This window comes from Mirounga angustirostris, unplaced genomic scaffold (genome assembly GCF_029215605.1).
Source record: "Mirounga angustirostris isolate CCGP_5_RB_7025 unplaced genomic scaffold, mMirAng1.0.hap1 SCAF_5, whole genome shotgun sequence".
NCBI lineage: Eukaryota > Metazoa > Chordata > Mammalia > Carnivora > Phocidae > Mirounga > Mirounga angustirostris.
The window spans coordinates 57,995,604-58,101,446 of NW_026991713.1; the positions used below are offsets into that span (position 1 = coordinate 57,995,604).

General features: G+C 48.6%; 6 protein-coding genes across 15 annotated transcripts; 3 read left to right on the top strand and 3 right to left on the bottom strand.

Annotated features, from left to right (window-relative positions):
- Window positions 1-470: 470 nt before the first annotated feature.
- CS (citrate synthase) lies at window positions 471-26,961 on the top strand. The gene is made up of 11 exons (XM_045873198.3): window positions 471-689; window positions 13,457-13,507; window positions 14,407-14,514; window positions 15,677-15,742; window positions 16,106-16,237; window positions 16,493-16,681; window positions 23,253-23,452; window positions 23,884-24,013; window positions 24,138-24,239; window positions 24,861-25,070; window positions 25,383-26,961. Exons 1-11 carry the CDS (start codon window positions 648-650, stop codon window positions 25,551-25,553), a joined length of 1,401 nt encoding a protein of 466 aa, XP_045729154.1. The 5' UTR covers window positions 471-647; the 3' UTR covers window positions 25,554-26,961.
- Window positions 26,962-27,700: 739 nt separating this feature from the next.
- On the bottom strand, window positions 27,701-31,765 carry COQ10A (coenzyme Q10A). 2 transcript variants are annotated; one of them, XM_045873201.3, is made up of 5 exons: window positions 31,246-31,765; window positions 30,545-30,691; window positions 29,562-29,754; window positions 28,810-28,911; window positions 27,701-28,507 (listed from the first exon to the last, which is right to left on the bottom strand). In XM_045873201.3, exons 1-5 carry the CDS (start codon window positions 31,377-31,379, stop codon window positions 28,340-28,342), a joined length of 744 nt encoding a protein of 247 aa, XP_045729157.1. In that variant the 5' UTR covers window positions 31,380-31,765; the 3' UTR covers window positions 27,701-28,339. The 2 variants fall into 2 exon arrangements, with proteins under 2 accessions (XP_045729157.1, XP_045729158.1); XM_045873202.3 differs by lacking the exon at window positions 31,246-31,765 and adding an exon at window positions 31,112-31,226.
- Window positions 31,766-37,471: 5,706 nt separating this feature from the next.
- Window positions 37,472-54,885, top strand: ANKRD52 (ankyrin repeat domain 52). Of its 2 annotated transcripts, none has more exons than XM_054507009.2 (28): window positions 37,472-37,662; window positions 37,984-38,067; window positions 38,540-38,618; window positions 38,836-38,906; window positions 39,963-40,163; window positions 40,716-40,803; window positions 40,945-41,087; window positions 41,373-41,585; window positions 41,867-41,945; window positions 42,252-42,366; window positions 42,550-42,632; window positions 42,742-42,859; window positions 43,051-43,119; window positions 43,258-43,398; window positions 43,475-43,555; window positions 44,929-45,040; window positions 45,236-45,307; window positions 45,601-45,802; window positions 46,068-46,155; window positions 46,232-46,349; window positions 46,947-47,166; window positions 47,369-47,456; window positions 47,568-47,651; window positions 47,763-47,908; window positions 48,135-48,217; window positions 48,388-48,509; window positions 48,690-48,781; window positions 49,225-54,885. In XM_054507009.2, exons 1-28 carry the CDS (start codon window positions 37,636-37,638, stop codon window positions 49,473-49,475), a joined length of 3,270 nt encoding a protein of 1,089 aa, XP_054362984.1. In that variant the 5' UTR covers window positions 37,472-37,635; the 3' UTR covers window positions 49,476-54,885. The 2 variants fall into 2 exon arrangements, with proteins under 2 accessions (XP_054362984.1, XP_045729159.1); XM_045873203.3 differs by having other exon boundaries at window positions 37,478-37,662; window positions 48,427-48,509.
- A 74-nt stretch (window positions 54,886-54,959) lies between these two features.
- On the bottom strand, window positions 54,960-60,630 carry SLC39A5 (solute carrier family 39 member 5). The gene is made up of 11 exons (XM_045873204.3): window positions 60,090-60,630; window positions 59,422-59,781; window positions 58,516-58,699; window positions 57,357-57,519; window positions 57,010-57,179; window positions 56,629-56,772; window positions 56,141-56,237; window positions 55,888-56,058; window positions 55,671-55,751; window positions 55,357-55,547; window positions 54,960-55,103 (listed from the first exon to the last, which is right to left on the bottom strand). Exons 2-11 carry the CDS (start codon window positions 59,706-59,708, stop codon window positions 54,960-54,962), a joined length of 1,632 nt encoding a protein of 543 aa, XP_045729160.1. The 5' UTR covers window positions 59,709-59,781; window positions 60,090-60,630.
- A 520-nt stretch (window positions 60,631-61,150) lies between these two features.
- NABP2 (nucleic acid binding protein 2) lies at window positions 61,151-67,016 on the bottom strand. Of its 3 annotated transcripts, none has more exons than XM_045873206.3 (7): window positions 66,442-67,016; window positions 64,963-65,064; window positions 64,469-64,607; window positions 64,276-64,347; window positions 64,019-64,100; window positions 63,861-63,924; window positions 61,151-61,688 (listed from the first exon to the last, which is right to left on the bottom strand). In XM_045873206.3, the coding sequence occupies exons 2-7, from the start codon at window positions 65,039-65,041 to the stop codon at window positions 61,489-61,491; spliced, it is 636 nt and encodes a 211-aa protein (XP_045729162.1). In that variant the 5' UTR covers window positions 65,042-65,064; window positions 66,442-67,016; the 3' UTR covers window positions 61,151-61,488. The 3 variants fall into 3 exon arrangements, with proteins under 3 accessions (XP_045729162.1, XP_045729163.1, XP_045729161.1); XM_045873207.3 differs by lacking the exon at window positions 66,442-67,016 and adding an exon at window positions 65,458-65,573; XM_045873205.2 differs by lacking the exon at window positions 66,442-67,016 and adding an exon at window positions 65,143-65,450.
- Window positions 67,017-67,177: 161 nt separating this feature from the next.
- On the top strand, window positions 67,178-97,110 carry RNF41 (ring finger protein 41). 6 transcript variants are annotated; one of them, XM_054507010.2, is made up of 8 exons: window positions 67,184-67,335; window positions 70,037-70,221; window positions 84,411-84,460; window positions 88,649-88,761; window positions 92,523-92,794; window positions 93,522-93,657; window positions 94,186-94,289; window positions 95,731-97,110. In XM_054507010.2, exons 4-8 carry the CDS (start codon window positions 88,672-88,674, stop codon window positions 96,080-96,082), a joined length of 954 nt encoding a protein of 317 aa, XP_054362985.1. In that variant the 5' UTR covers window positions 67,184-67,335; window positions 70,037-70,221; window positions 84,411-84,460; window positions 88,649-88,671; the 3' UTR covers window positions 96,083-97,110. The 6 variants fall into 6 exon arrangements, with proteins under 6 accessions (XP_045729165.1, XP_054362985.1, XP_045729167.1 ...); XM_045873209.3 differs by lacking the exon at window positions 84,411-84,460 and having other exon boundaries at window positions 67,178-67,335; XM_045873210.3 differs by lacking the exons at window positions 67,184-67,335; window positions 84,411-84,460 and adding an exon at window positions 67,354-67,503.
- The last annotated feature ends 8,733 nt before the right edge of the window (window positions 97,111-105,843 follow it).

A 105,843-nucleotide genomic window follows, 5' to 3' on the forward strand; every position in this document is an offset into this window, starting at 1 on the left:
AACTGATCACCAGACAGCCAACTCTGGCATCATACACATGACGTCACCTCTATGGCCATTAAGTCATTGACCAAAGACATTCATCCCGAAAGCGTGCCAACAGGGTAGGAGGAGCTGGCAAAGATCAGTAGCCGTGAGAGTATCTTAAAGGATTGGCTTCCGAGGATCTTCTAAGGTCGGAGTCCTTGGGACCTTTTTCTCTCATATTCCCCGCAGAACAAACCCCAAATGTGTTAAGGGCGAGAAGGGAAGCCTAAGAAGGAAGTTAACTGAGTTATCAGGCACATATTTAGTCACCTACACGTCCCACCCGCCCATCCGTAATTAGCCTAACCCAGGCGATCCAATCCTGCCCTCCACAACTGCTGTCAACGGCTCAGGTCCCGCCCCCACATACACCGGACCAATGGCCGAGCCCGAGGCGAATCCCCTGAGAGGGGCGGGAACGAGTTCGGGCAGTGGGTGGGGCCTCACTGAGGACCCCGGGCTGGGCGCCGCCGCCGGTTTGTCTACCCTTTCCCTCAGCCGCCTCCTTTCAACCTTGTCCACCCGTCGGCGCGGCCTTTGGTGCAGCGGCGGCGGCTCTCGTTCCTGCCGCAGCTCTCTCCCCTCCTTCCCTCCCCACCAGATCCCCGAGTTCGCCCGTCATGGCTTTACTCACTGCGGCCGCCCGGCTCTTCGGAGCCAAGGTGAGCAACTATGGGAGGGAGCGCGCGGCCCCAGGGTGGGGCCGAGGCGACTGCAGGCCGTCCAGCGCCAGGGTCTCCCTCCCCTACCCATACGCACCCCCGTGAGCCTTAAAGGGGCCCTGCGCTTGGCTGGCCGCCAGCTCTCTGTGGGACTCTTCAGGACCATGTGCTACGCTGGCCTTCCGCCCCTGGGGGTGAAGAGAGCGCTGCCCGCCCGCGGCATGCGGTCTTGGACGGGTGGAGAGCTCGGACCCTACTGTCACCCGCATGTCTAGGGTGGAAGAACCCTGGAAAAAGAAGGAGCTGCCAGTGGAGAACATAGGTGTTGTGTTCCATTGGAGTTAGGGAAGAGGCCTGTTTGGAGGAGGGGGTGCGGGGGTAGGAGAAGTGGCAGGGGTGAATAGATGTGCTCCCTGTCCCAGGGCCAGAGCTGGAGCGGTGGCTAATTTCGGCTTCTGCTTTGTAGGGAAGGCCTTGTTGGTTCCTAAATTGCCTTTTCCATTTCACCAACCCAATTTTTGAAGCTTTTAGTGACCGAGCTTTAGCAGTTCCTGCTAGTGGAGTGGGACTCAGGTCCTCTTTGTCCTTGGGACTCTTGCACTTACTCTTCATATAGGAGGAGCTTGGGTGGGGTGGAACCCTTCTGTAAAACCTTCTGCATGATTATCACATATGGTTGGAGAAAGAACCAGAAAGGTTGTTCTTCCAAACTGCAGGCCAATTAAGTGAAGATACCGGGCAGGATATAGTACTGCCAAAGTCACATGACCAACCCTAGTACTTGCTCACTCAGGTTTAGCGACTGCTCTTAAGTCTACCCAGGAGAAAGTGCTCTCATTCTTTGAGGCCCTAATTTACTTGAATTTTGTTGCCTTTGGATCATAGGAATCTTGTTGCAGTAATGGTGCTTTCAATTTAAAATTGCCAGGACATTTGTTTCTGGGTAACTTAGCTCTTTAAATAGAGAAACTGCTGTGTTGAGGGGGGAGTCCTCTGATCCAGGCAGGGACGGTCCCACAAGTGACCTTGACTTCTGCAAAGAATTTATACTTTCTCTTCTGCAGATTAAAACTGCTGGCACCTGAAGGAAAGGAAAATCTTAGAATGGTTTTGCTGCGTTATCTTGCATGATTGGCAGATAAGGTGAAGCCTGTAGAATTTACACTGGGGTTCTTCCAGGTGCCCAGCAGCAAGGTGGAGGCTGATCATTTGGGAGGCACTTGTCTTACGTGACTGTTGTTTCTTCTGCTGCCAGGGAACAGGGTAAGGAAGCCTCTTGGGAAATGAAGCAAGTTCTAGATAGTGTTTTGGCAGAATAGGGGACAGGACACTATAATTAGCTCATTCCAGAGCTCCTAACCCGGACCAGATAGATAATCTAACTCTCAGTGAATTTGAAAAAGCTTTTAGAATTTACCTTTTGAATTTATTTTGTCTTTTAAGCCTCTGGGGAAGCCCAGAAAGCCTTTGGGATGACAGTGCCTCATAATTGTAGAATCATTATTGTTTTGTTTACTTTACTGTCAGGAATGAAACTGAGGATCCCAGAAACCTGTAACTTGGAAGTGATTTGAAGGCTTTTGACCCTTAAAACTAGCAAAGCCCAAGAAACGCAGGAGTGGAAATTTTCTGAGATCTAAGTAGAATGACCAGGATACCAGGAAGCCTGCTCAGTTTGTCCGCATTGCTAACACCTGCCTCAGTTTTCCAGATTAGCCTGCAGCTTAACTGGTACTCAGTTTTACTTTTGCTATTAAGGTAGGCTTTAAAAGGCAAAAATAGTTTTCTGATCTGGGAAAACTGACCCCTACCACTTTGATTCTCAAGGTCAGATGTAGTTTCACTTTTCTCAGAAGAGATTTTTTTTTTTAACCTTGCTAGGTGATACAAATGCCAGTCATTGTTGTATTGTTCCACCTTACCCACTTTCAGGTAATTTAATGAACACCTGAGTTGGAGAGAGGACTTCAGAGCCTCCAGAGTAGTTGACTTCTTATTTACCCTGATGAACTTAACACTAAGCAGTGGCCTTAGTATCAGCTGTGGGTGCCTTAGCTTTGTGATGTATTATCTTTTCACTTGTGATCTGGGTCTGGATTTGGGTTGGAGGTTAGGCTGTGGCCACCAATTCACTTCTGGACTATTAACACCAGTGTGACTTAACAAATCCTAGTTACTTCATGTACCATTGAGAGTTGCTCTTCCAAGCTAGGATGTTCAATGACTTTGAGAAAATCAAGCCAAAAGTGGTTTTTTATGTTATTACTAGACCTTTCAGGACATTTAAGTGAATACCCATAATTCCTTTACAGTAGACCTACACCACTGAACATCTTTATAAATCCTAGTCTGAAATTGGGTTCAACAAAACTAAGTCAGTTTTTTCTGTGAAATGTTACTTAGGCTTACAGCCCAGAACTTTTATTTTTATTTTTTTAAACATTTTAAAGTTTATTTATTCAGATAATCTCTACACCCAACATAGGGCTTGAACCCACGACTCCAAGATCAAGAGTCACATGCTCTTCCAACTTAGCCAGCCAGGCACCCTTTACAGCCTAGAACTTTTTTTTTTTTTTTAAGATTTTATTTATTTATTTGAGAGAGAGAGCACAAGAGGGGGGAGGGTCAGAGGGAGAAGCAGACTCCCTGCTGAACAGGGAGCCCCATGTGGGACTCGATCCTGGGACTCCAGGATCATGACCTGAGCAGAAGGCAGTCGCTTAACCAACTGAGCCACCCAGGCGCCCTACAGCGTAGAACTTTTAAAGGCAAGCGCCCAAATCTATGTGCCTTCACTTTGATTATCAGCCTTCCCAAAGTGATGTCAGTTCCTCGATGCTTACTAGATGGGCTAAAGATGAAAAACGGAAAGCAAAGCCTCCTCGTGTGCTAATAGTGGGATGACTGCATTTGTCCTTCCTAGTGGCCTCTAAATTTGTAACAGATGAATGCATGGGTCTGAGGAAGCAGTGAGGTGAGCAGTGCTAAAGCGGATCATTAGAAGGGAAGGCTGGTATTCCTGTTTCTTTCTTTTTTTTTTTTTAAGATTTTATTTATTTGAGACAGAATGAGAGAGAGAGAGCACATGAGAGGGGGGAGGGTCAGAGGGAGAAGCAGGCTCCCCGCCGAGCAGGGAGCCCGATGCGGGACTCGATCCCTGGACTCCAGGATCATGACCTGAGCCGAAGGCAGTCGCTTAACCAACTGAGCCACCCAGGCGCCCATTCCTGTTTCTTAGAATCCAAGTGGGCAGAAGGCAGGAAGACAGATGTGTTGGATCTCTCTAAAGCTACACCGTAATACTTTTTGCCCTGTTTCAGTGCTTTAGGTGATAGAGTTGAGTAGGGTATGAAATTTAAAACAGTAGTGTAGCAAAGCTAGCAATAGGTCTTTCTGAGTATTTGACTTTCAGCTTTTCCCTCAACTGCCCAAATTCCTTTTTTTTTTTTTTTTGAAAATTTATTTATTTATTTATTTATTTGAGACAGAGAGAATGAGAGAGAGAGAGCACATGAGAGGGGGGAGGGTCAGAGGCAGAAGCAGGCTCCCTGCCGAGCAGGGAGCCCAATGCGGGACTCGATCCCGGGACTCCAGGATCATGACCTGAGCCGAAGGCAGTCGCTTAACCAACTGAGCCACCCAGGCGCCCTCCTTTTTTTTTTTTAAGACTTTATTTATTTGTCAAAGAGCACAAGCAGGGGGGAGCGGCAGGCAGAGGTAGAGGGGGAAGCAGAGTCCCCGCTGAGCAGGGAGCCCGAAGTGGGACTCGATCCCAGGACTCTGGGATCATGACCCGAGCCGAAGGCAGACGCTTAACTGACTGAGCCACCCAGGCGTCCCACTTTTTTTTTTTTTTTTTTTTTTTTAAGATTTTGTTTTTAAGCTATCTCTGCACTCAATGTGGGGCTCGAAATCATGACCCCAAGATCAAGAGTTGCACGCCCTCGATTGAGCCAGTGCTCCTGAACTGCCCAGATTCTTTAGGTCCCTGTCTGTCTTTCTTTCTTTCTTTTTAAGATTTTGTTTATTAATTTGAGAGAGAGAGCATGAGCGAGCAGGGTGAGGGGCAGAGGGAGAAGCAGACTCCCCGCTAAGCAAGGAGCCCAACATGGGGCCCGATCAGGGACTCCAGGATCATGACCGGAGCTGAAGGCAGGCGCCCAACCAACTGAGCCACCCAGGTGCCCCTAGGTCCCTGTATTTCTTTCTTTTTTTTTTTTTTTAAGATTTTATTTATTTGCGAGAGAGAGAGCACATGAGAGGGGGGAGGTTCAGAGGGAGAAGCCGACTCCCTGCTGAGCAGGGAGCCCAATGCGGGAGTCAATCCTGGGACTCCAGGATCATGACCTGAGCCGAAGGCAGTAGCTTAACCAACTGAGCCACCCAGGCACCCTGTATTTCTTTTAACACGTTATTTTAAAAGTTCTTGAGGTGCGTGGGTGGCTCAGTTGTTTAAGCATCTGACTCTTGATTTTGGCTCAGGTCATGATCTCAGGGTTGTGAGATCAAGCCCCGAGTTGGGCTCAGTGCTGGGCATGGAGCCTGGTTGAGATTCTCTCTCTCCTTCTGCCCGTCCACCCCTAAAAAAAAGAAATGAAAAATAATAGGGGCGCGTGGGTGGCTCAGTCGGTTGAGTCTCCCTTTGGCTCAGGTCATGATCCTGGGATCCTGGAATCGAGCCCTGCGTTGGGCTCCCTGCTCAGCGGGGAGTCTGCTTCTCCCTCTGCCCTTCATCCTGCTCGTGCTCTCTCTCTCTCTCTCTGTCCCTCTCTCAAATAAATAAATTGAAAAATCTAAAAAATATATATTAAAAAATGAAAAATAATAAAAAAATGTAAGTTCACAGTGGGCATCATCATGTGGGTTGCTTGTTCACATTGCACATTCATGAATCCTATCTTCAGATTCTGATTCAGCAAAGGTGGGATGGGATCTGGAAACTTGTTTTGTTTTTTTAAGATTTTATTTATTTATTTGAAACAGAAAGATGGAGAAAGCAAGCACAAGCAGGGGGAATGGCAGGCAGGAGAGAAGCAAGCTCCCCTCTGAGCAAGGAGTCCAACATGGGACACCATCCCAGGACCCCGGGACCATGACCTGAGTCAAAGGCAGACACTTAACCAACTGAGCCACCCAGGCGTCCCAGGAAACTTGTTTTTCTTTTTTTTTTTCCAAGTACTTCTGTTGACTGATGATGCCTGGTGGTCCCTTTCTGTTGGGCCAGTAAAACCAAATGTAGGTCTTTTTATTTGCAACTTTATTGAATGTGTATATGAAATTTTTGAGTATTTGGGGTTTTTTTTTTTAGTGATTATTTTAAAAATGGACTTCAAGTGACTATTCTAAGCAATAGTTCATTTAGGCTATTTTCTCTAGGTTTGTCTTCCTAGGCCTTTTTTTCAAATGTCTTTAGAAAAGTTTCTTGGGGGGCACCTGGGTGGCTCAGTCGTTAAGCATCTGCCTTTGGCTCAGGTCATGATCCCAGGGTCCTGGGATCAAGCCCCGCATCGGGCTCCCTGCTCCTCAGGAAGCCTGCTTCTCCCTCTTCCACTCCCCCTGCTTGTGTTCCCTCTCTCGCTGTCAAATAAATAAATAAAATCTTTAAAAAAAAAAGTTTCTTGGGACGCCTAGATGGCTCAGTTGGTTCGTGTCAGACTCAGGTCATGATCCCAGAGTCCTGGGATCAAGTCCCGCATCGGGCTCCTTGTTCATCGAAGAGCCTGCTTCTCTCTCTGCCTGCCACTCCCCCTGCTTGTGCGCTCTCTCTCTTTCTCATAAATAAAATCTTTAAAAAAAAAAAAAAAGTTTCTTGTAAATTTCTGGACCAAAGTGTTAGGCACTAAAACTTGTGAGTACTCCTAGTGGAAGTGAGAGCAGTTTCTAGTTCCCCAAAAACTAGTAGGACAGCAGATCCTATATACTTTATTCACTAGTGTACACGTAGTGTGCATAGAGTAAGTAGGTGTTCAGAAAATACTTGTTAAACTGTAAGGATTTCTATTGAAAGGAAAATTAGGACTCTTGATTCTTTTCTGAGGTCTTTGGTGGTCTTGGAGTGAATCTTTAGGGAAGAAGAGTGTTAGAAAATGACAATTAGGTAGAATTATTAAGGAAACTCCTATGAGTATGGAGGGGGTCAAACTAGGAAATCTGAAGATTACTGTGCTTAGGCTATTAAGTGGCCTAACCAAGTGGTGCAGGCCGGCTTCCAATACCACCATTGTGAAACACAGATGTTAAAAGGCTTTAGTTCTCTGACCTGGTTTTGGGGAGAGAGAAGCCTTTGTCCTATGCGTGTTCTTTTTCCCTTAATGCAAGTTGTTCCTTCTGCATTGGAAGCCTTTGCAACACAAGCTTTTTCCTACCAGTTATTAGTGTATTATGTTTGCTTCATCAACTAAGCCAGTTCTGCTGGCTTGGCAAGCTCTGATCTTTTTTTGATGAAGGACAAGGGACGAGGGCTCTTAAAATCAGGAGCATCTCTCTCAGGCTTTTAATGTTGGAGCTCTTGGATATGTTGTAGGATATGTTCTAAATGTGCCTGGGATGGAGGATCAAAGAAAATTTGGCTTTTCCCCTTTGGAGTATAGGTCCTAGGTGTGGATCAATGATGATAATAGGCTAAGAGAAGTAAGAGGGAAAGAACCACTTTTTTAAGTGCTTATTCACATAGGATTCTTTTGTTCATAGAATTTTAGGGACGAGGGAGTAGTTTCAGATGATTTTTGGTGATTCAGCCAATACCCTATTCCAAAAATACCCTAAGTATTATAGGCAAGGCAAGTCTTTGGCATGGCAGAATTTCCTGCATGTACTATTAGTCCTTTTCCTCTCGGCCCTTTAAGATAGTGGTTCTTTTAATTATATTTTTCTATTCTAGCACATTTGAGAACTACAGTGCACTTCCATCAATAATAGCAAACTCTGTAGGAGAGTTCTTGCAAGGGATGGCAGCGTTTGAGGTTTGAAAAGGCCTCTTAGTGATTGTAATACCCCCACCCCCACCCTGCAGAGAATCCCGGGCTGTCAGACAGGTGAGCCAGGCCCTTGTCTTTGGAAGCAGCTCTCTCCATCTCTCCCCTTGAAGGAGCTGACCTATTGAATGAGGTAACTCCCTGATTCGCCTGACAGCTACTGTTCCAGTAGGGTGACTCTACATGTGGCATGCTACCAGAAGGCAAAAGCTTACTTGCCACACCTCGGGAGTTAGGGGGAGGAGCTGGTGGGTGAAAGTTCAGGGATGACTCAGAGGTTTGTAATCTGCCTGTCCCATCAGTGAGTATATTCTGAACATACTATACAAAGCTCTTCAGCAGGTTTCTTTGGCAGCTAGGAGGTAGATGAACTGAGGTGTATAGCCTTGGGCATGATAGTCCTCCAGTATCTCCTTCTAGTCATATGTTCTGCTGGGTAGTCAAATTTGTTTCCTCTGCTTGACACTCCTCCCCTCTTGATCGGGAGGCCCTTAAGGCCCTAAAAAAGGAAATCAGGGCTTTATTTCCTGTTCTACCAGTAGAGGGAATTATCTGTTCACCCCTTCCTCAGGCTTGACTGCCTCTTTCCTGGAATCTAACTCTAGGAGAGAGCAGTGACACTTGACATGGTAGGTAATAGGCCAACACTTTCTAAGAAACACGTATTTATTGAACTCGCTTATGTAGAAGGCACTGTTCTAGATGCTTTCATGCAGATATTTTGTACAGTCTACTTGTCTACCCCAAAGTTGGCTTTGTTATTATCAATTGAGAGAGATGAAACCTGAGACTTAGAAGTTAGGTCATATAGCCAAGGTAACATAGCAAGATAGTGGCAGAACCTGGACTTAAGACTTGATCCTTAATAATTGTACATCCCAGGGTCTACATTCTATCCTTCTGTTCCCTTAACACCTTAGACCATGTATGTGTCTCAAACTTTATTGTTCATATGGATTACCGAGTGAGCTTGTTAAACTGCAGATTTGAATGCAGTAGGTCTGAGGTGAGGCCCAGGATTCTGCATTTCTGACAAGCTCCAAGTAATGCAAATGCTGCTGGCTAGGCAGTTATATTTTAAATAGCAAGGCTTTTGAATACCTTTACATATGTCCTTATTAGAGTTATCAGACTTTGAGCTAAGTAGCTTGAGTGTTATCCTAAACATGGAGAAGGAAAGGGAAACAATACAGTTGACCCTTGAGCAACATAGTTTGAACTGTGCTGGTCCACTTATATGTGAGTTTTTTATGGTACAGTACTGCGAGTATATTTTCTTTTCCTTAGGATTTTCTTAGTAACATTTTCTCTAACTTTTGTAAGAATACAGTATGTAATATATATGACATAGAAGATAGGAATGAATAGACTTAATGTTAGCAGTAAAGCTTCTGGTCAACAATAGGCTATTAGTAGTTAAATTTTGGGAGAGTCAAGAGTTATATCCAGATTTTTGACTGCATGGGGGGGGGTTCCTGCATCCCTAATTCCTGTATTGTTCAAGAGTTCAGCTGTAGTTAGTTGTTTTGCTTTGGATGTCTGTTATTAAGTAATGGAGCTGGGGCTAGAACCCAGATTTCCTTTCCAAATTCCAAGTTATGTGCTCTGTCTTCTACACCATTAGGTAAAATTGTTCTAACTTGAATTTTTCCTATTCTACTCTTTCAAGTGGTTATATCAATGAATTGCAGCCTTTAAAATCCTTCTGATGGGGTGCCTGGATGGCTCAGTGGTTAAGTGTCTGCCTTCGGCTCAGGTCATGATCCCAGGGTCCTGGGATCGAGCCCCGCATCGGGCTCCCGTCTCCGCGGGAAGACTGCTTCTCCCTCTCCTACTCCCCCCGCTTGTGTTCCCTCTCTCTGTGTCTGTCTCTGTCAAATAAAAAGAAAAAAAATCTTTAAAAAATAAATAAATAAAATCCTTCTGATTTCTTCAGTCATCTTTTAAGCTTCAGGGTTAGCCAAAAATATGACTAATCCTGATGCTGAAGGGTACGAGAAAATGGCTATACTGTTTAATTTTATATATTTATTATATAACAAATGCAAAGTATTTGCTTTAGGCCAGATGTCATTTTAAGTGCTTTGAAAGTGTTGACTTAATTAATCCTTACAGCAATCCTTTGAAATAGGTACTATTGTTCCCATTTTCGAGGCATAGAAACATTAAATGACTTGGCTGGAATCACACAGGTGATAAGTGGCCAACAAGGGCAGTAGAAACAGAATATACTAGCTTTATCATATAGCTACTTAGCCACGCTATCCACAGACTAGTGTTGCTTTGCAAATTGGAGATCTGGCTAAGAAGTGTTGCTGATGGAGATCAGGGACAGTTGAGATCAGCCCTCTGAGTTACTCCTGAGGCTCCTCACATGAAATGGCAAAGACGCTCAGTACAAAGGTAATGAAGACTTCGCTGATGTCGGAAGTGGAGTGATAGTTTAGTTCTAAGTTTCTCTTCCTATGCGTGCTCTTCAAGTAGTAGTCATATAAATAGATCTGAGAAATGACTATAACAAAGCAGCAGTTAGGACCCATCTGATTCCTCTAAGTGATGTCTCATTCTCACATCCCTGTTAGCTGTTCTGCCATCCTTTTCTTTCTGATTTCCTCTTTTTTGCTGTTTTTTGTTTTATCTTGAAGTAAAAGAAGAGGGCAGCTCATTAATTCTAGCAGTTCCCTCTCACAACGAGGAAAGAAGCTATTTTTTTGTTTGTTTTATGTTCATATTTGTGGAAGAAAGGCCTCCAACCTGAGGGAATTCCATTTTCATCTTTTTTTTAAATTTTTTTTAAAGATTTTATTTGAGAGAGAGCATGAGCAGGGGGGAGGGGCAGAGGGAGAGGGACAAGCAGACTCCCCGCTGAGCGCAGAGCCCAATGTGGGGCTCAATGCCAGGACCCTGAGATCATGACCTGAGCTGAAGTCAGACACTTAACGACTGAGCCACTCAGGCACCCCTCCATTTTCATCTTAATTAGGATCTGGACACTCACTCTTTGTTGAGCTTGGATAGATTTATTTTTTCCCGTAAGATTTAACCTTAAACTACAGCCAGCCATTGTAGAAACTTTTTTTTTAAAAGATTTTATTTTGGGGGCACCTGGGTGGCTCAGTGGTTAAGCGTCTGCCTTTGGCTCAGGTCATGATCCCAGGGTCCTGGGATTGAGCCCTGCATCGGGGTCTGCGCTCAGCGGGGAGTCTGCTTGTCCCTATCCCACTCCCCTTGCTTGTGTTCCCTCTCTCCCCCCGTGTCTCTCTGTGTCAAATAAATAAATAAAATCTTAAAAAAAAAAAAAGATTTTATTTAAGTAATCTGTACACCCAATGTGGGGCTTGAACTCACAACCCCAAGATCAAGAGTCACATGCTCTTCTGACTAAGCCAGCAGGGTGCCCCTGCCATTATAGAATCTTAAAAGATGATTTAAAAGTGGAAAAATGATCATTATGGAGATTTTAACATCTTTTTAACATCTTTCTTCTCTCAGATATGTTCCCCTGTAGCCTTTTTAGAAACCAAACTGCCGCAACAACCAACCACCCACAATTAAAAGGTCTGCTGCAGGGCTGATGTAGTCTCCGGGAGGTGGCCCTTCTATAACAGGGGATCGGTGGGACCGTGGAGCATGGAACAGAGCTTATTCTCTTGTTTTCTCTTGTTCACTTTTTGGTGACTAGTAAGAAAAGGTAAAATTATTTCTTAGGTGCTAGGTCAAGTTCCCATTTGCATCATGTAGGGTAAAGAGACTAAAGGCCTGTTTGTGCTACCTATTTTTGTTCCTCAGTGAGCCAGAACAGACTCTTTAGAAAGTTAGTGAAAGGAGTTAAAGACAGTCCTGGTTAACAAGCTGAGGCAGTACCCCTTTGTTTTAGGGACATAGTAGCTTACCTTGTACTCTCTGAATTTAGCTTTGAATTGATTTTTTTTTTTTTAATTTTTAAAATCTTTTTAGTTTTTAAAGATTTTATTTTACTTTTAAGATTTTATTTATTTATTTGACACAGAGAGACACAGCAAGAGAGTGAACACAAGCAGGGAGAGTGGGAGAGGGAGAAGCAGGCTCCCTGTGTGAGGCTCGATCCCAGGACCCCGGGATCATGACCTGAGCTGAAGGCAGATGCTTAACAACTGAGCTACCCAGGCGCCCCAAGATTTTATTTATTTTAGAGAGAGTGTGTGTGCATGCACATGGGAGATGGGAGGGGGCAGAGGGAGAGACAGAATCTCAAGCAGTCTCCACACTCTTAATTTTGGATCAGGTCATGATCTCAGGGTCATGGGATCAAGCCCCAGTTGGCTCTGTGCTTGGCGCAGAACCTCCTTAAGATTCTCTCTCCCTCTCCCATTGCCCCTCTCCCCTTCTCTAAAAAACAACAACAAAAAAACCTTTTCTGAAGGCTCTGTTCCCTTTTCAGTTCTCCCTGATGCCCCAAGAGAAGGAGTACTAAATTCTAAAACATCTCCAGCCTTACTGAACTCTCACCTTAGGCATGTAGTGTTTTGGAATTTATACAGTACTATTGCTTCAAATGATTTTGAGTGCAATCAGACAGCAATGTAGTAGTTACAAGAAAAGGTGTATCTGGCCTTTTGGCAAAAAGAGGGAAGGTTTGGTGTTGCTCCTGGATTAGATTGTGTGTATATGTAACCTTTTTAGTTTGCAAAGTGCTTTCACATCATTGTAATTTATCACAAGACAACCTGTGAGATATGTGGTGGGTATTTAACACCAGTTTTATAGATGAGAAAAATGAGGCTTACTTTGACTATCTCATTTTATCTTCAAAATAATCTTGTGCAGAAAAGTTAAACTTGTCAAACTTTATAGGTGGTTAGTAGTATAGTTGGTTGTCTTATTCAAAGGAAGTGTTGAACTTTCTGTTGCAACTCAGCAGTCTTTTCATAGAAAGTAGCTTTTCTTTTGGGGGAAAAAAACCTCTCTCTAAACATGGAAAACATAGGCTAGCTACAGTATTCATCTTTGTAGTGAAGAATAGTCTTGAAGCTCAGACCTGTCTTTATAGTTCTGAAGTATATCTTTAAAAATTCCTTTAGTACAGTTGTGTCGGTGATAAACTCAGCTTTTGTTTATCTGAAATGTCTTTATTTCACCCCTTTTGTGAAGACTTTTTCCTCACCTGGTTATACAACTTTAGCTTAATAATTATTTTCTCTCAGCACTTGAAAGGTAATTTTCCAGTTTTCTAGTTTCCCAATGCTGTTGCTGAATAGTCTCTCAGTTGTTATATTGTAGGTATTCTGTCTTCTCTGTGCTTTTTCCAGGAACCTTTGAAGTAGTGTGGTGAAAGGCTACCTCTGCCTGTGGGCTCTCCTAGACTGGAGAGGTTGAAGTGCTGCCAAAAGACTAGGTGCTGGAGAGATCTTACCAGCAGGGCTAAGTAGTTGATCAGTTTCCTCATTTGCTTTTCCAAGAGCCATTCAGAACTATTGACAGCTAGATTGGGATGGCCTGGGTACTCTAACAACTGCCTTTCTGACCTTTTCTGTGCCTAACAAAGCCCAGCCCTGAAACCCAGATGATGGGAAAGAGCCTCACCTCAGGGAATGCTATTAAAGCCATTGGATACAAGACGCAGAATTAAATCTGCTATTGCCTCCAGACTGGGAATGCCTTCAAAGCTGTTCAGGGTCTTTGACAGCTTTTTTCTGTCAGACTGTCCTTGGAGGCTAAGATGGAGAGAAAGAGGATGAGTCACTATAACTCTTTGTTAATATATAGGAGGGAAGAGTAACTGTTGCATAAGGTTTTGTGTTTTCTTTGCAGAATGCATCTTGTCTTATTCTTGCTGTTCGGCATGCCAGTGCTTCCCCTACGGTAAGGTTTGGAAAAGAGGGCTGAGAATCACTGAGGCAGTTTGATCCTGGGATTGTGGGGTGGGGAGCAGCAGTTGGTTACCACCTAGCCTCTCATCATTATCCTAAGTGACTCTGAGAGGTATCCATTGTTATTGTTGTTATCAATATTAAAATAGTATTACTACTATTTAAAAAAATAATCCAGGGGCGCCTGGGTGGCTCAGTCGTTAAGCGTCTGCCTTCGGCTCAGGTCATGATCCCAGGGTCCTGGGATCGAGCCCCACATCAGGCTCCCTGCTCCGCGGGAAGCCTGCTTCCCCCTCTCCCACTCCCCCTGCTTGTGTTCCCTCTCTCGCTGTGCCTCTCTCTGTCAAATAAATAAATAAAATCTTAAAAAAAAAATTGATATTCCCATCTCACTACATTATTGGATTATTTTTTTTTTTTTTTAAGATTTTATTTATTTGACAGAGAGAGAGAAAGCACAAGCAGGGGGAGTGGCAGGCAGAGGGAGAAGCAGGCTTCCTGCTGAGCAAGGAGTCCGATGCGGGACTCGATCCCAGGACCCTGAGACCATGACCTGAGCTGAAGGCAGACGCTTAACCAACTGAGCCACCCAGGCGTCCCAAGAAAGCCAAATTTTTTTTTTTTTTAATTTATTTATTTGAGAGAGAGAGAGCGCAAGAGGGGGTAGAGTTAGAGGGAGAAGCAGACTCTCCGCCGAGCAGGGAGCCCGATGTGGGACTCGATCCCGGAACTCCGGGATCATGACCTGAGCCGAAGGCAGTCGCTTAACCAACTGAGCCACCCAGGCGCCCGAAAGCCAAATTTTAAAAAGCAGTCTTAATATACCTACTTTGTAGGAAAAATCTAATCGACATTTTGACCATCACTTAACCTCTCTACTTCTCTTTTTAGAATTTGAAAGACATATTGGCTGACATGATACCTAAGGAGCAGGCCAGAATAAAGACCTTCAGGCAGCAACATGGCAAGACAGTAGTGGGCCAGATCACTGTGGACATGGTAAAGATTGTGGGGTTTTGGCTGGAAAAAGTAGCTCTGTAATGTGCCTCAACAGAAATACCATTCTCTTCACCGACTATTCAGAAGCATACTGTCCCATACATGGAAATGTTGGCGCTTATGATGTTCGTTAAAAATTAGACTGGTCTTTTCTGTAAATTTAATAGTTGAGCCTAACCTAATTTACCTATGGGAGGGATGAATGAAGTTTCTATTCTTCTTCCCAACCGCTCAGCTTTTGGGGCCAGAACTGTTAGAATTAATGCTGTGCTGATCATGCATTTACACCACAGCTCTAGCAGGCTGACTAGAACAGTTTTAGGATGGCTTCTTCTCCAGCCCGAAGAGTCTGAGCAGCTCTAATGATAATTCCACAGCAGTGTTTAGCCTTTGGTCTCTATTTCCTTTCCCTGTTGTAGATCCCATTCTTTTTTTTTTTTTTTTTCCTCTTTTTTAAGATTTTTACTTATTTGACACAGAGAGAGCACAAGCAGAGGAGTGGCAGGCAGAGGGAGAGGGAGAAGCAGGCTCCCTGCTGAGCAGAAAGCCCAAAATGGGGCTCGATCCCAGGATTCTGAGATCATGACCTGAGCCGAAGGCAAATGCTTAACCGTCTGAGCCACCCAGGCGCCCCTGTAGATCCCATTCTGTTGACTTTGGTTGGTGGGAATGAGGAGGTAAGAGTGGGTAGAAGAGGGTGCCTGGGTGGCTCAGTCGTTAAGCGTCTGCCTTCGGCTCAGGTCATGATCCCAGGGTCCTGGGATCGAGTCCCACATCGGGCTCCCTGCTCTGTGGGAAGCCTGCTTCTCCCTCTCCCACTCCCCCTGCTTGTGTTCCTGCTCTCGCTATGTCTCTCTCTGTCAAAAAAATAAATAAAATCTTAAAAAAAAAAAAAAAAAGAGTGGGTAGAAGAAAAAATAAAATACAAGAAGAAAAGCAAACAGAGGCAGACACATTAAATAAAGATAGCAATTTTTCAACTTAAATTTTCATTTCCAATGTTAGCAGTCTTCTTGCAAAGTTTTAAGTTAACTCCTCAGAAATCTTTCTACAAATGAAGTCTTGCAAGTCAAAGAATACATTTCCTCTCTCAGATCACATGAAACACTAACAAGCTCTAGCCTGAATTATTCTACTGGTTACATCCTGTCTTTTTCTTTAGATGTACGGTGGCATGAGAGGCATGAAGGGATTAGTATATGAAACATCAGTTCTTGATCCTGATGAGGTAAGAGACCCTCATGTCAACACTAATAATCACAGAGTTTACTGACTGTTGTGCACACCATGGATTAGACTGGTGAGGGTAAGGAAAACAAAGCATCTGCCTTCATGTTTTGGAAGATGGAAAATAGGTACATATGGACTAACTGAAGAACAAGTCTACCTTTTCAATATATCAATGAGTAAAACTAAAAGTACCAAACAATTAAGTTATGTGAAGATTTAAGCTTTAAAAAAACTTTTTTTTTTTTTTTAAGCTTTAGAAACTCTAACTTGTTGAAAGGTCTGATAAGAATGAGACTAGTCAATTATGTGACATCCAGGCTGATAAATTTAAAATTTGCACCTCTTACTCTTCTCCCTCAAGGGTATCCGTTTCCGAGGCTACAGTATCCCTGAATGCCAGAAACTGCTGCCCAAGGCTAAAGGGGGCGAAGAACCCCTGCCGGAGGGCTTATTTTGGTTGCTAGTAACTGGACAAATCCCAACAGAGGAACAGGTAAAGCAGAAGGTTATTAGCCCTTCTCATTCTTCCCCTTCTTTGCCTTTCTCTAATCTCAGATACTTAATCCTGATCTGGTTCTGGGTGGTAGTTTATAGGGATGTGTAGTGAGGGGAAGGAATCAGAGCAGAGTTCTGCTGTATAAGTGGCCTGGGTTGAATTCTCTTGGATTTTCTTTACTCAGATGTCACTGTCTTTATTTCTCTTCGTTTCCCTTGCCTAGTGTTCTGAGCAATGTCTCCCTTTCCACAGGTGTCTTGGCTCTCAAAAGAGTGGGCAAAGAGAGCAGCTCTACCTTCCCATGTGGTCACCATGCTGGACAACTTTCCCACCAATCTACACCCCATGTCTCAGCTCAGTGCAGCCATTACAGCCCTCAACAGTGAGAGTAACTTTGCCCGAGCATATGCAGAGGGCATCAACCGAACCAAGTACTGGGAGGTAGGAAATTTTGATGGCAATGATTGATGTGTGATGAGGATACAAAGGACTTGCATGTGAAGGAAGAAAAAGGAATGTAGAATCTTTAGGAGAACTACTTCTCTGAGTTACGCCAGAAGCTCATTAAACACATTTTATTTTAGGCTTGCTTGCTTTTTTTTTTTTTTTTAAAGATTTTATTTATTTATTTGGAGAGAGAGAATGAGAGAGAGAGCACATGAGATGGGGGAGGGTCAGAGGGCGAAGCAGACTCCCTGCCAAGCAGGGAGCCTGATGCAGGACTCGATCCAGGGACTCCAGGATCATGACCTGAGCCGAAGGCAGTCGCCTAACCAACTGAGCCAACCAGGCACCCTAGGCTTGCTTGCTTTCAGTCCTTGGGATTACATAGGTAAATGGAACATGCTTTCTATCACCAAGGTTATTGGTTTGGTTAGGGTGATATATACATGTAAAAAGTTACAGTTCAGTATCTTGCTGTAATAGAGGTATTACACAGAGCTGTTGGGACATTGGAAATTATGTGGCTTAACTGCAGGGTCCCTGAGGAAGATTTTGCAGGGTAGTCTCACCCTAACCCCAAAAAGTCCCTTCTTGTTCTTCAAATAAGGAGAACCTTGAGATGTTAGGTGAATGGCAGCTAAGGCAGTTCTAGAGTTCTAGAGTCCTAGGAGGACTAATGCCAATCAGCCAAATGGGGTTAGTATCCTGGAAGTAGGATCCACACACAAATGAGCTTTCTTTTCTTTTTTAAGATTTTATTTATTTGACAGAGAGAGACACAGCGAGAGAGGGAACACAAGCAGGGGGAGTGGGAGAGGGAGAAGCAGGCTTCCTGCCAAGCAGAGAGCCCGATGCGGGGCTCGATCCCAGGATTCTGGGATCAGGCCCTGAGCCGAAGGCAGACGCTTAACGACTGAGCCACCCAGGCACTCCTGAGCTTTATTTTCTGAAAATGAAATGTGACCCTTGAACTGGTTGGAGTATGTGAAGACTGTTGTGCCTTGTCCCAGTGCATAGTACATAATTCCTTCCATCCTCTTTCCAATACCCCACATGGGACTCACAAACACTGGGTAGAAGACAAGTTACCTGGCTGGGTTTACAGCAAGACGTCTCATTTTCTTTTTTTGTTTGGAGACAGATAATATGGGAACAGAATGGTTCCTTTTTGCAAAGCAGGTATACTAGATGATTTGACCAGGAGAAAGCCTCCAAAGAGTTCACTTGATGCATGGCACAGAAGAGCATGCATGGCCCACTGGTCTGATGCAATCCTCGGGGTTTTGGCAAATCCTGCTTCATTTGGTTGGTCAATATTTACTCATTGCCAACTGTGTATAAAGAAATGTGTTTGCTGTTGGGGGAAAGAGGGAGAGTGAGTTTGAAATTATTGTGGTTGGCATTGAGAAGGAAGGTATAGGAATGATGGAAAATATACACATTCATAAGCACTTAAAGCATATATAAAGCCGTACATCAGCAGGTTCAGAAGTTTGTATAATCTGAATATATTTTCCATTTTCTTTCTTTTTTTTTTTTAAGATTTTATTTATTTATTTGAGAGAGAGAGAATGAGAGAGAGCACATGAGAGGGGGGAGGGTCAGAGGGAGAAGCAGACTCCCTGCCGAGCAGGGAGCCCGATGCGGGACTCGATCCAGGGACTCCAGGATCATGACCTGAGCCGAAGGCAGTCGCTTAACCAACTGAGCCACCCAGGCACCCTCCATTTTCTTTTTTAAATGCTATTCAAGCAATTGTTATTTGTATGGGCCACCATAACAGAAAAGTTTAAATTGAGATCAGCAGTTCTATATTGACCACTCAGATGTGCCTGTTACTGCTTACAGTGCTGTTGTCTTGACTGTCAGGAGAGGGGGAGAAAACAGCTTCTTCATGCTTTACAATAGATGCCTATAAGATATTTTCCCAGGCATCCGAACATGCTTCATTATTTCATACTGTCCTTCATTGAATTGTTAAAATCAATCTTGTTTTAACGTATAGTCATTGATCTGCCATTATCTCTTCGTGAGATGTCACGTGAGTGCAGCTGTCTTGAGGTGAATGTGTTATATTCCAGGACTTTGCTGATCTTTTGGAGAGTGTTTATAAGCAGTACTGATGTATTTGTCAGCCTTAGGATGTGTGTCTAAGTTCACACTGCACAAATATTAGCACCAGTAACTGCTTTAGTAGAGCTTCATGCTCTTTTGCTGTTATATCTTGTTTCTTTCTCAAAAGTCAGACACTATTTCTTTTTTTTTTTTTTGATTTTTATTTATTTATTGAGAGAGAGAGAGAATGATAGAGAGCATGAGAGGGAGGAGGGTCAGAGGGAGAAGCAGACTCCCCGCCGAGCAGGGAGCCGGATGTGGGACTCGATCCTGGGACTCCAGGATCATGACCTGAGCTGAAGGCAGTCGTTCAACCAACTGAGCCACCCAGGCGCCCCCAGACACTATTTCTATTAGTTCTCTGCCTTGGTTAATTTAACCATAGGCTACTTAAGTAGAAATGCATAACATCATTAGGCTGGTTATTTCTGTTTAAAAATTTATGTTGAGGGGGTGCCTAGGTGGCTCAGTCGTTAAGAGTCTGCTTTTGGCTCAGGTCATGATCCCGGGGTCCTGGGATCGAGCCCCTCATTGGGCTCCCTGCTCAGGGGGGAGCCTGCTTCTCCCTCTCCTACTCCCCCTGCTTGTGTTCCCTCTCTCGCTGTGTCTCTCTTTGTCAAATAAATAAATAAAATCTTTAAAAAAAAAATTTATGTTGAGTTTATGTATGACCTGAGTTTTTACTAGAGCATCAGTTCATACTGTTTTTTTTTTTTTTTTTTTTTTACATATACCTCAAGAGGATGATCTTCTGCATGCAACATTTCTTCTATAACAGAGATTAATAGTATAATCTATTGAGTTGAAAAAGTTAGGGCTCTTGCTGAATGACCTCACTCATGACCATGAGATTGCTGTGATGCAACCAGCTGTTTAATTGTGAAATAGCCTTAAGATGTTGAATTCAGGGCGCCTGGGTGGCTCAGTCGTTAAGCGTCTGCCTTCGGCTCAGGTCATATCCCAGGGTCCTGGGATCGAGGCCCACATCGGGCTCCCTGCTCAGCGGGAAGCCTGCTTCTCCCTCTCCCACTCTGCCTGCTTGTGTTCCCTCTCTCGCTGTCTCTCTCTGTCAAATAAATAAAAATAAATCTTAAAAAAAAAAAAGATGTTGAATTCAGTAAAATTTGCTAAGTAGCTGACAGATCAAGTTTTTGCTGATAATGCCACTTTTGTAAAGCCTATGAATGGTATACATAGATTTTGAAGTTTTTATAATAAAATCATCATCCAAACACCTGAAATTTCTTGGAAACATGCCAGATTTTATGCTTAAATGCTTTATAATCATCTGATTTAATCCTCAGAACAACCCTATGAGGTAGATGTTATTTGTTATTCTCATTTTACCGAATGGGAAAACTGAGGATTAGAGAAGTTAAGTAGCCTGCCCAAGGTATGCAGCTAATAAGTGATAGAGACCGGATTCAAACTTGAGTTTCCTTCACTCTGGGGGCTCTTTACAATTAATACTAGCTTTCTTCTTTGCTGTGTCTCCTTAATAATGATTGAAAGCTAACTACTTGGCCCAGGATTTTACTAGCCATAGAGATGCTGGCTCACGTTAATGATTATAGTCAGCTTTGTAACCTTTATTCCAGATAGTTGTGATGTTGGCATGTCTTAATTGTCTTTTTATTCCCAAGGCTTTATCAGTGAAGAATGTGTTGGTACAAATAGCTAATAGTACCTCAGTTTTAGCTTATTAAAGAAGAAATAACAGGAGTTCTTTGTCAGTTTTTGTTTCATTTTGTTCTCTTCTTGACTATACAGCACTGACCACAACAAAAGGCAGGATAAGGATCCCACATTGTCATACCTGGTCTGATACATGTTAGTTTATAAACTTCATTCTCAGTAGTGGAAATTGACACAATCTCCTTTATGTGTTTTCTTTTTGATGTGGCCATTCATACTTTCCAAATAGTTTTGCAAGTTAGTATATATTCCATAGATAACAATTTATCTAGCTCAGGATCCTGTCCTTCTTGGCATTATGCTAATCAACCCAGGTGTCTTAGAACTGCATATACTTGACGCAGGCTTCTGGAAGTAACCTACTTCCTTGGGGGATATAAAGGAGGTATAGTTAATAGTATGATTGTCATGTAAGTAATCTCCTGAGAACTTGCAGGTGTTAGGCTGTTTCTTGCTTCAAGTAGCTTTTTAATTTTGGCAGTATTCTTACTGAATCCAGCAGCATTGACAAAATTCACTGACTAAATGATACTTTTTAAAGTTATTTTAAAAAAGAAAGCAAAACCAAAACCCTGTCTTGTCCCTAAGGAACTTAAAATCCCTTTGAGAAGATAAAATTGAGACATAAGAGTTGAGCAGGCTATTAATATCACAAGCAACTAGATTATATGTTTCTCTCTTTTTTAAAAAGATTTTATTTTTAAGTAATCACTACACCCAATGTGGGGCTCTAACTTACAACAGTGCTATTTATCGGGTGGTCTTTTTTGCTTTAAGTTTAAATTCCAGTTAGTTAACATACAGTGTAATATTAGTTTCAGGTTATAATATAGTGGTTCAATACTTTCATATATCACCGGGTGCTCTTTTGGATAGTCTTTCTTTAAAAAAAAAAAAAAAAAATTGAACCTGAATCTACTCAAGCCTTTATTTGTTTGTTTGTTAAAGATTTTATTTATTTATTTGACAGAGAGACAGCAAGAGAGGGAACACTAGCAAGGGGAGTATGAGAGGGAGAAGCGGGCTTCCCACCGAGCAGGGAGCCTGATGCAGGGCTTGATCCCAGGACCCTGAGATCATGACCTGAGCCGTAGGCAGACGCTTAACGACTGAGCCACCCAGGCACCCCTCTGCTCAAGCCTTTAGATCTAACTCTCAGTTTGTAGAAAATACAGTAGACAGGAAAGCATTAAATGATATCACAGGTATATAACCAGCAAAATCTAAACTGGGAAATTCTCCAGAATGAATGATCCAATTTTCCACAAATAAATTGCAAAGTTAAAAAAAAAGAGAACAAGAGGGACTTTAACATTGATTGAAAGAAACTTCAGAGACTATGAGATGATTGCAATGTGGGCTATTTTCAGTCCTGAATCAAACAAATGAGGTGGAGGGCTTTATAATCAGGGAAATTTGAATACTGAGTAGATACTTAATGATATTGAAGATTTGATTTTTTTCCTGTGGGATAATGGTTTTGTGATTTTTATTTATCAATAGACTTTATCTTTTAGAGATACATGCTTAAATATTTATATATTGGAAAAAAAATGTCTGAAATTCACTCACAATAATTTGGGAAGAGAAAGTAAGGGAGTGATGAAACAAGAATGTCCATGAGTTAATTGTTTAAGCTACATGATGCTTATTAGCTGAGTGGGTAACTTTGGGAAAGTTACTTGACCTGGCCAAGCCCCAGTTTCTTCATTTATAAAATGAGGGATATATTACCTTACAGGACTCTTGTGAGAAAAGGAAAAAAAAAATGCAAATAACATATCACAGTGCCTGTTATATAATAAGTGCTTAAAAAATGGAAGCCTTTGTTACTGTCTAACAGTTGAATGCCACTGACCCTTGGCATATATGGTGAATTTTCTTTGAAAGATGGAACATAGAATTAATTGTTAAAACCTAGTGTCTTAGCACATTCATTGAGTCATGTACTGGGAAAGATCATGATTAAACATAAAAGGCTTCAAAATCTGACTTTGGGGGCACCTAGGTGGCTTAGTCGGTTAAGCATCCGACTCTTGATTCTGGCTCAGGTGTCATGATCTCAGGGTCTCATGAGATCGACCCCTGTATGGGATTCCGTGCTCAGTGGGGAGTCTGCTTGAGATTCTCTCCCCCAATAAATAAATAAATCTTTTTTTTTTTTAATATTTTATTTATTTGAGAGAGAGAATGAAAGAGAGCACAAGAGCGGGGAGGGTCAGAGAGAGAAGCAGACTCCCTGCCGAGCAGGGAGCCTGATGCGGGACTCGATCCTGGGCCTCCAGGATCATGATCTGAGCCGAAGGCAGCCGCTTAACCAACTGAGCCACCCAGGCGCCCTTTTTTTTTTTTTAAGATTTTATTCATTTATTTGACAGAGCACAAGCAGGGGGAGCAGCAGAGGGAGAGGGGGAAGCAAGCTCTCTGCTGAGCAGGGAGCCCAATGTGGGGCTTGATCCCAGGACTCTGGGATCATGACCTGAGTTGAAAGCACTTAACCGACTGAGCCACCCAGGCGCCCTAGAAATAATGTTTTAATATACACAAGATACATGAGATATGTGTGAATCACTTAGTGCAGAGCTTGGATCATAAATTATTTAGTTAAATAGTTATTGTTGTTAGCCTCCATATATAACCACTGAGCATAAAACCATCAACCAAATAGCCCAATCCATGGAGGACAAGCAGCATCCTTGCCAAATTCTTTTTTGATAAATCCTTTTTTTTTTTTTCTCCATTTTCCTCCTCTCATCAGTTGATTTACGAAGATTGTATGGATCTGATCGCAAAGCTACCTTGTGTTGCAGCAAAGATCTACCGGAATCTCTACCGGGAGGGCAGCAGTATTGGGGCCATTGACTCTAAGCTGGACTGGTCCCACAATTTCACCAACATGTTAGGCTATACCGATGCTCAGTTCACTGAGCTCATGCGCTTATACCTCACCATCCACAGGTAAGCTAGACTCAGCAACCATAGCCACCAGGATTCCTGGATTGGTAGAAAATTTTAAGAAAAGCTCCTTAACATTCTCATCTTCTGGGAACAGGTGGTAGGCGACAAGGAGATGGAACATGGCATAAGGGATCACACAAGGCAAGAAAGGAGTCTAGTAAAGGAAGTCTTACCATAACCACACTAAGAATGAAGTAATGCTTCTAAGAAGCTAGGGAAAGGTACTAGTTGCTCACAGTAGGTGATCTTTCAGCTTTCCAGGAGCTCCCTCTTCTGGCCATTGCTATTAAAGCGGGAGTGAGAGTCTGGGAGCTTGGCACACAGGCATCAACCATGACCTCTCCAGCCCTGTGGATTAGTGAACAAAGACTGGTAATGGAGATTGGGACATCTCTTACCAGAGCTTTTCTCCTTTCTTATTTCCCCCACAGTGACCATGAGGGAGGCAATGTAAGTGCCCATACTAGCCACCTGGTGGGCAGTGCCCTTTCAGACCCCTACCTGTCCTTTGCAGCAGCCATGAACGGGCTAGCAGGGCCCCTGCATGGTTTGGCAAATCAGGTAAGACTCTTCCTTTTCTTTTCCTGCTCCATGTTTTTCTTACTCCCTTGCTTTTCTTCTGATCTTGGCATTCTCTCCTGGCATATGTGTTGATACTGTTTCATTCCCCAAACCGTACCCATAGGAAGTACTTGTTTGGTTGACACAACTACAGAAAGAAGTTGGCAAAGATGTGTCAGATGAGAAGTTACGAGACTACATTTGGAACACACTGAACTCAGGACGGGTAAGCAGAGATGCTTAGCAGGTAGGAAAGAAGCCAAGACCCAGGGTTGTGCAATTTGGTAGAATTGAGAATAGAATGAAAGAGGCCCCCTAAGGCTCAGTCGTTAAGTGTCTGCCTTCGGCTCAGGTCGTGATCCCAGAGTCCTGGGATCGAGCCCTGTGTCGGGCTCCCTGCTCAGTGGGGAGCCTGCTTCTCCCTCTCACTCCCCCTGCTTGTGTTCCCTTTCTCGCTGTCTCTCTCTCTGTCAAATAAATAAATAAAATCTTTAAAAAAAAAAAAAAAAAAGAGGCCCCCTAAGTTAGAGCAGACTCTCCTCCCCCATATTTGTCTATCCTGAAGAATTTAGAAAAGACAAGAACTTCTACTTGTTGGGCACCTGGGTGGCTCAGTCGTTAAGCGTTGGCCTTCGGCTCAGGTCATGATCCCGGGGTCCTGGGATGGAGCCCTGCATCATTGAGCTCCCTGCTCCGCGGGAAGCCCGCTTCTCCCTCTCCCACTCCCCTCTGCTTGTGTTCCCTCTCTCACTGTGTCTTTCTCTGTCAAATAAATAAATAAAATCTTAAAAAAAAAAACAACAAAACTTGAGAATACAACTGGCTTTTTTACCCTCACTCTTTGCAGGTTGTCCCAGGCTATGGCCATGCGGTACTAAGGAAGACTGATCCACGATATACCTGTCAGCGAGAGTTTGCTCTGAAACACCTGCCTCATGACTCCATGTTTAAGCTGGTTGCTCAGCTGTATAAGATTGTGCCCAGTGTCCTAGTAGAGCAGGGCAAGGCCAAGAATCCTTGGCCCAATGTAGATGCTCACAGTGGAGTGCTGCTCCAGGTGAGTCTCCCTTCCCTGCTTTCCCTTTAATTTGTGCCAAACCCTAATGTTCTCTGCCATGCAGAAAATCAACTTCCTAGTCAGAGCAAGGACTCATGCCTCCTTCCTTACCCTTTTGATAAAGTTGCCTACGGTGGAGGGCAGGTGCAGGCGGAGGAAAGGGGTGTCCTCTTTTCAGAATCCCAGTTACTGTACTTTTCCTAGTGTCATTTCCATTTAAGGCTGACTCGGTTAAGGTTTCTGTCATCCTGGACTTGGGCATGCCTTTACCTTGGGGCCTTCACCAAAACTTTTTTCTCTTTTATCTTGCAGTACTACGGCATGACAGAGATGAATTACTACACGGTCCTATTTGGGGTGTCACGGGCACTGGGTGTCCTGGCACAGCTCATCTGGAGCCGAGGCCTAGGCTTCCCACTAGAGAGGCCCAAGTCCATGAGCACGGATGGTCTGATGAAGTTTGTGGACTCTAAGTCAGGGTAAAACTGAAGACTGGGGGAAACTAACTACCAGAAAGTGAGGGAGCTTTAAAAAAAAGAATAATTTTGTTTTGTTTCAGGGGGCTTTTTAAGATTTAAGATTAAATTGTATCTGAGGCACTGATATTAAGGTTGAGGTTAAAATATAAATTAAGACTTTAAAAGATAAAAAGTAACCCCTTCTTCCCCAACCAGTTCCTTTCTCCTGCCTGGTGAGTTGCCCATCAACTGTAGGGTGACCAGGACTAGTGCATGTGGTATGGGTTAGGTTTGGGCCCCCCACCATCTCTAGAGTGAGAATCTGGCTTTCCTTTGCCTGGGTCAAAGCGGTTGCAGAGAATCTGCGGTCACTGCAGAACTTTCGGTTCTTCTCTCCAGCCCTCCATAGGCCAGCAAATCAGGACTGGCCTCTTCTGTTTCCATAGGAATCATGTTGGATTGTCAGCTGTACCAAGCCCCATTGCTCTCTCCCATGCACACAGACACTTCCTAGCAAAGACCTGTGGTTAGTTGGAAATCTTTGGCATTTTTTTTTAATGCTACCAGGTGACCATAAAGGCCATGGCATTTGTTGTGACTGGCACCCAGTATTTGATTTATTTTTTTTTTTTAATTATCCCATGAAAATTAAGATCTGGAGTGTTCTAATTCCCCACTACTTTAATACTCCCCTCCTTGCAGATTTTCTATACCTGCTGCACCTCAGGCTGAGGGTGCTCTGGACCTCCCCTTCTTGGTCCTTACTAGAGACCTCTTTCAGCAGGTTGTATACGCTACTGTCTAAGCTGTGGTCCCTCCCAGTCATTTGGCTTTATCAGGGCTTAACATGAACTGAGTTTTCACTTCTGTGGAACACAAGCCACTACCCTCTTTTTTTTCCCCCCTTTATTTTAGTATGCTTTGGGCCAGTGAATAAGGACTTGGGAATGACCAGCATGATATCTTCATAGTCTGGTTCCAGGGATATAGGTACTTCTTTCTGAGCAGGGAAATTATTTAAGATTGGATGTGGTTTCCTTTGAGTATCAGGTCCTGGGGCTGAGAACATTAAAAATAGTAGGCTTCCCTCCTCTTTCCCTGCTACCAGGAAATATCCCTTTATTTATCAGGGTCCTTATCCAGCCCCTTCCCCAAGAGCTCACAGTACAGTGTTTGTTTTTTAGAAGCCCCATTTGCACAGGTTTTCAGTGACTCAGAATGCTCTACTGCCTTTTCTTTAAGAAAGGATTGAAATACACTCCTACTGTGCCCCCTTCCTCCCTTGCAACTCCTGCCTGTGTTTGTGTGGATCCCTAATTCCTAGAACCACGCCGAGATGGACACATTGTAAACCCCTGGGTAACTGTCAAGTCATGATCCAGATTTCAGGTTGTTCTGTATAAAATGCAAAATAAATGTTTTTATTAACAATGCTTGAGCCTGCTATTAAATAAGGCCTGGAAGAATCTCTGTTATAAAGTAAGGAATCTGGCTAGCAAGATCCTGGACTAAGTGGGTTCTAAGTTATCCTGTACATCCCTTTATCTTTCGGTGGGTTTGACATTCATTTACCCTAATAAGACCGGGTCCCTGTGAAATTTCCAAAGGAGAGTTCTGTTTTTGCTTAGGGTTAGAAGTCCTTGACCTTTAGCCCCCCATCCTTCCTAATTTTGTTGTAGGATAGAACACTCAAGGACCGTAGCTGAGACCTCACAACTGCTTATGTGACTAATCCGGGGAAACTGGTGCATGCAGCCCACTGGGTGAAAAGAACAAACCGTACCAAGGGCAAACAGAGGAGGACTGCTAGCTCTGGACCTGAGCCACTAGAGGGCTCTAGTACCATGTGGAATGCCTCTTCTTTGCAGTCTCTTTTAAGGAAGTCCTCAAAATAAAGAAGTGGTCCGAAGACCATCAGCTATATGGTAGATATGAGGCCAGATTATTCTGTCCTGAGACTCCTGCTGCAACTGACCTTCTGAAAAAGTCTATAAATAGGCAAGGGAGTGGGTACTAGGTCCTGGCTTGTAGAATGTGCTACTATAGTTAGCAGGGACACTGTGTCCAAGAGGCCTTCTTGCACCTTTGCTCCCCTGAGGAAGGAAGCCATGACTTCCTTCTACTCTGCTATATCCACATCATTCCCCCAAGACACAGTATAAAAAAGCCAAATTCACACTGTCACAATTAATTTATTGAAATTTTATAAAAACTCAGCCAAGTAGAAGAGAAAGGTACAACCCAAGAGTACAATTCTCTTCAGTGCTTTTTTTCTCCTTGCCCCTGTGCCGCTGATGTTAAGACAGCTCCTTGCTATCCACTAACCAGGCAGCATGGAAATATTCTTAAAGTGAGGTCATATGGATTTCAAGCTGGGGCCAGATCTCAGGCATTTCCTGAGGCATCTCAGGCAGGCAACAGTTATCTACTGTCCAATACCCTTGTCAGAGGAAAAAGCTCAGCTTAGTCAGTCCCTAGAAAAGTTGCTATCTTCCCCGGGTCAGACACTAAGGAACCTTGACAGGATCCAAAGACAACCAACAGTCCTGATTATAATTCACTGTAAGAAGGCTGCAGACATCAGGCACGTGGGACTCTCAAGATGAGCCTGACCATTTCCTAGCCTTTCCATAACCTCCTGGCTTTCCACCCCAGCATTTCCAGCCAGCTTGTAACCCAATTTCTGGGGCAGTGAGAGGGAGAACGTCATTATGAACACAGACTCTTAGATTGGAGCAGGAGCCAAATGAAATAAATAAGAGAATTGGGTTGGGAGGGAGAGTAGAGGAGAGGCCAGGGAACAGTCCTGCCTCAAGTCTGGTGCACCTCATGGAACATCAGTTCACGGGGGATGGCTGTTTCTGGACCAAACTTGGTAGCTGCTCGACGCTCAAAGGCAGCGACATTCTGCTTGACAACCTCATCAAAAAACATGGTGGCCAGCTGGGAGTGCAGCAGAGAACGAAATTCAAAGGAAATCTGGGAACAGGTAAGAGACAGTCAGAAACTATTCAAGACCATGTTGGATCGTCCCTGGCCAAACACAAGGACACTTAGTATTCCATGTCTTTTCTTCCCCTCCCCCTCCAGTTCCTTAGATTCCCTCAAAAGCCCTTACTTAGGACTGAGCACAGAATACAAGTCTGATGTAAGCTCAGACCTGTGGAGAGTGTCATTGACTTGGGAAATGCTAAGTGCTAGCTATACTTAACTTCCATAGTACCTCCGCTCAACCCTCACCACCCAGTTGTAGCTCTATGCTACACAGCCTCCTGACTCACCGAAAAGTCCACAGTGCAAGTTCGGGGGTAGGCAGGAATACCAGGGCTGAACCGCCAAATGGTCTCTAAGTGGTTGAAGAGCTTACCATCAGTGCAAACAGCCTAGAAGAGGGCAGTGAGTTAGTTAAATAATAGTACAATGGGATAAAACCTATGGGGGGGGCGGGGGCGGGGCACCTGGGTGGTTCAGCAGTTAAGCGTCTGCCTTCCACCCAGGTCATGCTCCCAGAGTCCTGGGATTGAGCCCTGCATCGGGCTCCCCGCTCCGTGGGGAATCTGCCTCTCCCTCTGCCCCTGGCCCTGCTTGTGCTCTCTCACTCTTGCTCTGCACACTCTCTCAAATAAATGAATACTTTAAAAAAAAAAAAAAAAACGGCGCCTGGGTGGGTCAGTCGTTAAGTGTCTGCCTTCGGCTCAGGTCATGATCCGGGATCGAGCCCCGCATCGGGCTCCCTGCTCGGCGGGAGCCTGTTTCTCCCTCTCCCACTCCCCCTGCTTGTGTTCCCTCTCTTGCTGTCTCTCTGTCAAATAAATAAATAAAACCTTAAGGAAAAAAAAAAAGTATAGTAGGTATATATAGTAGATAGAAGAAATAACTGAAAAATGTTTTCCTTTCCTTTCCTTCTAATGTTTTATTAGGGAAGTATTTGACACATGGAGGTGAAATTATTACAAAGGCCAAAATAGCCTTTAAAGGTAAAAACGCTAGAGAATACAAAAACTTTGCTAATTAATCCCTCCCAGCGCCTCACCTTGACCATGTGAGGTTTGACCACGGAAACAGCAGAGGTATAACGTTCCACAATAGGTGGAAAGCCAACCTCTAACTGGGCCTTCAGGTGACCTTTGCGGCTGGATACCACCAAGGACTTCTTACACCAGGGCACAAACTCACGATACTCCTGGACATTGGACACCACTTCGTACATCTCCAGCATTGAGTACCTAAGGGAAGGAATCAGACAGAAAGGCCAAGGAACTGCCAGCTGGGTCAGGTTCCTCCTTGCCCTAGGTGCCCTCCCTGCCCCCATGCCTTTGCCCACAAACTATTCGCCTTCAAGAACTAGAGATCCCAAAGAAGCCTGGATGACTTCCCAAAAGCAAACATGGAAATTTCCATGATGTTAAAGTTATGTTTTGTAGTTCACAGAACGTTTTTGCATTTACTATCTATTTTGATCCTAAGAGGGAACATCTAAGGGGAACAAAGGCTATCAGTTTTTCTGGTGATCACACAAGAACTCAGATCCTAGCTCTACAACTTTCTAACAATGTAGTCCTAAGTAAATTACCTGTGCCTCCGTTTTCTCATCTGTAAATCTGAGTTGTTAATAGTACTTGATTCATAGGTCTGTTGAGAGGATCAAATGAGAAAACCTACCTAAAACACTTAAATAGCCCAACTACTAGCAGTAGCAAGTGCTCAGTGTTAGTATTATATCTTGCCCACAAATACGTTTAAAAGGTCAGCAGAGAAATAATACCCTGTCGTCTTATATTGTCCAATTCTAATCACGGGTTCACTTAATGCACATGCAGGGCAACCAAGAAGGGGGAAATTAAGGTTGGAAGACTGGCAGGGAAGGATAAAGGATCAATAATAATAGCTGGGGAAAGGGATGGCCAGGGATGAATCTTGCCCACTATTGCTACCCTTACATTCTAGCCTGGATTTAGTCATTTGTTTGGAGAGGAAGGGAATGTGGAAGGATGCTGGACAGGGGAGGATGCTCACCCCATGATCCTACGCTCAGAGTAAGCTTTTCGCTTGTTGGTGAAGGGGGCAGCAAAGCCCATGAAGGAACGCGTAGGAGGTAAGCCAACCTCAGCCACCAAGACCTGGGCAACCCGGGGCAAGAAAAGGCTGCAGGACATCAGAAATCTAAGGACAAAAGGAAAGGAGAGAGGACCTCATGATTCTTTGTATTCCTCAACCATTCCCAGGTGAAGGGGGGGGGTGCATCCCAGAGGAAGGTCATCCGTACAAGCGTTTCTCCCAGCACCTGCTGCAGCCCGCCAGGCTCCCTAGCCAGGCAGTCACGAGTGCGAAAGGTCGAGGGCGGCTGAGAACAGTGCCGGGGGAGGAGATGGGGAAAAGTGGGGTGCGTGCGAGGGGCTGTTGCCTTGGAGTGTGGGCTACGATACTGTTAAAAGCTAGGACTCTCAGAAAGTATCACAGTCTCTGGGGCCTTGCCAAGCCGGGCGTTGCCAGGGCGCCCGAGAGGGGCAAGTAGTGGTTGGGCACCCACCCCGGGGACTTCCCCTCGCGAATCACTTGCAAAAGCATTCCCCAAAGCTCTACCACGAGACCCGTAGATAAGACCGCTGCCGCCCCACTCCGCGCCAGCACCCAGAGTTGCAACCCTCCGCCATGGAACTTCGCGACCCCGGGCGACCCCCTTTCCAGCAGCGCAGACGCTCGCACCTCCCTCTCACCTCATTGGTCGCGGCGGTCGCGGAGGGCCTGGGGGCGGAGCCGGGCGCGCGCCCGGGCGGAGCGCGAAGCCGCAGCAACGCTGGGCCGCCGCGCGCGTCCCGGCTGGGAGCCGCAGCGCGCCCGCCGAGGCCATGCGCAGGACCGACCCTCCCTTGCCCTCTGGGCTGTGACACCCGCTGCGCCCTCCTCACTCCCGAGGAAGAGCGGCAGGAAGCGGCCGCCGGGCGGGTTCAGGGTCCCCGAGGACAGGAGCGGCTCGGGGCTGCCGGCTCCTCTCGCCCTGCTCCCGCCCGGGCAGCGGGGTAGACTAGAACTGAAGCCGCGACCGCTGCTCCCGCAGCTCCCAGTACCCCCACGTCACGCCGTTGCCATGGCTCGGAACGGGGAGAGGGAGGAAGGAAGGGGACAACGCGGCCTTTCGGGAGATGTAGTCTCACACCTCTAGCGAGAAAGGGCGCAGGAGTGAATGTGTGAGAAGCTGCAGAGATGTCCAGGAGGAACGAAATCGCCTGGCGAACTACTTGGCGAGTCTGTGGTCACGGAATTGATACATAAGCACAGAGGCGTGTCGTGGGCGTGTCATCGGCAGACATCTGTTGATCTTCTGAACGTCTCTTTTAGAGCCTTTATTCTTCCTCGTTCAGAGTTAGAAGTTCTATTAATCTTTGTATCCTCTATAGTGCCTCGTACTATACATCTTTGAGAAAGGAAATTAATCTTCCAAGCTCTGGGCTAAGACTTTGCATAGTTTTCTCTTTTAATATTTATAGAAAGAAGTGGGGGTGGGGGAGAGGGAAGAATCAGGCTTAATTTTAGGGGAGAAAACCGTCTTTGTCTGCAAGTGTGCACTTGATGAACGGTGAGATCTGAGGGTGGGAACCCAGGCAAAGAAATATCACTGTACTGCTTTCCATCGTGATACAAGTAGGGGGAAAAAAATGCTCTTGATAAAAGTGAGAAGAACAAAAGGAAAATAAAAAGAGAGATTGGATCTAGATGGGTACCAAAGTCATTGAAATTCTCCCACGGTTCAGTAGAGGAAGGCCATTTTAAGAATGGTGGTGCCTCAGGTGCCTGGGTGGCTCAGTCAGTAAAGTGTCTGCCTTCCGCTTAGGTCATGATCCCAGGGTCCTGGGATAGAGCCCCTCCAGGAGTTGGGTCTCAGCTTCCCTCCACCCCCTCACCCCTCACCTTCCCCCCCCCCCGCTTGTGTGCTCTCTTTCTGTCTCTCAAATAAAGAAAAACAATTTTTTTAAAGATTTTATTTTTATTTTATTCATGAGAGACAAAGAAGCAGAGGCAGAGGGAGAAGTGGCTCCCTGCTAAGCCTCCATTCTTGGACTCCATTCCGGGACCCTGGGATCATGACCTGAGCCCAAGGCAGATACTTAACAACTGAGCCACCTAGGCATCCCTAAACAAATAAAATCTTAAAAAAAAAACAAAACAAAACGGTGGCGCCTGCTGTTGCATTGAGAGATGTTTATGCTATTATAGTGTGAGCCCTTCCTCTGCTTTTGTTCTAAATCTGTGGTCTCATTTCCACACTCAGGAAAGTTTTGTCTGAGTAAGTGTGGAAGGGGGAAGGAGGATAAAGTAATTCAAGACTGTGTCGCCTTTGGGGTCTAATTGGTTTGGAAGAGAAACAGCTTCCCTAGAAACGGGGCCCTGGAAACAGAAATCCTCCATCTCCCCACTCCTCCTTGAGATTGGCATTTTTGGGGGGATTTCCATTGGATATGGATTGACTTAATTTTTAAAGATTTTATTTATTTATTTGAGAGAGAGAGAGTGAGAGCATGAGTGGGGGGGGGGGAGGAGACGAGGGAGAGGGAGAAGCAGACTCCCCCACCACAGGGAGCTTCACGCGGGGCTTGATCCCGTGACTCTGGAATCATGACCTGAGCCGAAGGCAGACTCTTAACTGACTGAGCCACCCAGGAATGCCAATTTAATTTTTTTTTTAAGATTTTATTTTTAGGGATGCCTGGATGGCTCAGTCGGTTAAGCTCTGCCTTCGGGTCCTGGGATCCAGTCCCGCATCAGGCTCCTTGCTCAGCGGGGAGCCTGCTTCTCTCTCTGCCTGTCGTTGCCCCTGCTTGCACTCTCTCTCTCTCTGACAAATAAATAAATAAAATCTTGGGGCGCCTGGGTGGCTCAGTCAGTTAAGCGGCTGCCTTTGGCTCAGGTCATGATCCCAGGGTCCTGGAATCGAGCCCTGCATCAGGCTCCCTGCTCAGCGGGGAGCCTGCTTCTCCCTCTCCCACTCTCCCTACTTGTGTTCCCTCTCTCGCTGCCTCTCTCTGTCAAATAAATAAATGAAATCTTTAAAAAAAAAATAAAATCTTAAAAAAAAAAGATTTTATTTTTTAAAGTAATCTCTACCCTCGACGTGGGGCTTGAATTCACAGCCTTGAGATTCTCTACCGACTGAGCCAGTCAGGTGCCCCTGGATTGCTTTAAATTTTGAGCCTATTTTATTTGAATGTCAAAGAGCAAGAGCCCTCCCTTGAACTCTGCCTTACATTCAACGTTTTTTTGTTTTTTTTTTTTAATATTATATTTATTTAATTGAGAGAGAGAATGAGATAGAGAGAGAGAGCATGAGACAGGGGAGGGTCAGAGGGAGAAGCAGACTCCCTGCCGAGCAGGGAGCCCGATGCGGGACTCGATCCTGGGACTCCAGGATCATGACCTGAGCCGAAGGCAGTCGCTTAACCAACTGAGCCACCCAGGCGCCCACATTCAACGTTTTTAAGGACGGCATTTTTGGGGAATGCCTGGGTGGCTCAGTTGGTTAAGCATCTTTCTTCCGCTCGGGTCCTGATCCCAGCCTCTTGGGATCCAGTCCCACATCAGGCTCCTTGCTAGGCAGGGAGCCTGCTCCTCCCTCTGCCTGCTGCTCCCCCCCTGCTTGTGCTTGCGTTCTCTCTCTGACTAAAATAAATAAATAAATAAAATCTTTTAAAAAATTTTTAAAAAGAAGGCATTTTAATCCGTATTTTATATTTATATTATATATACATGAAGCCCCAGATTGGGGAATGATCTTACCTCTTTTTCTCTCCTAACATTTCTTCTTTTTCCCTCAGCACCCCTTTCCCCACCACCAGGATACAGTATCGCTTTCCAGTTCAAAGATGGTAATCTGGAGCCACTCTGAGATGGGCATGTGACCTTGAGGGACAGATTTACTCTTTCCAACTCTGCTTTCTTGTCCAGACCCACTCCCTCTGACTAAGGGCTTACAGTGTGAGATAGCTGCTTAGAATGAGGAGAAAGGATCTGGCTGGATAAAAGACAGAAATTAACCAGAATACATGACTGAACTGTGACCTCATTAACACTATGCCTTAACCGAGTTAACTGCTGCAGAATCCCCAAGGTACAATAGGCCTGCCAAGCCAATTTGCTTGTTGTCCCCTTACTAATTAGATTAGCTAATTACTGCCATTTAAACTTTTCCTAGTTCATTCCTCGTACTTGAACAACCAATTTCCTGCCATTTCCCCGTCATTCTACATCAATAACTTCCTTCAGGTACTAACTCAAAACGCATCTACTTGAGGAAGACCCTCTCTTGACTGAACCCATCCCTGAACATTATCCCAAACACATAATGCCATGTAAAATAGTATGTATCCTATATTCTCTAGTTGTTTCATATGTATATGTATGTTCTTCTAAGTTCCATAAAAATAGACATAACTATTACTTCTAAGTTGCTACTTCCAAACCAGTTAGTATAGTGCTGTACTATGCATTCTATAATGGTTGAGTCCTCAATCAGCATTTGTTAAAAGAATGAAAACTGAGGCTTAAAAATAGGCAGGTTATCTGCATAGAGTTACCCAAATGTGAATTCAGTAGTTGACTCACAGGACTGTCTTCATAGAAGGGCTTTGCGACCACGTCCAGCCTAAATACTCCCCCACCCCGCCCAACCCTGTGCATCTCCCTGAACCTTGGAAGTATCTGTGTTACCTACATCATATCCCTTTTTTTTCCCTACTGGGAAATCCTCTTTCTGTGCTCTGAATAATATTAAAAATAACTCTTTAGCCCTTCCTCCTTCTTCCAGCTGCCCAGAGAACCCAGCTGGCAACCTTTGCTTGTTCACCTCTATTCCCACGCCAGAACCAGGCACGTGACCCCAGCTCAACCCCTGACTCCAATTCCTCAGGTTACCAAGAGCTATTTCAGGCAGTGAAGGCCATGTAGTCCCCTCTTCCCCATCCTCTGGGCCATATCCTAGCTCAGCCCTTCCTGGAAGGTCCAATAGTCAAGTCAACATGTCCCAACACCCATACCCATCTGCTCCCCAGCTACCTTCAGTTTCTACTTCTTCAGCCTCACCTTCCTCCTCCTCCTCCTCAAATGTTAAGTGCCTCTTCCTGCTCTGTGAGAGCTACAAAGAATAATGTATACCTTTACCGTAGGAGGGCTCAAAATCCTTTTGTCATAGGAAAACAAACAAAACCAAAGCAATGTACAGCCCTGTGTTGGAAGATTGGCAAAGAAGGAGTTTAAAATCTATTCTGAAATGTTGGACACTTGTATGTCAAAGATGGAAGGTGAAACAAGCCGCAAAGGTGTGCAATTGAAAACTGACTGCTACAGGGGCCCCTGGGTGGCTCAGTCGTTCAGCGTCTGCTTTGGGCTCAGGTCATGGTCCCGGGGTCCTGGGATGGAGCCCCGCATCTGCATCGGGCTCCCTGCTCCGCGGGAGGCCTGCTTCTCCCTCTTTCCTCGCCCCTGCTTGTGTTCCCTCTTTCGCTGCCTCTCTCTGTCAAATAAATAAATAAATAAATAAAAATAAAACTGACTGCTACAGTGTAAACTAATTTGTAAGTGTTAAGCCTAACAAAAGGGAAAGAACCCGTTAACCAGGGTAAGACTCCTTGCGAGAGGTTAAATTTTAAGTAATATTGTAAATTTTATTTTCAATATGGTAAAAGTTAAGAAATTATTAAAGGTGGGTGCCTGGGTGGCTCAGTTGTTAAGCAACTGCCTTCGGCTCAGGTCATGGTCCCAGGGTCCTGGGATCGAGCCCCACATTGGGCTCCCTGCTCAGCGGGAAGCCTGCTTCTCCCTCTCCCACACCCCTGCTTGTGTTCCCTCTCTCGCTGTGTCTCTCTCTGTCAAATAAATAAATAAAATCCTTAAAAAAAAAATTATTGAAGGTATGTAGTGATAGGTATTTTTCCCTCTCATTCCTCATTCCCTGGTTCCCAGTTTCTCTCCCCAGGAAAAAGCACAGGTATGTGTCTTGTGTATCTATTCTGGTGGGAATCAAGATACCAAAGGCAATGAAGGGCATAGATTGTTAGAGAGCAAAGGAGAGCTTTCATTATATCTGTGCCTTGACAGGGGGCCAACTTGCTACGCTTCTTCTAAATGTGTTCCCTCTTAGAACACTCATACTGAGTGGCTGAGCTCTAACAGGACCCTGAATCACCTTTTATAAATTGCACCAAGTTTTCAATATCCAGTTTTCTTCCCTCTTTTCCTTTTCTGGGCTGGGATGACCTCCATCCAGATCTTGCCTGATTGGCTGCTCTCCGGCCTCGCCAATGGAGGAGGGAAAGCACCCCACCCTTTTCTGGGGAGAAGCCATTGAGCCTCTTAAAGTGTAGCCACCCTACCGCCTTAACCCCGCAAAGGAGTAATTAGGAATTCGGGAAGGGCCCCTCGTGCTGGCCTTGGGGGCCTTCCTCAGCTGCCAGCTGTCCCAGCCTCTTTGTGGGGATTTTCTGCCTCTGGGGAGTCCTTTTCGGGATTTCTCTCAGCAGTTTGAGCACTTTCGCTATTTCCTTCCTACCCAACTCATGTCACCGCCAGTGGAGATACGCGTCTTCCTTCTCTCTGGCGCTGTTGCCATACGCAGCCCCCAGATCTCCACGCCCCTGTTTCCCCAAGTCTGAGGCGGATTTGGGGGTATGTAAGCGCAGACGGGAGGAGTCCGCTCCGGCGGAGGCATTGTGGTGGGCTGGGTGGTGGGAGGCGCCGCGGGGCCAAGGCCCGAGTTGCCGCTTGCGTCTTGTGAGAAAACCCCCGAGCCTCCAGACTGGAGCGGAGAGCACAGCGCGGCCGGCTCGGGGAGCCGGGGGACCAGCGCGCGAGGTCGGGGGCGCCGGGGCCGTTCCGGGCGCCAGGGCGGGGCGGAGGGCGCCAGGCCCGGGCCCGTCTGCGCGGCAAGCGCCCCGCGGCCCGGCCCAGGACGGCCGCCAGGGAGCGCTGCGGGCTCCCGCTCGCCCGCCCCCCGGTAGGCGGGGCCGCGCTCTCCCCGCAGCCGCCGCCGCAGCCGCCGCCTGGGCCGCCCCGTGTCCCCGGTGGAGCCGCCGCCGCCGCCGCCGGGAGCTCGATGCGGACGGAGCCCGGGCCGGGCCATGGGGATCCTCAGCATCACGGACCAGGTCAGCCCTCCTGTCCTTGCCCGCTTCCTCCTTCCAGGGTCCGGCGCCGCCGCCACGCGAGCCCGGGGATGTGAGGCCTAGGCTGGGCCCGAGCCCGGGGCTCCCGCGGCTCCCGCTCCGCCCCACGCCGTGCTCCCCTCAACCGAGCCGGTGTCCTTGGGGGCCTGGCGACCGGCCAACGTGCCGCGGGAGTCCCCTGCAGCCAGGACCCCAGAGCGGAGCCCCTCCAGCGACGCCCCTCATCAAACCGGGTGTCCCCCCCTTCGCCCCCACCCCTGGTTCCGCTCCGGCCCGCTCTCTGAACGCCGGTTCTTCCTGCAGCCGCCCCTGGTCCAGGCCATCTTTAGCCGAGATGTGGAGGAAGTGCGTTCCCTCCTCTCGCAGAAGGAGAACATCAATGTACTGGTGAGTTGGGATCAGGGAGGATGGGGAGCCAGTAATCTGGGCCCTGGTGTTCTGGACCCCTCCCAACCAGTGGGGCGGCTCCGTGGCTCCTTGGCTCGGATGAGGCCGCAGCTCTTTCTGCCCAGGGATGGGCGCCTGCTCTACATTTGGAGATGCAGAGCAGGTCAGGCTTGAAGCATAGACCAGTGGAGCTGAGGATGCCCAGAAACGGTGTTCTCTTCTGAACCATCAGTGTCTGCAGCGCCCCCACCCCTCCTGGAAGAAGGAGACTGCCTCACAGCCCCTTGGCCCTGACCCCCTGACTCCCTGACTCCACCCTCCCTAGGTGCTTGTTTTGACCTAGGATAGGGATTTAGGAGGCTGCAGAACCTATGGGAAGAGGTGGGGAAAGGCCTGGAGCTCTAAGACTTGGGCTGGGGTCCTTGATAGTTCACCCTCCACCACAACTGCTGCCCTTTTCTGCCTTCCCCAGGACCAAGAGAGGCGGACCCCATTGCATGCTGCTGCCTACGTAGGCGATGTCCCCATCCTCCAGTTGCTACTGATGTCAGGTGAAAGTAGGGAGCTGGAAGGTGTGGCACCTAGGGAGGGGACCTGAGGGAAGAGCCTTTTTTCTTTTCTTTTCTTTTTTTTCATATCTAAGAATTGTTCTCTGGTACTTGGTCCGGGAGAGCCTTCATCTCTATCTGTATTCCTTGGCCTGATTACTGGCTTCCTTCCCCATTTGCTGTCCACCTCCCACCAAAAGAGGAAATTATATCCCCACAGGTGCTAATGTCAATGCTAAGGACACACTGTGGCTGACCCCTCTTCATCGCGCTGCTGCTTCCCGAAATGAGGTATCGGCCTCTTCTGTCCTTTCACCCTTTCAAAGAGGATGAGTTGGTTAAAGGTGGAAGTTAAGGATGGGAGAGCCTCAGCTGTCTGCTTACAAGCTGGTCTACCCCTAGGTCAGGAGACTAGAACTTGGCCCCTCCCTCCTACCCCTGGAACTGGCTGGTAAGGGGGGCTGAGTGTTGCCAGCTGATGTGACGTCAGGGGAGAGCTTAACACTGGGCTGGCAGACTGCAGGGGGCCCTGCTGCCAGGCCTGAGTGACTCATCCGTCCCTGGGGGGCCACCTTGGAGCCTGATCCCCCTCTGCGCACTGAGATTTCTTACTTTGTGATGGAGGGATTGAGGGTAGTGATCTGTTGCGTCCCTGACCCTCAAGCAGCATGAAAGTTGACACACAGAGGTCAAACATGCCTCATCAGTTGGGTTCATCAACCCTGGGGGAGTCGGGGAAGGCGGGGAAGGAGACCTCTCTCTTGGTTCTACCGACCATCAGTTCCCTGGCTCCAACCACCAGGGGGAGGGACTAAGGCCAATGGGAATGGGGTGGGTTGTGATTAGGATGGACCTTTTAGCCTGAGTTTTAGAGAGGAACCAGCATCTGTTTGCTTACTGAAGTAATGGAAATGATTTTGGTGCCTATGGAAGGACTGAAGGAGAGTATTAAGGGTAGCAGGAGTGTGTGTTTTTCCTAGTGAAAAGTAGCGAGGGATTGGGATCCTCTATATATGTGGATTTGCTTGGTTGGAGCTGTATGTGTGGGTGAAGATTTTCAGGGTCGGGGTTGGGGAGTGATACCGAGTGGCTTGAGGAAGAGGAAGGGACCATGCTTTCCTCAGCAACGTAGGGAAGATTTTAAACTCTCAGAAGATCCAGAAGATGGGAAGTAGGCATTGAGAGGCGTTAAGAGGCTACGTATGTTGGAAAAACGAGAAGAGACTCTGTGCTGGGGGCTTGAGGGGATGGGGCTACATGTGCCATGCTGACCGGTTCTTCCCTCCACTATTTGTTTTACCTCCTCCTTCCCCTCTGGCTTCTCTCCTGTCCCCTGCTCCGTAACAGAAGGTGCTGGGCCTGCTGCTGGCACATTCAGCAGATGTGAATGCCCGGGACAAGCTGTGGCAGACCCCGCTGCACGTGGCTGCCGCCAACCGGGCCACCAAGTGTGCTGAGGCTCTGGCACCCCTGTTGAGTAGCCTCAACGTGGCTGACAGGAGTGGGCGCAGTGCCCTGCACCACGCCGTGCATAGTGGGCATCTAGAGGTGAGGACTGCTCCAGCCCATACCCAGCCCAGTCCTGTCCCTTCCTTCCCTTCCCTTCCCACCCCACCCCACCCCACTCACCTTCCTCTGCTTCTGGGCCCTCAGGTCTGGGGAGCAGCGGCCTGGATGACTGTATAGACACTTGGGCCCAAGCACCAAAGGAATGGTTGGGTTAGATTGAAATTCTTGACTTGGACTTTGGAAGTCCAAGGTAAACTGTCTGAAGTTGCCTGGAAAATGTGTGTGTACATGCCTTTTTCTGGAGCGAGTGTCCATGTTTTTCAAAATGTGTTAGAAGATTTTTCAAAAGAATTTAAGAACCACCAGGTCATATGAAGAGACTCCCTTGAGTTTCCTTCAAACTTCCAAATCTATATGGGATCTCCTTCTTACTGTCTGCTTCCTCTGTTCCCTCTAGTTCTCCAGATTGTTCTGTTCAAGAACAAAGCCATGTGGCTGCCTCAGCCTTTTCAGGAACTGAGGCTTCTGCCCTTAGGTACATTGAAAGCATGAACCTGGCTCTGAACAGGTGTCTTTCATCTCCTGATACAGACGGTGAATCTGCTCCTGAACAAGGGAGCCAGCCTGAATGTCTGTGACAAAAAGGAGCGGCAGCCTCTGCACTGGGCAGCTTTTCTAGGTGAGAAAGGGTTCGTGGAAAGAGGAAGAATTTGACAGTTAGGACTTCTAAGGCACGGATGGGGGTTGCAGCCTTTGGAGAGAGGCGCTTGGGGTCTCAGTTCACCCTCCACCCCCTTGAGAGCCTTCTCGCTCTTCCTAGGGCATTTGGAGGTCCTGAAACTGCTGGTGGCACGGGGCGCTGACCTCGGCTGCAAGGACCGCAAGGGCTATGGGCTACTCCACACAGCTGCAGCCAGTGGCCAGATTGAAGTGGTGAAGTACCTGCTCCGGATGGGGGCTGAGGTCAGGGGGCCGGGCACTACGGGCAGGGAGGTGGAGGTCAGAGTCTGTGTGTGGAGACAGAAGCGTGCTGGGATGGTTGGAGTGGTTTGGGGAGGTCGGCAGGATACAGTGAGACGTGGTGAATAATGCTTGCTATAAGGAATAGGCTCAGACTGTTGAGTCAGGAACCTGGGGTGTCTTGGGCGGTTGTTGGAATTCTGGGAGTCTCTAGCCTATCTGTGCCGGCTTCCATTTTATTTAAACTGATACCTCCCTATGCCCTTACCTGCACCCCTGGAAATCCAGATCGATGAGCCCAACGCTTTTGGAAACACAGCTTTGCACATCGCCTGCTACCTGGGCCAGGATGCTGTGGCTATTGAGCTGGTGAATGCAGGAGCCAATGTCAACCAGCCGAATGACAAGGGCTTCACGCCACTGCATGTGGCTGCAGTCTCCACCAATGGCGCTCTCTGCTTGGAGCTGTTGGTCAATAACGGGGCTGATGTCAACTACCAGGTGCCTGAAGGGATGAGGCCGCAGCCTGGCTCTGGGAGTCCTGGGAGAGAAACCTGGCTTTGGGGTTCCTGACCATATCTTCCCCTCTGGATAACTCTGGGGAATTGTCCATTTGCTTTCTGGGTTGATCAGACCTTGCCAGGGACCCAGGAGAGTGTGGGCTGAGCAGATATCCCCAAGACCAGTCCGTCCTCAGAGATGTGTCCTTTCGAAGGGGGAACAGGGCCTTCTCAGTGCCTTGCACTGGAAAAAAAAAAAAAAAATTTGCCATATTTTCACAGAGCAAGGAAGGGAAAAGTCCTCTGCACATGGCTGCCATCCATGGTCGTTTCACCCGCTCCCAGATCCTCATCCAGAATGGTATGGACTCGGGAGACTTTGTGCTCTCCTCTCCCCCAGAGAACTCATCCCTAGAAGCCCCTTTGTGTCCTGATTCCACCTCCCACACCACCTTCCAGTGAGGATGGGCACCTGGAGCTCTGAGCAAGGCACCTGTGGAAATGGCCCTGGTCTGCCTGGCCCGTCCCCTAAGACTTACAAACAAGATAACACCTGTGGAAAGCTTAGCCTGGGGCATGGCACGTAACAAGCACTCCCCCGGTAGCTAGCTAGTGTGAGTGGTCTGGAGCCTAAGGTTGGCCTGAGTTCGTGTGTCTCCCCTCTCAGGCAGCGAGATTGATTGTGCCGACAAATTTGGGAACACGCCACTGCACGTGGCTGCTCGCTACGGACACGAGCTGCTCATCAGCACCCTCATGACCAATGGCGCGGATACCGCCCGGTGAGTCGGGGCCCCTCGGGTCTGTACAGGCTGCTCACGTCAAACATGGAGGCACAAAGAAGCTCGCCGAAAGGAAGCTTGCCAAACCTCGCTGTCTCCTGGGCTGCTGGGGGGCCCACAGAAAAGAGGTCTATAACTGGTCTCTCCTGGACCTAAGGACTGAGTGCCTCAACTTCTCCCCAGGCGCGGCATTCACGACATGTTCCCTCTGCACTTAGCTGTTCTCTTTGGATTCTCTGACTGTTGTCGTAAGCTTCTTTCCTCAGGTATGTGCTGACCGGTTGGGGGGTTGGGCAGGTGTGCAGGCGGGTCAGGGCCTCGCCCCACTCTGCTCAGGGCCCTCAGATGGGATCCGTGGCTGTTCTGGCCCCGCAGGTCAGCTGTACAGCATTGTGTCTTCACTCAGCAATGAGCACGTGCTTTCAGCTGGGTTTGACATCAATACGCCTGACAACCTTGGCCGCACCTGTCTTCATGCTGCTGCTTCTGGAGGGTAAGTTCTCTCCCTCCCAGGCGCTGAGAAGAGATCTGGCCAAGGGTGTGGGCCCTTCTCTGCTGCCCAGATGTCTCCCCCTGTCACGGCGGAAAGGGCTGTCCGGCGCCGTCCTTCCTCTGCCCCTCCCTGTGCCTGTGGCTTCTCCTTGAGGCTCTCGCTCTCTTAACCCTCATCCTCTTTCCTTTTAGGAACGTTGAATGTCTTAATTTGCTGTTGAGCAGTGGAGCTGACTTGAGGAGGAGAGACAAGTTTGGAAGGTGGGTCGGTACGCAGGGGGAGGCGTGGGGGATGCCGGGTAAGACAGATGGACGGTGGCGGGGACGAAGCGGGGACAGTATTACAGAGCAGCTCCGGGGCCCCGGCTCTTCCGCCCACCCTCCTTGCCTTCGCCGCAGGACGGCCCTGCACTACGCAGCCGCCAACGGCAGCTACCAGTGTGCGGTCACGCTGGTGACGGCGGGCGCGGGCGTCAACGAGGCCGACTGTAAAGGCTGCTCTCCGCTGCACTACGCCGCTGCCTCTGACACCTACAGGAGGTGAGAGCCCCCCGCTCTGCTTCTCCGCCCCACTCACTCCCCCGGGCCTCCCCCGACCTCACTGTCTGTGCTGCAGAGCCGAAGCCCACTCACCTGCCAGCCACGACGCTGAAGAGGATGAGCCGCTGAAGGAGTCCCGCAGGAAGGAGGCCTTCTTGTGAGTAGCCGGGCCGGGCCCCGGGCTCTGCCTGCCCAGCGGTGTCCGCTCGGGCCCTGGCGCTCGCCGCCGCGGCTCGCAGCTGGCCCGCTGGCGGGGCGATTGGAGCGAGCTTAGTCCCGGACCGAGTACTGTGGTCAGAACAGAAGTATGGGACCCGCTTCCTTCCTCAGGGAACGGATGGTCTTCCTGAGAGGATCAGAAGAGCTAAGCGCTCCAAGCCATTACCTATTCCATTCCGTAAGAATTAAATGAGGATTTCCTTACTAGGTGCTAAGTACTGTGCTAGGTACCGAGGGTAAAAGATGAATTAACCCTTGGGGCGCCTGGGTGGCTCAGTCAGTTAAGCATCCGCCTCTTGAATTCGGGGCTCAGGTCAGGATCTCAGGGTCATGAAATCGAGCCCCGCGTCGAGCTCGGTGCTGGGCTTGGAGCCTGCTTGAGAATCTCTCTCTTCCTTTCTCGCTGCTCCTCCCCCTTTCCTCTCTAAAAAAAAAAAAAAAGATGAATTACCCCAAATTTCTGCCCTTTGAAACTCATAATCTGTTGGGAAATGTAAATGAAAGGGCACTTATGCGTTCTAACATAAGATGTTAACAACACAGAGAATGGTGCAGAGTACATGGGAACTCTAGACTATTTTCACAGTCTTTCTGTAAATCTACAGGTGTTCCGAAATGAAAGGATCATTTTTTTTAAAGAAGGATAATTACAATCGAAGGAACTCAACTGTGTGACCTTTCATAACTTAACCTCTCTGTGCCTCAATTTCCTTAACCATGGTAGGAATCAGAATAGGACCATAGGATCATAATGTGGACTGAATGGTTTCATACACATGAAGTGCTTAGAACAATGCTTGACACGTAGTAAGTGCTAAATATTACTATTACTGCTAGTACTTCTAAGCTGACCCTACTAAGAAGGGTGCCAAGGGAGTACAGAGGAAGAGGCACCTCAGGGAAAGTTGGGGAAGGCCCCATAGAGGGGAGGAGGCTGGGAGCGAGTGTGAGATGAGTAGGACTTCTTTAAATGGGTCGGAAGGAGAAGGCAGGACGTCATCGTGTCTAGAGGTGGGCAGAAAATGTTGATCAGCAGATTGATAACTGATAATTGTGCTCTAGGTTCTCTAGGAGAGCATTCCAAGGATAAAGGAAGGCACTGAAGCCAGAGTAGTTCAGGGGTGATGTGAAGGAGGTGGCAGGTCTGGAGCCAGGGTCGAATGGGCAGGAGGTAGCCTCCGTAGAGCAGAGGATGGGTGTTGGCCAGCGAGGCCTGGAGGGGCTCCCTTGCCCCTGTCCTCTGCTCTTCCCACAACCGGCTCCTCCCCAGCTGGGCCTGTCCCTGCCTCACAGTGTGCCCCTGTCCCCCAGCTGTCTGGAGTTCTTACTGGATAACGGTGCAGACCCCTCCCTGCGGGACAGGCAGGGCTACACAGCCGTGCACTATGCAGCCGCCTACGGCAACAGACAGAACCTCGAACTGGTATGTGTGGGGTCTGGCCTGGAGCAGAGGAAGCAGGGGCAGGGCACGCAGGCACCTTTGTGGATTCTGAAACCAAGGGGTGGTTGACTCAGATGTCTCTAGCTCCAGGAGCTTAGGGGATTACTGTGGGGAGGGATGGGGGATAACATCTTAGGAGTTTGAGAACCTCAGCCCCTACTTTCCTGTCCATTGCAGCTCTTGGAAATGTCCTTTAACTGCCTGGAGGATGTGGAGAGCACCATTCCAGTCAGCCCTTTGCACTTAGCTGTGAGTCCTCAGTCCTTTCCCCCTGCCTTCCTTGTCCCTCCCTGCCCCGGGCCCACACGCAGGCGGGAGCACTGTGACTCTGTCCTGGCTTCTGCCTTCTTGTGGGGATGTGGCAAGCAGGCAGTGGTCTCGGGAGGGGTGGGCATGGTGCAGGTTGAGAGCCTGAGGGGCCCGAGAACTCCTGGGGAGGACTGCCGCTGGAGTTTCCCCATTGGGCCCAAGAGCAGAGTGGGGGCAGTGTCCCAAGCTGTACTCATTGGTTTCCTGCCCCCCCACCCCCACCCCGCCTCCAGGCCTACAATGGTCACTGTGAAGCCCTGAAGACACTGGCTGAGACGCTGGTGAATCTGGATGTAAGGGACCACAAGGGCCGGACCGCGCTCTTCCTGGCCACTGAGCGAGGCTCTACTGAGTGTGTGGAGGTGCTTACGGCCCATGGCGCCTCTGCACTCATCAAGGAGCGCAAACGCAAGTGGACGCCCCTGCACGCTGCTGGTTAGTACGCCTGTCATGCTCTTCCCTCCCCTTGCCACACCAGGCCTTGGAGACTGGTCCCAGATCCCTCCTGAATGGGGTTAGGGTTGGGAGTGGAGCAGGGCAAGGAGAATGGAAACTTCACGTCCTGATTCATGCCTTCCTATCTCCCAAGACTTCGGCCTGCCCCCCCAGGTCTTCCCGTCATCACCCTTGAGTCCTTTATGCTTGACCTGGCTGCCTCCTTCCCCTTGACCGTACCCTGACACAGACCCTTTACTCCTAGCTGCCTCTGGCCACACTGATTCCCTGCACTTGCTGATCGACAGTGGGGAACGAGCTGACATCACAGATGTCATGGATGCCTATGGACAGTGAGTGTGGGCCAGGGGCAGGATGCAGCTTTTCCTGTCCCTGCGGGCCCTCACCTTTCTCCTGCCCCCTCTGTAGAACCCCACTGATGCTGGCCATCATGAATGGCCACGTGGATTGTGTCCATCTGCTGCTAGAGAAAGGATCCACAGCTGATGCTGCTGACCTCCGGGGCCGCACTGCCCTCCACCGTGGGGTGAGTGACCTCCTGGGTGGGGCTGCTCACAGACAGGCCTGGACATGGGAGCACAGGACCCATCAGCAGTAGGACAGCAGATTGTCTAGCAGGTGGGCCAGTATTTTGTGCCCAGGGTCTTATTGGGCCTTACTGTGTTTGCTCCAGGATGAGTACTTGACATCCGTAGCAGATCTCCCTGATTCCCTTGCTTTGTAATCTCATACAGCCACATGCTCACTACCCAGACCCTGCTCCAGGATACCCAGACCCTTATCCTGGCCCACTGGCTAATGATGCCACTGTCTCAGGCCTTCTCCACCATCACCTGGCCTCAAGCTGTCTCCTCATCCCCAGGGGATGCTTCGATCCCTTAGTCCTCCAACACTGCCATTTGTCCCCTACTCCACAGTGCCAGAATCAGCTCTTGCCATTCTGGTTGTCTGTTGGCATAGAGAGGATGGAGGCAGGAGATGCTGATTACTAACACTCAGAGTCATTGTAAAGATGAGGATGGGCGCCCTGGAAATGGTTCTCATTCTGGGGGGAGCTCCGGCGACTGGCCGTTGGGCAGGGAGTGGCCCTGCACCCTCCCTCACACCATCGCGTCACCCACAGGCAGTGACTGGCTGCGAGGACTGCCTGGCCGCCCTGCTGGACCACGATGCATTTGTGCTGTGCCGAGACTTCAAGGGCCGCACCCCCATTCACCTGGCCTCAGCCTGCGGCCACACTGCCGTGCTGCGGACCCTGCTGCAGGCCGCCCTCTCCACGGACCCCCTGGATGCTGGCGTGGATTACAGTGGATACTCGCCCATGCACTGGGCCTCCTACACTGGTGCGGGCCTGGGGCCTTGGTGGGCGCGGGAGTGGGGGTGCGGCGTGGGGGAGGGCAGAGCAGAACAGAGACTGAGGCCCCGTGGGTGTGAGGGAGGGACCCGGGTCAAGCTGGCTCTGGAAGTGGAGTGTCCGGAGATGGCACCGGACAGAGGTGGTCATTGTCCCTCTCCCCGCCCCTGCTCTTCCTTTCTCCTGCTCAGGACATGAAGATTGTCTGGAGTTGTTACTTGAACACAGCCCGTTTTCATACCTGGAGGGAAACCCCTTCACTCCTTTGCACTGTGCAGTGTAAGTCCCTTCCTCCGCCTCAGCCCCGCCTGAGGGTCTGTCTGTGACTGGGGCTTAGGACAGGCATTCCGTTCCCCTTGTTCTTCCTGCTGACCCTTTCTCTTCCCCCAGAATTAATAACCAGGACAGCACCACAGAGATGCTGCTGGGAGCTCTGGGTGCCAAGATTGTGAACAGCCGCGATGCCAAAGGACGGTGAGTGGCGGAAGGCTTAGGGAGAAGGCTCGATGGCCTCCGGCCTCTTTCCGCTCAGGCGAACAAGCTTTCCCTTTTCACTCTGCCCTGACACCCCGCCCCTCCCGCCAGGACCCCCCTTCACGCCGCTGCCTTCGCGGACAACGTATCTGGGCTCCGGCTGCTGCTGCAGCATGAAGCCGAGGTGAACGCCACGGACCACACTGGCCGCACCGCGCTCATGACGGCGGCCGAGAACGGCCAGACCGCTGCTGTGGGTGTGTAGGGGCCGGCCGTGGGGGCGGGGGCTGCCCTCTCCCCTTGGGTCTCTGCAGGATGGGGCAGCCCTGCCCGTGGCGGGGCTCAGGAAGCAGGAGGCATGTCTTTGGACAGCTCATCCTCTGCAGGTGGCCCGCAAAGTGTACGCAGGCGGGAGGGCCAGCAGCCGTGAGGATTGCTGCCCTGGACGGCAGGCGTTAGTCCTCCTCCCCCTCTCTCTTGCAGAATTTCTGCTGTATCGAGGGAAGGCAGACCTTACTGTGCTGGATGAGAACAAGAACACTGCCCTCCACTTGGCTTGTAGCAAGGTATGGTCTGGATCGGTGGTGGCGAGGGCCGCACAAGGAGCAGGGCTTGACGGGGGCGGGGCGGGGGGGTGGCTGCCCAGCTGGAGGGTGGACTGGAGTGGCCATCGGCATTGTCCAGCCTGTGCAGCTCTTTGTCCTCCCTTCCCCCTTCCCCAACTCCCGCTCTGCAGCCTGTCTGCTTCCACTCCATCTCTGTTCCTCTCCCTCAGGGCCATGAGAAATGTGCCCTCATGATCCTGGCAGAAACCCAAGACCTTGGCCTTATCAATGCTACCAACAGTGCGCTGCAGATGTGAGTGCCTGGGGAAGGGGGCTCCTGGCTGGGGGAGGCAGGTGGGTGAGGAAAGAGCCACCTGCCTTCCAGGGGTTCTCTGGAACTCAGAGTATTTGTTCAGCACTCGTGCTACTCCGGCTGGGTGTGGAAGGGCAGCGGACCCCGCTGACTTCTCGCTCCTTTTTCCTTTCTTCCAAGGCCACTCCACATTGCTGCCCGGAACGGTCTAGCTTCTGTGGTGCAGGCCCTGCTGAGTCGTGGGGCCACAGTGCTGGCTGTGGATGAAGAAGGTGGGTGGGGTCCAGAGCCCCCCGCCTCTCCCGGGTTTGGGGTCAGGGACATTCTTCAGGAGGTGACTTCTTAACCTTGCTATAAACTGGGGTTTTTTTTTCCCCAGGGGAACTCTTCAGAGCAGGGACCCAATACCAATACGCTAGTCTCTGAGGGCAGTCTGACAGAACTAGGTGGAGCCAGCAGGCTCCTCAGGAAGACCTCCCACACACCTCAGCCTCCCAGCCTTGTGTCCCCTGTGCTCTGCCCTTTACCCCACACTCTGACAGTCTGCCTGTCACCACCCCCCGCCTGGCCCTGGTCAACCTTGGATTCTGACGGCGCTGGGTGCTTGTCTGCCTCGGCTCCCCTCCTCAGATGAGAGCTCAGGGCCTGGGGGAAAGTGGGTGGGGACCTGGGGATGCAGGACCCCGTGCCTCAGTTCTCCCCCTCTGCCCTGCAGGTCACACCCCAGCGCTGGCCTGCGCCCCCAACAAAGATGTGGCAGACTGCCTGGCCTTGATCCTCTCCACCATGAAGCCTTTCCCACCCAAGGACGCCGTCAGTCCTTTCAGCTTCAGCCTGCTCAAGAACTGCGGCATTGCGGCGGCCAAGACGGTGGGTGGCTGTGGCGCCCTGCCCCACGGGGCCTCCTGCCCCTACAGCCAGGAGCGGCACGGCGCCATCGGGTTAGACGGCTGCTACTCGGAGTAGCCCCCCTTCAGTGTCCCTCCCCCTGCCGGTGGCTTGATACCTTATTCTATTTATTTAGAAAAAGTCTATACATTTAGGGCACTTTAAAGGAGAACACGACTGGGTGGGGGGGACGGAGGGGGGGGAAGCACTGGGGAGCAGCTGCTCACCCCTTTGCCACACCATCCTGGCCTGGCAGGGGTCTGGGACTGACAGGGAGCACCCCAGGCCCTTGGCACCCCCAGGGCAACCCCTTCTGCCAAGTGTCCCCAAATGATTGCTAAATGCCTGGCTACCCTCTCTTTTACCCCATCTCTCAGTTCCCCCTTTCTGCTGCCAACTCCCCCCCCCCCCCCTTTGCCTCTCCTCTCTGCGTCCCCCTCCGCCTGCCCCTACTGCCAGGCAGATCCCTCCTCTTCTTCCATACCCATCACTGCCTCCCTGCTCGGCTGGCCCCTCCATCCCCGCAGCAGTGAGAAGCCTTAATTTCTGGTACTGTGTGAGCACTCTGGGGGTGTCCCCTCCCCCTTCAGGGGCAGCTAGTGGATGAGGGGGGAGGGTATTTAGCACTGGGGCCTGGAGCTTTCCCCCACTTCTGTACCCGTCACCCCTCAAGTTCAAATGCAGAACACTTGAAGCGGCAACTACTGTACCTGGGCCCCGATCCTGCACTCTCCCTGGCTCCTCATATGCAAATCAAGGGCTGGTTCTGCCCCCACAGCCTGCTCCTCCTCCCTGACTCCCTTCCACCCCCGGCCTGGCCCCCTAACCACGCACTTTAACCTTGCTTCTTTCTTTTAACTTCTTTTGGGAGGGCAGAGCCTGTGGCCATTCCCTCCCTGGCTCCCCTCTCCCTTAACTTTGAGGCTTGTCATGAATTTTTAAGTAAGCATTTTATCCTTTAGGGGAAGAAACAAATTAATTTCCTGCCCATTTCAAAACCACAGCCCCAGTATGTCCTGTGTGTTTCAGGCATGTGTTTGCATGTGTGGGGAGGGAAGGACCATGTTCTTCCTCCTGTGCCCCCCCCCAAACCCATAGTTCCTCTGTGCCCCCACTGTCCGTTATGTCCAAGAGTACCCACTGCCCCCAGTCACTCCTGATCTGAAGCCAAAGATGGTGGGAGGGGCAGGGCAGACTAGGGACCGTGGCTACTCGGGACCCCAGCTTCCCCTCCGGTGTGAGGATGAAGCTCTGACCTAGGGAGCGATGAATACACACGCTGAGGCTTGGTCCCTGTCCTCCCGGCCGTGGGGAGAGATGGGATTGAGCTAGGGGCTGCACTGAGAAGATCCCCAAAAGCCAAACTGGGCCAGAGTGAGGAGGGGGCAGTTTTCTCTCTAAATGTAGCATTGAATTTGGCCCTGGTCCCTTCCAACGCCCTGTCCATCCATCTCCCAGCTAAGCCTCCTGGACAGTTGGATCCACTCCCATAGCCCAGTGTTCCCTTCCTCACACTCAATACCTCAGCCAGGGGCCAAGACACAGAACTTGAATAGAGGTCATGCCCCCTCCACCCCCACAGTGCATCCTTGCCCAGTTTGGCTGCCATCAGTATTGTCCCCTGAGAACTGGACAGGCTTCGTTTACACAGTACAGGGTTCCGCCCCGCCTGGGGGAGCCCTCAGTCTCCTTCCCCCACCCACGCTTGCTTTGTTCACGACCTCACCCACTTTTCAGTTGTGTCCCCTGCAAGTCTTGCCGCCTTCGCCAAGGAGGGGCTGAGGGGAGAGGGGGGGCATCCCAGGGACCCCTCCCTCCCTACCAGATACCCTTAACCATACCTCATGCTGGTTCCCTGAAGCCTGGGGTGTTTGTCCAAGTCCTTATTTTTTTTGTTATGGTCTCTCTCTATCCCGTCTGTCTGTGTCTTGCTTCCCCCAACCCTCAGTTCCTAAACCATTTCAAAGCTTCCAAATGACCATTATTGGTGAGAAGGATTGTGCAGCTTTTAGTTTTTAGGTTTGTTTTCAAAGCCAAAGGGCCTTGCGACGCCCCTCTTGCCCACCTCCCTTCACGCCCTGTCCTCCCCTATACGACAATCAATGTGACCTCTCTTAAGGGCTGCAGCCCCCCGCCCCCAACCCTGCTGGTTCTGCAAAGCTTGCCCCTAACTTCAGCTCGCTCTCCTGAAATCTTCCCATTCCATCCCCTCCCTCTCATTTTGGTGCTGGGAATTAGGTGATGGGGGGCAGGGGGAGCAGAGCGGTGGGTCCTCCAGAGAAGACTCTCGGGGTATCAGTCGTGTTCTCCTTTATCAGGCGATGTTTGGCGATGACAGGAAGAACCTGAGTATTTGTCAGGAGCCCCATTGTTTTGCTAGATGAGATTTCTGGTGGCTGCCTCTTCCCCTGCTGCCCCTTCAGCACATGGTCAGCAGTGCTGGGGTAGGCCGGGGGGATCCTCGGCCCTCCTCGTGTGGCTGTGAGGGGGCGTGGAGGACGCGCAGCCTCCTCTCCTTATGCCAAAGGAAATCCCACACCCCACCCCGGGCTCCCCAGCCCCTAGTGTTTTTTGAAGTGTTTTGACCATTCTCATGGCCACTGCATATTTATTTTAATGTTAAGATTTTTTTTTTTTTAAACCTCTTTGACTTAAACGGGTGTGGAGAAATAAAACAGGCAGAATGCCCCCCAATCTTAAGGGGGTAGGGTGGGGAGGAAACACCTCCTTCCCTTCGCCCTCCCTCTTCCCTCCCCCTCTCCCCACCGCAGCTCTAAAGCACTTGCTTCAAGTAATAAGCACTTTTGAGAAAAGGCCTATTTTACATGAGGACCCTGGGAGCAGCCCCAGGTCCCAGCAAAGGAGACAGAGCGAGGGCTACATAGGAGACAGGGAAACAGGCTTGTGAATCAGAGGGCGAGTTGAAAAGAGCCAGTTTTTAGTTTCTGATTTTTGGGGAGACGTTTCTGATTGGGCGGTGGCTTTGGTAGGGTTGTGTACTATCCTTCAGAAAAACAAATGGCACAAACTGTGGGTCCCAGGATGGGCCAACAGACCCGGGTCACTGCCACTGTCCAACTGAGACTGACGGGCCACCTCCCCCGCTGTGGCCCCCTGAGCCATAGGACTGCTGAAAACCACTGAATGTACAGCCCAGGTTGGGGTGGGGAGCAGCCCCTGGGGGAGGGGGCTTCTCCTTCTGTTTGGTGCTGTGGGGGGTGGGAGAGATGAGACTGAGGGACTGCCACCCCACTTAGACATGTGTTCCTTGGGGTGGAGGGGCTGAGGAGGGCCTACCTCCCTCTCCAACCCCAGCATGGCCCCTCTTCCTTCCTCATCCCTATCCGTTTTGACTGTAAGTCCAGCTCACCTTTGCCTTCAATATGTAACCAAAGGAAAACTCAATACTGTTTCCACCGCTGTCTGCCCACCCGAGCACCTTCTTACTCCCCGGACCTAGAAGGGGAGGAGAGGCTGGAGGTGGGGTGGGGGGCGTGGGGCCAGAGTGAACGGTTCTGCAGCTGTACCCCTGAAACCTCCTCTGGGGTCTTGGAAGGGACCCCGAGAGGTGAGGGTGGGCCCTGGCTGGAGGGGCTGGGAGCAGGCCCACTCTGTGTCTTGTGCACAGGAGTGTTTCTTTGTCCGGATGACTCCAGCGACTGCGCTCCAGCAGAGAGGCCCCTTCCTCCGTCCCTCTCCGCCATTTCTCCCCCTCTCCCCACACCCCGTGTTCATCCCCACCTCCCCTTCCCACCGCAAAGGAAAATAGCCTTACAGACCCTAGCCCAGAAGCCCTCCTCCTGGGGCAAACCAGTATGGGGCCCCATCCCGCCTAGTTTGAACCCTACCTTTTAAGAAGGAGGGATAAGGAGCAAAGGCAGCCCCTTCCCTTCGAATTGTGGTGGCTCCAGCCCTCCGTGGCCTTGACCCAGGTTGGGCAAGGGGCGGAGGCAAGGAATCTTTGAGGACCAAGCCCAGTGGTCTGGGAAGAGGGAGGTGGAGAGGGAAGGGCCTGACCTGGGAACTCCCTCCTCCCCCGACCCAACCCTAGAGAAGCGACCAAATCCCAGAGATGGGAGGAAGCTGGGGTGGGGAGGGTCTGTTCTATGAATTACTTGAAGGTACTGACTCCGAGGCTGCTGTTGCCCACTTAGGTGTGAGGGGGACACTGTCACTGCATTTGGGAGGGCAGGGGGTGGCGGGTGACGAGAGCATCTGCCCTTGGCCCTCGCTCGCTCCTGCTAGGCCCTTTCCCTGGGGAGCCTGGCTTTGCCCCGCTCCAGGGAAGTCGGGGAGAGCCTTCCCCTCCCATCTCCATCCCTCACTCTGGGCACCCTCTCCAATTGCACTAAAGTAGCTGTTGTGCCAGTCTTACCCCCACACCAGGGTGGGGTCTCTGCTTCCAGTCCTTTCTCCCCCGACTGCCTCCGCTCCTGTCCCGGACAATCTCCTTGTTCCCCTGTATTCCTGGATAGCTCAGCTTTGTATGTGTGTGTTTCGGGGGGTGGGGGTGGGTTCTGGCTGCAGTGGGTTTGGTAGGGGTTTGGGAAGGGCTAGGGGCAAGATGGAGGACTAAGTCTCCTACCCCCTTCCTCAACTCCAAGCCACAGAAGCCTGGGAGGGAGGGTGCCTACTCTCGCTGCCGCGTGTCTTGCAGATGTGCCAAAATGGGCGTGGGGGGGAGGGGAGGGGAGGGGAGGGGAGGGGAGGGTGCCTGGCAGAGCGGCCCCCAGGGCGGCTCTCTCAAAGCAATACAGTTCCTCCGGCCTGGGGGACGGCAAGACAGGGGAGAGGGTTGGGTTGGGGACCTGGGGGTTCCCTGTGTACAGCTGTGTATATTCAGGGGTGTTCTCTGTCTGGTACCCGCTGTGGGCGTCTCTGTGTGTGTGGACCCCCCCTTCCCCGTGCCCTGCATGACCTGTGATGCTGCAGACACCACCATCCTGTGTGCAGGGGTGTGTTGGGGGCACCGAGGGGCATGTTTCATGTCCTGTCGCACCCTCCACCCCGTGACCCATGTACTCGGTTGTAGGAAGTAAAGAGAACTGAGCACAATTCACTGGATTCTAGTCGAATCTTTCTCTAAGCAATTTTCCCGTTCCCGCCCTTCTCCCTGCCCCGGATCCGCCTGTGGTGCTAGTGTTGGGGTCGGGGGTGTTTAATGCTGGTGGGCAGCAATAAAGGGCAGATCTGCCCAGATGCCTGTATCCCCAGGGTGCTGAGGGCAGCAGGAAAAAGTGGGGACCTTGCGGTGCATTTGCCCCACCCTTCCCCCACCTCCCTGGGCTAAAGCACAATGCTCTCCCTGCAGATGGATGCACCCTGCACCCTCCAGGCCCCTGCTCATGTCCTCTCCCCCCGCCCCCACCTGCTTTGAGCCCTCCTCCCACCACATCCTGGTTTTCTATGCTGTTTTGGTGCAAGTACAACTGTCGTAGTCATGGCTTTGGGATGGGTTCTGTTTATTAAAATCCTATTGCTCCTACTGGCCCTGTGTCCCGCCTCCATTCCTGTGGTTGGGGGGAAGGAAGGGCAACCCGGACGCCTTTCCACCGGCCCCCATCAGCCATCAGAGACCGGGGGCCATAGCTGCTCCTCCAGCAGGGCTATGGTGAGCATGAGGCCGCCCCCCAGCAGCATCCCCAGCCCCTGCAGAAGCACATGGAGCGTAGGGAGGGGCTCGGGAGGACGAAGCAGGGCTGGTAGCTGAAAGAAAGGAAGAACGTCAGGATCCTGGCCTTGTCTCCGCCCCCCCTGAAGCACGAGAGGGAGGCATCGGAAAGTACCAGCAGCCCCTCCGAACTCCTCCAGGCCCTTGTTCTTCAGACTCCCCTGGGCCTGGGCTCCAGCACCCTTCCAGGTGGCCGGGGGTGGAGGTGGAGAGACCGGTACTTCCCTCCCCGCCGAACCCACCTCCCCGCTTCCCTTGCTTTTCTCTGCAGAGCCCCACACCTCTCACCATGTCCACAAGGGCCACATAGAGGAAGACCCCAGCAGTGACACCAAACACCCAGGGAGTGAGGGGGACAGGGCCCAAACTGAGCCCCACCCCCAGGGCTGCACCCCCTAGTCCCAGGGCTCCAGACACCAGGCTCAGCAGCAGCAAGCGCCGGAAGGGCAGCCCTTCCTGGAGAAGCACCGCGAAGTCACCTGTGCGGAAGAGAGGACAGGGTGGGAGGCTATGAGCCAGGGCTGCCCCTCCCGCCCCGCCCCCCCCCTCCCCGAGGCCTCTCCTTTCTGGAGCCCACCCCACCCCACCTCTGCCGTTCCTACCCAGTTCGTGGGGTAGCTCGTGGCAGAAGACCGCTAGGGTGGTGCTGAGGCCACTGGAGAAGCCATCGGAGAAGGCAGCGCCTGGGGTTGGCAGGGTTGGAGGTCGGCAGTCTGGGGGAAAGCGCTCACCAGGGGCACGGCCGCCGCTTCCTCCTCTCCCGCACTTCCTGGGAGCCCTCTCCTGGGCCCTGCCTCCCTCCTCCCGCTCCCCTCGCACCTATGGCCAGCCCGTCAGTGAGGTTGTGCAGACCGTCTCCCAGGAGGACCATCCACGTGATGTTGGCGCCACCGCCACCCTGGTGCCCGTGACTGTGGCCTTGGTGCCCAGCGGGGGCTGGGGCTGGTGGGGGCTGGCTGGCCTGCTCCCTGCGGCCCCGAGCTTCTGGCTCTGCAGGAAGGACAAGGACAGTGCCGGTGGCTGCAGGGGAGAGCTGGGAGCGGGGAGCCTACTCTTCATTTTCTCTGCTTACCTGGAGCTGCCTGTAGGGGCTGAAGGGCCGTCCCACTGCCGTCCTCCAGGTCCGGGGCCGGTATTCTGAGATCCTTTCTTTTTCGCCCGCAGCATCTCTGAAATGGGAGGGTATCCCTCCTGGTGGAGGAGGCAGCAGAGCCGGGGGCTAAGGAGCGGCCAGGCTCCCAGCGGGGGAAATGAACACCTGGGCTCACCTCTAGCACTTGGGCGTGTTTGGGGGCCTCTCCACTCCCTTCCCGGGCTGGCGCCTCCCTGTTTCTTGTTGACTTGGACTTGGGAGAGGAGGCCCTTCGGCCAGAAATCCTGGGTCTGTGCTGAGGAGCCCCTACCCACTCCCTGTTAGTTGTCGGGTCCTGCCCCCTCAGGCAAACGGCAGAGCCCCCGAGCCAGGAGCAGACCGCCGGCGCCTCAAGTCCTGGCTTGTGTGGCCCGCCCTTGGCCAGAACTGCGGTTTGGGCAGAAGGAGGAGAAGAGGGTATCACTCACTGGCCTGAGGCCTCGGCGCCGCCGCAAAAGCCCTAGCACGTTCTCCAGCACAAAGAGCAGGAAGAGACCTCCGAGTACTGACAGTCCCGGTCCCAGGTCCTCCTCCGGTGGTCCGCTGGGTCCAGCGTGCTGCCCTCCTCGTGCCTGCCAGCGAGGGGGTCAGGGCAGAAGCCCCCAGAAGCCCGCGCGCGGACCACAGCCCCCTCCTGTGCGGGCGGCGGCAAGCCTGCCTTCGCTCTCTACTAGAAGGCAGCTGGGGGCCGCAAACGGGGCTGGGGCGTGCAGCGTGGGGGCTGACAGGAAGGGGGAGGGAACCCCTTGGGGACACGGAGGCTGTCCACCTCCGCGGGGCGGGTGGAGCGAGGAAGGGGCTTCACGTACATGTGGCAGCAGGTGGAGCAGCGCGTCCCCACAAAGCGTGCCCACGGCCAGGGCCCCCAGGAAGCCCAGCAGGGGCCGCAACAGACGTGGTCCCAGGAGCCACAGCAGTAGCAGGGAGAGGGGAGAAGGGAGGCTGAGCAGCAGGACTGCCAGGGCACTGTGGACCAGCGCTGGGGAGAAGCAGGGACTGAAGTTAGGCTAGGGACGGCCGGAGGGCCTCAGAAGCAAGGTGGGGCAGAGATACAGTGCGAGGGGAGACAGCACCCCCAGTGAACCCCCTTGCTTGGCTAAGGGCCCACTCCCTACCAGGGCTCCAGGCACCCTGCCACCCACTGTCACCCACTGACCAGACAGAAGATCCCCTGGGGGAGCTGGGGTTGCGGCCTGGATGCAGACACGGCTGTCGATCTGATAAAGCAGGGCTGGACACAGCAGAGCAAACTGATGAGGGGTCAGAGGAGCAGCGGGGCTCAGGCCAAAATTGACCAGCAGCTGGGAGCCATTCAGACACTAGGGGAGTTGAGTTGGAGGTCATACATTGGGGCATCGCTGAGAACTGTGACTCAGATCTTTAATGTCTGTCCTTCCATTGCATGGACTCCTGGGTCTCTCTCCTGGGTCCCCTTTGCTCACCCCAGCAGGTGCATCACGGATTAGGGATAGTTCTGTATGATCAGTGTGTGTTAACTATTAGTGAATATTCAATCCAGTGCAGATATTCAACTCAATACAGATTAGGGACCAGTAAACAATGCCACCATCTCCCTCCCTCCCAAGCCCCTGATGACTTCATCGATTTGGTGAGGGAGTTGGTTGGACCAGAGTCCTCCATTGCAGAATCTTAGAAGGGAAAGAACTCGAAATGCCATCCAACCTTCCTCGCAACAGCCCTGTCACATGTTCATCTAGCCTTGGCTTGAATGCCCCCTGTGAAGGGGTGCTCACCCTCTCCAAGCCTGCTTCAGAGTTAGCTTTTGCTGCCCTCTGGTGTACATGGAACAAGCCCACTTCCTGGCTGAACACAGCCTTCCTTTCCCTGCAGGTTTCCTCTCCAGACAGCCAGCCCTAAATCTTACCCTGGGCTGTTTCTCTGGATTCTCTGCTTTGCCAAGTGTAGTCCCTAAACCAGGTCTTGGAGATTTGGGTGTGGGCTCATGTGCGCTGAGCCCAGAGGAACCGTATCCCACTGCTGGAATAACATGCCCTAAGATCACACCTGGACTGGGTTTTTTAAATTAACTGTATTAAATTACTCTTTAGGGGCGCCTGGGTGGCTCAGTCGGTTAAAAGTCTGCCTTCAGCTCGGGGCATGATCCCAGGGTCCTGGGATCGAGCCTGCGTCGGGCTCCCTGCTCAGTGGGGAGCCTGCTTCTCCCTCTCCCCCTGCTCCTGCTCTCTCTCTAATAAATCAATAAAATCTTCTTAAAAAATAAATTACTCTTTAAACATTTCAGGCCATCCAAATCCCATGGTCCTTCCCCCACACCTAGAGATCATCAGACTCACATCCTCATTCAGATGGTCAGCCAATGAATGGTCCAGCAGCAGGAGCCTGTGAAACAGGTCCAGGCCCGAGGGCGCTGGCCCGTGGGGTGATGCTGGGGCCTTTGGCTCCTCTGGGTCACCCCACCCCGAGGGACCCAGAGGCAGCCCCGCCCAGACATCCACACTCAGCTCAGGGTCCTGTGATCTGGAATGGATGGGATAGCAAGTCAGACTGGCTCATGTTCTTTAAGAAACTCCCCTTGAGGGGCGCCTGGGTGGTACAGTCTGTTAAGCAACGGACTCTTGGTTTCAGCACAGGTCATGATCTCAGGATCATGAGATCCAGTCCTGAGTCGGGCTCTGAGCTCAGCATGGAGTCCGCTTAAGACTCTCTCTGCCCCCCCACCCCCGCTCGCTCACTCATGCGTGCTCTCTCTCTCTCAAATAAATAAATCTTTAAAAAAGAAAAAAGACACTCCCCTTGAGGCTCCTAGTGCGCTTTGGGGGGAAAGGAAGGAACAGCCACTAGCTGGAGTTCCTCGGACCCAGAAACCGTGGAATGTCAGTTCTAGGAGGATCTGAGAATTGTCGATTTATAGAAGGGTCTAGGAATGGGGGGGGGGGTGAGAGTGAGAGAATTGGGGGGGGCGCAGCCGAAAGTGCTACAAATTGGGAGCCAAATCAGCCTGGAGACATTGAGCACTGGGACTAAGAGCAAGGAGTTGAAGGGCCCAGGGATTTGGAAGAGGGGAGAATTAAAAGGCAGAGGCAAAGGGGGCCGTGAAGGAATACAGGGAGTCAGATTTGGAAAAATTTGTAATTCCAGGAATCTGATTTTAGGAAGCCAGAGCTAGGCCACTGGAGACTGATGCAAGCCCTGAGAAGAGCAGGGCATGTGGCCTTTCGGGGTGGGGGAAGGGTCAGTACCTGTGCGTGGAATTGTCTCCCGCTGGGGCTGCAGCTCGACCAGCTGGAGGCCCGTGGTGGTGTCCCAGGCGGAGGGCCTGAACTCGGCCTAGCCCCAGGCTGTGGAGAAGCCGCGCTAGGCCCCCTGCGGTCAGTGTCCCGTTCTCCCCATACAGGCCAAACAGCTGGGCCAGGTAATGGTTCTGCTCCTGCTCAGCAGGGCCCAGGTTGGGGGCCGAGCCCCCTACCCAGCCCAAGGTCATCCACACACACAAGCCAGCCAGCAGATGACTCACTGGGGGCCCCATAATTGGGGGGGGGATGGGATAGAGGCTCTGGTTCTGGCTTCTATTCCGCTTGGAGCATCCTGAGGACTGTGCCCTGGAAGAACAAGGAGGAAGGGCCTGGGCTTCTGCTCTGCTGTCCAGCTCAGGCCCGGGGAACTCTCATTCCCTGGACCGTCCGGCCTTGAACCTAGCAGCAGCCCCCTTTCTAGCCTCCTTTCTCCCTCCCCCTCGCCTCCTTCTGGAGCAGCCTCTTATTTGCCAGTTCCTAGAACACCTTCCTTGACCCAGAGTGCCTCCCTCACCTGATCCAGAGCTGACTGCCCATCCTGTCCCCAAAACCCCACCCCGCAATCCTGCCCCACCTCTCGGGTCTCCCCTTAGACCACAGGGCCTCACACTCACTGGCAGTCTGGGAGCTGTCACTTCAGGTCCTGGGCAGGTCTTACTGTGACGCCAAAGCGCTCCTGAGTCAGGAAGGGGAGCGGGGCTCAGCCTCCAGGCGGTCAGGTGGAATGGAGGCCGCGTCAGATAGAAGGTTGGGTCCGACACCCCCTGCCAACTCCTAGCCCACCTGCCTTGGGGCGGGGTCAGGGAGGGGAGGGGCCAGTGTGGGAAGGCTCATGTCAGAGAGGAGTTAATGGTTCACCGGTCTCTGGGGTGGGGGTCAAAGGTCAGTCTTGGTTGGGCCCCTGAGTAGGGAGGGGCCACCCTCTGCCCCTGGAAAAGCCACATGGCCAAGGAAAACCTGAGCCTGGTCTTTTCTTCTAAATAATTCACCCCGCTGACCCAGTTGGTACCATTTTAGCCTTTCCCTGCATATCCTCTCACCACTCCCCCCCAGCCACCTTACATCTGGTACTGGGCTTCCTTCATTTCCAACCCCCATTCCCCACATTCCCTGGGAAAGTGGGATTCGGGGGTCCCTCGGCTGGAAAGGGGTTAAAGAGGCAGGTAAGTGGCAAGCCCAGGTGCGTGCGGAAGAAACCGAAGAAACCGTTCTTAGCAACTCCTTGTCCCAGCCGAGTAAGAGCCAGAGCTCTGGGAACCAGTGGCCAAGAAAGGGGAAGCTCTGGTGGAAAGAGGAACAAAGTATCTGGGCTCCCCTCAGATGTCTAACCTGGCTTAAGATCAGGGGAGCACAGTCTGATTTGGGCAATCGTCCAGGGGGTTGAGGTTGGCGTTACCTGACCGCGAGAGACTGGAAGGACGCCCAGAGGAAGGGGGACACAGCCTTCTTGGTTCCAGCTGTGCGGGGGGGGGGGGGGGGGGGTAGGCAGGCAGGCGGGCAAGGGTCACCTGCAGGGAGGGGGCAGGGGAGGGAACTACCTTAAAGGGGCAGGCCTGCTTTGCTTAGGCCTGGTTACCTGTAACCTGTCTTCCTTCGACCTCCTAGGGAAAGCCCACTTTCCCAAATGTCCGACTGCTAACCTCTTCATTTTCCCACAAAAAGCAAAGGAGTCCAGTACAGAGCGGTAACGTTTATTAGGAAGGAGGGATTCAATTTGACTTCCACATCACACACACCAGAAACAGACTGTGACTGTTGTTTCTAAGAGGAAGGAGGGCGGGCAGAGAGCCTTGAATCCCAGGGGATAGGCAGCTTCAGCTGGGCAAGGCAGGGAGTATGGGCTTAGGGTGGATAAGGCCACTGTTCACCACCCCTCCAGTGAAATTTAGTGGCTCAAATACTACTACCTACCCACACCCAGCCCCCCAAAAGCCAGCAGCCTAGTAGAAGGCTGTGTGCTCTAGGAGACACTGGGGCTATGGTAGGTGGCGGGAAGGGAGGAAGGATGTCTTGCTATCTCTTGCTGTTCCTCCGGGTTTCCTTGCCGTTACTAACAGGGTTGCTGGATGGGCCCGAAGGGCCGGCAGGTGTGTGGTTGGGCTGGCTTCGGGTAATTCGGGTGCTGGGGGGATGCGAGGGTGCGTGAGGGGGGTGCGGGCCACCACCAGGGCCTGGTGGGGCACTCAGTCCATTCCCGTTCTGGTTCTCAGAGGCTAGCAGTGGGAGAAGGGAAAGAAACACAGGAATTAGAGAACTAAGGTAGGAGAGAGGTCCAGCCCCAAGGCCTCCCTCCCGCTCCCAGAGAGGAGCACGGTCTCCATCAAGCATAGCTGCACGTTCCTGCCAACTGGACCAATTGCGAGGAGTGGAGGTTGTATGCACGGAGCCCCAGAGAAGCCTCGAGTAATCATTTGGGAAGTTGCTACATGAGCCCTAGTGTGGTATTTTTCTCTTTTATTCAGCTTTGTATCAGGGAGGTCAGACCTAGAATTCGCTGTTTAGTTCTACTCAAGGACCTCTGACAAAATGCCCCTTTATCAAAAGTCTTTGTAAAACTGGAGAAGCATGGGTAGGGGAAGGGCCCGAAATTTCTGTGTTAAAATGTTAAGAAGGATCTTAAAAAAAAAAAAAGGGTGGTGGGTATCACAATGATATACACATTTTCATTTTGGAAAATCTAGGTAAGAGTGAGCAAAACAATGATTACTCACACCCCCCAAACAATAAGTAACATTTTTGTGGGTAGCTTACATGTTTGATGGGAGCCAGGTGTGTGGGATGATCTCCCTGAGTGCCCACAATAGTGCATATGACTAACCTTGCCGCTCCCACAGTGTTACCGTATGTAGGACTATCTCCTTCATAGACTACCGGCTCCTAAAGGCAGGTGCTGTGTCTTATTCCTTGGCAATCCTCCTCTAGACATCCTGGCTAAGTGAAGATAGAGGCCTGCCTCTCATATGCAGAGGACACTATGAACCCTACATGCGGTAGGAGTCATAGGCTAGTGGTTCTCCAACCACATCCCTGCTTAAACCCGGCTGCTCCAGACTAAGACACCTGTAGCCAAGAGGGAAAAATAATGCCTTTTCCTCAATTCATAGAAAACGTTAGGAGAGTATATAGAAAGTTAAGTTTTCATGCCATCCATGTTTTTTGTTAAGCCTTTGTACCTGTCAGATAACCCAGTGAATAAACATCTGGCAGATGAATACGAGGGGCCAACAGGCTTATGTGTACCTTATTTAAAATGCTTTTTACAAATTATAGAGTTATGGAGACCCGAAAATATATGTCATCTTTTCCATTGAAAACATGGATGTTGGGACACCTGGGTGGCTCAGTCGGTTAAGTGTCTGCCTTCAGCTCAGGTCATGATCCCGGGGTCCTGGGATCGAGTCCCACATCAGGCTCCTTGCTCAGCGGGGAGCCTGCTTCTCCCTCTGCCTGCTGCTCCCCCTGCTTGTGCTTTCTCCCCCTGCCCCCGATAAATAAATAAATAAAATCTTAAATTAAAAGAAAAGAAAAGAAAACGTGGATGCTGATTTTTGTGGTGGAATTAAATGTTATTTCATGATGTGTCCAAAAAGCCACGTGACCCTGGTGGTTCTGACACAAACAATTCTGAAAACCATGGCAACTGGGGGTGTAGACACAGATTGAGGAAGGGCAGAAGCAGCCCGGAGCCTAGTAACACAGGGAGAAATCTAAGGCACGGATCAGAGGCAAGAGACAGCCAAATCCCAGGGAGTACTAGGGTCAGCTGGGAGAGGACCCAAAAGGAAAAAAGAGCAGTAAAAACCCAGTTCCTAAGGAAAAGCGAGGGGATGAAGGAGATGATGTTGGTGAGTGATTCTAATCAAAAGCAAGAGATCAAAAAGCAGGGGCTTGAAGTATAGGAGATGAAAGAATCATAATCCTGAGGTCCAAGGTGTAGAAGAAGGGTCTTTAGTTTCAAGAAGAGTGATGACCCTAAAAGGGAACTACTTGGTGCTCTAAAGCTATACCGTGTGGACTCCATGTTAAGTCCTATATATCCATATCAGAACCGTGGAATGAACTGAAAGGGCAAGGCGAAAAGGGCAAGGACCCTCCAAAGCAGCAGAGAGAAACAAGCTGGAAGGAAGGAGTGCAATCTTTGCAGAGAGACTGTTCTCATTTGTGTCCTTGAGTGGTAGTGACACAAGAATACCAGAAGTCTATCAGTGATAGAAACAGGTCCCTAAATCTTTTCCCCACAAGGACTTGCAAAAGAACTGGGAGAAGAACTGGGTGGATGGGGATACACTGAGGGAAGAGAAATTGGGATGAAGGCAATGCATCTTTCCAGGCTGGAGAGAAAAGGGGAGCTAGGAGAACCAGCGGCTGGAAGGGAACAGGTGTACCTGGAGAAACGGCAGGGGGTCCAGTGGTAGGCTGGGGAGCCGTAGGGCTGCTGTCGTTCTGCAACTGAAGGCACAAATTAAATACTCAGACTTTGCTCTCCACCATGCTTCTTGGCCTGACCTGCCCTCCTTCCCTACATCGAGGCCATGGGACTCACCGTCTTGTTGGGTGCCTGCTGGGCACTGTACTCTGGGTTTGGCTCACTGAAGTTAGGAACCTCGGAATAAACCATACAGAATCTGCAAGGGGAGAAATTGGCTAAAGCCTCAGACCCAGTCTCTGGGCCACTGCTGGAGGCCTCAGAAAGGTCCAGATACAAGACACAGACTGTGCACCCTTATGCTGCCTCACTGCAAACCTTAAACTTACCCCCTTGGCCTGGTGCTTCTACAGCCCCACCCCCAAGACACTTACTCTCCAATCTTCTGAAGATCACCCCCACGTCCAGTGTACAGTGTCAGACAACCTTTGAACACTGAAGCGTACCTGTGGGGGCACAAAAAAGTAGGATTCAGAATACTCAGAAGAGTCACAGGGGCTGTTAACTCTTAACTCTACCCCCTTGGCGGTTACTGCCCTTGGATAACCAGGAGTAACCAGGAATTACCCTTTGGTGAGCCGAATAATGTCTCCAGGCTGGATCAGGTTGCCCACGTCGTCCCAGACAGAGATATTGATGCTGCCTGTTTTGTCTGCCACTTTGCAGGTCCGAACCTCGTGCCCGTCTTTTGTCTTGGTCACCCGGCCTGGAGGGAACAGATAAATGTTGGGGCGGGTGGGCGGAAGAAATGGTCAGAGGGATGAGATCTAGATACTGGTGGGGCGAGGGGGAATGGAGGGACAGCACCATGGAGAGGGCCCTGAGTGGAAAGAGGCCCAAGTGGCCCTGGAGGCTTGGATCTGGTGAGTTCCATCTACCCTACACTCCACTACAACTCTCCAGGCCAGGGTCTAGGAGGGATTGGGTGTGAGCAGTTTCTTGGGGTGCGCCCTGACACCCCTGTAGCTAGTTAAGTGCGGAGGTGGTGTTCTCCCCCTCCGACCTCCCCCCCCCCAACCGGGAGAAGCCGCGCAAGGGGCCCACCATCCCAGAATAGCCACCTGTCTCCAGCACAATGAAGATGAGGTTCAGATTCTTGAGCCCGGGCTTGATATCCTTCACGAAGGTCTCCGTCGTCATGCTGCCCGAGCCTCGGCACTACACTAGAAGGGGGGAAAGGGAATGAAGGCTCAAGGCTTGGAGTCTTCGCCCCCATACTCCACTTCCCAAGGCCTACCTACCACTCTAGGCTGGGGTCAGGCAGCCGCAAATCCTCTAATTCTTCTAAAAGGTAAGAAACGAACTTCCCCAGGAGCCTCCAACTTCAAGATCAGAATTTGAGGGTCTCTGGATATGCTGCTTCGGGGCTGAAAGGCCCCGTCCCGGGATGCTCTTTCAATCTCAAGCCCCAAAGTCGGGGAGCTGACGGAGACGGGGGTAGGGAAACTGGTGCAGATCCAAGGAATGGAATCTTACTCGCCAAACCTTCCCGAACCCTCATCCGGACAACCCAGGACTCGGTCCATCCCCTCCCCCACCCACAGCCCACCACCCACCCAGCCAGCGGGCCGGACAGCGCACGCCGCAGAGCCGCCCGCAGGGGGAGCCACAGGCCCCGCCGCCGCCGGATGCGCCCGGTGGAACGCGGGAGTGCGGACATTCCCGTAAGTTTCCGGTTGGCCTCCTCCGACCAATCAGCACTGTCCCGAAGCGCCCCGCCGCCGGCCCGACTCAGCCAATCGGGGCCCAAGATTCACGCGCCGCGAAAGGGGCGGATTTTAAGTATTAAAGGAGCCCCGCAGATGGTTGGCGCTGCGAGAAAGATTGACCACCAGGGGGCGCCTCGGGCCCAATTTTCCTTACTTGACTGGGAGACTACACCTAGGCTCCAAGATTTCATTTCTAAGACGTGACCCTGGAAAAAGGGCCAGGGGTTTTGGAAGACGGTGGACAAAAGTCTGAAACACGCTCAGCACTTCACTTATTTTCTCGACAATTCTTAAATATGTAATTCCCTTTTGCAGACAAGAAAACGTAAGTTATATAAAAAGCAGTGCTTAGCACGCAGTAGGCACAATTTCTTCTTTTCCCACTGCTATAACCCTTATCTTTATTCCTGATTTGGGGTCCTCATCTTTAATGCACTACCCAGCTTCGTCAGGGTTTTGGAAAAAGTAGCCTTCACACCAGAGGCCGACCCACCCTTTTTGGAAGAATGGAACTAGGGCACAGAGGACAGCATTTGCATTAGTCCCTTTCAGAGTGTGAAAGGCACCTCTTCCTAATGCACTTATCTCCCTAGATCCCAGGGTCTCCCCCGCCCCCAGAGGATTTAACAGAGGAGGCCCGAACCTTTAGTTCCCCTGGGGACTTGTTAGGAACTCAACAAAAGTTTCTATTTCTGTAATGTTGTGTATAAACCAGTTACATATACACAAACCACAACCATTTGTTTAGCGAATAGCCATAACAAATACTATTTAATATCAGATTAGCCTAACAGGTCATGTAGTAATGTCTTGGCTTGATTATTTCCTTACCTTCCGGAGCGCTTTAGGCTCCGCCTTGACCTTCCTCGGATCCCAGGTTCTCTCCCGCCCACACCCCCAATTACGGTGTTATATCCTAAGGAAATCAAAGCATAACGTAGGAAGAGGGACATCTTATCTCCCCTCCCCTTAGATGTTTCAGGGAACTCTAGGAGCGTCCGGAGAGCCATCGTAGATACAGCAGGAGTGCCGCTAGGAGAGAGGCGGGCAATCCGTTGGGCACCCTAGATCAAAGCTTTGCGGCTAGACACTCCCCCATTCTCCACCCAGTGGTCGCCCTGTAGACTACAGTATCCACTCCCGTGACTATGAGTCATAGGGTCGGGAGGCTCCGGGATGCTGACCACCGCTCTGGAAACAGGAGATGGCAGGTCACACTGCAGGTCAGCCTCCTCGCAATGATCTCGCACCTCACCGCATCAACCTTAGGAGTCGGGACTCGTACGCCCCTCCAAAGCGAAGTCTAGCCCTCCCGGGAGTCGGCCTCAGGCTCCGCCCCCTACATTCACGCTGGGAAGAACATAGAGTTCTCCCTCCCAAATGGCTATATGGTCCTAGTTGGGATCACAAAGATTTCCGGTGTAGAGAGGAAGCCCGGGTAATCGTCCCCCCTCCTCGTTGGTCGCTCTTGGCTTCTCGTCTAGATCCGAGTTAAACAAAGAGGCGGAGTTTGGTGACGAACTTCCGCCGGGTTGCGTAGCAGCGGTGGGCGGGGCAAGGGACCCATCTCACAAGGCGACGAGTGGTTGGAACCTTCCCTCGCCTTCCCCTTCCCCTTCCCCTCCCAGGATAGGCTGGGACCCGGCACCGGAGCTATCCCGTGGCCGCTGCGGCCTCAGCTCCAGCCGGGCCGGGGTACGGAGAGTCCAGACCGCTTCCAGGGCGGTGCGTACTGCGCCTGCGCCGACTCCCACCTAAAAAAGGGTGTGGGACGGGAGGGCCGATGTCCCACGGGGATTGGGGCGGGGGTTCAAGATATTGGAGGACAGGAGAAGGGATAGGAGTAAAGATGAAAAATGGAGGAAGGGAGCAGGAATAGGGAGGAGTCCGGAGGTGAGAAAGGGGCGCTGGAGGCTGGGTTGTTGGGGAGGTGCATTGGAGTAGTGGAGTCTTAAGTGCGGGAGGGGGTCTGGGCTGACTGGAGGACAGGGAGGAGGGGACCTGGGGCTACAACGTGGTGTTTAAATGGGCAGTGACGACGGGCTGGGAGGGGAGGGAGGGAACGTTCTGGGGGCTAGCCTGGGCAGGGGCGGCGGAATCTGAACCCCCGCCCTCGAAGCGCCATAGCTTGGCTCCTCTCCCGTGCCTTGTCTTTGGCAGCCTTGTCTTCCTCCTCCATTCCTTTCCCCCCCTCCCTCTCTCACCCCTCCTTGAAGGAATCTCACATTCCTTACATCCCTTCCTTGGCGTTGCAGCCGGGCCCTTTCGCAGGCTTCACACACCGGAAAGCCTTCCCCAACCCAGAACTCTGCGAAATTGGGGAATGGGGAGGAGGGGGCTGGAGAAGGAGCAGAAAGCTGAGAGAGGTGAGAGTGTTTTGCCCGGGGGACTGACAGACATCTTCCCCATTCAGAAACTGACTTCATTCTCCGTAATAGCATCTGTGGCTGTTGAAGGAGCCACTGTTCATGGGGACTGGGCTGTGATAGTGATAGTTTAACCACTTCCTAAATGGGTGGTTTTAGGGTCCGACAATAGGGCAAGAAGCTGATAGGGTTGCTGGTTGGTAGTTTTCCCCCAGATGGGAATGGGGTAGACTAGTGGTAGGCAATCTGAGTGATGTGATAATATTACTACTCTGTGTGTCCACCTGACTGTGTCTGGGCCTGGTTCCTGGTAATCGAAAAGGAACAAGCTCCTTTCAAGCATTTCCTCACTAGCCTTCAGTACTCTAAATTTATTTTGCATTTTATTACTACAAATATCTTACCTGAAACATAGCTGTATTCAGTATGTTTTCACATTTATTATGTTTTTGACTTTCCAGGACAACATATAAGGTAGATAAAGGCAGGTATCTTCCCTACTTGTCAGGTGAAGACATTGAAAACTGCAGAAGAGATACATGGCTTGTTTAAAGTCCTACAGTTGGCAGAGCTGGGACCAGAACCCAAGTCTCCTGACTCCTGGTCCTCCTCTCAGTTGAAAAATCCTGTTTTCTTCTGGCTAAGGGAACATCCCAGCATGGGCAAAATTCTGAGTCTGGAGCTTGTCACTAGAAGACTGAGCATAACCAGCAACAGTGGTTCCTGGAAGCATTTCATGAAATACAGGTGCATATGCCAGACTATGGGGAAATAGGGTGTTGTCAAAATGGAAACAGCATTATAGTCTTCTCTGTGTTATGGATGAGGGAGAAACAACTCCCTCGCTACCCCCCAAAGAGAAAGTGTGTCTGACATTGCACCTTCATCTCTCTGGTTAGTTTAATAATATTACACTAAACGTGTTGTGGCTGATGAGCATAGGAAACTAATGAGCATGTGTACAGGACTCAGAAGATGAAATGGTCTCAGTTTTGTGTGTAAAAATGATCCTCCTCATATTGCTTTGTAACACAGCCCTTAATTTGTTGATAGCCATGTGATGGGGAGGAAACGAGTTTGAATAGTTACTATTCTCCTGTGTAGTATTGAGTAGATCTCACAGCATTCTTCATCTGAAGCCTTGTCCCCCTTTACTTGGTCCTATTCTTTTGGTAATGATAGTCTAGTCAGCCTAATCATACCTCTAGTCTTCCCAGTCGCCCACTTGGGAGTGATTTCCCATTTCACTGCCGCCGCCTCCTCCTCCTCTTCTTCTTTATTTTATTTATTTATTTATTTTTTAAAAGATTTTATTTATTTATTTGAGAGAGAGAATGAGAGACAGCACAAGAGGGAAGAGGGTCAGAGGGAGAAGCAGACCCCCCGCGGAGCAGGGAGCCCGATGCGGGACTTGATCCCAGGACTCCAGGATCATGACCTGAGCCAAAGGCAGTCGCTTAACCAACTGAGCCACCCAGGCGCCCCCCCTTTTTTTTTTTTAAAAGGCTGATCCCCTCAGGAGTATCTTCTGACTTGGGAAGTAGAATCACACCTGTACGAATTCTTGAGTATCTTCTCCTTATGAAGATATTTTCCAGTTTGGAGGCTAGGATTAGAATTCTTTTTACATGACTTCAGTAATTTATGTGAAAGCATTTGGGAAACATCAAAGCATCGTACTGTGCATGTAAGCTAGCACTGGTCTCTGCATTGTGTAGCAACAGATCTGGAATCATTGACATTGCTTGTGGTTGTGTGCACTGAATAAGAGAATCTTTTTCTGTCTCAAACAGCTGTTGTTCTTTACCTTTTTCCTTGTTCCTTTCTCTGCCTCTCTCAGCTGTGTTTGAATATTCTGGACTGTGTGTGTATGTGATTCCTTAGCCAGTGATCTCGATCTTTAGAAGGCAGTCCTGTGGCCCTAGCCCTGAAACCTGTTGCCCTTAATGGAATCACCTCATCCTCCCCAACCAGCCGCCAGATCCAAGTCTGTCTAGTCTCCCTGCCAGGTGGAGGTAGTTCCCCTGACTCACCCTTTTCTACCTTGTTCCTATTAATAGAGTGCTCCTGATTGTGACATCACATCCATCCCCTTGGCGATGGAGCTTGTCACTAGGAAGGAAGACTCAGTCGGACAATAGCCAACAAGATGGGTTACTGGGAGCGTCTCCTGAGTGGCACTGAGTGGAGGCCTCAGGGGGTTGGAGCCTTGTGAACAGGGAACCTACCCCCCAACACTTGGAAGGTAAAGAGCCTTGATTCAGAATCCCGTTTCAGGCTTCAGGTCTCTTCTCAGCCTATCTGGATTCCCTCTGCTTTTGAAAACCTGATTCTTAAGATTCTTCTGCATAAAGCTTTCTCTGATTAACCCACATCAGTCTGTTCTTCTGTGCATATTTATGTCTGACAGTAACTATTAACTTGTTGGTAAATTGCTCAGTCAATTTTATGTCTTTTTATGTGTTTTATGTCTTGTATACTCATTGGGCGCAAGCCTATACCTTAGTTTGAGGACAAGGATTGTGTTTTCTGTATCTTTTATACATCTCTACTGGCAAAGAGGCTGTGCGTAGACGATGAAGTTGAAGTTTAGGGCATCCACACAAATAGTGCTTGCAGTTGGTGACTAAGTGGGAGGTCCTTGCTGGCCTTTAGGCCTGATAGGCCTCACTTCAAGTGTTAAATGAGTTCTTGAGGAATTGTGTGCCCTCTGGATTCTTCTGTAAATTGAACCAATTAAAATGTGCTAAAGAATTTAATTTAATTTTAAAAATTTTATTTATTTTTTTTGATGAGAGAGAGCATGAGCCAGCGGGGAGGGGCAGAGGGAGAGAGAGAGAATCCTAAGCAGGCTCCATGCAAAGCTCAGTACAGAGCCGGATGTGGGGCTTAATCCCACGACCATGAGATCGTGACCTGAGTTAAAACCAAGAGTCAGACACTTAACCAACTGAGCCACCCAGATGCCCCCTAAAGAATTTTAATTTTAGGGCGCCTGGGTGGCTCAGTTGGTTAAGCGACTGCCTTCGGCTCAGGTCATGATCCTGGAGTCCCGGGATCGAGTCCCGCATCAGGCTCCCTGCTCGGCAGGGAGTCTGCTTCTCCCTCTCCCGCTCCCCCCTCTTGTGCTCTTTCTCTCTCTCACTCTCTCTCTCAAATAAATAAATAAAATCTTTAAAAAAAAAAAAAAGAATTTTAATTTTAAAATCCCCTGTGGTGGGGCGCCTGGGTGGCTCAGTCGTTAAGCGTCTGCCTTCGGCTCAGGTCGTGATCCTAGGGTCCTGGGATCAAGCCCCACGTCAGGCTCCCTGCTCGGTGGGAAGCCTGCTTCTCCCTCTCCCTCTCCCCCTGCTTGTGTTCCCTCTCTCGCTGTGTCTCTCTCTGTCAAATAAATAAATAAAATTTTTTTAAAAAGTAAAAATAAAATTCCCTGTGGTGGGGCACATGGCTGGCTCAGTCAGTAGACCATGCGACTCTTGATTTCAAGAGGCTCTTGATCTCAGGGTCATGAGTTCAAGCCCCACACTGGGTGTAGAGCTTGCTTGCTTGCTTGCTTGCTTGCTTACTTACTTACTAAATAAATAAATAAATAAATCCATCCATCCATCCATCCATCCATCCCCTGTGGTAAATCCAGCATGGATCCTAGCATTCTAGAATTAAACAATCTTTGGGGCATTGTATCCCACCCCCTCCTCTCATAAGTGAGGAAACTGAATTCCTCGGAAGTTATTTTTCTAAGAGAAGTAGTGACTTCAGTCTAAGGACTCTACTGCTTAAATAAAAAGACCACTTCTTTTCTTTATTTTTTTTAAAGATTTTATTTATTTATTTAACAGAGAGAGCAAGCACAAGCAGGGGGAGTGGGAGAGGGAGAGAAGGCTCCCTGCTGAGCTGGAAGCCCAATGCAGGGCTTGATCCCAGGCCCAAACCTGAGCCAAAGGCAGACGCTTAACCGACTGAGCCACCCACCCAGGTGCCCCAAGACCACTTCCTTTCACTTAAAAAGTCAAGAGAGTTGCCTAAAGAGAGCAAGGTCAGTTAGTGGTAAAGCCAGGATACCTTCTATAATCTAATTACCCCCTAATTTAGCTATTTTTGTTTTATATGCTGAATCTCAGAATCCTGCAATTTGTGGAGTACCTCAGAACGTATGTAGTCCAAGATGCTTCATTTCTTGTGTGGTAAGGGAACTGAGGCCCAGAGCAGTTAGGTCACTTGCCCAAGGTCACACATTTCGTCAGTAATAGAGCTAGAACTGGGTCTCAAGTTTCTGGATTCCCAACTATGTTTCCTTTTTTTCCATATCTATTCCTTCATTGGGAGATTTGTAATGAAATGTGAGACCCTTCACCAGTTTAATTTCTTCACTATGTTGAAATTCCTGGAAGTCACCTGTTTCCTTACGTTGGAGCAGGTTATAGGATTGAGCCCTGCATTAGGCTCCCTGCCTAGTGGGGAGTCTGCTTCTCTCTCTGCCTCTGCCCCTCCCCCCGCTCATACTCTCTCTCACTGTCTCTCTCAAGTAAATAAAATCTTTAAAATTTAAAAATTTAAAAAAGAGAGAGACCAGGTGCATGGTTTGCACATCTGTACATGGGTTCAAGAAACCCTGAATAAAAAGGAGGATAAATGTTCAGGTTCCTTTACAGTCTGTTTTGAATTCCTGGCTCTCTCGAGGGGTAGACCAGAGAAAGCAACTTCAACAACAAGTTAAAAGGGTGTAGAAAGGGATCTGAGAAAGCTCTTGCATTTTATGATAATAGTGACGAGAACTATAGAGAGAGACTCCAGTGTAACAGTAAAGAAAATAACATAATTACCTTGTTGAGTTCTGGCCTACAGAAAAGAAGGCTGGAAATGCAATCTTTAGGTTGGGTTTGGGATGTTCAAATCAGAGAAGTTGGCAGAACAGCCTGAAGGGACACCTCAGTGCTACTTTAGTTCAGCTCCCCAATTTGAGTGAAACCTTCAAAGGCCTTTTTCTTCTGTTCTACAACTCAAGGAGAATATCCAGGAAACTGTGCTTCTGGTGGTTATGGTCACTGGCTGTGACTTTTGAGGTCCCTGTGGTTTCAGTTTTATTAAAGCTTCTACCCCCAGGGCAGTGAGCAGTTGAGTTCTTGTGAGGCATCCCCCTTGGAATGATAACCTGCTCCTGTGACAGCCCCATGGCAGTGTTGAGAGTCCCGGAGAGCCGAAGGAATAATCAAGGAGCCTAGCCCATCAGGTTGGCGGTCTGCCTAGGGGTAGGACAAGGCCGACCAGAGAGCTGGCTTCCAAGGTTGTATATGACATTTGTTTCCCATAGATGACAAATAGGGAATACCCTCATCGGAATATAAATCTAAATTTCCCCTTAATTCTTGAGGCCGTACCCCTGAAAGAATGCAGTTGTGTAAGAGTGGATAAAATAGGAGAATCTCTAATCTGATAAAGGGAGTTTTGATTTAGAAAGAACAATGCCAAGGTGCCTGGCTGGCTCGGTTCGAGTGTGTGACTCTTGATCTCTGGGTTGTGAGTTTGAGGCCCCCACTGGGTGTAGAGATTACAATCAATCAATCAATAAACAAACAAACAAAAAGCTAGAAAGAACAGTGCCCAGCATCTCTGTAGTTTTGTAAATGCTGACTTTATGGTGGGAACCTTACAGTTCTTAACCCTGACTAGTGGCTTCCCACTTAACCCTGACTAGTGGCTTCCCACCCCCTCTGGCCATCCCTTTGCCAACAGAGACAAGTTCTCTGCTATTTATTTTGGGAAATGAGATCTGAGACCCCATTAAGATAAGTTTCACAATTTGTATTCGTCCTTTTTTTTTTTTTTTTAAGGTTTTATTTATTTATTTGACAGAGAGAGGCACAGTGAGAGAGGGAACACAAGCAGGGGGAGTGGGAGAGGGAGAAGCAGGCTTCCTGCCGAGCAGAGAGCCCGACGTGGGGCTCGATCCCAGGACCCTGAGATCACGACCCTAGCCAAAGGCAGACACTTAACGACTGAGCCACCCAGGCGCCCCTAAAGATTTTATTTTTAAGTAATCTCTGAACCAAGCACCCCTAATTTTTTTTTAAGATTTTATTTATTTAGGGGCACCTGAGTGGCTCAGATGGTTAAGTGTCTGCCTTTGGCTCAGGTCATGATCCCAGGGTCCTGGGCTTGAGCCCCATGTCAGGCTCCTTGCTCAGTGGGGAGTCTGCTTCTCCCTCTCCCTCTGCCCCTCACTCATGCTTGCTCTTTCTCTCTCTCTCAAATAAATAAATAAAATCTTTAAAAAAAAATAATAAATAAAATAAAAAATAATAAATAAAATAAAAAAAAAAGATTTTATTTATTTGAGAAAGAGAGACTCAGCCCGGGCGGGGGGGAGGGGGAGGAGCAGAGGGTGGGGGATGAGCAGATTCTGCACTGAGTGCAGAGCCTGATGCAGGGCTCGATCCCACGACCCAGAAATCATGACCTGAGCCAAAATCAAGAGTTGGATGCCTAACCAACTGAGCCACCCAGGTGCCCCAAGGCACCCCTAATTTTTAGTTTTTAAATTGTTCTTGGGGGCACCTGGGTGGCTCAGTTGGTTAAGCGACTGCCTTCAGCTCAGGTCATGATCCTGGAGTCCCTGGATCGAGTCCCACATCGGGCTCCCTGTTCGGCAGGGAGTCTGCTTCTCCCTCTGACCCTCCCCCCTCTCATGTGTTCTCTCTCATTCTCTCTCTCTCAAATAAATAAATAAAATCTTTAAAAAAAAAAATTGTTCTTGGGTGTCTGGGTTGCTCAGTCAGTTAAGCATCTGTCTTCAGCTCAGGTCATGATCCCAGGGTTCTGGGATCGAGCCCCATGTCAGGCTCCCTGCTCAGCTGGGAGTCTGTTCCTCCCTCTCCCCCTACCCCCTGCCCCCACTCATGCACACGGTCTGTCTCGCTCTCTCAAATAAATAAATCTTTAAAGAAAATTGTTCTTATTGAAATGGAACCATACTGTTCGTACAACATGCATTTTGCAACTTGCATTTTTTCAAATTGAGAAGCAGTTTAGCATGGTGGTTAAGAGCTGTATGATTTTAGACAGGCTTTTTTTTTTTTTTTTTAAGATTTTATTTATTTATTTGACAGAGAAAGACACAGCGAGAGAGGGAACACAAGCAGGGGGAGTGGGAGAGGGAGAAGCAGACTCCCTGCCGAGCAGGGAGCCCGATGCGGGACTCGATCCAGGGACTCCAGGATCATGACCTGAGCCGAAGGCAGTCGCTTAACCAGCTGAGCCACCCAGGCGCCCTAGACAAGCTTTTTAACCTTTATGCATCTGTTACTCATCTGTAAAATGTGGATAATGACAGTACTGACCTCATAGGGTAACTTAAAGAGTTGTAAGAATTAGATGAGTTAATATACAAGAAATGCTTAGAATGGTGCCTAGCATATAGAAATGCTCTGTAAATGTTGACTTCATTATTATTATTTTTTACTTCATTATTTGTTTATTTATTTATTTATTAAGATTTTATTTATTTGAGAGAGAGAGAATGAGAGAGAGAGAGCACAAGAAGGGGGAGGGTCAGAGGGAGAAGCAGACTCCTGCTGAGCAGGGAGCCCAATGCGGACTCAATACTGGAACTCCAGGATTCATGACCTGAGTCGCTTAACCAACTGAGCCACCCAGGTGCCCTCATTAGTATTTAATTGTATAACTAAAAGATGACCATTATAGAAAAAGTAGGAAAAAAACAATAAAGCAAAACTGTGAGTGAAGTTAAAAGTACTAGAAGGAGGAGCGCCTGGCTGGCTCAGTTGGTGGAGCAAGCAACTGTTGATCTTGGGTTTGTGAGTTCCAGTCCCACACTGGGTGTAGAGATTACTTAAAAATAAAAGCTTAGGGGCTCCTGGGTGGCTCAGTCGTTAAGCGTCTGCCTTCGGCTCAGGTCATGATCCCAGGGCACTGGGATCGAGCCCCACATCGGGCTCCATGCTCAGCAGGGAGTCTGTTTCTCCCTCTGCCTCTGCTGCTCCCCCTGCTTGTGCGCGCTCTCTGTCAAATAAATAAAAAAAATCTTAAAAAAAAAAAAAAAGAATATGACAGGTTATGTGTGTATGTCATGTATGATGTAAGACATGTATAGCGTATGACCCATTTAGTGAATGTTCTGGACATGTTTTTACCTTAATACTTTACTTTCATAAATTAGGATAGTTACAGACTTATTTCTTTATTTGAGTATTAGATATACACACATACACAAGAAATTTTTTTTTTTAAGTTTATTTATTTAAGTAATCTCTACACTCAGCGTGGGGCTTGAACTCATGACCCCGAGTTCCAGAGTTTCCCGTTCTTCCAGCTGAGCCAGCCAGGCCCCCCAAGAAAATCTTTTACAAAGGTTCAAAGAGATAATTCAGGAAATTAAAATAGATCCTCCTATTCCTGTTCCTTAGTTACCCCTCCTCAGCAGCAAGCACTGTTGGCAATTTCTTATGTGTCCTGGGGAGTTCCATGCATACATAAGCATATAATACATACATGTTGGTTTTGTCACTCATGGTGGCATACTTTACGTATACTGTGTGTACCTTAGTTTTTTGTTTTTTTTTTTAAGATTTTATTTATTTATTCATGAGAAACAGAGAGAGAGAGAGGCAGAGGGAGAAGCAGGCTCCCAAGGAGCAGGGAGCCTGATGTGGGACTCGATCCCAGGACCCTGGGATCATGACCTGAGCCGAAGGCAGACGCTTAACCATCTGAGCCACCCAGGCGCCCGTGTACCTTAGTTTTTTTCTCTTAACAGGGCAGCCTTCTCATACCTGGTGCATTAAAGGCAGCAGTGCCTTTTTTTTTTTTTATTTCCCCTTCTGATGAATGTTCTAGCTATTGTAGAGATATCAAATTATAATTTATTTATTTAATTGAGGTAGAAATTGTAAAGTCAACAGTTGAACAAATTAATTAGGATATTTGGGGATATTTTTGCTATCCTATAGAAGCCACCTCAGATAGCTCCTCCTCTTGACTTTTTCTCTTCCCCACCTCTTTCTCCCAATCCTGTGTGTGGGTCTGCTCTACAGGAGTGGCAGTAGCTATCATCCAGAACAGACGAACCAGTCTTAGGTTGCATTACTTGAAGGAGAGAGGAAAGGTGGTAATAGTTTCACTGTGTCCATATTGGTCAGTCTGCATGTAGAGCCCTGGGTACCCTGTTTTAGAGGGACAAGGGCATTCTAGAATGCTGTGAGAAATGAGTCTGGGCTAGATAGGTATTTCTCATCTGTGCTCTTGCTGCACCCTTGACCTTTCCCAGGAGTGTCTCAGCGCAGGGTGACTGACTATGGGGTGCTGTGGAGAATCCTCTCCTGCCCTGGGTGTTAAACCACATGGTCTATTATAGACCATTCTTACTCTAAAGGCAAACATAAGCCATAAGGTTAAGAAACCAGGTCCATGGGAGACACTTCCAGGTATGATCAAATTCTGTCATCTTTTATTACTGTACCTCAAAAGTAAAAGCATTCCTGTATTTTTTATTCTCGAGTAATTTCTAAATTTAAAAAGTATATATTTTTTTCATAACGTGGAAGACTGTTTAAAATTGAATTATGACTTCTAAAAAAATGTGTACCTACTAAAGTTTTTGGTAACTAAAAGTAGAAAAAAACCATCCTATCCTACACCCAAATAAAACCACTGGTAACATTTTGGTCATTCTTTCTGGTCTCTTTATGTATGGATTATTTATAAATATATGATGTTCTTAAACAGCTCAGTATTCAATTTTGTGTCGTTCTATTTTCACTTTTCATTGTTCTATTGTGTATTCCTCATAAGCATCACTTCAAATAGATACATTATTCCATCAAATGGGCTTACATTACCATAATCACTCAACTATATACTTTTCTGGTCATGTAAATGAGTAAGGGATCATCTGATTTTTTTTTTTTTTTTTTAAGGTTTACTGACATGATTTTTGAAAACCTATCTGGACTGCTTTTAGTACCATTCTTCCTTCCTGCTTCAGAGGTGTCCCTCTTCCTGTTTAACATCATTCCAGATCTGCCTAGTGCTTCCTCAGTGACCATATTCTCTCCTGTCTTTACCTCTCCCCCTTCACTAGCCCTTTCGTCTCTGTACATCAACATCCTGAGGCGTTTCTCATTGGAAGGAAACTACCCCCACACAACCCACTTCCTCAACCTCCTGTCCTCCTCAGGGTAGTTCTCTTTCCCTTCCTTTGAAATCAAGCTTTGGACAGAGTTCTCTGCATCCCTGCCCCTCTGCCTCCCGTCGCGTTCACTTGGGACCACTGCAGTCTGGGTCCACTTCCATGCTCCACCACAGCTGCTCTTCAGGGCGCCTCCCAGCTGCAGGCAGCCGCGCTCTGCCCTGGTATCCGGTCCCACATCCTGGCCATTTTTGTGTTTTTTTATCAGACTTGACTGTTTGCAGCTTTTGACACTTCCCTTCCCTCCTCCAAGCATTCCACTTCCTTGACTTTTTTATTGTGGTAAAAACACGTAACATAACATTTGCCATCTTAACCATTTTTGAATGTACAGTTCAGAATGTTAAGTATGTTCACATGGTTGTGAAACATCTCCAGAACTTTTTTATCTTACAAAACTGAAACTCTGTACTCATTAAACAAAAAGTCCCCTTCCTCCAACTCCCTTGACTTTTATGAGCCTCTTCTGTCCAGGATTTTCTCTCATCTCTGATCAATCTTTCTCAGTCTTTTTTTTTTTTTTAAGACACTACCCATTTATTTATATGAGAAAGAGAGCACGCACAGGTGGAAAGAGAGCACAAGCAGGTGAGCAGTGGGAGGGGGGGAGTGGAGGGGCAAGCAGACTCCCTGCTGAGCAGAGAGCTGAAGCCAGCTTGATCCCAGGACCAGGAGATCATGACCTGAGTCAAAGTCAGGTGCTTAATCTACTGAGCAACTCCAGCCCCTCTCAGTCTTTTTTTTGGCAGGCTCTTTTTTTTTTCTATCCTTTTAAATGTCATTGTTAAAGTATTCTCAAGCACTTTTGGTGGTGTCTAAATTGAAAATGCCTTTCCAGAGGATACTATAGAAGTATATTATCTAGAAAAATAAATAGTAGGCACACCATTAAACCCAGCAGTTCCTCTAGGTATCTGTCCTAGGAGAGAGATTTGATCTTGTGTTCCAAAAAAAAATCATGTTACCAGGATGTTAATTGCAACATGATTTGTTTCAGGGGGAGAAATGGCAACCTGGCAAACTAAAGTCCTGAGGCAAATGGCAAAATACACTGTAGTCAAGGTTTAGACTGGTAGATTGGAAATTTTTTTTTAAGATTTATTTATTTTTAGAGAGAGCATGAGTGAGAGAGGGAGAGGGAGACAGAATCTCAAGCAGACTTAGCTGAGTGCAGAGCCTGACGTGGGTCTCCATCCCAAGACCCTGAGATCAGGACCTGAGCCCAAACTAAGAGTTGGACACTTAACCAACTGTGCCACCCAGGTGCCCCTGGAAAAAAAAAATTTTTTTTAAATATTTTGTTTATTTATTTGACAGAGAGAGAGCGAGAGAGGGAACACAAGTAGGGGGAGTAGGAGGCGGAGCAGACTCCCCGCTGAACAGGGAGCCCGATGCGGGGCTCGATCCTAGGACCCTGGGATCATGACCTGAGCCGATGGCAGATGCTTAATGACTGAGCCACCCAGGCACCCCTGGAAATTTTTTTTTTAAAGATTTTTTTAAGTAATCTCTACACCCAACATGGAGCTCAAACTCAAAACCCCAAGATCAAGAGTCACATGCTCCACCGATTGAGCTAGCCAGGTGCCCCTGGAAATTTTTACCACTAGAATATAAACTACATGAGAGCAGGGACCTTGTCTGTCTTATCCATACATGAATCTATGTACAGCAAAGAAGGTGAATTGAAAGAATGAGTGTACACCAAGCAATGGATGTGGGAGAGGAAAGTGAGAAGAAAGGCTAATAATTATATTCTCCGAGTCTTTTAAAATGAGAATATAGTCATATATTACTTGTGAAAAAAGGAAGGCTAAGAAATAAAGCGAAGGTGGCTCAGCTGGTTAAGCATCTGCCTTCGGCTCGGGTCATGATCCCAGGGCCCTGAGATCGAGCCCCACTTAGGGATCTTTGCTCAGTGGGGAGCCTGCTTCTCCCTTTCCCTCTGCCTCTCCCCCTGCTTGTCCTCTCTCTTTCTCAAATAAATAATCTTTAAAAAAAATAAAAACAAAAAAGAAAGCAAAGAATCAGTGCTACCCAGGGTTCTGTATTCTTCAGACCCACCTTCATTTTCTTTTTTCTTTTTTTTTTTTTTTAAGATTTTACTTATTTGAGAGAGAGAGAGAACACAAGTAGGAGAGAGGGAGAAGCAGACTCCCTGCTGAGCAGGGAGCCCGATGTGGAACTTGATCTCAGGACCCTGGGATCGTGACCTGAGCCGAAGGCAGGCGCTCAACCCACTGAGCCACCCAGACGCCCCCCACCCCCACTCATTTTCTGTTTTTATTCTTTTTTTTTTTTTTTTAAGATTTTTATTTATTTGACAGAGAGAGACAGCGAGATAGGGAACACAGCAGGGGGAGTGGGAGAGGGAGAAGCAGGCTTCCCGCCGAGCAGGGAGCCCGATGTGGGCTCGATCCCAGGACCTGGGATCATGACCTGAGCTGAAGGCAGACGCTTAACGACTGAGCCACCCAGGCGCCCCTAGATTGTTTCTCCTAAATGCCTTGATTTGAAATGCCTTTATACTTTTTTGATCTGAATTTTTACAATAACGTCCTAAAAAGGTCTCATTTTCTCTTATCTTCCCTATCCCCCTACTTTTTCTACACAGCTGCCAGAATTATCTGACTAAAACAGAAAACTGATCATGTCAATTTCTTTATCATGTCAATTTCTTAATCCTTCAGGATTCAAAGAATCTCCTCACAAGATTCTTATTAATTACAAAGGAATAAAATAGTAACTCTACAGTAGAGAAACCTTACCAGCAGCACTTAACCAAAGGATCAGAGTTAGTGTCGCCAGGAAAGGTGCAAATCAACATGTGCTCTTAATGTGATATATTAAGAATACTGTATTACTTCCATGGCATTTTTGCCCATATTGAAACCTGAATTTATTTATTTTTAAAGATTTTATTTATTTATTTGAGAGAGAGCACATGAGTGGGGAGGGTCAGAGGAAGAAGCAGACTCCCTGCTCAGCAGGGAGCCCGATGTGGGACTCGATCCTGGGACTCTGGGATCATGACCTGAGCCGAAGGCTTTGCTTAACCAACTGAGCCACCCAGGCGCCCTGAAACCTGAGTTTAATCAGGAGGAAACATCAGGCAAACCCACACTGAGAGACCTTCTCATTATACTGGCCTGTATTCTTAAAAAATATCAAGGTGGGGGGCGCCTGGGTGGCTCAGTTGGTTAAGCGTCTGCCTTCGGCTCAGGTCATGATCCCAGAGTCCTGGGATCGAGTCCCACATCGAGCTCCCAGCTCAGCGGGGAGCCTGCTTCTCCCTCTAACTCTCTTCCCTCTCATGCTGTTTTCTCGCTCGCTCTCTAATAAATAAATAAATAAAATCTTTAAAAAAAAATATATCAAGGTAGGGCGCCTCGCCTGGGTGGCTTACTAGGTTGAGCCTCCGCTTTTGGCTCAGGTTATGATCCTAGGGTCCTGGGATCCAGCCCTGTGTCGGGCTCAGTGGGGAGCCTGCTTCTCCCTTTGCTTGTGCTCCCTCTCTTTCTGTCAAATAGATAAATCTTTAAAACATAATAAAGAAGAAAGAAAAATCAAGGTCATGAAAGACCCAAAAGCATTAGTAATTTTTTCAGATTAAAAGAGTTTAAAGGGGCAACTGGGTGGCTCAATCGGTTGAGTGTCTGACTCTCGATTTCGCCTCAGGTCATGATCCCAGGGTCAGCGTCCTGAGATTGAGCCCTGCTTGGGATTCCATGCTCAGCGGGGAGTCTGTTTGAGATTCTCTCCCTCTGCCTCTCTCCCCTGCTTGCACGCGCTCTCTCTCTCTCAAATAAAAAAAATCTTAAAACATAAAAGTTTAGGGCGCCTGGGTGGCTCAGTTGGTTAAGCGACTGCCTTTGGCTCAGGTCATGATCCTGGAGTCCCAGGATCGAGTCCCGCATTGGGCTCCCTGCTCAGCAGGGAGTCTGCTTCTCCCTCTGACCCTCCTCCCTCTCATGCTCTCTGTCTCTCATTCTCTCTCTCTCAAATAAATAAAATAAAATCTTAAAAAAAAAACCATAAAAGTTTAAAGAAGCTTGGCAACTCAGTGCAGCACATAGTCTTGGATGTTCTTTTGTTAAAGGAGATTATTGGGACAAGTGGCAAAATTGGAAGAGGGTTTGTAAATAATAGTATTATGTCAACGTTAATATCCTGATTTCTATAATTTTACTATCGTTATATAAGAAAATTTTTTTTAAAGATTTTATTTATTTGATAGAGCGAGCACAAGCAGGGGGAGCAGCAGAGGGAGAAGCAGGCTCCCCACTAAGCAAGGAGCCCGATGTGGGGCTCGATCCAGGACTCTGGGATCAGGACCGGAGCCAAAGGCAGATGCTAACTGAGCCACCCAGGCGCCCCAGAGAATACTCTTTTTAGGAAATACACAATAAAGTTATTTAGGGATAAAGGCATCCAGTATGTAATTTATTCTTAAGCAGTTTAGAAAATTTTCATCTATTCATGTATATAGAGAGGGATTATAAAAAATGTGGTAAAACGTTAACATTTAGGGAATCTAGATGAAGGACATATGGGATCTTTTTACTATTTGTGGAACTTTTCTGAAAGTCTGAAATTGTCAAAATAAAAGATTTTTTTTTTTTTAAAGATTTTGTTTATTTATTTGAGAGAGAGTGAGAGAGCACAAGCAGCAGGGAGGGGCAGAGGGAGAGGGAGAAGCCGACTCCCCACTGAGCAGGGAGCCTGATGCGGGGCTCAATTCCAGCACCCTGGGATCATGACCTGAGCCGAAGGTAGACGCTAACCAACTGAGCCACACAGGTGCCCAAAAGAAAAGATTAAAAAGTATAAGTGTATGTCAACAAAGGAAATCCTTTAGGTCCTCCCATAGCTTTCAGGTTAATTCCAAGTCTGGTGAAGTGTCCCAGGGCCTTCAGTGCTTGGCTCCTGCCCGCCTCTCTGTGCATCTTCTGGCATATCTCTGCACAAACCCTTAGCTGACTTCTTGCTTCTTGCTTCATGCTATTTTATCTACCCTAGAAGACCCATGCCCTGCTCCATTATGCTAACTCCTCATTTTTTAACACAGTGGTTCTCAACCAGGGGTGATTTTTGTCCCCCAGAGGATATATGCCAATGTCTGAAGACATTTTGGGTGTCAAAACTGGAGGACTACTACCAACTTCTAGTGGGTGGAGGCCAGGGATGCTGCTAAACATTCTTCAGTGCACAGGCTGGCCCCCTACAATAAGGAACTTTCTAGCCCAAATGACTATAGTGCTGTAGCTGTGAACCCTTGTTGTAAACATATTGTGAGAGCCATTTCCGAGAAGTCTTTCTGACCATCCCCAGTCTGATTTAGATCTCCCTCTTTTTTGTTTTAAGATTTTATTAATTTGAGAGAGAGAATGAGAGAGAGAGAGACAGCACGAGAGGGGGGAGGGTCAGAAGGAGAAGCAGGTACCCTGCCGAGCAGGGAGCCCAATGCAGGAGTCAATCCTGGGACTCCAGGATCATGACCTGAGCCAGTCGCCTCACCAGCTGAGCCACCCAGGCGCCCTCCCCTCCTTTTTTAAATTCAAATTCAAGTTAGTTAACATATAGTATAGTATTGGTTTCAGGAGTACAATTTAGTGATTCATCACTTAAACATAACACCCAGTGCTCATCACATCAAGTGCCCTCCTTAATACCCATCACCCAATTAGCCCATCCTCCCACCTGCCTTCCCTCCAGCAACCTTCAGTTTGTTTTCTATAGTTAAGAGTCACTTATGGTTTGCCTCCCCCTTTGTTTTTATCTTATTTTCTTTTTCCCTCCCTTCCCCTATGTTCATCTGTTTGGTTTCTTAAAGTCCACATGTGAGTGAAATCATATGATAATTGTTTTTCTTTGATTGAGTTATTTGGCTTAGCATAATACACTCTCTTTCCATCCACATCGTTGCAAATGGCAAGATTTCATTCTTTTTGATGGTAGAACTCCTTCTTCTGTGTTCCTCTATTACCTTGTGCTTTTCTTTTCTCCTCATCACTTAATCTCACAGGGACTAGGTTTTATTAGGCTTATTGATGTATAGCTACTACTCAGTAAATGTCTAGTAAATGAATACTATGTAGATTGTTTTACAGTATGGTTTTTTGGCTAAACTTTTAAAAACGAGGTTTTAGGATTAAAGGAAAACATTGCTCTTAATTTATCCTTCCCTGCCCGACTTCTGATATTAATATGCTATTTCTTTGCTATTGTAGAAGCCAGGATTCTTTTGGTTGTAAAGTGGAGAAACCCAACTCAAAGTAGGGTAAGCAAAAAGAGGATACTAAGGTGTTTCACAGAAACTAAAGACAGGAAGGCCTTGGGAACAAACCAGGCACTTGAAGCCTCAGGACTCTTTCCAGCTCTTATCTAAGCCTTTCTCACTGTGTCTTTTCCAAGCTTTTCTTTCCATCTGTAGATTTTTGTCTTCTCAGTCCACATGACAGCCAGAGAAAGACCAAATTAACTTTCTTGGTGTTCAGCTCAAATAAATTCTCAGGGATAGGATCCGTTGGCCCCACCTGGATAGGATAACCCTCTGCCCAATCAGTTGTCGCTTAGGGTGAGGTCTAAGTAAAGTGGGGCAACTCCCACTGGAGCCACATGGATGAGAGACACAGGAGCATAAGCCCTGTAGCGTGGCTGCTGGATGACCTGTGTCATGGGGTGGACTGCAGCTCTCTAAAATTGAGGTACACATGGGGCGCCTGGGTGGCTCAGATGGCTAAGTGTCTGCCTTCCGCTCAGGTCTGGGATTGAGCCCCATGTCAGGCTCCCAGCTCAGCGGGGAGTCTGCTTCTCCCTCTCCCTCCACCTCTCCCCCTGCTTGTGCTCTCTCTCTCACAAATGAATAAATAAAAATCTTAAAAAAATAATAATAATTACGTTACACAGAACATAGACACTGTGGGCTGCTCTTGTTCTCTGACTACCATCCTCATTGGTCAGTTCAGTGAGGTGTGACAAGGAGAATCACAGGGACCTTAGTTCTGGGTTTTACATGTCTTCATGTCTTCAATATCACCGTTCATGTACTCACCCTAATCCATCACTGTTTATGGATTTAAGAGAATTACATCCTTTGCTTCCATTTTTTTTTTCCTATTATGTTGGTCTTGGAACAGATCAGAGGTCTGAGGGGAGACACATACGTGGTAGGTACCCCCCTCCCCACCCCATTTTATAGGCGATAGTCTGGCCAAGGTGGTTTACAGTGACAATTTCAGAGGGATTGTTTATAAGCTTTAAGTAATCTACACACCCATTGTGGGGCTCGAACTCACAACCCCAAAATCAACAGTTGCATGCTCTACCAACTGAGCCAGCCAGGCGCCCCAGGATTTTTCTCAGTTGAAAGAGACAAAAACCAAGCTCAAACTAGCCTACACATAATAGAGAATTTGTTGGCTCATGTAACTGATGTTCAAAAGGTGATTGTGGCTTTAGGCATGGCTAAATCCCGGACCTCAAATGATCTCATCTGAATTGTCTCTCAGCTCTGCTTTCTTTATTATTTGCTTCATTCTATAAGCAGGCTCTCATTAATGGCAGAAATGATCTCAACACCTCATCCTACCAGCTGTGCAACCCCAGGGGAAAAAGCCACTCTTGGGAGCTCCATAGAAGTGCCAGGCATCACTCTCACTGTCCTGGGTTGGGTCACATGTCCACAGGAAGCAGGCTACAATTCCTAAAGGAAAACTGGTGCTATTTACAGAAAATGGGATATTAGATAGGTGAAGTAGGAGCTGTCCACTATGCCCTCACTGCTGGAAGCTTCTACTGAAAGCAGCATTTGAACACACTAAACGTTTTATTGATTTGTAAGGAACTGTGCTTGGTGCTACATTGGATGCAGAACCTAAGTTTCTGCTCTTAAGGAACTTTTATTTTTATTTGTTTTTAAGTTTTTTTTTTTTTAAAGATTTTACTTATTTATTTATTTGAGAGAGCGAGAATGAGAGAGAGAGCGCACATGAGAGGGGGAAGGTCAGAGGGAGAAGCAGACTCCCTGCTGAGCAGGGAGCCTGAGGTGGGACTCGATCCCGGGACTCCAGGATCATGACCTGAGCTGAAGGCAGTCGCTTAACCAACTGAGCCAGCCAGGCACCCTTGTTTTTAAGTTTTAATTTATTTATTCATTTTAAGTAATCTCTACACCCAACGTGGGGCTCAGACTCATGACCCTGAGATCAAGAGTCGCATGCTCTACTGACTGAGCCAGCCAGGCGCCCCTGCTCTTAAGGAATTTTTAATCAAGTAATAGAAATTAAACATACATATAAATAATGATTACTATCATGTGTTGAGTGCCTACTATGGGCCAGTAGGCACTTTGTTAAATGTGTGTTTTGTTTTGTTTTTTTACGATTTATTTCTATATTTTAGAACATGTGCTGGGGGTGGGGGCAAAGGGAGAGAGAGAAGGAGAAGACTTCCTGCTGAGCTTGGAGCCCAAAACAGTGCTTGATCTCATGACCCCAAGACCACGACCTGAGCTGAAATCGAGTCAGACCCTCAACTGACTGAGCCATCCAGGCGCCCCTTAATGTTTTATATACATAATCTCTTTGTGGATAACTCTGAAAGTCACTTCTATTTTTATTTATACCCATTTTATCTATTTAAAAAAAAATAAACAGGCTTAGGAAGTTTATGTAGCCTGCCCAAGGTCACATAGCTAGTGAAGAGTAGACGATGAATCCAATCAGTTTTGACTCAATCCAGTGCTGTACTTTAGCTTGCACTGACCTAGCAAGGTCTTTCTGCATCCCATTCTTTCTACCCTTTTAAGTCAGACACCATGATTCTAAATTCCTGAGAACTATCTGACTTAGCTCATCTTTTCTAGGACATCACAGTTGATGGCTGGTCTCTTGCGTGGCTGCCCTTGTATTAGGTGCCCATCCTCGATCCAGTTAGCCCACCAGTTGGAAATCCACAGGAGGGTTTCAGTCACTGTTCAGCGACTTCTTTGGGTTTGACCCTTAGAAAGTCCGAAGAGGAGGCATGGCAGCCTCACTGCTCTTTGAGTCCTTGCTCTCCTGAAGCTCCCTTCTTTATCCCCATCACCACCACTAAGTTCAGACTATCACTCTCTCTCTCCTGCCTTCATGTTCTTCCTGTCTCCAGTCTCACCCCTGTTGACAGAGTGAAGAGTACTTTTATTGCATCATTCCTTTGAAGTCTTTCAGTGGTTTCCCATAGCCTTCAGGGTAAAGCCCAAACTCCTTACATAAGATTTCTCATGGCCTGACCCTTGCTTGCCTCTCTAGCCTTGTATCTAGACACTCCCTCCTTTGGAGCCTTTTTCTGAACCACTCAGAGCTCCCTGAACCCATCATATGTCCTCTTACCTCTGGGCTTTTGAATGTACAGTTTCATGTGCCTAAAGCCCTAAAGATAACGCCCTACCCTGCCCCCATCCCCAACACCCAGCTACACTTGCTTGTCCTGTTGATGACACCTACTCCTGTAAAACTTGTCAAAATCACCCTCTCCTCTCAGCCTGGGTTAGGTATCCACATCTTTTGCCCTCATAATGCCCTGTCAAGGCATTTATCATTTCATATTTTATTTTATTTTTTATTTTTATTTTTTTTTATTCTTTTAAGATTTTATTTATTTATTTGAGAGAGAGAGGATAAGAGACAGCACGAGAGGGAGGAGGGTCAGAGGGAGAAGCAGACTCCCCGCTGAGCAGGGAGCCCGATGCGGGACTCGATCCCGGGACTCCAGGATCATGACCTGAGCTGAAGGCAGTCGCTCAACCAACTGAGCCACCCAGGCGCCCTTATTTTATTTATTTTTTAAAGATCTTATTTATTTATTTGAGATAGAGCGAGAGCGAGCAAGCGAGTGAGAGAGCACAAGCAGGGGGAGCGGCAGAGGAAGAGGGAGAAGCAGGCTCTCCACTGAGCAGGGAGCCCGACATGGGGCTTGATCCCAGGACCCTGATACCATGACCTGGGCTGCAGGCAGCTGCTTAACCGACTGAGCCACCCAGGCACCCCCATTTCATACTTTATTTTATTTTTATTTTTTTATTTTTTAAAGATTTTATTTATTTATTTGACAGAGAGAGGGAACACAAGCAGAGAGAGCAGCAGAGGGAGAGGGAGAAGCAGTCTTCCCGCTGAGCAGGGAGTCCAATGCAGGGCTCGATCCCAGGACCCTGGGATCATGACCTGAGCTGAAGGCAGGATGCTTAACGGCTGAGCCACCCAGGTGCCCCCCCATTTCATATTTTAAATGTATGCTTATGTAGTATCTTCTCCTGTTAGAATTAAGTTTCTTGAGTCAGATTTCCCCCCCCAAATGACTGGCACATAGTAGGCGCTCAATAAATAATTGTTGAACAAATGAATGGATCTTGGCAGTGAGTTCAGATTGGCACATATTTGTGGCTTCTTTTGAGCTGGGCTTTTTTTTTTTTTCCTCTTGCTCCTTCCAGGACCTGGGTTTCAGTGATGAGACATGGGGTATGATGTAACCCGTTTCCAGGGGGATGTTGACGAAGACCTTATCTGTCCTATTTGCAGTGGAGTCTTGGAGGAGCCAGTCCAGGTGAGTTGGTCTGATGGCAGTTTTGGTGGGGGCCATAGACGACAGCGGAGCTAATAGACAACATAAGGCACTGTGTTCTGGCTCCCCTTCCGCCACCGCCTTGACGCCACACGTACACAGATGAGACGTTTGGTGCAGAGAAGCAGTGGTGGCTGCAAAAGGAACAGGGCCTTCCAGAGTCTGTCTGAGGTGGATGCCACAGAGGTCCTGTGCTTCAGATTTTCTTCTGAGCTTGCGCTGAGATTTTTCTGCTGTAAAATGGTCACCCTGTTTCTGTCTTTTGACAGTGTTCAGGAACTTCCTTTCCTCTGCAGGGGCTCTGACTAGGTTCCATCTTCCTAGCTATGACTGAACTTCTAGACTTTCCTGATAAGTTCTCTCTCTGTGATGATGTAATGTTTCGCTTAATCAGCTGGTCTGCCTGCAGGCCTTTTCAGCCTGCTTCCTAACTAACAAGCAAGGAGTGGGGACTCTATGTATTGTCCTCTTTTCTTCCTGGGATTTATTAGAAAAACCAATTTTTTTTTTTAAAGATTTTATTTATTTATTTATTTGAGAGAGAGAATGAGATAGAGCATGAGAGGGAGGAGGGTCAGAGGGAGAAGCAGACTCCCTGCCGAGCAGGGAGCCCGATGCGGGACTCGATCCCGGGACTCCAGGATCATGACCTGAGCCGAAGGCAGTCGCTCAACCAACTGAGCCACCCAGGCGCCCAGAAAAACCAATTTTTGATGCAGCCTTGTACTCTGCATTTTGATATGAAAGCTGCCACCTGCAATAGGTCATTTCTCTACAAGCCTTGCCAGACCAAAGTCACTTGTATCTTCCTGGGGCAAGTATGAGGAGAAACTCATTAACAGGGAAGTATAATGAGTGAGATGAATTCTTAGCAACAGTATTCATGGACATCATCCTGCATGGTTCTTATTGCTCACCTTCTGTAAATACCAAGTAATCCTCCGCCACTCCTCGCTAGCTAGACCTAATCCCATTTTCCAAACCAGGACACTAGTCAGTGAGGTCTCATGGCCTTTCCCCTACTCACTGCTTATACAACTCCCAGGGACTCCTCTTGATCCTTTGAGTTTATTCTCACTCCAGTTTTCACCCACCCAAAGGAGCGCAGATGCCTGAGCTGACTGAGAATCAGACTGCATTCCAGTGGCAGCTAGCCCTGGACCTAACCCCTATCCAGGCCTTTGCAGCCACCGGCCATTAGAAGCAGATTGGCTGGGTGTGGAGCAAGCTCTCCTGGTGGCGTGAAGAGGTCATGGGCTGTGTCAGTTCCTTCCTTCCCCTGGCACTGTCATTTGAGGTGAGTCACGTGTGGAGAAGTCAGTGTGGGTTCGTGACAGTCCAAGTCAGGAGCCACCCCCTACCTCCGCCTTCTGAGGAATAGGTCAGGCAGACCTCAGGATGCCAGGTTACTAGACACATATCCAGGGGTAGAAGGCACCTGTTAGGAATGCTGATTTCCCTACATCTTTTTTTTGTTTGTTTTTTAAGTAATCTCTAACCCCGATATGGGGCTCAAACTCACGACCCTGAGATAGAGTTGCACACTCCTCCGACTGAGCCAGCCAGGTGCCCCCCTACATATTTATTTAAGTTTTGAATAGGTAATAAGTTCATATGGTTCAGAAATCAAAACAGTATAAAAAGGCATACAGTGAGAACTCTTACTCCATCCTTGTCCCAGCCCATGTAACCCACCCGCCCCCATAGTTAACTCTTTGTAATAGTTTATTTGTCCAACTTTTCTTACACAGAACATAGCACATTCTGTATATTTTTGCAGGGGTGGCAGGATTGGATGGGATGGTCATGAGAGAGGTGACAGTTGGGATGAGATCTGAGTAATATGGGGACGTTCATGCTGAGATTGAGCAGAAGAGCATTTCAGGCAAAGAGAAGCCTCAAAAGTGAAGCTCCCGAAGCAGGAGTGAGCTGGATGTAAACAAAGAACAGAAAGGAGGCCAGACTAGCCTGAACACAGTACTGGGAGCGTGGTGTGAGGTGAGGAGAGGTCAGAGGCACAGGGCCAGATCCAGCATAATTTTATAGGTCCTGAGTAGGAGTTTGGATTTATTTTAAGTACAGTGGGAAGCCATTGTAAAGTTTGAGGCAGGGGAGTGATAAGATCTAGTTTTCATTTTGAAGTGATCACCCTGGCTGATGAAGGTAGACTGAATTATAAAGGGGTGGGGTAGAAGTAGGGAGGCCAGCTGGAAGACGTACTAAATAATGTAGGTGAGAGATGATAGCTTGACCTGGGTTCATGGCAGGACAGATGGGGAAAAGTGGACAAACTTAGGCTTTTTTTTTTTTTTTTTGAGATCTGTAAAGATTTTGAAAAGACTCAAATATGTCTTTGAGTGAAAAATAAAAATCTACTGAGAATGACTTTTTTTTTTTTTAAGATTTTATTTATTTATTTGACGGAGAGAGAGAGAGTGCGCAAGGAAGGGCGGCAGGCAGAGGGAGAGGGAGAAGCAGGCTCCTCGCTGAGCAGAGAGCCCTACATGGGGCTCGATCCCTGGACCTTGGGATCATGACCTGAGCCGAAGGCAAACGCTTAACCAACTGAGCCACCCAGGCGCCCTGAAAATGACTTCTTCCTTTACGAGGCCTTTCTGTGTTTCCAGTCTTTGGTATCTGTGAGCATCTTGAAGACAGAACCTGTTTTTGTATCTTAAGCACCTAGCAGAGTGTTTGGGACATGGCATGCCATTTATTCATCAACTACTAAGTGTATACTGTTTGTCCCATGCCAGAAGCCAGATGGTGTCTCCATGGAAGCCCAGGAATCCTCTCACTTTGAGGGATTCACTTCAGAGATTATCTGAGTTATCAGGGAAGGAAGCTGAAATAGGATCTTTATGAAACTGAGAAGAATGTGATTCTATGAGGAATTGGCTCTGTTTTGGAGGATAGGCCTTGCCATTAGGATGCAGGCAATGCCTCAGGTCAACCCTCATAAGATAGGAACTTGGGCCCCTACAGAGAGTACTCATCCTCTCACCAGGAGTTCCAGGCTTTTGTTTTGTTTTGCTTTGCTTTCCTACATTGCATTTTTGCCAGTAAATCCCTTCCCTGTGTCCTCTCTACTCATCCTTCAAGACCCGTATCAAATTCTGTCCTCTCCATAAATACCTGCCCTGACTGACCTAGCCTAGAAAGATCTCGTCCTCCTCTGGACTTTGGCATTTATTGTGTATGCAGTCCAGTTGGCAATTAAAAATCAGCTGTCTTATGTCATCTCTCCTATTGTCCTGGAATATTATTTATACCTCTTACTGTTATGTAACTTTTTTTTTTTAAGGTTATTTATTTATTTATTTATTTATTTGACAGAGACACAGCGAGAGAGGGAACACAAGCAGGGGGAGTGGGAGAGGGAGAAGCAGGCTTCCCGTGGAGCAGGGAGCCCATGTGGGACTCGATCCCAGGACACTGAGATCATGACCTGAGCCGGAGGCAGACGCTTAACAACTGAGCCACCCAGGCGCCCCTGTTATGTAACTTTTTACTTGTTTGTCTTATGTCACAATCCATTTGGAATCCTGAGCACAGGAAATCCATCTGAAGCCTGTCCCTGCACCATGCCTCGCCCGTGGCGCATCTGTACTTAGCTGTGACCCCAGGGACCTCTGGTCCTGGAAGCTGCTCGGAGGCTTGAGTGGCTTTGCGGAGTTATCGTATTCAGGCTCTTAGCTCCTGCTAATTCTCTTGTGCCCCCTTTGCCCTGCTTTTCCCTCTAGGCACCTCATTGTGAGCATGCTTTCTGCAACGCCTGCATCACCCAGTGGTTCTCTCAGCAGCAGACGTGTCCGGTGGACCGTAGCGTTGTGACGGTCGCTCACCTGCGCCCAGTACCTCGGATCATGCGGAACATGTTGTCAAAGCTGCAGATCGCCTGCGACAACGCTGTGTTTGGCTGTAGTGCTGTTGTCCGGCTTGACAACCTCATGTCTCACCTCAGCGACTGCGAACACAACCCCAAACGGCCTGTGACCTGTGAGCAGGGCTGCGGGTGAGATTGCTTCCCTTCCTCTGCCCCGCACAGATGAGGGCCTTCCAGTTTGTGACCCACCCCACACGCTGCCCACACTCCCCATCCCCACTCCTGTGTCTCCGGATCCCCTGCTTACCAGCTCAGGAGGTCTCCTTGGAATGTACGCAGGAGTGTCCTTGGCCTCCCTGTCTCCCTGTCCCGAGACCGCACTTCCATGATGCTTTTTGCTCTTGCTTTAATAAAAGAGAGGAGGCAACAATTCCCAGTCTGTGTGCTAATACTACGGACTGGTTTCCTTTATTCTTCCCTGTCAGCCCGGTACTCCTTTCTCTTTATCAGATTAACTGGTCTGATTTCTAAGCTTCTCATATATCCTCTTGCCCTGTTTTTTTTTTTCTTTCTTTGGGGTGTGAAGTATTTGATTAAATACTGCTCGCTAGGGCTGTGAATCTAGGGCTTCTCAGAAGGAATGAGTGCACAGGCAGAATCTGTAGGAGGAAAGGAGACTCATGTGGTAGATAAAACACTGTCTTAGAAAGGGAAGGAGGCCCAGAGAAAGTAGAGAGCAAAGGAGTACAGGGGGAAGGGGGGAGCTAGGGGGAAGGAAGTGAAGGGAATAAATAAGAGGGAGGCCCGAATATTCGAAATCTGGGCTAGGAGAAGGCCGTCTCAGCAATTTTCTGCCTTTGCCCACATGTCCCATTGAATGCTTCTGTTCTACTTTTTTCCCCACCCTGGGTGGCAGCCTGGAGATGCCCAAAGATGAGCTGCCAAACCACAACTGCATTAAGCACCTGCGCTCCGTGGTGCAGCAGCAGCAGACCCGCATCGCAGAGCTGGAGAAGACCTCCGCTGAGCACAAACACCAGCTGGCGGAGCAGGTAGGCCCCGGCGAACGCGGGAGAGAACCTGTCCCTAATGTGCGGATAAGGGTGTAGAACAGATATGTAACTGTGTGTGACTACACACGTGTGTGTGTGTGTGTGTGTATACGCTGTGTATATATGCGGATGACTGGGGGCGAGGAGCACCAATGTGAGCATGCAGGGGTGTGTGTGTGCGTGCGCGCGCGCGCACACGCGCACAGTCCTGCGCGTGCACACGGCTGGGTGAGTAGATACTCTGCCTGTGGCTTTGGTAGGGAATCAGATTGGAGCTCTTCTCCCTTTCCTTCATCGCATCAATGTCATTCGTTCACCTAACATTAATTAACTGCCTCCTCTAAGGGGGTACTCTGCTAAGCACTAGGGATATAGCTGCGAATGAGACAGTCACATCCCCATCTTTGTGAAGCTTACAGGTCTGGGTGTTCCTCAGATGCCTCAGTTGCCCTCATTCTAAGACAAACTTTTGTCTTTCATTTGTTGTCTGCCCTAACCATCATCTGTGATTCTTCTTCACGCCCACAGAAGCGAGATATCCAGCTGCTAAAGGCATACATGCGTGCAATCCGCAGTGTCAACCCCAACCTTCAGAACCTGGAGGAGACTATTGAATACAACGAGATCCTAGAGTGAGTGTCACTCGGGACGTGGAGTCACTTGCCCCACGTCCTGGCACTGAGCCCTGAGAGGAGGAGGAGCAGGGGAGTGGCAGAAGGAGGGTAATAAGAGGGCTGGGCTGGGGCCACCGCTTTTCAGATGTTGGGATGGACAGGGACAGAGAAGAGGACAACTTTCAGCCCCACTATAGGATCTCTTATTCTTTGGGGTGGATGGAGGGGAAAGCTTACACAAGGACGCAGTTCATCCAGACTTAAGTGAGTGCCCACATAGACAGAGCCCTGTATTAAAGGCTGTGGAGTGCTAGGAGGGCCACGAAGGAAGAGATACTGCCCCTGTCGTCAGGTAGCTTACAGTCCAGAGAAGAGAGTGCAAATCCATGAGAGTGATCTAAAGTGCAGCATAAACAAGCAAAGTTGAAAATCCCTTTCAGTGCTGGAGTCCTGTACAATTCACAGACCAGAGTCTAAGTGTGAATCAGTATATGTCGTGCCAACAGTGCTGTGTGGGGCACAGTGTAGAGGAACCATTGCTCCATTCAATACACGATTATTTGTTTGTTTGTTTTAAGATTTTATTTATTTATTTGACAGACAGCGAGTGAGGGAAAAGCAGGGGGAGTGGGAGAGGGAGAAGCAGGCTCCCCACTGAGCAGAGAGCCCGATGCGGGGCTTGATCCCAAGACTCTGGGATCATGATCTGAGCCAAAGGCAGCTGCCTAACTGAGTGAGCCACCCAGGCACCCCTGTTTGTTTGTTTTTTTAAAGGTTTTATTTATTTATTTGACAGAGAGACAGCGAGAACAGGAACACAAGCAGGGGAAGTGGGAGAGGGAGAAGCAAACTCCCCGCCGAGCAGGGAGCCCGATGTGGGGCTCGATCCCAGGACCCTGGGACCATGACCTGAGCCGAAGGCAGACGCTCAACGACTGAGCCACCCAGGCGCCCCCAATACACATTTATTGAGCACTTAGTATGTGCCAGGCACTGTATGTGCTCAGTATTGGGATTTTTTTGTTTTTGTTTTTTTTGACAGAGAGACACAGCGAGAGAGGGAACACAAGCAGGGGAGTGGGAGAGAGAGAAGCAGGCTTCCCTCGGAGCAGGGAGCCCAATGTGGGGCTCGATCCCAGGACCCTGGGATCATGACCTGAGCTGAAGGCAGACACTTAACGACTGAGCCACCCAGGTGCCCCTAAGTATTGGGATTTTAAGAAAAATGATGGAAACTCTTCACTTGTAGAGTTTAATCTGGTGAGTGAGTGACATGTAGTGACTCACAGGGGACCAAGTAGGGGGAGATTTGGAATTTCTGAACCAGTGATGGAAAAAGGAAGATGGAAGATCAGGGTTGAGCCGAGCACAGAGCAGGTGGTCATTCCTATTAGGAGAAAAAGCCAGTGCAGAGAAGGGGGATGAGCTGGAGTGACCATCTCCCACGCCCTCCACACAGGTGGGTGAACTCCCTGCAGCCCGCAAGAGTGACCCGCTGGGGAGGGATGATCTCGACCCCAGATGCTGTACTCCAGGCTGTAATCAAGCGCTCCCTGGTGGAGAGTGGCTGTCCTGCCTCTATCGTCAACGAGCTGATTGAAAATGCCCACGAGCGGAGCTGGCCCCAGGGTCTGGCCACCCTAGAGACAAGACAGATGAACCGGCGCTACTATGAGAACTACGTGGCCAAGCGCATCCCTGGCAAGCAGGCTGTGGTCGTGATGGCCTGTGAGAACCAGCACATGGGCGATGACATGGTGCAGGAGCCGGGGCTTGTCATGATCTTTGCGCATGGCGTGGAAGAGATATAGGAGCTCTCGACAGGCTAGCAGGAAGAGATGGCGACCAGAAAACCCATCACTCCAGCAGCTGGCTTCTGAGTCCTCCCTACTATCCACAGTACCGTGGCCTACACGTGGGCTGCACGTTTCCCTACACTTCTGGCACTGAAGGGCCCAGGGCACTTTGCTCAGCCTTTCAGGTGGGAAACCCAGATTCATCCCTTTTGCCTAATTTCTTCCCCTAAGATGTCTGTAAATTTTCAGTCAGTTTGGGAAAAGTCCCCACCTCTATATCTGTTTTCCTGCCTAGGGTCCCTGGTTCTAGATATTTTTAGAAAGCACAAAGAATTCATTTTCTCTAGAGGATCAGGGCGAAGTGAGGACTATCTGATCATTCCCCCTCCTCCAAAACCAGGGAATTAGAGCGGGCAGGTCTGTTGACACTAAACAGCATGCAAGGGCAGCTCTGGGGAGCAGACATCCTGAAGAAATGGTAAGGGTGGGATCAAAACCCTAGAAATAAGCAGTGAGGCCAGGAACTGGCCCTGAGGGGAACTGATGGCCCTTAGGGGAAGACAGGACCTCTGTGCCAAGTAATACCCTGTCCAGCGCACCTTCTGGATGCAGGTTCCTGCTGCTTCTGCAGGTGTGCAGGCTGGGATGCCGGAATTTTCCAGATGAGTTCTGCTTTCCAACATTTTCTCTTAGTTAGGGAATGACAGGGTTGGGGGTAGGGGATTAGTCTGTTGGGGTGGATGTGCTCAGCAAGAAGCAGCTCTCTGGCTTTTGCTGATATCAGGTAGGCACTGCCTCTGGCTTGGGCCATAATAGTTCCATAGACCCCTCTCCAACCCTGTGATTGTAACTAGTTATTTTGATAATTTCCTTTGGCCATTGTTGTTTGTATTTCCTTCCCCCCTCCCACTTTTTTTTTTTTTAGAATGGCCTGGTTATGGCTACCCCACTTTTCCAGCCCAGCCACATTGTTGGCAATCTAATTTATTTACTTTTTTTTTTTTAAGAAAGGAAAAAGAAAAAAAAATTAACAAAGCTCAAAACTTTCTTTTTGATGTTCCTATTGTGGGGATTCTGGATAGGGTGGGACAGGGATGGGGGATCTGTTTTATATTTTTCCTTTTCAGCACAACCATTGGCTTTAATATAGGAAGGGCCAAGGGAGTCCTCGGCTGAACCTATGTCTGCCCCAACCCTCCATCACCCCATCTGAGATGAGGCGCTTCCTCTATTCCAGTGATGGATGCGACAGCCCAATATCCATGCCTGTGCCCTCTGGAGAACTTTGCTCCCAGCCCTTCCACTGGTCTTCTTGTAAAACTCTGTATTTATAGAGTGTTAATTTTGAAGACATTTCCACCCCCCAACCCCCGGTTTCCTTGGAGATCCAGACTTGGATTCTAAGCTTCACCAGGCAAGATGGGAGAGACATGATGTCTCTGTGTCTCTGAGTACAGGCTGTGCTCTGGTCTCACGCATGCCCTCTAAGGACTTCAGCTCCATTTTCGGCTACCTGGGCATTCCTTGATCTTTAGGGTGGCTGGTAGAATAAGAGAAGGGGAGGGATAGAGGGTGTGATTATTTTAATAGGCAGGTGTGAGTGGGGTTGAAGAGATATGGCCATATAACAGCTACTTCTCTCTTTGGAGTTTTATTCCAGGCCAGCTTGCTGTGGGTCTGGGGAGTTGGGTCATGCTCCACTGGGAATGGGGTGGAGGGATACAGCTTGAAGGGAGTAGGGAACAGTCCTATGTTCCAGCTCCAGGACATTGTGCTCAGGAATTTGAAAACGCTGCTATACTTAGTCTGGTTACTACATTTCTTCCACTCCCCTCTGCCCCTGCCCTCCTTACCAAGGCCCATACCCTCCTGTCGTTACCCTCAGACGGAGCCAGGAAGCTCAGTTAAGGCTTCCCTCCCCTTTGCACTAGTGTCTCTGCGGGTTGCTGGTTGTGTTATATGTGCTGTTCCATGGTGTTGACTGCACTAATAATAAACCTTTTACTCAACTCTCAGTTCTTAATCCAACATCACTCCCTTTCTTGTGAAGCTTTCTCCTCTGCTTTGGCCTTTCTCTCACCCTGATTCCCCTTATTTTGCTTTATAACCTACCCTTGTCTTAGAACTAACCTCTGTTTTAGCACAATGTCTGGGAGTGTGCACCTCACTTTTTTGTCCTTTGTGCCCTCCTACCACCTTCCCTCCTGTCTCCTGGTCTGTAGCAGCTGACATGTTCTCGCCAGTGATCTGAACTGTGCTCTTTCCAGAGTTTGCCTTTGCCCCAAATTCCATGTCTTCCCTAAGTGCTCCTGGAGTTTTAGGACCGCTTCTACAGAAGGTATGCATGCACCCTTCTCCCTTGTCCCACAGGCACCTTTGTTTCGGAATCTGGGACTCCATCACCCAGTGTGTCCTAACCAAGAAAGTAAACACGGGGAAGGAGCGTGGGATGACTTCACTGCTCTGGTTGTCAAATCTCGATAAAGCCTTACCCCTAGGCATTTGCTGCCACCTGCTCTTCGGTCATGAGAAAAAGGAAATATTTTCCCCCAGTAGTGTCTTTTAAATTTGTTGAGTGTTTATGATGCACTTAGTGTAAATCCATTAGCACTCTAGATACTCTAGTGGGGCTAAAAAGCAAAAGGGCAGAGGACATCCCTGGGCCCACTGAGTCTTTTACACTTGCATGCACTCAAGCTCTGATTCTAAGATACTGGTGAACACATGACACTGTAGAGCGGCAGAGGTAACAGGTATAGTATCTAGTATATATATATAGTACCTAGGGATACCAGGAGTGCTCTTTTTTTCCCTGAAGCTCCTTCAAAATTACTTTCAGAACCTGCTTTCCGTTCTTTTGAATGTCACAAATGGTGCCAGTCTTTCTTTTGGGGTAGATTTGGTTTTGGGGAACACTATTCATTGGCTGTATTCTGCAAGGAACTCAGGTGGGGATGGGTGTCGTGCAGCACGGCAGCACCCACTTTGAAAGAACTTACTCCAGAAGGGAGATAAATATATACTAGAGTAAGACGTAATAAATGTGGTAAGTAGATCTACAAGCAATACGTGAGCAGAGGGAAGATAAAGGCACTGACTCTGATGGGTACCAGGAAAGACTTGTTTCGGAGACATGGTATTTGTTCTGGATCAGAGGTTGGCATCCTGCTGCCTGCTTTTGTAAAAATGTTTTACTGGAACACAGCCATGCCTGTTTGCTTATGTATTGTCTGTGGCTGCTTTTAGATTACAGCAGCAGAGTGGAGTCGTTCCACAGAACTATGACCCACAAAGCCTAAAATGTTTGCCACTTGGCTCTGTAGAAAGTTTGCCAACCCATTCTAGACTTTTAAGGTCAGGAGAATGGGCGGGGGAAGCATGAAGGTTGGTTTCGATTCTTCATAATTTGAAGAATCAGAACATTTTTCTATATTGCTGCCATAACAAATGCTTAAAATTAATCTATATTCACATTTCTCCAGTTGTCTCAAGAAAAGTACTTTTATTTATTTGAGAGAGAGAGCACACAAGCAGGGGGAGGGGCAGAGAGAAGGAGAAGCAGGCTCTCTGCTGAGTAGGGAGCCCGACATGGGGCTCGATCCCAAGACCCTGAGATCATGACCTGAGCCAAAGGCAGACCCTTAACCGACTGAGCCACCCAGGCACCCAAGAAAAGTACTTTTAGAGTTAGTTTTTGTCCAGTCCTGGATCCAATCCAGGAAGCATGCATTACACTAGGTTATGTGTCTTAACTATCTTTTATACTTTTTAAAAGATTTTATTTATTTGAGAGAGAGAGATAGCAAGAGAGCACACAAGTGGGGAGAGGGAGAAGCAGGCTCCCCATTGAGCAGGCAGCCTGATATGGGACTTGATCCCAGGACCCTGGGATCATGACCTGAGCCAAAGGCAGACACTTAACCAACTGAGTCACCCAGGTGCCCTACTTTTATACTTTTTAAAAAAGATTTTACTTATTGAGAGAAAGTATGTGCAAGTTGTGGGGGAGGGGCAGAGGGAGAAGGAGAATCCCAAGCAGACTCTGCGCTGAGCGTGAAGCCTGACGTGGGGCTCCATCTCAGGACCCTGGGATCATAACCTGAGCCGAAATCAATATTCCGATGCTTAACTGACTGAGCCACCCAGGCGCCCCATTTATACTCTTAATCTAGATTCCTGGAACAACGTTTTGTTTTTTTTTTCTTAAGATTTTATTTATTTGCGAGAGAGACAATGAGAGACAGAGAGCATGAGAGGGAGGAGGGTCAGAGGGAGAAGCAGACTCCCTGCTGAGCAGGGAGCCCGATGTGGGACTCGATCCTGGGACTCCAGGATCATGACCTGAGCCGAAGGCAGTCGCTTAACCAACTGAGCCACCCAGGCGCCCCTGGAACAACCTTTTTTGTAACAGTGATCTGTTGAAGAGATTGGGCCAGTTGTCCTGGAGAGTGGTCTTTTGGATTTGATTGATTGCTTCTTCACAGTGCCCCTTAACTTCCTTTACCCCTATTTTTACTAAACAATTAGATCTAGAGCCTGAGAGATTCAAGTTAAGCAGTTCTGGGGATAGAAGACATCATAGGAGAGATGTTTTTTATGTTGTGTAACATCAGGAGATAGGTCCAGTTGTCCCACCATTAGCCTGGTTTCTTCATTTACACTTGGGATTGTTGAGAGGGTTTTTATTTTATTTTTTTTAAGATTTTATTTATTTGACAGAGACAGTGAGAGCAGGAACACGAGCAGGGGGAGTGGGAGAGGGAGAAGCAGGCCTCCGGCCGAGCAGGAAGCCCAATGCGGGACTCGATGAGAGGGTTTTTAAAAGCTGGCTGCGTGTCCTGGGAGAAGGGGACAGCCGGCAGTGCAGCTCAGCTCAGTTGCTGCCACACTAGAACGGAGGCCCCACATTGCCAAATCTTACTTTCCAAGAACCATCGGCCATCCTAGTGCTTATGCCAAGTCTCACAAATTTTAAGTGTTGGCTCAATTAAAAAAAAACACTTGTGGCCCCCCCAAAAATCTAGGGTCCATCGGTTTGCAACCTCTGCTTTGGGTTTAGATCATAGCATGAATAAAAACAAGTGGAGGTGAAGGATATGTTGAAGAAAGAAGAGACTAGTGTCATCTGGAGCACTGAGTTTGTCGAAGGAAATACTGAAAGATAAGACCAGAAAATTATTTTGGGGCCAATTCTGGGAGGCTTTGACTACATGGCAGGGTATTTTGACTTTAATTTTACAGGTAAGTTTTTGACAAGAGTAACTTCCAGCTCATGATTCTGGTGGCAATATTAAATAAGCTTTGCTGTAATTCATGCAAGAGGTTTAGAGCTTGAAAGAGTAGGAAAGAACAAGAGACATCAGGGAAGAAAACTGATCGGCCTTAGTAACTGACTAGATTCACTCAGCCAACATTTATAGCTTACATGTCCTGTGTCACGTGTGGTGTTAGGCATTTAAGATACACAAATACTTGAGAAACAAGTCCTTAAAGGAATTTGTAGTTTAGTAGGTGACAGGCACTTACGTAAGGAATGGGAAATACAGAACAATACATTGCTAATAAAGATTCAGTACGATGGGACAATGAGGAGGAAAGGGGTCAGTTACCTACTACCAATGGTGAGATGCTTCTCAGAAGAATCACTGAACTGAGTTCTGAACAGGTTCAGATACTGGCAGTGAGGAAAGGGGGTTGAGCATTTACTGTTGAGTCAGGCATTATTGTAAGTATCAAACATTTCGACTTCCCAACAACTTTATTAAAAGGCGCTATTGCCATCTCCATTTTCTATGTGGGGAAATAGACAACAAAATTAACATGGGTAATATCAGAACTGGGATTTGAACCCAGAAAGTCATTTCAGAGCCTGAGTTCCTAACCACTGCACCTAACAAGAGGCACATAACCAAAGAGGAATCACAGATAAAGACTAAGATTTCTTGTCCGTGAGAATGAAAGATAGGGTCATTACTAACCTGAATAGGGAGGAGGAGAGGATGAGCAGGTTTCAGGGGTGAAGTAATGAGCTCATGTGGGGAACTTTGGGGTTAAAATGCTTCCACATAAAGGTATTAACCGGTAAATGGAAACGTGGATATGGAGCTTAAGAGCAAGAAGTTAGGGTTAAAGATGTGGCTTTGGGAGTTATCTGCCCAAAGGTGATCAAGAAATTCTAGGAATGAATGCAAACACTAAAAGGATAGGAGGAAGCCTAAGAATGGGACTTTGGGGAATTCCAGAAGTAATCTGGAACAAAATCTAAAAAATAGATGAATGATAAAGTTGGCAAATGCCTCAGCTGTTTTAAAAGTAATTTTGAAGGAATTTTTTTTTTTTTGGTATGATAGTAGGATTATGGTGTGTGTGTTTTGAGTACAGTTGACAAGTAATGAATCATTTAAATGTGGCTCATAAACTAGCCGTGAAGGAGTTCCCAGAAATGTTTTTGCGCAATGACCACATTCCTGAGATAAGTGTAGGTTGAGATCATTTCAGCTGAAGTCCTCTAATGATTACTGGATAAACTACAGAGATCCAGACCTCTTAACAATTTGGAACAAGTCAGCAACTTGGAAGGGGACAATAAGTTCTTGTGTGTCAGATGTCCCCACATTAGCTTTTTAGTCACATAAAAGCAATTTTGGTTAAGATCTAAGAATTTGTCGCTGAAAAGATCAGTATAGGGTGGCATTAGCTATTTGGTTATAAGGTGAAGGAGCTGCATGAGAGAAGGAATTAAGCTGTCATGTGGAGATACTCAGCCTGAATAGATTGGGGGTATCTTGCTGGAAAGAATTAAGGATTTTTAAAAATGGGTGATCTAGGCAGAGTGTGTTGACCAGAGGAGCATGTGTGTGATCAGATGGGGCACTGAAGTCCCTGGGCAGGGGAATATGATGAAAGCAGTGTTGCAGAGCTCTGAGTATGGTGAAACTGGGGCACCTGGAAGGCCACTGTAACAAATAAGATGATGTGGTGGAAGAAGCAATGATTGATGAATGTCAGGCATGGGAGAAAGAAAAATGCCAGATTAATTCTTAAGGTTGGAAACAATGGAATTGCAAGAATGGTGTTAACAGAAATGGGAAAAGTCAAGAATGTCATTCTGGGAACAGAGAAGTTTTGTTTGCATTTTAGGTGATGTATAGATAGCTGGAGGTATAGGACCACAGTTTGGCTTGGGAGGAAGGAAAAGAATGAAGCTTTTGGCAGAATTCCACAGAAGGAGGGAGAAAACAAACGAGATGAAGAAACAATGTTCTAAGAGAAAAACGCAAGTACAGTGTCTCTCAAGTCCAGTAAGAAATCAATGGTTCCAAACATAGCAAAGTTTTTGCAACAGGGTATTAAGATAGTATGAAGCTGAATACATTTTATTCAAAAAATAGAAGTACGGACTGTGGGACTCTTGATCTTGGGGTTGTAAATTTAAGTCCCAAGTTGAGTGTAGAGATTACTTAATAAAATCTAAAGAAAAACATGGAAGTAGGGGCGCCTGGGTGGCTCAGTCGTTGAGCGTCTGACTTTGGCTCAGGTTATGATCCCAGAGTCCTGGGATGGAACCCGAGTGGGGCTCCCTGCTCCGCGAGAGGCCTGCTTCTCCCTCTCCCACTCCGCCACTTGTGTTCCCTCTCTCGCTGTGTCTCTCTCTGTCAAATACAATCTTAAAAAAAAGGGGGGGGGGGAGTAAAAAACAATGTGATCATTTGGAATTGTCAAGTGGGGGTGTAGTTTAGTTCTGATTTAACAGATTGATCCAGTGGGATAGAATTTGAACATGTTATGGAAGGATGTGAATGGAAGTTTCCTTGGGAGGTTGAAATGAGTGGGATCACAAGCCTAGGTGGAGAAGGTAGCTTTAGGGCAGATAAGCAAAGTCAAATACCGAACCAGAAACTAAGGAATGCCTGGGGGTACCTGATCATATAACCCAAGGAAATGTGTAAGGACAGAGGATTTGTTGAGATGGAAGAGGAAAGGTGAAGGAATTGGGGAGTTCAGGTGGGCTGTGGGGATGGTAGAAATTCGAAATTATCTATTGTACGTTAAGGTTTGAAGCCTTGGCCTCTCATCTATGACGGTTACAATGGAAGCATTTGAGAGCCAAAGGTAGGATCTCCGAGTACCGAACAACCTCTTGCTAGCTTTTCCGTCCAGGTCCTCCATTTTGTAAGCCACGGTGCCTTCTTCCCTTCGCAACAGTTGTTGGTTGCCCTCTGCTGGTCAATTTTGGTCTTGCCTTGCCAGACACTTAAATCTGAGAGCATGCGCAAAATGGCACTTGGCAGGAAGCTGAGTATTGAGCCTTGTTAGTCTGTTACATTTAGTACATACTTGATCACATCTGTGTATAAAGGCCTAGTAAAGGACATACATACAAAAACAAAATACGCAGTCCTAACTCTTAAGAAGCTAGTAGTTAAGTGTGAGTGAAGATTAAAACATATACATAACTAGTGTAAAAAAAAATCCATTTACTCAACAAAGATTTTTTTTTTTAATTGAGTGGCTTATAGTGTCAAGAGTTGATGTTCTACTGGGGAAGAAAGACTTCACAAAACATGATTAGGGTATGGTGGGTGGCAAGGGGTTAGAGATGACTTCCCAGTAGAACCGACATTGATGTGGAGGCTGAGTAGAAGGTGAGGATGGGAATAGCATGAACACAGACAAATACCATACCAGGAACTAAAAGAATGCCAGTGGCTGGAAAGTAGTGAATAGGAAAGAATGGTGAGTGAAAAGGGACCAGGTCATGAAACACAAAAAGCAGCCATGGGAGGGCTTAAGGTCTCCAGCTGCAACTGGATGCTTTAGTGCAGCTTCACATATATTAACTCATGTGGTCCTCACAGCCTACTTTCCTAATCACTCCAGCACGTGGTCGGCCTAGCCTGCACTCACCCTGAGAAACGTCAACAGATTTAAGATCTATTTAGGAAGCAGAATAAATATAACTTTTATTTTAATCAGTTCTTGCAGAGGGGTGTCAAAGGAGATGCTTTGCATGCAACCGAGTTGATGGTGGTGGTAGAATGACGGGTTCCACCTGGAGTAATCAAGAGCCTCAAAGAGGAAGGATAAAAGGATGTGCAGGATGGGAAGTTATAAATGATGGGGATGCTGGGGTGGGAAGGAGACAGTCTTGAGGATGATCTCAGAAGAGCACGAGAAAGGGTACGAAGGCAGGAAACTGCAAAGTAGAATTGTGTAGAAAGCTCTGTGAATTAGTCTTGAACTCCCTGCCCTTTGGGAGATCCTTCTTGGAGAAGATGATGCTGTGCAAGAAATGAAATACAAAAAGAACATCCTCAACAAGTATCCTACATATTCCCCATGATCAGAAATTGGGGGATAGGAAGAACCAGATAAGGTGAGTACAGGGGGGTTAGAGGTTAAATAATTAATTCCCTAGCTTGGTTAATAAACGGAGAATTTAGAACAGTACTTGGCACATAATGAGCATTCAGTAAAAAGTATTATCTCCCCACACTCAAGCTCCAGCTAGATCTGTAGTGTTTACGTTTCAACAGGCGACTTCCTCCTAGCCCAGTGATAGCCGAGATGCGCCTCCTCAAAGAAATGCAAATGAGAGAAATGCCTTTTCCTGGGTCTCAATTATAATCACACTTCCGGTCATGAAATCCAGAGGTGCCCTCTTTTCCTGGAAACTCTAATTTTGACTATTATGGCACAAAAGGCATTCAAGTTTCCAAAAACCTAACCCTTCTTCAAATCCTTTGCCATTCATTCCCTTCCCCAAGAATGAAACG

Excerpts from the sequence above, each read along its gene's own strand:
- CS (XM_045873198.3), top strand. The coding sequence starts at position 648 with ATGGCTTTACTCACTGCGGCCGCCCGGCTCTTCGGAGCCAAG. Across the intron at positions 690-13,456 it reads CCCGGCTCTTCGGAGCCAAG|AATGCATCTTGTCTTATTCT; the intron begins GTGAGCAACTAT and ends TTTTCTTTGCAG. Across the intron at positions 16,682-23,252 it reads ACCGAACCAAGTACTGGGAG|TTGATTTACGAAGATTGTAT; the intron begins GTAGGAAATTTT and ends TCCTCTCATCAG.
- COQ10A (XM_045873201.3), bottom strand. The coding sequence starts at position 31,379 with ATGGCCTCGGCGGGCGCGCTGCGGCTCCCAGCCGGGACGCGCGCGGCG. Across the intron at positions 29,755-30,544 it reads TCTGAGCGTAGGATCATGGG|GTACTCAATGCTGGAGATGT; the intron begins GTGAGCATCCTC and ends TCCTTCCCTTAG. Across the intron at positions 28,508-28,809 it reads CTTGCACTGTGGACTTTTCG|ATTTCCTTTGAATTTCGTTC; the intron begins GTGAGTCAGGAG and ends ACCTGTTCCCAG.
- ANKRD52 (XM_054507009.2), top strand. The coding sequence starts at position 37,636 with ATGGGGATCCTCAGCATCACGGACCAG. Across the intron at positions 40,804-40,944 it reads GCACTGGGCAGCTTTTCTAG|GGCATTTGGAGGTCCTGAAA; the intron begins GTGAGAAAGGGT and ends CGCTCTTCCTAG. Across the intron at positions 48,218-48,387 it reads TCCACTTGGCTTGTAGCAAG|CCTGTCTGCTTCCACTCCAT; the intron begins GTATGGTCTGGA and ends CCCGCTCTGCAG.
- SLC39A5 (XM_045873204.3), bottom strand. The coding sequence starts at position 59,708 with ATGGGGCCCCCAGTGAGTCATCTGCTGGCTGGCTTGTGTGTGTGGATG. Across the intron at positions 57,180-57,356 it reads CCCAGGGGATCTTCTGTCTG|CGCTGGTCCACAGTGCCCTG; the intron begins GTCAGTGGGTGA and ends GCTTCTCCCCAG. Across the intron at positions 56,773-57,009 it reads TGCTCCACCTGCTGCCACAT|GCACGAGGAGGGCAGCACGC; the intron begins GTACGTGAAGCC and ends CCTCGCTGGCAG.
- NABP2 (XM_045873206.3), bottom strand. The coding sequence starts at position 65,041 with ATGACGACGGAGACCTTCGTGAAGGATATCAAGCCCGGGCTCAAGAAT. Across the intron at positions 64,348-64,468 it reads ATTATTCGGCTCACCAAAGG|GTACGCTTCAGTGTTCAAAG; the intron begins GTAATTCCTGGT and ends GTGCCCCCACAG. Across the intron at positions 63,925-64,018 it reads AGCAGGCACCCAACAAGACG|TTGCAGAACGACAGCAGCCC; the intron begins GTGAGTCCCATG and ends TTGTGCCTTCAG.
- RNF41 (XM_045873209.3), top strand. The coding sequence starts at position 88,672 with ATGGGGTATGATGTAACCCGTTTCCAGGGGGATGTTGACGAAGACCTT. Across the intron at positions 88,762-92,522 it reads TCTTGGAGGAGCCAGTCCAG|GCACCTCATTGTGAGCATGC; the intron begins GTGAGTTGGTCT and ends TTTTCCCTCTAG. Across the intron at positions 92,795-93,521 it reads ACCTGTGAGCAGGGCTGCGG|CCTGGAGATGCCCAAAGATG; the intron begins GTGAGATTGCTT and ends CCTGGGTGGCAG.